Source organism: Salvelinus alpinus, chromosome 20, assembly GCF_045679555.1.
Source record: "Salvelinus alpinus chromosome 20, SLU_Salpinus.1, whole genome shotgun sequence".
Lineage (NCBI taxonomy): Eukaryota > Metazoa > Chordata > Actinopteri > Salmoniformes > Salmonidae > Salvelinus > Salvelinus alpinus.
Window position 1 is genome coordinate 36,713,499 of NC_092105.1, and position 141,987 is coordinate 36,855,485.

A 141,987-nucleotide genomic window follows, 5' to 3' on the forward strand; every position below is an offset into this window, starting at 1 on the left:
GGTGCCTAACACAGATTAGGGTCAGGCCTGAGGAGCGTGGAGATCGGGAACCATGCAGCCTGTCGTTTAGAGAGGAACCCTGGAAGGAGCCTAGTCCAAGCCCGGGAGGAAGTGACTGGGAACAGGGTCTTATCTGGTCATCCATCTCACGGAGGAGGACAAGGGCATCAAACTAGAGTGATCAAAGTGATCATAGCAGATTCTTGAAGTTTTAGTATTAGACTCTGGGAGAGCGGTCACAAGAAAACCATTTGAATTGCCGTTAATATCAAACATGATTTGAAGGCAAGGCACATTGAACATCAACAACTTCAAGTAGACCTATTGTTTTGTATAATCTGAATCACTCAGCATTCACAAGAATATCAACAAGGTAACACCATCATAGTGTTTAACATTAAAGTAGTTCACAACCCCCTTTTTTCCTCCAGGCTGAGGTTGAATGTAATAGACAGAGTTAGTACAAGCCTCCCTTGGGAGAAGGCCTTATAGATGCTGTATTGTTTTCCGTCCCCCTGCCAACTGCGCCCTGAACAAAAGGACCAGCGTTTATTACCAGACCCTGCTGGGTCAAGGAAGCCCTAACTGACCCCCTTTTCCTCAGGATGGACCTTACCGTCCGGCTTCTACTTTCTACCAGAGAAGTAGTACACATAATTACTAACACAGAAGCAGGTAGACTTACTCACAGTGTATTTCTATTGTTCACTTGATGTGACTTGAAGTAGCTTTTAGGTTATTTTGATTTAATCTATATTCTACTTATTGGTAACCATCAAAGACACAATTGGGTATAGAATTAGTATTTAAAACATGTATTTTTACGTTTGAAGACATCTACCTGATCTGAATTCTTCCAAGCAGGGCACTAAGCCGTATTGCTACTGTAATTCCCACGGTAATTCTAAACCAGTAATGTTATTTCCTTGGGGTTCCAAAACCCACACCTTGGTTGAAGCCAGCTATCTGAAGGGACACGGAGGAGGAGGAGGGGGGGGGGGGGGGGGGGGGGGGGTGTTAGAGAGGTTGGATCTGTCATGTGATGCAATGAGTTGCTACTTTTCAAGTGTGTGCACAATTTATCCCCTCCCTCTGAGATGCTCCCAAAGTGGACAAGCGCTACGAGGGACAGGTGACTCGTGACTCGCTTCCGATTGTCACCTCAATCTAGTCTGGGTGTTGACGCACGTCAGGGTGATGCAGGAAGGAGAGAGAAGGACAGGCAAGGTAAAACATCAGGTTCATATACAGTATGTATGTTGTAACGTATTACAGACATGCATATTTCATGACAGATGTCTGCCTGCTTGTTCCCATCAATTGTTCATTTTGTCATGAGTATGATTTAAGTGCCTTGAAGCGGTCTTACCAACGGATCATCCTGTACTTCTCTGAGTCCCAATTCTTTGTTTTTGCATGGTGCATGATGCATGGTGTTTTTATGCAAGGGCAAAGTGAAATGGCTTTGGCACCAGTCATATCAGATTTGGGAATTCATTAGTTAAATAACCATAAATGGATGGTGCGTGTGTGTGTGTGTGTGTGTGTGTGTGTGTGTGTGTGTGTGTGTGTGTGTGTGTGTGTGTGTGTGTGTGTGTGTGTGTGTGTGTGTGTGTGTGTGTGTGTGTGTGTGTGTGTGTGTGTGTGTGTGTGTGTGTGTGTGTGTGTGTGTGTGTGTGTGTGTGTGTGTGTGTGTGTGTGTGTGTGTTTGTTGCCATTTTGTGACCAAACGCTGCTATTGTACTACTGAGGAAGGGATGTGGTCCACTTTCAGTCAACATATTCAGCCCCATTGTAAGACAAGAAAAAATGTCTACAATTTACAGCATATATGTAACAACTACCATTTTAGGGCGAGTCACATGCTCTTAGCCACCCATGTCCTTTGCTGGATGTTAGAACACATTTTTGGAGCTTGTCCTTGAAATTATCTCCACCTGGGTTCTGTAGGCGCAGGTCCAAATACAATAAGGACATAAAATCCTAGCGTTAAAAATAATAGTGTTCCCCCCATGGGCCCTGTTGCTCTCCTCTATGTTGCCTTGCTGACAGGAAAACCTGTGAGCCAGAAGAAGGAAATGCTACGAAAATGCAAAAACATGAGCTGTTGTTACATTCCGCACGTGTGACATGTTGATGTTGCTATAACTCCTAGTTGCTCATTCTGAAATGTTTAGATTTTTCTAGCTGGCCTTGTACAACTGTACTGTTTCACAATCAGATTGTGTGGTATTTACCTTGACTCCTCTGCCAGCACAGCTTCACATAACGTAAGACTTTAGACACAAATCCTTCTGGCACCAGGTGTTGGTGAAACAGGAAGTGTGCCAAGATCATCCTGCTTGGACCTTTTAGAGAATGTTGAGATTACTGGGATCGGCAATATTTTATTTAACCAGGAAATCCCATTGGGTTCAGAAGACCTCTTTCCCAAGAGAGAACTGGCCGGTATCCACCACCTTTATCCACCTTCTATCTTTTAATTCTATTATTTTATAGTAGTTTGTCTTCAAATGTTATCTGGACCAGTCTGATTCATTCAGTCAGTGTGTCTGTCTTTGTGTCCTTGGCCTATATCAGGCATGCAGCTAGGCAGCTATGGGTAGCTTGGTTCCTGTCCTGGGCGGAAGTGGGATACCTAATAGGAGGGCGACACAATGGTGAGCACATCGCAGTAACACTGGGCTCATTGTGCTTCCACTACACAGCCCCCCCCATCCCCTCCCCCCATCCCCCTCTACCGCACTCCCTGTCCCCCCGGCTCTTATTGTCAGAGAATGATGCACCAGTACTCTCACCTCTCTCCTCTTATTCAGCTAGTTAAGGCTACAGCTCTGCCATGACAATCAAAGGTCATTACACAGGGGAGTTGGAACGGGAGTTAGAAGACTGGAATCGTAGTTTAGGTTAGGTGAAACGTTCTGCTAAGGCTACGGCGAGCTATTCCAGTGCTTAACCATGTCATCATTGTGTTAGCACCCTTATCATGTATGTCAAAACATGATTTTTAAGGTCAAATGCTATCAGCGTAATCAAAGGCATTTGGATGCTTGCTGTGAGCTAGAGATGGAGAGCCAGCCAAGAGAGGTCTAGATTGTTTGGGAGTGGTAGTGGGAGACCAAATGACTATTCATAAGTCATTTATTAGATTTTTTTTTTATCCCCCAGCCTGCCGATCCACTTGACTGGAAAGCTGTGCCCTAGGGACTGAACGCTTGTCAGTTCCCCTCACCTCAGCCTGGCTAGCGCCATCAACGGTGTAGAATGGGAACAGGGGACAAATGACCCGCACTGGGCCCGGCGGTCGTGGCAGTAAGGGGTCGTTTTCCCAAGTCACATGGAGGTTGCACACATCTGTCACTCCAAAGGTGGCACCGCGGGGCAAAGTGCTCTGACCTAGGACAATCCACATCCATTAGAATTGACGTACCTCATTTTCTGTTTACCCTCCATCCTTATTTAACAAGTATTACTGTCACAGAGCAGGGGAGAGGAGGGTGTAGTATCAATCTACGTTTTGAGTAAATTAACATCTTGTTATTCTTATGGTGGCATTCTCAACTACAACAACATAGCCCATGTGTACACCGTCCTACACTACATCTGAAAAGGCATTTGTGGTATGGTACTCATGCCTTCCTTGTTGAAGTACTACAGGAGGATAAACCAGGTGACTGGTGTATCCACCTCAGTGTTTACCTCTTTTCTGCTCTTAATCTGCTTTGGCAGTTAGTTAGGCTCTTCACCTTATCTAACGCAAACAGCATCAGGTCCTCATTAAGGGCGACTTCACGGCCACTTGGCACTGACATTTGCTAATAGCGATGATAAAAGGAGACTGTGTGTGTGTGTGCGCGTGCTTGTGTGTGTCAGGGGTAGTAGCGATGATAAAAGGAGTGTGTGTGTGTATCAGGGGCGTAAAACAACTGGCTGCCAAGATACAAACTCACTTTCGTGCTTGACATTTTATCTAAAAAGAAAACAAGTGTCTTGTTTTCTGTGCGCTTTTCATGGTCGTCACAAGGCTTTTGAGATGTTATACTACATCTACATTTGTAGGTCTTTTAGCATCTAGGATCCTATGCAGGTGTGAAGTGTGTTCAAATGCCAAGTCAGAAAGTATGACTGCTGCCTTGGCCTGCTCTGTAGACATGCTGCCATGTAAAGCTTAAGCAGTGTTTGGTCAAGCAGGTCTCATGAGCTGAGGCCAAACTGGCCTCATCAGCAAATGCATCAGTTTCACTACTCTAAACCGCGTGTTCCAGGAAGTGGAACAGCCTCGCAACATGCAACAACACTGCCAAATGTGGTGCTTGTCTGGTCGACAGGGAAGGAACTATACTGTTGATGTGAAGCAATACACAGTTTGTGTGTGTGTGTGTGTGTGTGTGTGGGTGTGTGTGTGGGTGTGTGTGTGTGTGTGTGTGTGTGTGTGTGTGTGTGTGTGTGTGTGTGTGTGTGTGTGTGTGTGTGTGTGTGTGTGTGTGTGTGTGTGTGTGTGTGTGTGTGTGTGTGTGTGTGTGTGTGTGTGTGTGTGTGTGTGTGTGTGTGTGCGCATGTCCCTATGTGTGTGTGTGACAGTGTGTTTGAGCGTCTTGTGTGTGTGTGTGTGCACGACTGTGTGTGTGTGTATGCACCCGTACCCGTGTGTGATGATGAAGTTGAAGCCATCAGTGGTAATTAAAGGCCTGGTCCCTCGTTAGGATCAGGGAGTGGCCAATCTAGAATATTCATGAGACAGGGTGCATGTATTATCTTTGTCATGATTCATCCTGGGATAATTGCAAATTCTGTCATACAAGTAATCTGCTACCACCCCCACCTCAAATCCCTTATACTGGCCGCATCCCAAATGTCACCCTGTTGTCTATATAGTGCACTCCTTTGACCAGAGCACTATGGGCCCTGGTCAAAAGTAGTGCACTATATAGGGAAAAGGGTGCCATTTGAGATACACACACTGTCTTCACACTGTCTCTTATTGTCCTCCTTCCCTTTATTACTAAACAGATTCATCCTTTATGGCACTGTGTAAGAGTGATTTTTGTTTTCTGCGTGTCAAAAAGATCTCAAGTAGCTGAGTAATTTTACGTCTCAAACAGCCTTTTGAAGACCTAGAACATAAATGGTAATTTTGTTGCTTCGAGAACTAAAAGGGTGATGTAAAACTCTCCCTCTCCATCCCACCACTCCTCCTCTTCTCTCTTTTGTTCCACTCCCACCATACTGAAAGGTGAAAAGTACTGAAAGGTGAAAAGTACTAAAAGAAAAACCTAATATTTTTCTCTAGGGTCCATAAGCAGAACTCATGCTCAAATCCTTCCATATATACCCTTGACGTCCTGCCAAAGAGCTCTTCGCTAACCCACTAAATGGTGCTGAATGAAAATCTGCTCACCTGAGGGAGATGTCTATCAGCCAAGGTTCACAAATAAGATCATCTACAAACAAGATCAGGTTTCACATTTTTTAGGCCCGGCTGACGATTATGATTCTACAGGGGCCCGTAAAGAGAGACCACTTGGAGCCAACCAGGCCAGAGTGCCAGGGAGACAAAGAGGTGGGAAAAGGGTTGAGGTGGGAAACCGTCCACTAAGTCTGTTGCAGCCATTCTGAGGGTAACATTACGTTTTGTATTTGTAATATTACGTTTTGGAAGGGGAAGGAGGGTAGTTTCATCGAAGGGATTTGAAATGAGAATCTTTGCTTCCTTTTGTAAAAAGGAGTGAAACAAGGACTGAGTCTAGTTCCACCTGGGAAGATGCATAATTCAGGCATTTTGGAGTAGGCCTCCTCCCATCCCTCCAGAGAGGTGGGCTGCCTGTAAAGCCTGAAACTGCCTCATCATTGCCAAAAGTGTACATGTGCATACATTATTCAGTTCAGCTTGAGTTAAGTCAGTCTTCTCTTAGGCAACCTAGATTTCAGTGTTGTGAGGTTACTGTAGTTCTTTCCAACCTCCCTTTCCAGTAGTTGATGATTAATTGAATGGTTAACACAGATAGATGGATTTTGATGTACTTCAAATGTATGTGGAGCATGTTCAGAAGTTCAAAAGGGACTTTTTTACCTTCTCTGTGGTGTGGTGTGCTCAATTCCTTATGTATATATTACTTGTTCTATCTCTTGTTTTCACCCACACACCCACACTGGAGTTCTTAGAACAGCTGTAACATCCCTTGTGCGCTTAAAAAATAGCTGAAGGCCTGACTAATTGTGTTTCGCAACAAATAGACAAAGAGAGAAAAGAGCGTTTCACACCTCTGACCTTCCCCTTGGCTCCTTTACACTGACACTCACACACACACACGCACACACGCACGCACATGCACACAACACACCCCACCACACACACACACACTCACGAGTCCGTTTAGTATCTATCTCAGAGAGTCTTATCAGGGAGACACAGCAGTGTTTTATGTAATCAGCGACTCACCGTTGTAGAAATGTTACCGGCCTCTTGAGGTGAGAGGGCTGGGTTTTGTAACTGTCACACAGCCTATGAATACAGAACTGATATGAACTTTCAAACACATGGCTTTATTGAATATTGCTTGGTTTTTAGGTCGTTACAATGACATTCGTAACATAATTGGCATCGTAACACATTAAGAACACATTACACAGTAACAGAGAATATTGCTGTAATATCTAATAACTTATTCTAGACAATGGCCCTCCAACCCTGTTCCTGAGAGCTACCCTCCTGTAGGTTTTCGCTCCAACCCCAGTTATAACTAACCTGGTCCAGCTTATCAACCAGCTAATTATTAGAATCAGGTGTGCTAGATGAGGTTGGAATGAAAACCTACAGGACAGTAGCTCTCCAGGAACAGGGTTGGAATGAAAACCTACAGGACAGTAGCTCTCCAGGAACAGGGTTGGAATGAAAACCTACAGGACAGTAGCTCTCCAGGAACAGGGTTGGAATGAAAACCTACAGGACAGTAGCTCTCCAGGAACAGGGTTGGAATGAAAACCTACAGGACAGTAGCTCTCCAGGAACAGGGTTGGAATGAAAACCTACAGGACAGTAGCTCTCCAGGAACAGGGTTGGAATGAAAACCTACAGGACAGTAGCTCTCCAGGAACAGGGTTGGAATGAAAACCTACAGGACAGTAGCTCTCCAGGAACAGGGTTGGAATGAAAACCTACAGGACAGTAGCTCTCCAGGAACAGGGTTGGAATGAAAACCTACAGGACAGTAGCTCTCCAGGAACAGGGTTGGAATGAAAACCTACAGGACAGTAGCTCTCCAGGAACAGGGTTGGAAAGCCCTGTTCTAGACTCTGAATACAGTTGTTTTGTTGTAGTTTTTTTTACTCCTCAATGTATTATGTATTACGAGAGGGCCTTGTGTAAGTTGGTGGTTGGGGTGGTAAGGAGAAAATGGGCGAGGGGCACTACAGTTAACGCTCCCTCTTGAACAGCCAGCCCAGCTCAAGGTGCCAAAACCTGATTAAGTTCCCCTGAGAAGTGTTTCATGCTACATGGCACTTGCCCAGTGACACGTTCAAGGAGGAACTAACTTTTTCACTGTCACACCTTGCACACAGGCAGCAGGGCTGATAAGAACACACACACACACACACACACACACACACACACACACACACACACACACACACACACACACACACACACACACACACACACACACACACACACACACACACACACACACACACACACACACACACACACACACACACACACACACAGAGAGAGAGGCACACAAAAACAGGACAGGGTGAAACTAGGCGGAACAAGGAAGAGAGCATAACAGAAAAGGACAAAAGAGTGGGGCAAAATACCCTTCTCTTTCTCTCTCTTCTAAGCTATGATGTTTTCACACACCTATTCCTGCGAGGGGCTAATTTGTTGCCTGCCAGACTGTAATAGCAGAGGACCACCAGCGCCGGCCAATTTCTCTAAACCCTGGTGAGGTATACTGTTACTCCAAGGGGCTCTCCTCAGAAATAAGGAGCCACCTACAAGATAAAGCACGCCCATGGTTTGCTTTTAATAGGGAGCTCTGAGACATTTTTCTTGGCATGTTTGAAGTGGAGAGCAGCACCCCAAACCCCACACACACACACTCCACCCTCCCCCCAGAAGGACTGTTCACAGGCTGTTGAATTTTTAAGAAAACAGAACTCATTGGCTGCGGTCAGCGTCTGGTCTGGACTGCTCCATCGTCCTGCCGTTTCAGCCCCGTCGGGATGAATTACAGAGCGACTCTTCTTTTTGTTTTCAAAATGGTGGACCGCATCGGGGAAAGACTGGGTATGGCTGCCATAATAATAGATCAGCCTGCCAACAGGTTGGTTGGCGATGGAAACCAACGGCATCGCTACTGCTCTGCTCTCCTCTGCTCTCTCCTGAAGCCTGCTCCTCTACAGAGATTTTCTCCATTCTTAGATTCTCCGTCTGCATAGTTGAGAAATGATCAGGTTAAGCGTTCCAAGACATCTCCACAAGGTTAGGTTTCTAGCAGAGCCCGTCATCTTTGACTTTCATAAGAAATGTAGTCGACAAGTGATAAACGTACCCTGCAACGTTGTTAATGCTGTAGTTTATGGGGGTTCCTATCACATTAGAACAGAAGAGGCCAGAGTTAATGCATGTCTTTCCGGTCCTGAAAACTCCACTCCCCCTCCCCCAGTCTGTAGCCATGCTCATGATGATGCCTGAGAGAGCAGCAATGGGGTCGGCGGAATTGATACGACTTCCGCCTGGGATGGTCATTTGATCTGCGGCTCGCTCCCTGGAGGAACCCCCAAGTGGAAAAAGCAAGTCTTCATGGTCTCTCAGAGGAAGTGGCAGGAACAATGGTGTTTCAAATATTTACTGGAGCTCAGCTCATAATCGTCCATCCTGAAGCACTGTTTATGGCTTGTGCAGGCAGTGTGTGTGTTCACGGTACAAGGGGATTCCATAGCTTAGCAGCGTGCGAGCCAGAGCCCTGTTTAAGTGGCGAAAGCTGCTTCCTAATTATCCACTTGCTCTATTTATCACCTTTCCAGGTGTCCTAAGAACTCACACAGTCAGTCAGCCCCTGACTAAAAGACAAACTAATGTCCTAAATTGTTGTGTCTCTTTTACAACAGATATCCTGGCCAGGTTGACTGATAGATAGCATGACAGTGTGGGGCCTGGTGGATGTAGCCTCTCAGAGAGTTCATAGGTCACAAGCATTTGGGGGTAACTAAAGGGGAGGGGGCAGGGGGTTAGGGGACAGAAGGGAAGCCTACTCTCTTGTTTGGTACCTGGTGGGGATGCTATTCAGGTGACAGGGATCCTGGCATGGTATATGTGTGGGTGGCTGGGAGAGGGAGAGCAGATGTGGTTTACAATCTCATTAACATGTGAAAGAGGTGCTGAGATGCAGGGGCCTAAACGGTGCTGGGATTGAGTTGCTGTTGCTCATCAGTGGGCAGTTGCTATCAGTGGGACCTCCAATAACAACACACACACACACACACACACACACAAACTGACCCCATTGAAAGCCTCCCGCCTACACTGCCAGCTGGTGACTGGCAGGGTATTACTGCAGTTACCACAGACCAGACCACAGATGCCCCTCATGCCCACCGCTACATCTCTCTCTCTCTCTCTCTCTCTCTCTCTCTCTCTCTCTCTCTCTCTCTCTCTCTCTCTCTCTCTCTCTCTCTCTCTCTCTCTCTCTCTCTCTCTCTCCCTCTCTCCCTCTCTGTCTCTCCCTCTCTCATCACTCTCTTATATTACGGAGACAGAAAACAGCTAGCTACAAACGAACTCGGGTGCAATACTTAATTGCAATTTAGGTTTTGCTTAGCTTTTCATAAAAGAGAAGAGGGCTTACAGTAATCTGTACCAGCAGTACCGTATGTTATTGTAGCGTCCTAATTAATCTTACAGGAAGTGTAAGGCAATATCAGATGGAAGCAGCACCGCGGATAGATTTATTAATGCTTCTAATCAGCTTCAGCTAAATTAATTTCACACTGATTGCATGTATTCATCCAAATTTGCATACATTTAGCCCAGGTGATTTATTTTTCGCTTGTCTCATCCATACTCACGCATGCACGCACGCACACGCACACACACGCACGCACGCACGCACGCACGCACGCACGCACGCACGCACACACGCACGCACACACACACACACACACACACACACACACACACACACACACACACACACACACACACACACACACACACACACACACACACACACACACACACACACACACACACACACACACACACACACACACACACACACCGTGAGTGTGATCAACAAAGCTCCCCAAAGCAGTTATTGTAATTGATGATGGCAGGGAAGAACTGCAGGCTGAACAGAGGCCCAGCAGTAGAGAGGACAGTTGCTCAGTTAAAAGAGCCTTGGTTAATCCATGCAGCGACAGGATACTGAGGCAGGTGGTGGAGGGCTGGAAGGGCTGGAAGGGCTGGAACAGGCAGCAGAAGGAACCTGGCACAGACCGTCACCACAACCTGCAACACATAGTTAGACATGCATTGTTGCTGTCACCAGCTTCCTGTGTGTGTGTATGCTTGTGTGTGTGTGTGTGTGTGTGTGTGTGTGTGTGTGTGTGTGTGTGTGTGTGTGTGTGTGTGTGTGTGTGTGTGTGTGTGTGTGTGTGTGTGTGTGTGTGTGTGTGTGTGTGTGTGTGTGTGTGTGTGTGTGTGTGTGTGTGTGTGTGTAAAGGGAGAGGTTGGGACAGTGTGTGAGGGAACAATTAGGCTTCATAGACAACTCATAAGGGGAATAAAAATGATACAGTCTAACGAAAGAACATGAGAGAGAAGCCATCTCTGCTCTCTGTCATTTCCAGGGTTTGTGGAAAAATATTGCTTTTAGGATTTAACCCCAGCGCCAACATACCAAATAGGTTATGCTATATTAAACAGCTCCTCAATATTTACGAGACTCTGTGAGATTTATACTTTGCACAAACAAGACTAGCTAAATTCATAGCAGAGTGGAGCTATGATTATTAAGTGTGTTATTTTGTCTTGACTTGCTACCCTGACAGCAGGGCACTCATATTAGGCAGAAATACCACTCCTCCTTCCTCCTGCCTGAATATTTGATGAGCAACCTGTCTTCCTGATTGTGGAACGTGGTTTAAAACCCTCCTAATGTCCTAATGGCCCCTTCTGTGGCCATCTGCACCACACAGTCTACAAAGGTGAAAATCACAATTGGCCTCGGTACAAGAACAAGTAGCAAGGCACAATCTAGATAGATAGAGTCCAGGTTCACTTTAATATACGGATGTACTCAAATCAAGGATCACTTATCCTATTGGGTTTGATTTTCCGCTGAAATCAATGCAAAATATGGAGCACCTCGTCGTCGTACAAAAAATTGAATTAGTGTAAAATCGATGGCTAACCTGCAGCCAAGAGCAAAATCCATTTAGTTAAGTGAATTCAGGTCAACATCACAGAGAAAATGAAAAGCCTAAATTGATCTGCACAGTTATTTTGGCAGTTTATTATATCACAGAACATAGCCACATTGAGAGGAATGGCTCAAAAAGCCAATGGAATAAAGAGTATGAACAGTGTGGCTGTCTTTATATGGCAGAAGGGCACTGGTTTCCGTTCAGGTTCGTAACCCGTAGCGTTGTTAGTTCTGTGAACAGCCTCTGTGGTGTGTGTGTGTGTTGTTTTGTAAAATTGCTAACCGCTAGTGATGGACAAGCCAGAATCACACAGGAGGCGGCTAGCTGCCGAGCATCTGCTCCTAGATTTGCATATTAATTGACCCGTATTAACTCCATAAAGAAAAAAAATCTAGCAAGTTTATGACTCTACAGAATTATCAATCTCTATCACCCCCCTTTTTCCTCTCAGGGCTTCTTCTTTCACCTGTTCTAAAGGTCCTTTATCATATGGGTTGAGCATCAGGTTAAAGTCAGTCCTTTGTATTTCACTTGTAATCCTTGCAGTGTGATAACCTCACACTTCTGTCTGTTTTGGCCTTTGTTTCTGAAGGCTTTGGCTTGTCTTGAGCCACCATGTGAAGGAACCATTTTGAGGGTTTTTCTATCTTTAACTTCCTCCAGTCTTGTGTGTCGGCTATCCAAAGGGATCCTAGTTGGCTTTTTGTTTGTACGCCATGTATGTGTAAAAGTGTGTGTGTAAGTGTGTGGGGCCGGTGGGGGTCTTGAACATTTGTCGAGAGGAGTAACATGTGCGCAGGCAGGGCACAGATGGTGGCTCCGTAAGGGAGGGAGGGAGAGAGGGTGGAAAGGAGGGAGGGAGAGAGGCTGGAAAGGAGGGGGGGGGGGGGGGGGCGTCTGGGCGCTTGAGTAAAACTCTGAGATCTTTCTCTTGCACCCTCTCTCTTTTTTTCTCTCTCCTTTTTTCCAGCCTGTTGCTCAGGACCCCGTAGATAAATGGGAGTTTAATTCAATTAGAGGCAGGCTACTGGAACCACCCCTTCTCTCCTGGCTGGCACTCCCCAGAAGTGCATGAATACACACACACATGCACACACGCACAGGCACATATACACACACACACACACACACATAAACATTCAGTTATATAGGCCCACACAACAACACAAATATTGACACACACTCTTTGGTTGATTCGTTTCATGTCCCTCAGAGTATTTGTACTATTATGGCAAATAATTCATGCTGTAGGCTATTTCTTTCTAAAATGTTTAGGAAATAATGCATTAGTACACCTTTATTCCCCACCTCCCTGTGTAAATCCCCCTACCTGTCTGTGTATGCATATCATTAGATGGATGTTGGACCACTTCCAGTCTGTAGCCGCTAGGCAGCGACCTCATTTCCACAGCATTCAGGCAGTGCTTCCTTACCTACTCACTCACCTCCCCCTCCCCCTCCAGTTGTTCGCTCAGGTGATCTGCACCACTCACAGGCAGCGAGAGAAAGAGAGAAAAGAGAGAGAGGTAGAACAGAGAGAGAGGTTTTTCTCCGGTAGCTTCCATCTCATCTCTCATTACCCAGGCAGTCGTAGCGGTGGACAAGAGAGACAGGACGCAGCAGAGGATCACCTGGAGCGAGCAGTAGACCTGAAACCTGTGTCGTTTTTTATTATCATATCAAACACCAATGTGTGTGTGTTTGAATATGGAACTGGCTTTTTCATTGAGCTGCACAGAGAAAGAGAGAGAGAGAGAAAGAGACTGTGTGGGTGTGGATACTAGCCCCTCATGGCATACGTGCAGGCAATGGCTCTGTCTGATTAATCTGTTCCACTGTGGGGCGGTTTAAAATGGACGACGTGGAAGGAAGCCTCCCTCATGCGAGGAGAGGGCAGGTGTGGTCTCTGCAGAGCCTGGGGATGCACTGTGGGATAGGCGATGATGTGGAGTGGGTTCCGTTGTTTTACGAAATCCATATGATATGTGGCAGGTATGGTATGCACCTGTTAGTTGCATTTACACACCTCAAGGGGCACGCTCATTCTAAGGCAGTTAGATATTTTTTGGTTTGTTGCTGTTGTAGTTAATGTTTGCGTTACTGGAATGTCTGTTTCATAGGATTTAGTGGATTTGTTCTATATTGAAAGGATGATGGGGTTAACTGTAATATATAATGTAGACAGAGTATTATTCTGTTATAATTTGATATGAACGGTGCTCTGCACTGCCAGAAAGCTCCACCTCCTAACCTCAACTATTGATTTTCTTGAATATAAAGTAGATACAGTGGAAGGGGTTGGGCATCGGATGGTGATAATCCACCAACAAACCAACCATTCTACATCCTCCTCAGAGAGACTCAGAAGGGATTCTCGGTAAGGAAGTGTACTCCTACCCTGCACCACCTGCACCATTGTAGACAAATACTGTGATCGATATAGCCTACCTTTTTAAAGCCACCTGCCTGGAACTTGTGACTAGAGTTGGAGGCATTAAGTCCTTCACTGAAACAACTGGAGGCATTAGTGACATAAAAAAGGCCATTCTTCTTACTGAGAATCTGCCTGGAGTAAAATACACCAGAGGAGATGACCAAACCAGCTAGGGAGGGTCAAGATTAATGTCTTTGTGGAACAACCTTAGTTGAGCAGTGAGAGAGAGCAGCAGAGGGAGAAAGAGAGAGAGAGAGAGAGAGAGAGAGAGCGGGAGAGGGAGAGAGCGTTCAGAGGAGAATAGCAAGCGTTGTCCCTGCTTTGTCTCGGGCTCCTTGAATGAGCACAAAGGATCGATCGGTGGAGAGGTGACGGGCCGAGACAATGGATCTCCATGAGATCAGCAGGTCGGAACGGCGGCGCTTCCACACACAATAGAGGTGCGGCAAGACAGAGCGAAGGGTGGCGCTCCATCAAAGATGTCACTGGAGACAAAGCGCAGTCACTCTCCGGGCTCTGAGTTGTTATATCTCGCTTTATCCTGACTAAACCTACTGAAAAACAGTTTTCTAACTGCTATCTAGATTAATGACAGATTGTACATACAGGTGGTGTGTCTGAAGTCATTTCCAACCAGAACTATTGATTTGGAGACACAGAGAAACTAAGATCCCAGCCTGTAGCTTTAGTCCAGCCTTCTGTGACATCTGCCACACTACTAGACCCATGTGACCTAGGAGGCAAACAGTCTCATGAATTGCTTTTGTTTGGGAGGTCACTGGCTTTTCTCCGTCTGCCTACCGCAACACAGATACAAAACAGCCACACACTGGCCAAGTATCTGAGCAACATAAGTAAAGTAACAAACAAACAGTTGTCTTCGTGTTTTTCCACCAAAACATTTATCTTTGTCAGTTGGTGAGTGATTCTATAACTGTGAGGCATGTATCTTCCTCTCCCTTTTTCCTGGAAGAAATTAGTTGAATAATATAATTTCCTAAAGTAAATGTGCCTACATATTTTCTGTGGCATAATAACACACGCAAGTCTTGATAGAGAAAACACACTTTCTATAAACTGGACAGGATGCTAGCTGGTCTTTTCACTGGTCTGTTCCAAACTGCTCTTAGCTCAGAGTTAAAAAGGGTCAGATATTTCATTCAGCGAAAAGGCAAAACCACTATTGTTGCTGGTCTAGCGGGACTAAAGAGGGGAGGGTGTGTGAGAGTGAGCGCGAGGTTAAGACGTTGAATGAAATCATATTATATACAACATATACCTAGACCACACAACGTGTTTTCACGTCTCACTTTTCAGCCTTTTCTTTCTCTCTGTCTCTCTCTCTTTCTTTCTTTCTTTTTTTTGATCAGAGAGGGCATTACCCTGTCTGAACTCCCCCTAAATCCTTGTGGTCACACCTTTTATTAAAGAGGGTTTTGTCCCACGCCCTCCACCCCCCTCTGCTGCTCTTGGTATTCAGCCCAGGTCAGCAGATTTCAGCCCACCCCACCATGGCTCCTCTTTTTAATTTGCACCTGTTGCGCAGTTGTCCGGGAGGCAAGTGCCGAACCATACAGTCAGACAAAGATCATATTATGAACAGATATGCAAAGCCTAATCTCGATGTACCCAAAGGGGAAAAGTGAAAAAAGAGACGAGTGAGGGAATGGTATGCCGTTAGGATGTAAAGGTTTATGGGTTTGAAAAACTGTCGAGGGGAACCAAATAATATCCCCAAACAAGCAATTGACTTCAAAACGCATTGTTTTTAGCCACGTCCCTCTCGCTTTCTGGAGTTGGCAGCGGCCCCCAGAGATAACGCGCATGAGAGCTTGGCGAAATATTGCTTTATTAGGCATACACAGAACTCAAAATGAACCTGAAAATTGTGTTCTATTTTCCACCCCCGAGGGCCCTCTTTCCTGCGCCTAGTTCCCATGATGTCATGGCTTTTAAATTTTTTGTGTTATTCCCCCCCTCCCTTTTTCTCTTTTGGGTCTATGCCTGCCTTTCTCATGCACCTTTTTCAGAGTATTTTTCTTCAACACCGAAGTGGACATATTTATAGGTTGGCGTGAAGGCCCTTGGGTTCAGCCTGAATCAAATCAACCACATTTTATCAAAGTTCAGGGATGTAATATTTACAAGCTGTCCATTTCCACTTGGTCCCTAGAGTGTCTGGGATGTATAAAAAGCTCCCCAAACTATTCAACACAGGAATGTGACTTTCAGCTTTTGCCTCCACTACTTTAGTCTTTACCTCTAGAGCCAAGTTAGTTGGATGTTGTTTTAGAAACCTAACAGCGTCTCTTTGTTTGTGTTTTGCAGTGCTGAACTATGAGAATGTGGTGGAGACGGGCTCCGAGACAGACGAGGATGACAGGACTCTGGTCTCAGAGGAGAATGGTCTAACCAATGGGGAGGAGGGTAGCAGCCCCATTGGGGCCGGCGTTCCCAACCTGGAGGCATCACCCAGGGTGGGCCACGCCCTGCTGTCCTACAGGGCTGGAGCAGAGGAGGGGTCAGAGGGCAGGGACGGGCGGCAGAGCCACAACCACGCCTGGCGCCTGGCAGAAAACCCGCACGGACACCTCAACGGGACTGGTGAGTGATCTGCTCAAGATACCTGTAGAACGTAAATCAGTGAATAGGCAACACACCTCACTGTTGTAAATCAATTACACAGCACAACAACATCAGCACAACCCCTCCAGAACGACAGACACTAAAATAATATCACTGATGTTATTCAATTACACATCTTATAATAATACAGTACCTATTCACCTTTTTCAGTTTCTGCTAAAATAGCTTGAGCCTGGGAAGTGGCTTTGTTCGATACTGTGTATTTTCCTATTTTTCGGTGCCCTGTGAGGTTGACAGGAGATTGTAGAGTATGACATGGTGCTCTACTCTAGTGGGACGTGTTGCTGCTGAAGCACAGTCAGCACTTTAGCTGTTTCACAGGCTCACGTCGGCAAACCCACCTCCCTCCCTCCCTCCCTCCCTGAGGTGTGTCCAACTCACCCTCCCTCTCACACATACTCATCGCTGTATGACTGTTCACACCCTGTAGCACGTCTGTCCTCTCAATGTTCTCCCTCCCCTCTTTTCTCTCCTTCTCTTTTTCTCTTGGCTCTGTAAAAGCATGTCATCTGTCTCCTCATTGTTTTCACATACTTTCATAGGAATAAAGTCAACTCCGAAAAGGTCAATGTACTCAAGGTCTCGGCAGAGCAGAATATGTCACAATACTTCAGTTTAACATATGAAGCGCCACCTTTCATTCTCGTTGACCCATAATTTTAACCCTGTATATATTTAGGAAAACAACCTGAAATAAAATTCTTTATAACTAGACTCAGTTTAGTGGGCCGTGACCAGCGCAGCCTCTAACTCCCCCATATTGCGATATTGTACAGGCAGAGCTATCAACAATGAGCAAGTAGCGCATGCGAAACCTGTCAACCCCCCCTTCTCTCTTTTCCTCCCTCTCTCCCTATCTCTTCTCCCCCTTTCTCTTTATATTTCTCCATCCACTCCTCCCCCTCCAACTCATCTGCATCAGTGACAGGACAACCGGTGTCGCCAGGACCTCAAAGACAAATACTTTTAATTAGGAGCCAAACGGGATCGTTAAGAGGGAGCCAGGCTTTTGCAGGACTCATTAACAGGCCTAAATTAAATTTGGAGCTTTATGATGGCAATTTACATGCATAATAGGCCCACCATTCTAGTGCCACCTGACAGATACAGAGTGCAGAGTGAACTCATGTAAGACGCCCAGTTTTAAAAAACGGACCGGCGTCGGCTATCCGTCTCTGGTAATGACTTGGTGGCGCGCTGCCCCGCTGAACTGGGAAATAGAAAGTACTAGGAAGAAGTTTTTGATTTTGAACGCGGTCCAAAACTAAATGTAAATGAAAAGAGCCTTGATGCGGAGAGCATAGATGTTATCATTATCATGGCCATCATGAGAAAGCTGTAAAAGTAATCAATGCCAGATTAGCACATCTGCTACAGTCTGTTATAGCTAATGCTAAACTGGTGGATGATTTTCATTGAGCTGGTATTTTACATTTATAGGTAAACTGACGAAAGATAGACAACTCACATATTTTTCATATCAATTTCACTCAGGCAACAGATGTAAAAGACTCTGGTGTCACTTCACGGTACTGAAAAGAAGAAGCAGTCTTGAACTGTGGAGGTTTGAGTCACATCGAGAATGCACAGGGTCGAAACAGAATTACCAAAAACAGAACTGAAATGCTAATTTACTTTAACCGCCATCTTGCCTCTGCCTCTCTAGGAAAAAAAGACTACTGAAAACACAATGAGCCTCCATTTTATATTTGAGATTTCATATTCAGTGCAAGTGTACTGTAAGTGTAGTGAAGGAGGGGCCTACTGAAAATAGAATGACACTTGAGTACAGTGTCTAAATTCTACGACAGTGGCACAGGGCGTGACTCACATGCCTTTGTCCTTACTCTGAGGCCTGGAACCCACAAAAAGCCCCATGTTGGCTGAATGAAACTCATTCTAAAAAGTCTGGCAATGATTCTCTTCCCAATGAACCAAAAGTTGAGGCTAAGGGAAGCAACAATGCTTTCCCCATCAGAAAAGGCAGCATTTTTGCAGTTATTTTCTGAAGCGTGCAGTGCCACCACTTTATCTGTGTGGTGCAGGGGGAAACTTAAGTGGTAGGGAGAAGGGTGAGACCTCGCTTCTTATTTACATGGATTCATAGTCTTGGAACTATGAGAAAGAAAATAGTTTTCATCTACATTATTTATGAATTAATTAAGGAAAACTGATTTCCATGCATTGTACCTTCAACCTTCCTTTTACTCTTGTGGGCCACGAAATGTGTAATTTGACTATAAATGTATGATATAAATCGTGTACAGTACCTTGTGACTCCTTTGACTCATAGCAAGACTATTTTGTTATAAAAAGCACAGCATCAGGTTCCTGTTTGACACTCATTGCTCATGAGGAAGGAAGTTTTGAAAAGTAACCTGCTGCAATGAAGAGGGGAGAGGGGGGAGAAAAGGAGACTGTGCTCTTGTTTTCTTCCCCATCCTCTATTGCCACAGTCAGGGGTGTTGTATATCCCTCTTTTGAAGGGGAAGCTTATGATACTTGTGACTCCTGTTGAGGAGTCACATGACTGGGGCCAGGAGAAACAAACACAATAGGCACAGTATATGTACACCCCTCGCCTGCCTGTCCTTCATTATCTGGAAAATACATTCATATTATGAGCTGGGGCTGAATGGAAAGAGGTACTTGTTAACGGTATTGTCAGGGTAGCATGTAGCATGCGCATTCCAGTTGACTTTGCCTCAAGTGTTGAGTTTATTGAGAGCTGTGTTAGCCACAGTTGATTGTCCGATTTTAAACGCATTTCTCCTTTCCTTCACAGATGAAAGGAAGGAGGAATATGAATCCTTGGGGCCAGAGGGGTCTCTTCACTCTGTAGGAAATGGTACAGGTGAGTTCCACTCTCACCCTCTTAACTGTACCACCATGTTTACTATAACTCCCCATTCCAGCATTAAATCCTCAGCAGCAAGACACTAGGAAGAGACTTGATTATAATATCCCTGTGCAGCAGGTGATTTATACCTAATAGGAAACACACACAGTCAACAGCCATGCAAGATAATATCCCTCCATGTGCAGCAACGCAAGAGGGAAAGCAAAGCAGTTTTAGGTTGAGTGAGAGTGCAGCGCAAATCACATCTTGCTGCAAAATTGAGTTTTGACCTAAATCTCATTTGTTTGGTTCATGTACTTTCAAATTGGTTACAAGCAGAAAATAAAATGCTAGTTTGTCCTTGCAGTGAGTCAAAAGGTCTTTGCAATTGAGCGTATTATCAACAAAACCTTGCCTAGAGTGACTACAAGGGATCCAGGCCTCTTGGCGACAGTTTGGTGTCCTTTGTTTTAAGGATATTGTTAACAGTTCAATGAAAAATATACCCAGCAGCGTATAACTCACAAGCCAATAGCAAACAGTAATAATCCAAAGACATAAAGGTAGCCACATTACAGTAACTGCCCTGATTTGTTAAATCAGCTGATGAATGCATTAGATACCTGATATACCATTATGCCTACACTGACTGTTAAGTAGATGTAACCCTACATTATCTTACTTATAATCAAATCTCTGCTTTAAATTATGTAGAGAGAGAATTCTAAGTGAGATCTGTAAACCCAGCAAATCTAATTGCAACTTAAACCAATTACCCGTTATACTAGGACATATTTAAGTTAAAATGTTTAAAAGCTTTTTTTCCACCATTTAAGATGGGTTGTGAACATCACTTAATGATGGAATTGTCTCTGATTTTTCTTTGTAGAAGCCATTACATGACAGCATTAACGGTAACTTAAATGTATACTCCCCTCTAAGTAGTGGCTTAGTGCTTTCTTCCCTCAGTTCATCACATTTAGAGACCAGTCTGTTTCCTGTGTGGCCAATAAACTGTAGCTTTGCAGCACATCTCTCAAGTTGGGGGAAGGACGAATGAGACTGACAAATATTTGTATTTGTCTCCATTTCTCTTCTTCTCTACATGCCCTTCTCCTCCTCCTCCTTGTCTTATACAGTGAAGAGTATGGATGGGGTGTCGGAGCTTGACGAGTACTTCACTAAGCGTAATAAACTGGAGGAGAGTGACAGCCACTCGGCCAGCATCGCTGAGTACCTGCAGCGTGGAGACACTGCCATAATTTACCCAGAAGCCCCAGAGGAAGTGACACGACTCGGAACTCCCGAGGCCGTTGGGCAAGACGAAAACGAAAACGGTAAGAATCCAGAAAATAAATAGCCCTACAGTAAATCCAGGACTATTATAGCATTATAGGTCTACCACTTTTATGACTTTGTCCCCAATAGTGTTACTGAGTGACTTTTATGGGTAGTGTGTGTTTAAGTGTAAGCTGTTGGCGACTGAGGCTTTGTGAAGCGGAGATAATTATGTAGCTTGCTACACTTCCTCCGTTTACAACCTTGGCATGCTGCCCATCAGTGTCTATTAGCTGACCTTATGAGCCCTCCTCCTCTTCCTCCCCTTTTCTTCTACACAGACCTGCCACCTGGGACTCCAGATGCTTTCGCCCAACTGTTGACCTGCCCTTACTGCGACCGGGGCTACAAGCGGCTGACATCGCTCAAGGAGCACATCAAGTACCGCCATGAGAAGAACGAGGAGAGCGTTCCCTGCCCCCTGTGCAATGAGACCTTCTCTCACCGCACACAGCTGGAGAGGCATATGGCCACGCACAAGCCAGGGAGAGATCAGGTAAGACTGGCAGACAGACAGGGGATGATCGTTTTCTCTTTTTCTTCTCCTCCTTCTCATCCCCTTTTCTTTCCTCAACTGATCTCCTTCACACATTCGGTTGTGTCGTTTGGTTGGTCGGTCAGTGCTCTGTGTGAAGCACAGTATCATTTGAGCTCATTGCCCTTCACTCTTTCCCCCCCCCATCTAAGATTGTTGTTAATTGCAAGGGCTTTAATGTCTTCCTCATGGTTGCTGCATGCACTTGTCTTCTGCATCGAGAATCCTATTCTCTTGAGTGAATGATTATTCTAATTTCCTCTTCCGATCGTCCTCTACTCCTCTCACATTACAACAAGTTACTTTTGAGCTCTTGTTCTTTTAAAAAATCAGACCCCGCACTGCTTGTTCGCAGCTGCATTTTGTTGTGCTCCCCCAAGCTTCCGCCTACAGTGAGGCATGCGTGGGATGTGCTAGCATATTGCCTTCCTCAGGCCATCTGACTTTTTGCATCAGCTGTTGCTGGAACTGGAACAGATTTGATTAGAAATTAGCACTCGTAAAGATAGCGCTAGAGATATGAACAATTTCCTATGGTTTAATAAACAGCGATAAGAAGTGCTTTCGTTGAGTGTAGCATCTAAAATGTACCTATTGTGTAAGTACAACCAGGGAATCAGTACAAGCACAACCATTTACAACCAGCCATTGTGAACATTAAGACCAAAAACCAAAAGTGTAGACATTTTTTCTGTCCTATAACTGAGTCTACAACTAACATGCAAATAAGAAGTGGAATCATTCAATTTTCCAATTATACTGTAATTATAATGAGATTTCCTGAATTAAGCACGTCAGATTCAAACCTTAAATTTGCCCTGAGCCGACTGTGACAAAAGCAGTGAAGCAGCACCCCCATTCTACTGCCTCCACCCCCTCACCTGACTCCCCCTTTCCCCCTCCAGACTGACTTAAATAGGAGCAGATGGTCTTTTCCCCAGTGATCTGGAGTATCATAATCCTCAAATGACTAAGTGTTTGTTTATTTTTGTACTTCCTCTCCAGTTAAAATAGTTAAATAAAGGATCTTATGGAAGGTCATTATGATTACCTTAGTGCACCGGACTGTGGAGGGATTTTGATTTGAGTGATACTGAGTGCTATTGGTGTAAATGTGTGAATTGTGCTACTTTGCTTATCTTCGGTGTGCCTAGAGCACATGTTTATCGTGGGTTAATTGTTCACACATTTGGTTATGATGGCAGGTTCCACATCGTTCATTGGCCCAATTTTTCGGATAGCTTTTTCACAAAGTAGTCCCCTTCAAGCCACATTCAGTAGGCTAACCCTAATCACATGCCCTAACCTAAAATGTCACCTGCCTTAGGAATGTCTTAACTCCATACACAATCACACACACACTTTCGCACCTACCGGTATATAGACTCCTCAGCAAGCATTAGCGAAAAGGGAGTTTTTGGTATTGAAAATGTAACAATGTATACCTCCCACATCATGCTCATGAAGTTCTTTGTGGGGGCTTCATCTCCCTAGACATTGCTTTTGTTTGTTATCTGCACTCATTTGAATTTCAAATGCAGGAAATGCACCTACACTAAACAGTTACCTTTGAACAGAACACAAAAACTCAACCCACACTGTATTCTCGAAATCGATTAGAGTTGTTTGTGTGCTTCATCATTTTGTTTACGATATTTAGGATGTAACCCCCCCCCAAAAAACGGTTAGATATAGGCTAGTTAACTTGTGTGAGGGAGTGTTATTGTGTTGCAAAGTAGCCTACCGTTGAAGCTATGACAAACTCATTACATTCCTTCTCAAGACCAGCTACCATGAAATCTTCCCTAGTGTCTGGTTCATTTGTGACCTCCCACTCTTACACACCACGTTTAGGTGGCACTGATGTTAAAACTCCCCTTTCTATCTCCTCCACAGCCCCAGCTTCTGAATGAAGGGGCCGGCAACCGCAAGTTCAAATGCACCGAGTGTGGAAAAGCCTTCAAATACAAGCATCATTTGAAGGAGCATCTCCGCATTCACAGCGGTAGGTACTAAGCCGAGTCAAGCTGGCTTTAACCCACCATTTTTAAATGTATTCATGTGACTGTAGCTAGATGACTGAGAGGGCTTATGCCATAAAATTAAAATTGATAATGTTCCTTTTTGGCCTCTGTCAGTAAATGAGTCATTCTGTTTTATAATAGCTCACTGTTTCAGACCTGTTTCATAACTGACTAATTCAGCCATATGGATGAGGCCATAGCTCAAGAAAATGAGAGTTGAATAGAAATAGAAATTCTCATTTTCACACTGAAAGAAATCTTCAGCTATTTCACTACCAGCCAAATTCAAGTATTCAAAATGAAGTAACTTGAAATACATGTCGTTGTTTCCTGTTTACAGGGGAGAAACCATATGAGTGTTCCAACTGCAAGAAGCGCTTCTCCCACTCCGGCTCCTACAGCTCCCACATCAGCAGCAAGAAGTGCATCGGTCTGATCTCTGTCAACGGACGAGTACGCAACGGAGGAGGTAACACCAAGGCTGGCTCCTCCCCTAACTCCACCGCCTCCTCTCCGGGAAGCCCCGCCCTGGCCCAGCTCCGCCACAAGCTGGAGAACGGCCGCCCCATGGGCCCCCAAGACCAGCAAAGCCACCTGGACATCAAGGCAGAGCCCATGGACTTCAATGACTACAGGCTACTGATGGCCTCCCAGTATGGCGTTGGAGGGCCAGGGGGCTATATGAACGGAGCCGGCCGAGGAGGCAGCCCCCTGGGGATCCACAGCTCCTCCCAGAGCCCCCTGCAGCACCTGAGTGGGATGGGCTTGGACCTGCCCCTGCTGGGCTACGGTTCCCTGGGAAACAACCTGAGCGAGGTGCAGAAGGTCCTCCAGATCGTGGACAACACTGTGTGCAGGCAGAAGATGGATGGGAACCCGGAGGAGATTTCCAAGCTCAGGGCCTATATGAAGGAGCTGGGGGCCCAGATGGAGGAGCAGAAGCTGGCTTTGTCCTCCCCGCGTGCTGGCTTCCAGGTGGTGGGCCATGGCAGCCCCACCAAAAGCATCATCGACTACACTCTGGAGAAGGTGAATGAGGCCAAGAGCCTGATCGACGACTCCAAAAGGCAGATCAACATGGACATCAAGAAGGAAAGGCTAAACCACTCGATGGATCCTGAGGAGAAGTCGCACCACGAGAGCCACCAGGTTCCATTCCTGCCTTTCTCCTGCCAGTTCTGCAAGGAGACCTTCCCAGGGCCCATCCCTCTGCACCAGCATGAGCGCTATCTGTGTAAGAAGAACGAGGAGATCAACCACCTCCAGCCCAGTGAGGGCGTGCCTCCCAGCCGCAGGGGGGTGTTCCCCTCAGAGCAGCAGGCCACTCTGCAATCCTCTCTGTCAGAGAGGGGCACCACCAGCCCCGTCAACCCTTTCAAGGACCACGTGTCAGTGCTCAAGGCCTACTTCGCCATGAACATGGAGCCCAACTCAGAGGAGCTGCTGAAGATCTCCATCGCAGTCGGCCTCCCACAGGAGTTTGTCAAGGAGTGGTTCTCCCAGTGGAAGAATCAGCAGCAACAACAACAACACAACAACGGTAATGCTAACTCCAGGAAGCGGTCGCCACCGCCAGACCGGAGCAGTGCAGAGGAGCGCAACCACCACGGCCTGGCCAGGTCACCGATGTCCATGGCGCAACACGTGGATCGCATTATGGCACTTGCGGATTTACACGGCGGCAACACCAACGGTGACCGTGACACTCCCCACAGACATTTAAAGGCCAACCAGTTTACAGCCAACAGGCAGATGGGTGACAAACCACTAGAGACCTTGGACCACCTTAGGAGCAGCACGTCATCTCCTCTCAATCTCTCCTCCACTTCTTCTAAAAACTCCCAGAGCAGCTCGTACACTCCAAACAGCCTGGCCTCTGAAGGGGATGGCCATGGGGGGGACGCACCATTGGACCTTTCTCTACCAAAACACATGATGAGCAACAGCATCTCACTGGGAGAAAAGAGGTCCAAACCAAACGGCTATGTCTCAGACCGCAATGGTGACCACCACCAATCCAACCGGGAGCAGGGGACTGAGCCCATGGACTTGGCCCACATCAAAAAAGAGTTCCTGGGCTCAGGGAGAGACAACGGAGGGAACAGCGGCCACCAGATGGAAAAGAGTGCCAGCCCCATCTTTGGCATCAACCCCTTCGGTGGTGGTCACATGTACACACCTCTGCCCCCACATGGAGCGTTCCCCCCGCACAGCTTCATGCAGGCCCAGGCCAGCATCCCAGGCCTGAGGCCGTACCCAGGGCTGGATCCAATGAGCTTCCTGCCCCACATGGCCTACACTTATGCTGGGGCAGCCACATTTGCTGAAATGCAACACAGGTCGAGGAAGTACCAACGGAAACCAGGTTTCCAGGTAAGCAAACCCTTTTGTGGTTTTAGATCCATTCACTAAAGTACATTTTTAGTAAGAGGTTTGCAATAAACATTTTGCCCTTTTAAATGAGTGTATAATGGATATAGTTACACTCAACACAAAACAAATAAAATATTTTACATTTTTGTAATGTCATTTTTTCCTGTAAAATAGTGTTTTGTCTGTTTTGTTAATACTTACACTACACACGTAAAATCCACAACACAGAATTAAAAAGCCCATATGTTCCCCTTTTTATGTCTCCTCTCCTGGGCAGTAAGAAGGGTCTTACACAGGTTGCACGGATCGACGGCTAAGCCCTGTCCAGACTTGGGATCAAACTCAGAGCAGAAGGTGTCTATGTTTAGGTGACAGGTGTGGATTACTTACAAATAATTGAAAAATCTGCCTCTCTCATCTCATAGGGGGAGCTACTGGACGGCACTGTGGACTATCTGTCAGGCTTGGAGGACCTGACAGACGAATCGCTCCTCTCCCGGAAGAAGATTAAAAAGACAGAAAGTGGTATGTACGCGTGTGACTTGTGCGACAAAACATTCCAGAAGACCAGTTCCCTCCTAAGACACAAATATGAGCACACAGGTATATAACATTTGGACACTTCTTTTTTACCCCACCCCCCCTCTTCGCCTTTGTGCCCACCCCCTCCATGTTTTGTGTCTTTTGAAAGCTATCTTTTTGATTATCTTTTTTGATTATCTTTTCTCGTTCTTGATCACATAGCTTTTTCTCCCATCTCAGTTCTTATTTTCTCTCTTGTCTTTCACATATTTTTTATGTTGAATGTGTTCAGATCCATGACCTAACATGTTCCTTTCTTTTTGACAGGGGTGGGTAATAGTGACATGTTTTGATATGACAGAGGTTACATAAACGTTCAGTAAAGTAGACATAAGCTTCATTGCATTTATTGCTCCAGACATTCTCCAGAAGTTAACAGGACCAGTGGCCATTTTGGAAACAAACTTGCCGCTTCAAGAGGGACTGTCTTTTTAAAGTTCATACAGTACATACACAGTGCCTTCAGTGACAGGGAAAAGAATGACTGCGTTGACCCTGGTGGTATTTAACAGAATGCCAGGTTGTATAGAAGGCTTGCCTGTATGGCATTTCTGGTTCTTTTTGAAAGGATCTTCAAAGATGTGACCTCTCCTCCTGGGGACTCCTCTCTTTCATCAGGTTGCATCACCTCCTGTCACTCTGTGCAGGAATGCTCCATGAGGAATTCGCTGTCTCGTCTATTTTTGCCACACTGTGAGGGTGGTGGGGAGGGCGAGGAGGGGGGGCACTTCAAGAATGCCAACTATGGAAGATGTTGCAGACATTCCAAGGCTATTTGTGGCTAGGAATTGCCTGTGTGTGTGCGCGCATTCCGTTGCGTGGCTGCTCGCATGTGTGTACTGTATGTGTATTGGCATTCGTAGGATGGGAGGTGTTTGTGCATGTGTGCGTGGGATGTGAGCTTTAGAAGGGTGCTATTATATGGGCCGATTGAACTGGCATTAGAGAGGCCCATCTTGTCTAATAGAAGTCAGATGGAAGGGAATATATTTCCGGTAGCGCCACTGAGTAGTAGTGAACCTTTAATGGGATGAGCTGCATGGTGTGGGGGCGGGGCAGGGAAGGGGAGCGAAGGGGTGTGAAGTTACTCCTCCTACAAATATAACCATCACACTATCACGCGAAGGATGCCTAATCCTAGTCATTTTAATCTGGACCAATGATGTCATGACAACACACTCTGTCACTGGTGCCAGGCTGCTTCAGTTTCACCTTGCTTGGTGTTCTAAACATCTGAGCTCACTGGCTTAGCTCGCTGCTCACTGGCCCCGCCGCAGTCACAGACGACCCCATCATAGAGTGTTTGGGTTCTTATTTCCACCTGCCTCCCCCCAGTGTTATCTAGCAGCAACTGAAAATATCTCTAAGGTTAGGTGGTCAACCATAAATGTAAGGTTACTTTCAACACTTTCTTTTATTTTGTTTTCAGAAATGTATTTGAGAAATGTACTTGAGTTTATTTGTACAATCACAACATTACTCATTCCTATCATTATTTTCTTGTGTTAACTATTTTCACCATGATGGGAGGGAATGAAAAAATCCTGATATATGATATAAATGCTTTTACACTCAAGATGCACTTAACATGATCAATACATTCTGTGCCAAAGTCAGATCAAAGTCACTCTAATATTGCATGTCTACTGTATGTCTGTTCTCCTGAATAACCGTTTATCTTCCTTTTGTACTGTTCTGTGTTTCTAGAGAAGGGGAGCGCAGTAACACCGTAGTAACACTTTCTCTCCCCTGTCCCCTGTGTCTCCGCAGGAAAGCGACCACACCAGTGCACGATCTGTAAGAAGGCCTTCAAACATAAGCACCACCTCATCGAGCACTCGCGTCTGCACTCGGGTGAAAAGCCATACCAATGCGACAAGTGTGGCAAGCGCTTCTCTCACTCAGGCTCCTACTCTCAGCACATGAACCACCGGTACTCCTACTGCAAGAGGGAGGCAGAGGAAAGGGAGGCGGCTGAAAGGGAGGCCCGGGATAAGGGCCCCCTGGAGCCCACAGAGTTGCTGATGAGGAGGGCCTACCTGCAGGGTCTGGGGCCGCTGGGCTACTCTGACCCAGAGGACCAGCCGGAGGATGGGGGCGGCACCATTCTGAGGGATGGCACTGAAGGAGGGATGAGAGGAGGACGAGGAGAGAGGGAAGTGGACGAGACGTATGAGAAGGTGACAGACAGGCGAGAGACGGGAACTTTCAGGGAAGGAGAGGACGAGGAAGAGGATGACAGCAGGATGGACACGGCGAGGAATGATGAGGGAAAAGATGCGGAGCATTCAATGGATGAGAGTTCAAGAGAAGGGAAAACAGACACCAAGTCGGACCAGGAGGAAGCAGATTAAGTCAATACTGCAGTCATTTGAAAAAAAGCTTTCAGCAAATATTTGTTATGTTGGGTTGTTTCATTTCCTTTTTCCATTCTTCCAACAAACATGAAACTTGCTTTGTTTTCAGATAGGCACTGCGGTGGCTCAGTCAAGCAAGCGCGAGCGCTTGCCTCTAGCTTCTCAGAAGCTCATAATGATGGACTCATGCAATGTGGTGACTGCCAACATCAGAGTTGTGACGACAAGCTGGGTGGGATTGTTTAAGAATCCACATTATGCAAAAAAAATGAAGTAATAATGATTATCATTATAATTAAAAATGAAATGAAGCTGTTTTTAATGTACAGTATTAAATAAGGCCTAAAAGCTGTGTGGTGCTATAATGTTCTTAACCCTTGTGTTTCATTGTGTTAAAACCCCAAACTAGGAAATTGCACTCTGCCCCTTTAATCACTACAAAAACATTTTTTGAAAAAAAAAAGCCTATGTATATTTATACCGTGCTTGAAGACTCGGTAGCAGTCCGTCAGTGTTGTACTTTGTCTACCACTTACTGTGATGTCCTTGGTTCTACCATCCTTTTTGCCAGGCAAACTAACCACACAATTTTGGGCCTCACAAATTTCTTTATGTGAAGGAAACTTTAAACCTGTGTGAATTTGATATGTTGTGAGTCTTAAATTGGACCGGAATGGAGTGACAGAATGAAGGAGAGAACAATGAAATATGGAGGGCTCCGTACGTAAGACAGAGCCTTTGTATGTTTTATTTTCTCAACAGAAAGCCTTATATGCAAACCTTTTCACCTGTGCGTTTCTGCAAGTGCCATCCTTGTACAGTGTAAATCAGAGTTGATTTGTGTTATCTTTGCTCTGGCTTCAGTATTAAATAAATATTTCACCTTGTTTTCCAAGTACCTATGTCAGTATTAGCATAGATTGAGACAGCAGTTCGTTAGTTTACTTATGTTTGTGCAATTTTCTGTATTTTTTTCATGACCTTTTGTCAGTATTACTTTTTGTTGATTTTTTTCCAAGCATAAATTACATTTCGTTTTTATTTTAAAATTACCATTTTATTTATGTGACTCATTTTATATTTCCTAATTTTATTTATTTCATACTGTAGTGTACAGTATTATAGTTCCTCAAAAAATAGATATATTTTAGTAAAGGATTCTGTCATTGACTATTGGAGCAAATTATAAATAGAGAGCATTCTATGGTATTTGGAAAAACATGAATTGTTAAAATTTGAAATTTTGTTCTCATTGTTTATTTCCTTTCAACTACTGGAAATTCTAAATTTGGGGAACTTTTGATACAATATTGTGAAAACACTGTATTTTTTGACAATAAAAATCCACTTTATTCATCCAGGTAAAGAGATGAAGATAGAGGGACTGTTGATAATGAAAAATTCCTGAAATGTCTGAAGTATTATTGAATTTTTAATTTCTCTTGGAAATGACCATGCTCGAATAAATGTAGCCAAATAAAATTTTAATAAAGCTGTGTTATTCTTCTTGTACTTGAACTACTTCTATTTATTAACAATCTCACAGTGATCATGTGTATGTGGAGTATAGAAGTCTCATGTTTATTAAAATTATTGTCTAGATTATTGGTTGTTTTCCAATGTCCTAACTAGACAGCACATGAAATTGTGAAATGTCACAGTTCAGCGTATGGAAACTTTCTATCTTAGCATGTGAAAGTAGGAAGCGTTACTGTGTTGTGTTTTTGTTTAACTTTACAATTTAATAATAATTGAATTTGAACATGCCAATATAATAGAACATTCAATAAACATGTACTAACACTTTTAAAGGGAAACATTTTCAAAAGTACTGTAGACATTTTCCAAGCTTTAGTTTCATGTTCTACTCAGGGAAAGTTCCTAATTAACATAAACTCATTAGTACAGTCTTTTACTTTACTATAAAATTAGGAAAAATTATCTCAAGTCTCCCTCTCAAATATAATTTATTGCTATCTTTACCTTCTGATGTGGATTTTACTTTATGTACCAGATTTCTTAGAGGCTGTGTGTGATAGACTTTAAAATTACTTTTGCCATTTTAAAGTTTGAAAAGAAAAACTAGGCTTGAGCTAAAATTGTCACCAGCAGCGGACAGTCAAACTTGCCATGAACTGTTTGCACAGGAACTCAGAAGAATGACATTATCCATGACCTTACTAATTGAACTCACGTAATGAAATGCAAATAGAAGCAGGTGAAGAGTTCATCGTGTTAGACACACACACACACACACACACACACACACACACACACACACACACACACACACACACACACACACACACACACACACACACACACACACACACACACACACACACACACACACACACACACACACACACACATACATATAAAGAAGATAGTCTATTGTATGATCGATCAGATGTTGGGTTAGAGAAATGCACATTTCATCACTGAGTCAACTAATACATGGAAGATCAGTTATTGGCAGAGAATATGCTCACAAGTAGCCAAGCAAAATTCCCACTTGACAGAATTGTCAAAATACTGTGTGAGATAGCTCTATCGCTCAAGCCACTGAAGATCTATGCAACCAGGGTCTTTGCTATCTGGGATCCATGGGACATCCCTATCCCATTGAAGTTGACATTTACAATTGTTAAGGTAAAGGTAAAGGTTAGGTAAGGATTATGGTTAAGCTTAGGGTAGGAGTTAAGTTTAGAGTTTGGAGTAGGGAAGTCCCAAGGATCCCGGAATGCTCTGATCATGCAACCAGCAAGGTGAGAGGGTTTCCACTAGTGACCACAGCCACATAGTCAAAATGGGCTATATCGTAAAAATTCATGAAAACAAAAACGTAAGGTTAGCAGCGTTTTTAAGGTTAGGTTAAAAACATTTTAAGAAACAAAATTGTAGAAATGGGCGGGGTTTATGACTTTGTGGCTGTGGTAAATAGTGTACATCGGGTGAGAGGCGTTCCTAAAATGACGGTATCACGCATGGACGAAATATGTGCGTCCTTTTTTCTAGCAAGCATATTCAGGAAGAGGTGAGTTTTCATTCCACATGCAGACACAAAAGAACACTGCAACGCATAGCACGTTGTTTCAAACACTTTACCTTTATATCTACATTCATTTGTATTTAGTGAAGAGGATTGTTTTTTTGGGGGGGGCATTTGCATATCGAGACTAGGCTATATGTATTCGATGACGGATATGGTTACGGATTAAATTAGTGTGTCAAACGAGATGTTGGATACTGTACAATCTAGCTCTGGTCCAGCACGGCGTTAGTGCGGCTTGCTAAAGATGAGTTTTCTGGATCTTTGAGCGGTAAAGGCCATAGACGAAATCCTTGAACAGTTTGTTTAGTGACTGGATTTAATGTACAGTACTTACGTTACTCAACTCACCAAAGTAAAGGTGATGTTAGAGTGCTGAAGAACTGTTCTCTCTTATGTGGCAGCTGCTATTTCTCCAAAATACGAAATAAAGTAGATATTTTGAGAACATTTTGTTTACCGCCTTTTTTTGTTGTATGGCTAGGTTACTACGAGTTGGCATGCGCACACACAGCTAGTATTTTGTTTAGTATTACATGCATAGCCAGCCAGTGTTAATTGTTGCAATAATGTTGCACATTTTAAAGACTGAAGGGAAAGGCTGATTCTCCATTTAGTAGGTTAGATAGTTTCCCCTACTCTTCTGCCTTACATTTCATACGAAATCTAAATAGACCTCTACCCATGTGTTTCAAGCCCTCGAGTCACAACTGATGACACTATTTGTCTGCCTACATCTGATCAGTCAGTTCATACTAAAATACAGAGAATAGTATTGTCGTTTATGACAGTTTGCTTACTGTGTTACTTAAGAAAATATGTTTTTTCTCACTACAGTAGCTCAACAGTGAAACACTCACCAGTGATGTGGTTTTAAATGAGTAAGCTTCTTGAGGCCTACTTCAAAGGGATGCTCTAAATTTACAAGGCCACCCAAAGTCGTGAAAATTGCCTACACCATGTAAAGAAAAAAAGCATTATTTCATTCAGTGGCCTAGAATGCCTGAAAGTGTGATCCGTCATCTGCATGAGAAATCATATTTTGACAAATACAGTATAGTTTTAATAACCGACAAAAGTACATAGTAGCACATTCATGGCTCACATGTAGTTTAATTTACCAAAGGAGATCTGATGTTATTGAGTGTGGTAGATAGAACATTTCATTTTAGTTTGTCATATGAAGTCTAAAGTTCTACATTGGACTGCTGTGCTGCCTGCCTGTCTTTTCATTTTCCTGGCTATTGTGCGTATCACTGTGCCTTCTCCTTCTCCCCATCCAAGGCAGCACAGAGAGATTAGCACATGTCCATGTGCCTATAATTATAGCTGTAGTCCCTTTCAGTGGATCCTTAAATGATTAGCTTTTACGTAAAGCCTGCGCTTGTGAAGTACAAGGGCACTACTTCCTCAATTAAAAGAAGGAAAGTCACTTCTCACTCATTTCACCGCTTTGAAACCTTAATCCGTGGAAAATGGGAGCTTCCTCCCCTTTTCTAATATGAGATCAAAGGAGTTATGAATAGCATTACACGTTCCTTGCTCGATGTGCGAAGCTGCTTAAATTTGCATTGTCAAACTGAAAGGCCTGTCATGAGAACACTGAATGAAAAGGTTTTTAGGACACAATATTACCCTCTGTTTTGCTGGTTGAGCACTGATCCTAATGTAATCATAGTTTTTAGAAATATCTGTGAATATTATTGCCATTTACACCAATGGTGGAAAATAGGAAATGCTTCTATGACCTATAACTCAGTTATAGCCCACAGATAAACAATTCAATACACTAGGAATGTAGTCTTTCAAGTATGTCATCTTTCAAAACATTTCAATCATAAAACATTTGCTCTTGAGTACATTTGGTGCCAGGAATTTTATTCAGATTAAAGGAACATAAAATCACAGAGGCTAAACTATTTTCCCAGATGTCAGACTACAGTTAATTTTTATGTCTAGTAATTGTTTTTATTTTGATGTATAATAAATGTGTTATGTTGCCTTTATCTTATATGTGTTAGTATTTACTACATTTGCCACCTAGCTGGTTGGTCAAGTGGGCCCTCAACCCTAACTACCTTCCGGACAGTGCTCAATAACTTTGGTTAGCCTTAGCCTCAATCTGCCATTTTCTCAGCTGCTACAGTATCTGAGGGGGATCTCTCATCTGATCCCATGTTTAGGATAAATAAATCCTCCAAGAAAAGGAATCAGAGCTATCTTCCTCCCTGTCAGCCACCATCTAAGATGATTCCCACACACACACACAGACAGAATGCATGCTTAAACCCTGCATGGCCGAAGGGACCAAAAGGGAGGTGTCGGAATCTGGCACGCACGCTCCAGCGATCTGTGTTTGCCGCCGGTCCCTGCAATCCCATCCAACCCTGTGCCTGCTACCCCCAAGGGCACGATGGGGGTAGGGCTTCTGGTGATGACTTTAATGGTCACGATTGGTCCTCACAGTGACGTTTTTATGCATTTTTATATGGAAATGCTGGCTGCCTCACCCCACCCTTGCTATCTAGGCCTATGTAAATCCTGTATTTCTGCATGAAATCCCTTTGCACCTCAGGGTGATGTGTGTGTGGTGAGGGGAGTGTTATGCACTTCAGTGTGTTTTTCCGGGATACACACAGGATTTATAAAGCTGTGGTGGTGATTTTCCACTTAGATTTAGAAGAGAATGAATATGTGCTATAGTTGCCCTATACTCTGGCAATGTTGTCAGTGACGTTGAGGATGTAAAGCTAAATTCTAAATGTAAGGGCGTTGTGCTAAATATTAGAAAAGGCAACAACAACAATGAGCCAGGGGAAAAAATGACCTTCCAATTTGTACCTTCTTATTATGTTCCAATATTCACTTTTTGTCATGTTGTTTTGTTTCCAGGCTGAAATGGTGTTTCGGTTTAATGACAAAGCCTATCTGAGAGTCTCCAGTCAGACAAGTCAGGTCGTGAAATGACTTGTCAACATTCACAGTGTCATTACCGTGTTATTAATTCCTGAGTGGTTTGGTGCGTTGGGGATTCCCTGTCACATCAGTGTGTGGGGGAGAGAATGGTGACATTAACCCCTACAGTTCATGTCTGCCATTGAGGTGGAATGGGGTCAATAACCTGAATACTCTGAAAAGGTGGGCGAAAGGTATAGATGAGGAGAGATTTGATCGTCAATGGGTCCATTATGCAATGCATGGCGGTAAGATTGGAAATCCCCCCGGAGATGTGGTTGAAAACGTGTTGTTTCGTGTTCTATTCCAGATGAGATGTTTGTCTTCTGTTAGCTGTTGTTATGCCATACAGTAATGGTCCATTGTCTATCCACATAATTGTTTCAAATTCTGTGAAAGCTTGAATAATGCTCTGTGCTTGGCAAGAGTCACACACCAGGTCAGAGATGTCAATATGTCATCTAAACATTTAGATTTTGTTTACAAATTTAATGCTGCCAGTATATATTGGTTTTCCATTAAGCGTTTTGTTACAATGGGTCACAATTGTGCTTTCAGGAAGATGTATTTTTGTCATTGGTCTAAACTTCTGTTTGCATTTCTAAAGCATTTACTTCCTACTCAACTCGATATGTATCGTCTTTTACATTTTTTTTGGTTTTATGGTGTCCAAAAAAATTACATAGCAAGTTTTCTGCTTAAGATATGACTTGCATTTAAGAACGAGAGAGGGACCAAGATATTGACTGATTGGAAAGTCTGTGGGCGAATGATGAGTGTGGCAAATAACTTACTACCCATTGTGGGCAGCTTAATGGAAGAATGAGATGGAGGACATAACATTTACTGTAATAAACTGGAAATAATGGGGAGGAAATTTGTTGGAAAAGAAATTGCATGGGAACACAGTTATATTATATCAATGTATCCTCAGCATTTTAGGCTGCAATTTTTTTCCATCATCATCACTCATATTCTTCCTTGCTTTTGCCATTAATTTACACTACCAGATAGTTTGTAATGACTATTTTACAAAAAACCTATTTGTATGTGGTCAGGTCAGTTTACCATAACTGACAACTGGTCAGATTTCTTTTGTCCCACAGGAAATGAATAGACTACACTTCCCAAAATCCAACTGGTCTCTTCCTCTTTCCCTGCCAAGGAGGCCTTCATTGTCAATCTCTGAAAGCAATGATTTCCCCCTCAATTCCCTATTCTTACTGCAGTTATCTTGTCCTTGATTATTATCATCCATTTTTCTCTCCTCAGATTCAGAATAGCCCATCCATGAGTGTGCTACTGGTAGAGGCGTTCTACGGTGGCTCCCACAAACAGCTGATAGACCTGCTTAGAGAGAATGTGGACGACTGCGTGTCCTACACACTGCCGGCTAAGAAATGGCACTGGAGGGCCAGGACAGCAGCCCTGTACTTCATGCAGGCTATCCCGGCTAGCCCCTCATACCGGTATACATAGAAACATGACTGTTGGAATTGATACAGTGCTGATTAAGATTGCTAGATCATTGTTATTGTGAAATATACAGTACCAGTCAAACATTTGGACACACCTACTCATTGAGATGGTTTGAGTTGAGTTGGACCGGAGAGTGAAGGAAAAGCAGCCAACAAGTGCTCAGCATATGTGAGAACTCCTTCAAGACTGTTGGAAAAGCATTCCAGGTGAAGCTGGTTGAGAGAATGCCAAGAGTGTGCAAAGGGTGGATAATTTAGAATCTAAAATATATTTGATTTAACACTTTTTTTGGGTTACTACATGATTCCATATGTGTTATTTCATAGTTTTGATGTCTTCACTATTATTCTACAATGTAGAAAATAGTAAAAATAAAGAAAAACTTGAAAGAGTAGGTGTGTCCAAACTTTTGACTGGTACTGTACACTGCTTTTTTTGTTGGTCTTTCCAACATGTTGTTTGTGAGCTCTGTAAAGGGGAAATCCAATTCCTCTGTTTTGGCACAGTGAGATGGAAAGTGGGCCATGTGGTTGTCCGCCATTTTTCAGGTACCCTTGTATCACTCACTAGTGGACTTCAGAGATTGGGATTCCATTAGGTCATTGACTTCCACAGAGTGGATTTAGGTCATATGTAATGAGACACAGCTGCTTGAAATGTCCCCAACCTTTCACTCTCTATTTTTCGGTGTCAATATGTTTTCCGTTTTATTTTGCACATTACTTTTAGGGGAATAACCCAATGTGTAAAAGTACTTAGCTATCTTTTCTTTTTGCTTTGGAATTACTTTGTACATTTTATTAGGGAAACACAGATCAATTAGATACTATCCTGTCATTAAACCAGAGGGTGCACTATGATTATTATTCATCATTTTATTTGATTATAAATTCTGCTTTGCAGAAACGGGTTTGATTCAGGACTTGGTGAGTACTTCACAGATGATTGGCAAATATAGGGCGATTTACTATACGTTTGGTGAAGCGATGCATGATGCTGCAGCTCACCCACACACAGGGCTAACGCTCAGATTGATGTGTACTTGTCTGGTTTTGATCCCTCTCTGTCATCTCTGCAACACCGCAGTAACAGTCGTTACTGGAGAACACAGTGGGCGAGCCATGTCACCTATAGAGTAGAATTCCAACTTCAAAAAGGTCATCAGTCAAAATGAAGACAGGTAGTCAAATCGATAGTGGCTAGCAGAGGTGTGCACTCGAGTCTGACTGTTGTTACAAATGTCATGACTTGAGACTCAACTTGATAGAAAGTACAATAACTTCAGATTTGACTTGGAGCTTCAAAACTCGACTTTGATTTGAGACTGATGACTTGAAATCATCTGGCCAGGTTTTGTAACGTTTTGTCACAAATTTTGCGGACAGAGTCTCCTTGGATTGTTCTCCACGTAGCCAGAGACAGTATTGCAGTTGCAAAAAATGATTGTCTGGTGAAACACACTCAGTCCTCTGATTGGACCAGCAAACTGTCAATCAACACAGATCGGGTGAGCTAGCACAATGGGAAGGTTTTGGGTGGTGCAAGTGGGAAATTTAATGGTGAAAATATTAGTTTTTACATACATATTTTAATAGGGTACATAATATTATATCCTGCCATTTGTATTTGATATTTATACCTTTGCTTATTCGATCTGGTCACTAACATTGGGTTACGGCATTGCATCAAATTATTGTTTCAAAAACATCAATTTTGTGCTTCAGAAAGAAATGTTTGTGGGTCTTGACTGTTGACCAATGATCAGTCATCGGCGTGCAAAGGCGGCTGCACATATCCACATAGTGACCAGAAAGCGCTTGTTTATTTTTTTCCGGTTTTGCCTGGCAAAAACAGAGTAGCCTACCTACAGTTGAAGTCGTAAGTTTACATACACTTATGTTGGAGTCATTAAAACTTGTTTTTCAACCACTTCACAAATGTATTGTTAGGTTGGTTAGGACATCTACTTTGTGCATGACACAAGTCATTTTTCCAACAATTGTTTACAGACAGATAATTTCACTTATAATTCGCTGTATCACAATTCCAGTGGTTCAGAAGTTTACATACACTAAGTTGACTGTGCCTTTAAACAACTTGGAAAATTCCAGAAAATTATGTCATGGCTTTAGAAGCTTCTGATAGGCTAATTGACATCATTTGAGTGAATTGGAGGTGTACCTGTGGATGTATTTCAAGGCCTACCTTCAAACTCAGTGCCTCTTTGCTTGACATCATGGGAAAATCAAAAGAAATCAGCCAAGACCTCAGAAAAATAATTGGAGACTTCCACAAGTCTGGTTCATCCTTGGGAGCAATTTCCAAATGCCTGAAGGTACCACGTTCATCTGTACAAACAATAATACGCAAGTATAAACACCATGGGACCACACAGCCGTCATACCGCTCAGGAAGGAGACGTGTTCTGTCTCCTAGAGATGAACGTACTTTGGTGCGAAAAGTGCAAATCAATCCCAGAACAACAGCAAAGGACCTTGTGAAGATGCTGGAGGAAACAGGTACAAAAGTATCTATATCCACAGTAAAACAAGTCCAATATCGACATAACCTGAAAGGCCGCTCAGCAAGGAAGAAGCCACTGCTCCAAAACCACCATAAAAAAACTTTTTGGAAAAATTTCCTCTGGTCTGATGAAACAAAAGTAGAACTGTTTGGCCATAATGACCATCGTTATGTTCGGAGGAAAAAGGGGGATGCTTGCAAGCCGAAGAACACCATCCCAACCGTGAAGCACAGGGGTGGCAGCATCATGTTGGTGTTTTGCTGCAGGAGGGACCTGTGCACTTCACAAAATAGATGGTAGCATGAGGCAGGAAAATTATGTGGATATATTGAAGCAACATCTCAAGACATCAGTCAGGAAGTTAAAGCTTGTTCGCAAATGGGTCTTCCAAATGGACAATGAACCTAAGCATACTTCCAAATTTGTGGCAAAATGGCTTAATGACAACAAAATCAAGGTATTGGAGTGGCCATCACAAAGCCCTGACCTTAATCCCATAGAAAATGTGTGGGCAGAACTGAAAAAGTGTGTGCCAGCAAGGAGGCCTATAAACCTGACTCCGTTACACCAGCTCTGTCAGGAGGAATAGGCCAAAATTCACCCAACTTATTGTGGGAAGCTTGTGGAAGGCTACCCGAAACGTTTGACCCAAGTTCAACAATTTAAAGGCAATGCTACCAAATACTAATTGAGTGTATGTAATCTTCTGACCCACTGGGAATGTGCTGAAATAAATAAAAGTGGAAATAAATCACTCTCTACTATTATTCTGACATTTCACATTCTTAAAATAAAGTTGTGATCCTAACTGACCTAAGACAGGGAATTTTTACTAGGATTAAATGTCAGGAATTGTGAAAAACTGAGTTTAAATGTATTTGGCTAAGGTGTATGTAAACTTCCGACTTCAACTGTACATTAATATTATCCATGTAAAGTGCTAATTAGCAATCTTCTACTGACGCATCTTTGCCACAACAATGGGCTACCTGGGGATGTCATAGATCATGTTCATATTTAAAATAGTCCTAGTTTGGGTGGGTTTTAATTCTTTACCTCAGTGGTGGTACTGGCTATGACTAAAGATAGCTAGCTGTAACATCGCACTACCTTCAATATTTATGCGATGAAAATGTAACATATTCTGGCGAATTAATTATGATATTTGTTAGGAAGAAAAAGGCTACAGACAGATCATGCTTTCTATTCCGATCATTCAACCCCCGCTGCATGCTGGGAGGCCGTATGATCCTGCTTGCTATTGACTCCAAAAAGTGACAGTATGACTTGATAACGTTATACCTAATTGATATTGATTGCTATCATGAATGACTCAGCTCAAAATGCAGATGTAAAACACAGTTTATTTCTGTATCTTGCACTTTGAAAATGCATCACCGTTTATGGCTGTAATGACAGGCTACATTTGCGCACGTGTTCGCCGTGTGGGCATGTGCGTGTGCGAGGTTGCAAACTTTAAGTTTGAACCACTCATTTTTGGGGGTCGCGGGTCAAGAACTTTGAAAACCACTGAACTAGCGAACAGATTGCTGATTTGCCGTGCATCGCAAACTTCAAATTGTAGCGAGATTGTAGGATTGCCATAAATGAATATGCAGCTCCAAATTAGTTTGGTCAATAACCGAAAAAGTACCCAATTGTCATACTTGAGTAAAAGGAAAGATACCTTAATAGAAAATGACTCTCAGTAAAATACTACTTGAGTAATAGTCTACAAGTATTTGGTTTTAAATATACTTATGTATCAAAAGGAAATGTAATTGCTAAAATATACTTAAGTATCAAAACTAAAAGTATACATTATTTTAAATATCTTATATTAACAAAATCAGACAGCACATTATTTTATTTTTTAAAATAAATGTATGGATAGCCAGGGGCACACTCCCAACACAATTTACGAACAAAGCATTTGTGTTTAGTGAGATCAGAGGCAGTGGATAACCAGGGATGTTCTCTTGATAAGTGTGTGAATTGGACCATTTTACTGTCCTGTTAAGCATTCAAAATGTAACGAGTACTTTTGTGTGTCAGGGGAAATGTATGAAGTAAAAAGTACATGATTTTCTTTAGAAATGTAGTGCAGTAAAAGTTGTCAAAAATATAAATAGTAAAGTACAGATACCCCAAAAACTACTGAAGTAGTACTTTAAAGTATTTTTACTTAAGTACTTTACACCATTGGTCAATAATATGAACTGTTAACTTTGCAAGATCACCAGCAATGGGGCCTCAAGCAACAATTACTAGCATAGACCTACTGGTCTTTTGGTAAGTCAAAATTGCCTGAAATGGATCATTTACTTATGAAGCTCCCATTTGGAATTTGTTGTTCAAATCAATTATTACGTAGGCCTAATCAAAATGCATTGTAGACAAAATAACTTGTTCTCTGGTAATCTCAATAAATAAACTAAGATTTGTATTTGAACAACTCATTGCCTTTATTATTATTTTATTTTTTACTTGACTTGAAAAAACCTGCGACTTGACTTGCTCTTTGAATGCACGACTTGGACTTGACTCAAGACCTAACAGTTCTATTTGGGACTTGACTTGGATCTTGTGACTTGAGACTTGAATAATCGTGTCTTGGTCCCACTTCTGGTGGCTAGGTACATTATGGAATGTCATGTGGCTAAGTAATAGCTCATACAGTAAGTAACTAAGCATAACCCCCTTTCTCAGTTCTGCTGTTTGTTGCCGTTTTGGATTTTGCAGAATGGGATATTTGCTGTTCCCTCTATGGGATGACAAGTGGTAATTCAGCACATAACAAATCAAAATGTTCTACTTATTTATATGAAAAAGGTAAATATCATTTTTTTAAATCCATCTCCCACTAAAGGAATACTTTAGTCCTGCAGTTTCAGTGCGTCTAATTCTTAACTACACAGGATGTCCCTGTGGAATATTCTTGGCATGAAAAAGGTAAAAATAGAGAACTCTCATCTGGTTTGAGTCAGAGCCCCGCATTACCGACAGAGTTTAGAGGGTGAGGGTGATTTCTGTAACATGCAGTCCTGTAGGCCTCTTTTAGTTTTGATCGAAGGCCCAAACAGGCTAGGAAATTGGGCTAATCCCATGTCTGAGAGGCACACGGGGACGTGATCTTAGCGATGGCTTGTGGACTCAACCACATCAAAGATTCCTCGCTCATGGGTTAAGGGGACTGACTGACTGATGAAGGGATGGGCCAAGGCTTGAAGTGGAGGATGGGGTCACATAGGGAGATGATGGAGCTTCAAAGCCTCATCGCTGAGCACGCAACAGATACAGAGATGCCGCAGAGGGAGACGGAGAGAGAGATATGCTTTTAGAGACATGGAAATGCTGCATTGTCTGAGAGGCTGCAGCAGAGCTGGGCAGGGCTGGGTGGATTATCCTGCTTGGGAAATTATTCGATTTGGGTGATGTTACTATTTTACCTGCTGGTTACGATAAATGGGTCGTAATTTAGCAGTATTTATCCCTTTGATGGATGAAAGGCATTTTAGTGGTTGGCATTGGAAGCAGTGGGGACATTCAAGTCTGATATGGCTCGGCTAAAAAGAGAGCTATCCCTCACCTCCCAGGGTTTCATTTTAGTCAGACATTAGTAAGCACGAAGATATGGAAGTAAGGCCCAGCGTTTGTTAGACATAATTGTTCAGTGCATTCTGAAGTATTCAGACCCCTTGACTTTTTCCCCATTTTGTTACGTTACAGCCTTATTCTAAAATTGATTAAATAGTTCCCCCCCCTCATCAATCTACACACAATACCTCAAAATGACAAAGCAAATACAAGTTTTTAGACATTTTTGCAAATGAATAAAAAATTAAAAAATAAATCACATTTACATAAGTATTCAGACCCTTTACTCAGTACTTTGTTGAAGCACCTTTAGCAGCAATTACAGCCTCAAGTTTTCTTGGGTATGACGCCATAAACTTGACACACCTGTTTTTGGGGAGTTTCTCCCATTCTTCTCTGCAGATCCTCAAGCTCTGTCAGGTTGGATGAGGAGCGTTGCTGCACAGCTATTTTCAGGTCTCTCCAGAGATGTTCGATCGGGATCAAGTCCGGACTCTGGCTGGGCCACTCAAGGACATTCAGAGACGTGTCCCGATGCCGCTCCTGTGTTTTCTTGGCTGTGTGAGGTCCTGAGTGCTCTGGAGCAGGTTTTAATCAAGGATCTCTCTGTACTTTGCTCTGTTCATTTTTCCCTCGATCCTGACTAGTCTCCCAGTCCCTGCCGCTGAAAACATTCCCACAGCATGATGCTGCCACCACCATGCTTCACCGTAGGGATGGTGCCAGGTTTCCTCCATAGGTGCCGCTTGGCATTCAGGCCAAAGAGTTCAATCTTGGTTTTATCAGACCGGAGAATCTTGTTACTCATGGTCTGAGAGTCCTTTAGGTGCCCTTTGGCAAACTCCAAGCAGGCTGTCGTGTATTTTCCTGAAGAGTGGCTTCCGTCTGGCCACTCTACCATAAAGGCCTCATGGTGGAGTGCTGCAGAGATGGTTGTCCTTCTAGAAGGTTCTCCCATTTCCACAGAGGCGCTTTGGAGCTCTGTCAGAGTGAATATCGGGTCTTGGTCACCTCCCTGACCAAGGCCCTTCACCCCTGATTGCTCAGTTTGGCCGGGCGGACAGCTCTAGGAAGAGTATTGGTGGTTCCAAACTTCTTTCATTTTAGAATGATAGAGGCCATTGTGTTCTTGGGGACCTTCAATGCTGCAAACATTTTTTGGTACCCTTCCCCAGATCTGTGCCTTGACACAATCCTGTCTCGGAGCTCTACGGACAATTCCTTCGACCTCATGGCTTGGTTTTTGCTCGACATGCACTGTCAACTGTGGGACCTTATATAGACAGATGTGTGCCTGTCCAAATCATGTCCAATCAATTGAATTTACCACAGGTGAACTCCAATCAAGTTGTAGAAACATCTGAAGGACAGACAGGATGCACCTGAGCTCAATTTTGAGTCTCATAGCAAAGGATCTGAATACTTATGTAAATAAGGTATTTCAGGTTTTATACATTTGCAACATTTCTAAAAACCAGTTTTCGCTTTGTCATTATGGGGTATTATGTGTAGATTGATGATGATTTTTTGTTATTTAATCCATTTTAGAATAAGGTTGTAACGTAACAAAATGTGGAAAAAGTCAAGGGGTCTGAATACTTTCTGAATGCACTGTATTTGCAGATAGATTAACTCACCCTCACCATCCTAACCCCCTGTGCTGTGTTCTGGTCCTCAGGGTCCTGTTTGCCAGTTCTGTGCTGAACCTGTCTGAACTGGTGGCCCTGCGTCCTGACCTGGCCACACTGAAGAAGGTGCTCTACTTCCACGAGAACCAGCTGGTCTATCCAGTCCGCAGGAGCCAGGACAGAGACTTCCAGTACGGATACAACCAGGTCCTGTCATGGTAAAGACCAGCCCGGCCTTGAGTGTGCAGTACACAATGTATAATACAGTACACAATCTATCTGGTGCGCAGTGAGTGCACGTTATTATCACAGTTAACAGTAGGAACAAGAGGTCGTAACAAGCAAAGACGATGAGCAACGAGCATAATTGCTCTGTTTGTTTGTGTATTTAAAATAAACAAACAACACACTATTCATACGGTAATAGTTTGTCTTAATGAGCATGTCTGGGGCGCAACATGATTGGTTAATTACGGCAGGCCGACATGATGCTCTCTGGGTAATTGAAGTCACTCTTGTCGAGCGACTGGGCTGTCATTAATCAGAAGGCGAACAGTAAAGAGAGGGGCACTCGAAAGAAAAGTGATTGTTGTTGATCTGCATAGGGCAACGCGTCAATAAGTCAGTTCTGCAAGGCCCACTCAATCTACTTTAATGTCATTAACCCAGTCAAATATGGCAGCATTAAATAATACGCTACTCAAAGGGAATGGATCATTAAGAGATGTTTGATTGGATTCAAGCCAGATTGCTTTGCTAATTTGAATTATAATGCATGGCTTTCGTTCTAATGAAAGAGAATGGGAGCCATTTAAGACTGTACTGATAAATGCAGACTATGCTGAACTGTTCCATGTGGCACACACTGAATCTGCAAATGAAGTAGTGTCACTTTGTGTGTGTGTACGTACGCGTGTGTGTGTCACTGACTGTGTGTGTACCCTTCTTTTCCTTTCCCCCCAGCTTGGTGGCAGATGTGGTGGCGTTCAACTCTTCTTTCAACATGGAGTCTTTCCTGTCCTCCATTTCGTCCTTCATGAAGATGATCCCCGACCACAGGCCCAAAGACCTGGACAAGCTCATACGCCCAAAGTGTCGGGTCCTCCACTTCCCCATCCAATTCCCCCATGTCACAAGGTCAGTGTCATCATCCCTGGCTACAGTAATTTGCCTTCTAGGGATAACCAGGCCACTGATTAAATAAAGCAGAGTGGAAAGAGAAAGAGAGTTGCAGGCTTTTTATCCGGCCCAGAGAGCTGATAGGGTTTGGGAGCATGGTTAATAGCAATCTGACTGACTGGAGAGAAGTTAGTTGTGTAAGAGTCAAGATTAGTAGTGTCTACGGAGCTTTAATATCCTGTTTCGTGTTTTCGCTAAGGCCTCTCTATCACTCTCGCACGTACCGCCTATGTATACATTACAGATGTTGATGAATTCATTACAGATGTTGATGTGTCTATGTGAAGTGTTTGGGTGAGATGGAAAGAGGTGGCAACCTTTTTAGGAGGAGAGGGGTTTTTCTGTATCTCTTTGGATTGATTTAAGTGCTTCATCAGTATAGGTAAAATATTTTAAAAAATATAAAAAATTATAATTATATAATTAGAACATTGCGGTTAAGGAATATATTGAATCAAGCAATACTATTTGCTAGATGTATTATGAATTATTTCAACTAAAGCGCCAGAAAATATCCATTGTTACGTCAAATTGTACTTAGAAATTCACTTCAGCTAATACCAAATAATGAGTTTACATTTGTAAGTAAAATAACATGCATATAGATTAGAGAACTGTCATTGTGGATCGATTGGATCCAGGCGTCTCTTTATAAGCTGTTGTCTCGGCTCAGTGATGAGGGGTGGTTCTTTTTTATTGCTCTGTTCCAAAACAATGCTCTAGCTGCTAAGTGCTCCAAACCTCGACGCAACAGAGGGTCTGCTTCCTATTACAGACCAAATCAACAGCAGCCACTTCTTCACATGAAAACAACGGCATCATAACCGTTTACATTTGAATATTAACATTGAAACACCAAAGGTATTGAGACAAAGTCCTTTTTCTAAGTGTTGACCACACAGGTGTGTGCTTGTCAATCCAATGTTGGTGTTGCTGCTTGAACATTTCTCTTATGTATCACAGCTGGAATTTCTTCCATGATATCCCATTTTAAGCAAAACCATAATGCCCATATTTTCATGAAGGCGGCATGGCATTTATTGAATAGAAATTCATAAACATATGATGCAGTTTTTTAGCGATTCCTGTGCTTTCTTTCAAGCCTTGCCATTCTCGGGGGTGACCGAACACAGTGGAAAAGATGAAAGCAGTCTCCTCCGCTCACCCAAGTGCACATATTGTTCTGAGCCTACTCTTGTGGCATATTATAGCTAATTATTTAAGCCTACGTCTCCCTGTCCATGAAACTTGTGTGTGAGAGTGTTTGTGTGACCCTGCCTGCAGTAATTGTGTCACGCAGACTTTATTTTATGGCCTTCCCAATTAGAGCGAGTGTATTATGTGATTTGAGTCCACTTTATGCTGGAAGCGAATATTCCCTCACAGTGACAAGTTTAACATTCAACATCATCATAATGCATTACCACATAACTAGACAGATTTTGAGGCCAAGATTAAGAGTAAGGTTTGTTTTTATAGTATTTAGAGAATATTTTTTTCTCTTTAAATTTTAAGTACATTGAAAGCAATGATGCAACTACAGTTTCTGAGCAGTGTGTGTGTTTGTGTGCATCTCTACATGTTTCCCTGTATATTCGCTGCGGTAAGAAATACTGAAAGTGAACTGCCATGGATGACGCAGGCCTCTCGCCCAGAGTGTTTTTCAGCTCATTTTCAGATGGTAATTTGCCTGATCCAAAGCAAACTCACAGAGTGTAAGTAAGCGATTATATGCATGGCCGACAATCCCCCAACATGCCCGCGGTCCTTTTCCAAACACAGTTAGTCCAGCTCTTTGAAAATATAAAACGCTCAGAGAAACAAATAGAGTAGAAATACCAGAAGATTTTTCTGTATAGGTATTTTTATGTCGCTCTGTCGCTCTCAGAAATGTCCACTCGGTCCAAGCTCTGGAGAGTTTATGGTGTTACTGAGAGCCCAAATTAATTTGCAAATGCACAAATAAAAACTCTCAACAACCTAAAAGCCCTTTTTTCAGGCTGCACAACTGGTGGGTTTGTGAAAGCAATGGAGGGCTCTTTGTGGTTTGTGTGTTTGCAGTATCCATCTATCAATCTGCTTTTGAGAGGTGGACTTTTGTAATTTAATAGCGATTGACCTGAGCCAGCAGAAACCTGCGGTGAGATACAAAGCCATCACATTTATCATCGTGGAACAGCGGGGCATTGACTTTCTTTGAGTATTGTCAATCCGCTGGTCTGGTGTGTGTGTACACACACACACACACACACACACACACACACACACACACACACACACACACACACACACACACACACACACACACACACACACACACACCAGACCAGCGTATTGACAATATTCAAATATATATATTATATATATATATATATAGTGGGTGGGGAATGGAGAGGGGGTCATCAAATGTGCACGTGATCAGCAGGTGCCAAATTCTGGCAGGCCTTGCCAGGGACCCCACTGCAGTTTCCCCCATTCACCCCAGTTCTTTCTGAGGCCTTTGTGTGGCTGTCAGGTTGTCAGACAGCGTGTGTTCCTTTTCCTCTTGAGAACAGAATGCCGTCAGGTGTTTAAGGGGGAGGGAAACCAGATTGATCATGATTAGTATATTGTTATTTCATTTTCTCACATGTAATATCTGCATTAAAAAAGGAATGTGGAAGGAACCAAGGGAATGTAGGCTTCTATGGAACAGGTTCTCCATTGTTAATGTTAAGAGACAAAAGGAGGGATTCCTTTAATGTTCTTCCATGAAAAGATATTAATGCAGGTTTCAACTCCGCTTGAACGCGTTGTACGTTCTTTAGGACCTCCCCACTGATGGCCGGTTTTCATTAAGTCCCTTAACTCGCTGCAGATAACTGAAGATACTTTTAAGTTGATTGGGAAAAGGTTGTTCTTTTTTGGCTACTTTTAAAAGACATTGATGTGGCTCTGTGTGAAGAAGCAGGCAGTCAACTCAGGTCTCAAGTGACTGACTCCTGGAATGAGTCTACTGGAGGAGCAGATGGCAGGATATCCTGTTTGAAACGTTCCTTTGACAAAGTTCAAATGCAACTGGACGTTTTCGCAACCGATTGAAGATGGTAACAGGAGGACAAATATAATCTGTTTAGTCCAACACGATCCATAATAACCTAATCAGATATATTCTATTATACAGTTAACTTTGTGTTTCACTGTTTAAACGACTGATGAGACGGAAAAATTTAGACTTTTGGATGAATAATGTTTGTGTGAAAAATGGAGAGGTTAACCGGTTTGCTTTGGTTTCTGATTTGTGTCTAAGGGCAGAGAGAGATTGTTGTTGTATCATCCACCCCACATAGAAAACCTATGAAGAACAAACAACCCCAAGGAGTGTCCAAGGTTTTCTAGATTATAGACATCTGAAGGCATTTGTTGCCACGAGCCTTGGTAAAGCTTGGTGAGGCTGTTTAGCCGTGGGACTGTGGGGACTAATTGGAAACATTAAAGCGATGGAGCAGAGGAATTTGAAAGGCAGTGCTGTCTGGGTCGACTGGCTTGAGGAGACCATGTTAAACAGGTGTGTTGTAGACAGAAACAAGGATTGATTGATGTTTGGAATTGATTTACCATTAGATCAATAGGGTGATCATTTTGCAATAATTGAACAAACATCTACCAAATAGACGGAAAGACAGGAAAATGCTGTAGTACAGTCCTTCATGTGGTTATTTAGTCTCCTGATGATATGTAGAAAAGTGTAAAGAATTCAAGCTACATTGTCTGCTTGATTCCATTATTTGTATTATCAAATGTATGATACATACCACCTCCCTGTGAATTTAATTCAGATGATTCACCACGTTCTCTCTGACTTTGTTCATGGATAGACTTTCAACTGATCCCAGATATTTATCCCCTTGTTTACCACTAATGAAAATATAGAACAATATGTTGTGTTCAACAGATTTATATGACCATGTAATCTGTTGTGTACTCCAATTTAACCTCTAATCTTGATCATGACACCGTTTAGATACAGCCTGAGATGATGAGGTAAATCTCCCTAAACCTCACTCACCCAGCCACCCAGGCCAGCCCAGCCAGCCAGCCCAGCCAGCAGGCCCTGCTCTGCTCTGGCCCGCAGGGGTCAAATCCGCTGTCACCATTTGCCTCCTGAGCCTGTCATCCTCAGATGACCCGACGCTCATCCCACAATCTCCTCTTTGATTACTCTCCAGTCACCGACCGGCGGTCACCCTGCCTGTGAGGAGGAGGGGGAAGCCTATCTCTCCTAATCAAACCACCCCTGTATAAGCTCATCTGTGACGTGATGAAAACAGCTGTTGGTCGGTGGGCACCTTTTTTCTATTTACCTTGATTTGACTTCTGTCCTCCTTTATCCTCTTATATCTTCCAACTCCCCATCCTTTCATTCTACTTTCCCCCCTCCACTATCCCCCCCCCCCCCCCCCAAAAAAAAATCCTCCAGTTTAGTTCACCTGGCATGTAGCTTGAGTACAGAACCGTATGCAATAAATGCTCAGCACAAAGTATGATGACAGTGCACAGCGAAACTGGAGGTACGGTAGTGCCTCAGCTTTCAGTCGCTCATGTGCCAGGAACGACCACAATTAGGTCCATATGGTGGCTTTGAAGTACGGGGAACTAACCGTGATGAATAGGAACGAATTAAGGATCAAACCCTGCATTGGTGATTTATCCTTAATACCAAACTTTAGCTAACACACATTGGCATCTGTTCAGTGGTGACATAATCAAGAAAAATGGGTGTTTTCAAAACAAGCTACACAATGCAATAATCTCCTAACTAGGGGAGCTTTGCCTCAGCCAAAGCTGATAGAGGAGGATATTGAAAATGATCACCTATTTATTTCTACATTTAGCACATGGCTCGTCTGCAATGTGCGTCACACGTTCTCAATAACAAAATTGTTACTGAGAGTGTGTCCATGACAAACCCTCCAAAGACTGATATCTGAACTAATCCCAATAACACTAACAATAAGTACTGTTATGTTACTTTCATGTTCATTTTAGTTATACATCTACAACCTGTAGTCCCACAGACTACATCTACAACCTGTAGTCCCACAGACTACATCTACAACCTGTAGTCCCACAGACTACATCTACAACCTGTAGTCCCACAGACTACATCTACAACCTGTAGTCCCACAGACTACATCTACAACCTGTAGTCCCACAGACTACATCTACAACCTGTAGTCCCACAGACTACATCTACAACCTGTAGTCCCACAGACTACATCTACAACCCGTAAAGTAAACTTACATTGACCCCACCCCATTTGTTTTGTACACTGCTGCTACTCACAGTTTATCATCTATGCATAGTCACTTCACCCCTACCTACATGTACAAATTACCTCGACTAACCTGTACCCCTGCACATTGACTTGGTACCGGTACCCCCGTATATAGCCTCGTTATTATTATTTTATTGTGTTACTTTTTATAATTATTTTAACTTGAGTTTATTTGGTAAATATTTTCTTAACTCTTCTTGAACTACACTGTTGGTTAAGGACTTGTAAGTAAGCATTTCACGTTAAGGGCTACACTTGTATTCGGCACATGTGACAAACAAAGTTTGATTTGATATCTGTCCTGTGCCATATTGTTCTGAATGTTTATCCCATTACACAAATTAGATTTATACCCCATACTTTACATTTAGAAGGACAATGACAAGCATGTGACCATGATGGGTCCACAGAGCATGACATCACGGTGCACACAGAGTGTTTTAATTGGAACAGAATGACTTCTGAGTCTTGTCCCCTTGGGATGGATGGTGCTTGCGTGTCACAATGAAAGGCGCTAATTTTGGTCTGTGTTTCAACTAGGGCTGCAAAGCTACCAGTAATTTACCTAAGTTACTGAAATCTTCAGTCATTTTGGTAAATTACCAGAGCCACTGCCTGTTCACCCCGCTATCATCCAGAAGGCAAGGTCAGTAAAGGTGCATCAAAGCTGGGACCGAGAGACTGAAAAACAGTTTCTGTCTCAAGGCCATCAGACTGTTAAACAGCCATCACTAGCACATTAGAGGCTGCTGCCTATAGGCATAGACTAGGAATCACTGGCCACTTTAAGGAATGGAACACGAGTCACTTTAATAATGTTTACATATCTGGCATTACTCATCATCATCATGATTTAACAAAGCGCATTTGCGAAAAAGCACAATCGTTGCACGAATGTACCTAACCATAAACATCAATGCCTTTCTTAAAATCAATACACAGAAGTATATTTTATTAAACCTGCATATTTAGTTAGAAGAAATCCAGGTTAGCAGGCAATATTAAACTAGGGAAATTGTGTCACTTCTCTTGTGTTCATTGCACGCAGAGTCAGGGTATATGCAACAGTTTGGGCCGCCTGGCTCGTTGCGAACTAATTTGCCAGAATTGTACGTAATTATGACATGACATTGAAGGTTGTGCAGTGTAACAGGAATATTTAGACTTATGGATGCCACCCGTTAGATAAAATACGGAACGGTTCCGTAATTCACTGAAAGAATAAATGTTTTGTTTTTTAAATGATAGTTTCCGGATTTGACCATATTAATGACCTAAGGCTCGTATTTCTGTGTGTTATTATGTTATAATTAAGTATATGATTTGATATTTGATAGAGCAGTCTGACTGAGCGGTGGTAGGCAGCAGCAGGCTCGTAAGCATTCATTCAAACAGCACTTTCGTGCATTTGCCAGCAGCTCTTCGCTGTGCTTCAAGCATTGAGCTGTTTATGACTTCAAGCCTATCAACTCCCGAGCTAGTTAGCGGGGTGCGCGCTAATAGCATTTCAATCAGTGATGTCACTCATTCTGAGACCTTGAAGTAGTTGTTCCCCTTGCTCTGCAAGGGCTGCGGCTTTTGTGGAGCGATGGGTAACGATGCTTTGTGGGTAACTTTTGTCGATGTGTTCCTGGTTCGAGCCCAGGTAGGGGCGAGGAGAGGGGTGGAGGTTATACTGTTACACTGGCAATACTAAAGTGCCTATAAGAACATCCAATAGTCAAAGGTATATGAAATACAAATGGTATAGAGAGAAATGGCCCTATAATTCCGATAATAACTACAACCTAAAACTTCTTACCTGGGAATATTGAAGATATTCATGTTAAAAGGAACCACCAGCTTTCATATGTTCTCATGTTCTGAGCAAGGAACTTAAACGTTAGCTTTTTTACATGGCACATATTGCATTTTTACTTTCTTCTCCAACACTTTGTTTTTGCATTATTTAAACCAAATTGAACATGTTTGATGATTTTATTTGAGGCTAAATTGATTTTATTGATGTATTATATTAAGTTCAAATAAAAGTGTTCATTCAGTATTGTTGTAATTGTCATTATTACAAATAAATACATCCATTTTTAAAATATCGGCCGATTTAATCGGTATCGCCTTTTTTTGGTCCTCCAATAATCGGTATCGGCGTTGAAAAATCATAATCGGTCGACCTCTAGTCAGAAGTTTACATACACTAAGTTGACTGTGCCTTTTAAACAGCTTGGAAAATTCCAGAAAATGATGTCATGACTTTAGAAGCTTCTGATAGGCTATGTGACATCATTTGAGTCAATTGGAAGTGTACCCGTGGATGTATTTCAAGGCCTACCTTCAAACTCAGTGCTTCTTTGCTTGACATCATGGGAAAATCAAAAGAAATCAGCCAAGACCTCCACAAGTCTGGTTCATCCTTGGGAGCAATTTCCAAACGCCCGAAGGTACCACATTCATCTGTACAAACAATAGTATGCAAGTATAAACACTATGGGACCACACAGCCGTCATACCGTTCAGGAAGGAGACGCGTTCTGTCTCCTAGAGATGAACGTACTTTGGTGCGAAAAGTGCAAATCAATCACAGAACAACAGCAAAGGACCGTGTGAAGATGCTGGAGGAAACGGGTACAAAAGTATATACAGTGGGGAGAACAAGTATTTGATACACTGACAATTTTGCAGGTTTTCCTACTTACAAAGCATGTAGAGGTCTGTAATTTTTATCATAGGTACACTTCAACTGTGAGAGAAGGAATCTAAAACAAAAATCCAGAAAATCACATTGTATGATTTTTAAGTAATTAATTTGCATTTTATTGCATGACATAAGTATTTGATACATCAGAAAAGCAGAACTGAATATTTGGTACAGAAACCTTAGTTTGCAATTACAGAGATCATACGTTTCCTGTAGTTCTTGACCAGGTTTGCACACACTGCAGCAGGGATTTTGGCCCACTCCTCCATACAGACCTTCTCCAGATCCTTCAGGTTTCGGGGCTGTCGCTGGGCAATACGGACTTTCGGCTCCCTCCAAAGATTTTCTATTGGGTTCAGGTCTGGAGACTGGCTAGGCCACTCCAGGACCTTGAGATGCTTCTTACGGAGCCACTCCTTAGTTGCCCTGGCTGTGTGTTTCGGGTCGTTGTCATGCTGGAAGACCCAGCCACGACCCATCTTCAATGCTCTTACTGAGGGAAGGAGGTTGTTGGTCAAGATCTCGCGATACATGGCCCCATCCATCCTCCCCTCAATACGGTGCAGTCGTCCTGTCCCCTTTGCAGAAAAGCATCCCCAAAGAATGATGTTTCCACCTCCATGCTTCACGGTTGGGATGGTGTTCTTGGGGTTGTACTCATCCTTCTATTCCTCCAAACACGGCGAGTGGAGTTTAGAGCAAAAAGCTCTATTTTTGTCTCATCAGACCACATGACCTTCTCCCATTCCTCCTCTGGATCATCCAGATGGTCATTGGCAAACTTCAGACGGGCCTGGACATGCGCTGGCTTGAGCAGGGGGACCTTGCGTGCGCTGCAGGATTTTAATCCATGACGGCGTAGTGTGTTACTAATGGTTTTCTTTGAGACTGTGGTCCCAGCTCTCTTCAGGTCATTGACCAGGTCCTGCCGTGTAGTTCTGGGCTGATCCCTCACATTCCTCATGATCATTGATGCCCCACGAGGTGAGATCTTGCATGGAGCCCCAGACCGAGGGTGATTGACCGTCATCTTGAACTTCTTCCATTTTCTAATAATTGTGCCAACAGTTGTTGCCTTCTCACCAAGCTGCTTGGCTATTGTCCTGTAGCCCATCCCAGCCTTGTACAGGTCTACAATTTATCCCTGATGTCCTTACACAGCTCTCTGGTCTTGGCCATTGTGGAGAGGTTGGAGTCTGTTTGATTGAGTGTGTGGACAGGTGTCTTTTATACAGGTAACGAGTTCAAACAGGTGCAGTTAATACAGGTAATGAGTGGAGAACAGGAGGGCTTCTTAAAGAAAAACTAACAGGTCTGTGAGAGCCGGAATTCTTACTGGTTGGTAGGTGATCAAATACTTATGTCATGCAATAAAATGCAAATTAATTACTTAAAAATCATACAATGTGATTTTCTGGATTTTTGTTTTAGATTCCGTCTCTCACAGTTGAAGTGTACCTATGATAAAAATGACAGACCTCTACATGCTTTGTAAGTAGGAAAACCTGCAAAATCGGCAGTGTATCAAATACTTGTTCTCCCCACTGTATATCCACAGTAAAACGAGTCCTACATCGACATAACCTGAAAGGCTGCTCAGCAAGGAAGAAGCCACTGCTCCAAAACCGCCATAAAAAAGCCAGATTACAGTTTGCAACTGCACATGGGGACAAAGATCGTACTTTTTGGAGAAATGTCCTCTGGTCTGATGAAACAAAAGTAGAACTGTTTGGCCATAATGACCATCGTTATGTTTGGAAGAAAAAGGGGGATGCTTGCAAGTCGAAGAACACCATCCCAACCGTGAAGCACGGTGATGGCAGCATCATGTTGTGGGGGTGCTTTTCTGCAGGAGGGACTGGTGCACTTCACAAAATAGATGGCATCATGAGGTTGGAAAATTATGCGGATATATTGATGCAACATCTCAAGACATCAGTCAGGAAGTTAAAGCTTGGTTGCAAATGGGTCTTCCAAATGGACAATGACCCCAAGCATACTTCCAAATGTGTGGCAAAATGGCTTAAGGACAACAAAGTCAAGCTATTGGAGTGGCCATCACAATGCCCTGACCTCAATCATATAGAAAATATGTGGGCAGAACTGAAAAGGCTTGTGTTAGCAAAGAGGCCTACAAACCTGACTCCGTTACACCAGCTCTGTGAGGAGAAATGGGCCAACATTCACCCAACTTATTGTGGTAAGCTTCTGGAAGGCTACCCGAAACGTTTGACCCAAGTTAAACAATTAATAAAGCAATGCTACCAAATACTAATTGAGTGTATGTAAACTTCTGACCCACTGGGAATGTGATGAAATAAATAAAAGCTGAAATAAATCATTCTCTCTACTGTTATTCTGACATTTCACATTCTTAAAATAAAGTGGTGATCCTTATTGACCTAGGACAGGGAATTTTTACTAGGATTAAATGTCAGGAATTGTGAAAAACTGAGTTTAAATGTATTTGGTGTATGTAAACTTCAGACTTCAACTGTATATGCTGTATTCTATACTATTCTATGGTCTCTTAGTCACTTAATGTTTATATATTTGCCATTACTCATCTCATGTGTATATACTGTTCTACGTTATCTCATTCACCGAATAATGCTTACATATCTGCATTGCTCATCTCATATGTATATACTGTTTTCTATACTATTCTACTGTATCTTAGTCTGTTCCGCTCTGATATTGCTCGTCCTTATGTTTATAGTTTTAATTTATTCCTACTAACATTTGTGTGTAGTTTGTTAGATATTACTTGTTAGATATTACACCACTGTCGGAGCTAGAAGCACAAGCATTTCGCTACACCCGCAATAACTGCTAATAACGTGTATGTGACCAATACCATTTGATTTGATTAATTAACAGGTAATCTATGGCAATCTGTTAATTTTGGTAACTGGTAAATGTTACAATGTATAACATATATATATATATATATATATATATATATATATATATATATATATATATATATATATATATATATATATATATATATATATATATATATATATATATATTTTATCTGTGTCCATTCTGTTCATGAGTTTCTAGTAGATATACAATATGGTTCAAGAGAAAATAGCCTAATTAATGAAAAAAGCATCTTATCAAAAATTATTATTATTATTTTCAATTAACTCAAACTATTGGCTTTTTTTCACAACTGCCACCAGTTTGGCACCAAAATATTTACAACAGACATTTTGACAGTAAAATAAACAAAAGTGTGTAAGAAAATACGTAAAGGATATTTATATTTTAGCAGGTGCTCTTATTAAGAGCAATTTACAGGAGCAATTTGAGTTAAGTGCCTTGCTCAAGGGCACAACGACAGATATTTCACCTAGTCGGCTCGGGGATTCGAGACAGCAACCTTTCGGTTACTGGCCCACCCTCTTAACCGCTAGGCTACCTGCTGCCCTGTTTCAAGCTGAAACCCTCATACACCAATGGTATTCACTAAGTTAATGTTTCATATTTATACAGCTTTGTCATAAATGTTTTATTAACCATTTTTATTAAATACACTGCTCAAAAAAATAAAGGGAACACTTAAACATCACAATGTAACTCCAAGTCAATCACACTTCTGTGAAATCAAACTGTCCACTTAGGAAGCAACACTGATTGACAATAAATTTCACATGCTGTTGTGCAAATGGAATAGACAAAAGGTGGAAATTATAGGCAATTAGTAAGACACCCCCAAAAAAGGAATGGTTCTGCAGGTGGTGACCACAGACCACTTCTCAGTTCCTATGCTTCCTGGCTGATGTTTTGGTCACTTTTGAATGGTGGCGGTGCTTTCACTCTAGTGGTAGCATGAGACGGAGTCTATAACCCACACAAGTGGCTCAGGTAGTGCAGTTCATCCAGGATGGCACATCAATGCGAGCTGTGGCAAAAAGGTTTGCTGTGTCTGTCAGCGTAGTGTCCAGAGCATGGAGGCGCTACCAGGAGACAGGCCAGTACATCAGGAGACGTGGAGGAGGCCGTAGGAGGGCAACAACCCAGCGGCAGGACCGCTACCTCCGCCTTTGTGCAAGGAGGTGCACTGCCAGAGCCCTGCAAAATGACCTCCAGCAGGCCACAAATGTGCATGTGTCAGCATATGGTCTCACAAGGGGTCTGAGGATCTCATCTCGGTACCTAATGGCAGTCAGGCTACCTCTGGCGAGCACATGGAGGGCTGTGCGGCCCCACAAAGAAATGCCACCCCACACCATGACTGACCCACCGCCAAACCGGTCATTCTGGAGGATGTTGCAGGCAGCAGAACGTTCTCCACGGCGTCTCCAGACTCTGTCACGTCTGTCACATGTGCTCATGTGCTCAGTGTGAACCTGCTTTCATCTGTGAAGAGCACAGGGCGCCAGTGGCGAATTTGCCAATCTTGGTGTTCTCTGGCAAATGCCAAACGTCCTGCACGGTGTTGGGCTGTAAGCACAACCCCCACCTGTGGACGTCGGGCCCTCATACCACCCTCATGGAGTCTGTTTCTGACCATTTGAGCAGACACATGCACATTTGTGGCCTGCTGGAGGTCATTTTGCAGGGCTCTGGCAGTGCTCCTCCTTGCACAAAGGCGGAGGTAGCGGTCCTGCTGCTGGGTTGTTGCCCTCCTACGGCCTCCTCCACGTCTCCTGATGTACTGGCCTGTCTCCTGGTAGCGCCTCCATGCTCTGGACACTACGCTGACAGACACAGCAAACCTTTTTGCCACAGCTCGCATTGATGTGCCATCCTGGATGAGCTGCACTACCTGAGCCACTTGTGTGGGTTGTAGACTCTGTCTCATGCTACCACTAGAGTGAAAGCACCGCCACCATTCAAAAGTGACCAAAACATCAGCCAGGAAGCATAGGAACTGAGAAGTGGTCTGTGGTCACCACCTGCAGAACCATTCCTTTTTTGGGGGTGTCTTACTAATTGCCTATAATTTCAACCTTTTGTCTATTCCATTTGCACAACAGCATGTGAAATTTATTGTCAATCAGTGTTGCTTCCTAAGTGGACAGTTTGATTTCACAGAAGTGTGATTGACTTGGAGTTACATTGTGATGTTTAAGTGTTCCCTTTATTTTTTTGAGCAGTGTATAACAATTGTATATTGTACATGTAATAAGGCCACACAAAGGGCCAGAGATAATTAAAGACACCTATGATAATCTGAAGTACCCAAACAGGCCACTAGATGTCATCTTATAAAATTTCCCCCCAAAACGTAACTTAATTTACCCAAATTCTGGTAATTTACTTGTCAACTTTGAAAGTTTCCAGTAATATAACCTCCCTTGGCAATCCTAGTTCCAACCCAGTAAAAGATGATGGTTTACTGCCACAGAGGAAAACGGTCACTAGTATTGTGAGGACGGAGGTCAGTTGGATATTTCTGAAGGATCTATGCTTTATGTTGTACTTTTTTCTCGCTCTTGTTTGCAATGCATTATGGAACCTCCATATCCCTCTCTGTGTTTGTGACAACAAATCAAATCCTAACATGGGGATTTTCATGTCCGAAGCTCAACCTGGATGAAAAACATTGAGCGGACAGGTTATATTTTGTGTATCGGAGGGTATTACCGCACGATCTGCGCTCCACAGCAGATGTCTGGGCTTCTGTGCCTCTGGTGTAAGCTGCTTGTTCCCGATGTCACATTTTGCAAGCCATATGCATGTTACATAATGTCATAATTTTCCCACAATAACCACCACAAAAAACTCCCTATTATTTTATGACTTTTGGGTCTCAGGCTCTGAGCTCTACAGTCATCCATGATACTCAAGGCAAAACGTCCTCCATCCTCCTCCGTCCTCCTCGCTCCCCTTCCACCTTAATCTCTGTCTAAGTCAGAACACTCGTGGGGAATTCCCCCCCTGGGTCCTCTCGCTGACCGTAGCCTCCGTTCGCCATGCCATATCGAGTAGACCAGCATCCCTCATAGGAGTGCTGCAGAGTGGACTGCGCCGATAGTTTCTGACTAAAGGGTCAGCTCGCCAGCCTCATAATGACTGTAATGTAGATCTTAATGGGCTTTAATGACCTGCTCTGCCCGTGCCACGGAGGCTGAGGCTTCTCCCAGTACTCTGGCTGCCTCAGGAACGGCTAAAGAGTAGCTGACTGGCCTGGCCGTCCCTCATCAAGCCACTATTAGATGGGCTAAATGGCTAGTTTTGGGGATTATGCTGATGAGATTGTTTTGAAGTGATGCCCTCAGGACAGTAACCTCGATGCTAAACCTTTGGATGGTTCCGTGCCCTGTATTCTGTCCTACTCTGAACACTCACTCCTACTTTGTCAGGTCAGATTCATCCTGGAAGGACCAGGGAGTGTCCTTAGATAATCTCAACAGTGGTGTCTGTTGTCGTTAAAAACAGGACTCTGTGTTTAGTTCTAACTCAATTACTTATTGGGAACCTATGTTGATCAACTCCTGGTACCACATGTGCTATAGATCTGACCTCAACCTCACAAACAAAGAAGAAACCCCATCACCTACAATGAATCATTGTCATAGCTAATACTTATCATATTAGCAAGCAGCACTTTGGTCTTACATTTACATTTACATTTAAGTCATTTAGCAGACGCTCTTATCCAGAGCGACTTACAAATTGGTGCATTCACCTTATGACATCCAGTGGAACAGCCACTTTACAATAGTGCATCTAAATCTTTTAAGGGGGGGGGGGGGGGGGGTGAGAAGGATTACTTTATCCTATCCTAGGTATAATGGTCTTCTTTGGGTACGTGTTTCATGTGAGGTTGTACATTATTTATGTACCAAACAGTCCTTGGCTAGCCTGTGTAATGCTACTGTGTGAGTGTACAGCCCAGATGCCTCCATTTTCCTCCCTCCCCAGAGCAGAGCAGAGCCCATTCTCACCGTGGCTCAAGATCACTGCCGTTTTTCATTACCCAGTGGGAGAGACACTTGTGATTATTGCCAATAAAGGAAATTAGATCAAATGATTTTTGACTTTGACTCCCCCCTTCATCCTTTCACATTTAATCAAATGCAGAGGTAAAGCCATCACAGAAATTGCTGTTGATTTATAAATAAGCTAATTGGCGGCATTCTCCCTAAGTACCGCTCTCTCTCCCTCTTTTTCCCTCTCTCTCTCGCTCTCTGCCGGTAGATACGGCAGCGTTTTTATTGCCCCTAGTCTAAACCCCTTCATCCAATTTTTAAAATGGCTTATCGAATAAAATATTCCTAGGGGACTGTGAGGCAGCCTCATTGGTCATACCTAACCACAACTGGCTCTTTGTCAGCTCCACAGTCCAGCTGTACGGCAGAGGCCATCCCATGTCCATATCGGTTAGGTTCTTTATCCATCTGCCCACTCTATCCCACTTTGTCAGGTTTATCAATGCCTTGTCAAGGTAACGTCTTGCTGCTTGATTTCAGCAACACAGTTCTGAAAAGAAAGGCTTTATAGATTCTAATAACGCAAGTGCATTGCTAGAGACGGACAGCGCTTAACATTTGTCCTCTAGCCTAGCCATATGTTTTCATGCATTCTTTATGCTAATCTTTCCACACCTAAGGCAGTATTATCACCCTCTCTTCAGTCTCTTTCCTCAAGAAGGATTCAATATGTGAAAGACAGTAGTGCTTGAGGTAGATGATTAAGGAAGTTGACATTAGGAAACTGGTTTTACCCAATGAAGTGCAGTGGAACCATATACTGTAGCCTATAGGCTACCACACCCATTGCTTAATTGTAGATGACTTTTCCAGAAATATTTTTTTTTAAACACCATGAACATCTTATGGTAACGTTGCTAAATCTGTTAGCGGAGATTCGTCACGCCATGATGTCATTCTCACCACAGGATTCTTCTGGCATCCGTAACAAGCTTTTAATGAAATGGGCCTAAACTCCACTGTATTTGCTACAATAGTTGCTGGTTCATTCAGGTGTAGTTGCTAAGAAAGACCAAGGCTGTGTGCGGTATGCTTTGATATACCGTATCTTTTGTCTTCCTCACCCACTGGAAAAATACAGGTATTTATAAAGCCAATGACAATTCCTCTGTGAACCAGTAATTCTTGACTAAATACTTATTGGCCTAACCTTGGTCTGGCCTTGTGGTATCATCCAGAAGTAATAAGTAGACTGGATCTCTAGACTGACTAGAACAGTAACAAGACCCTCGCTCTATGCCACTCTGTAGCATGAAAAGCAGTGGCTCCTGCCTTCATAAATTCACCCTAGCCACGAACACTTGCCTTGGTGCCAGCACTTTAAATGTGTTTCCCATTCCTTCGTCAGTGACATCAGCATCTTTCCGTACTTGTTCTCTTCCTCATCCAAGTCTGCCTCTCCAAGCAAAGCAACCTGACAAAGACAGAGGATTTCGGTAGCGTCGGAAGATCTTCTCCGTTTTTTGTTTTCATTAGTGAAGCAAACCATTCACAATGCACGAGATGGATACAGTTCTATGAGGAGATTTTCATATCTACTTCGATTGCTGTGAAATTGAACAGTGTGTGTGCATGGGTAAATGCATTTAAACAATATTCCTAGAACACAAGCTCCATCTCCATCACAGGCCAGCATCATGTTGATGACTTCAGAGCCCCACAAGCCTCACAGGGTTAACCCATGTCTCCAGGCAGGCCAGAGGCTCCACAGTAATACAACAGCGATAGAATAGACTAAGTGGAGGCTATGAGAAATGACTGACATGTTTTTTTGTTTTTTAAAAATTAAACTCTTTATTGTAAAAAAATTTTTTTTAAAGTGTCATAATACATTCAACAAAAATACAGTTGAAGTTGGAAGTTTACATACACCTTAGCCAAATACATTTAAACTCAGTTTTTAACAATTCCTGACATTTAATTCTCGTAAAAATTCCCTGTCTTAGGTCAGTTAGGATCACCACTTTATTTTGAGAATGTGAAATGTCAGAATAACAGTAGAGAGAATGATTTATTTCAGCTTTTATTTCTTTCATCACATTCCCAGTGGGTCAGAAGTTTACATACACTCAATTAGTATTTGGTAGCATTGCCTTTAAATTGTTTAACTTGGGGCAAATGTTTTGGGTAGCCTTCCAGAAGCTTCCCACAATAAGTTGGGTGAATTTTGGCCCATTCCTCCAGACAGAGCTGGTGTAAATGAGTCAGGTTTATAGGCCTCATTGCACGTACATGCTTTTTCAGTTCTGCCCACAAATTTTCTATGGGATTGAGGTCAGGGATTTGTGATGGCCACTCCAATACCTTGACTTTGTTGTCCTTAAGCCATTTTGCCACAAATTTGGAAGTAGGCTTGGGGTCATTGTCCATTTGGAAGACCCATTTGCGACCAAGCTTTAACTTCCTGACTGATGTCTTGAGATGTTGCATCAATATATCCACATCATTTTCATTCCTCATGCTACTATCTATTTTGTGAAGTGCACCAGTCCCTCCTGCAGCAAAGCACCCCCACAACATGATGCTGCCACCCCCGTGCTTCACGGTTGGGATGGTGTTCTTCGGCTTGCAAGCCTCCCCCTTTTTCCTCCAAACATAACGATGGTCATTATGGCCAAACAGTTCTGTTTTTGTACGATTCTGTACGAAAAGTACGATCTCTGTCCCCATGTGCAGTTGCAAACCATAGTCTGGCTTTTTTATGGTGGATTTGGAGCAGTGGCTTCTTCCTTGCTGAGCGGCCTTTCAGGTTATGTCGATATAGGACTTGTTTTACTGTGGATATAGATACTTTTGTACCCGTTTCCTCCAGCATCTTCACAAGGTCCTTTGCTGTTGTTCTGGGATTGATTTGCACTTTTCGCACCAAAGTACGATCATCTCTAGGAGACAGAACGTGTCTCCTTCCTGAGTGGTATGACAGCTGCGTGGTCCCATGGTGTTTATACTTGCATACTATTGTTTGTACAGATGAACGTGGTACCTTAAGGCGTTTGGAAATTGCTCCCAAGGATGAACCAGACTTGTGGAGGTCTACAATTTTATTTCTGAGGTCTTTGCTGATTTCTTTTGATTTTCCCATGATGTCAAGCAAAGAGTCACTGAGTTTGAAGGTAGGCCTTGAAATACATCCACAGGTACACCTCCAATTGACTCAAATTATGTCAATTAGCCTATCAGAAGCTTCTAAAGCCATGACATCCTTTTCTGGAATTTTCCAAGCTGTTTAAAGGCACAGTCAACTTAGTGTATGTAAACTTCTGACCCACTGGAATTGTGATACAGTGAAATAATCTGTCCGTAAACAATTTTTGGAAAAATTACTTGTGTCATGCACAAAGTAGATGTCCTAACCGACTTGCCAAAACTATAGTTTGTTAACAAGAAATTTGTGTTTGTAAACTTCCGACTTCAACTGTAGCTAAATACAATGAGAATCCTCTTACATTTGGGAAGTTTACAGTCCTATTGATCAAAAAATTATCTAAAGGTAGGCTATCTTTCCCTACAGTACCAGTCAAACGTTTGGACCTACTCATTCAAGTTTTTTTTGTTTTTTTTTACTATTTTCTACATTGTAGAATAGTAGTGTAGACATCAAAACTATGAAATAACATTTACGGAATCATGTAGTAACCAAAAAAGTGTTAACCTTTTGACTGAACATGTCTTAAAGTAATGATGGACTGTCATTTCTCCTTGCTTATTTGAGCTTGTCTTGCCATATTATCTTATCAACTGTATATAAACGCAACATGCAACAATTTCAGTTACAGTTCATATAAGTAAATCAGCCAAACTGCAGTCAGGTCAAGACCCTGGTGAGGACGACGAGCACACAGATGAGCTTCCCTGAGACGGTTCCTGACAGTTTGTGCAGAAATTCTTCGGTTGTGACACAATTTCATCAGCTGTCCGGGTGTCTGGTCTCAGTCGATCCCGCAGGGGAAGAAGCCGGGTGTGGAGGCTGCCGTGGTTACACGTGGTCTGTGCTTGTGAGGCCAGTTGGACGTACTGCCAATTTCTCTAAAATGACGTTGGAGGCGGCTTATGGTAGAGAAATTCTGGCAACAGCTCTGGTGGGCATTCCTACAGTCAGCATGCCATTTGTATGCTCCCTCAACTTGAGACATCTGTGACATTGTGTTGTGAAAACTGCCTAGAGTGGCCTTTTTATTGTTCCCTTCACTAGGTGCACCTGAGTAATGAACATGCTGTTTAATCAGCTTCTTGATATGCCACACCTGTCAGGTGGATCGATTATCTTGGCAAATGAGCAATGCTCACTAACGAATGTAAATATATTGTACCCAAATGTTAGCGAAATAAGCATTTTGTGCCTATGGAAAAGTTATGTGAACTTTTATTTCAGCTCATGAAACACTTGTTAAATGTTGCGTTTATATTTCTGTTCAGTATATAATAATATACTGCCGGATCATCATCAAGGGTCATACCATAGTGTATTTATGTCTTTATCACTTTATGAAGTGGCGCAGTACAGTGTGTATGTCTTCATGAGTCACTTTGATTTAACCACAGCAGACCTGAAGTACTACGAAGTCCAGTAGAAGAGGAAAAGGAGGGACTTCTCAGTCTCAGCTCCCCTCCGGCTCCCAAAGCGCTGTCCTTGAGCCCAGAGCCAGAGGCTGCCATCCTGGATCAGAGGGAAGGCACCGGGCAGGCCGAGGCTCCTTCTCACCCCAGGGAAGAGCGAGGGCCTGGGGGAGGGAAGGAAGAGGGAGATGGAGGAGGAGAAGAGAGCCACGTCAGACCTCTTCATATCGTCTGGCCTCATAGGTGGTGAGTTGATGTCTTGTTATCTCTACACTTGAGATAGATACACACACAAGAACACACATACAGTGCCTTCAGAAAGTATTCACACCTCTTGACTTACTACAGATTTTGTTGTGTTACAGCCTGAATGGATTCAATTGAGATGTTGTGTCGCTGGCCTACACACAATACCCCATAATGTCAAAGTGGAATTATGCTTTTAGAAATGTTTATAAATTAATACAAAAATGAAAATCTGAAATGTCTTAAGTCAAAAAGTATTCAACCCTTTTGTTATGGCAAGCAAGTCACATAATAAGTTACATGTGTGCAATAATAGTGTTTACCATGATTTTGAATGACTTCCTAATCTCTGTACCCCACACATATATTATCTGTAAGGTACCTCAGTCAAGCAGTAAATTTCAAACACAGGTTCAACCACAAAGACCATGGACGAATTTCCAATGGCTCGCAAAGAAGGGCATCTATTGGTAGATGGGTTAAAATAAAAGAAGCAGACATTGAATATCCCTTTGAGCATAATGAAGTTATTAATTACACTTTGGATGGTATATCAATACACCCAGTCACTACAAAGATACAGACGTCCTTCCTAACTCAGTTGCCGGAGAGGAAGGAAACCGCTCATGGATTTCACCATGAGGCCAATGGTGACTTTAAAACGGTTACAGAGTAATGGCTGTGATAGGAGAAAAAAACAGAGGATGGATCAACAATATTGTAGTTACTCCACAATCTTAACCTAAATGACAGAGAGAAAATAAGGAACCTGTACAGAATAAAAATATTCCAAAACATGCATCCTGTTTGCAGTAAGGCACTAAAGTAAAACTGCTAAAAATGTGGCAAAGAAATTAACTTTATGTCCTGAATACAAAGCATTAAGTTTGGGGCAAATCCAACACACTGATTACCATTCTTTATATTTTCAAGTATGGTGGTGGCTGCATCATGTTATGGGTATGCTTGTCATCGGCAAGGGAGGTTTTTTTTAGGATAAAAAGAAATGGAATAGAGCAAATTACAGGCACAATCCTAGAGGAAACCTGGTTGTCTGCTTTCCAAGAGGCACTGAGATACATTTATCTTTCAGCAGGATAATAACCTAAAACACAAGTCCAAATATACAGTAGAGTTGTTTACCAAGATGTCATTGAATGTTCCTGAGTGGCCTAGTTACAGTTTTGACTTAAATCAGAATGAAAATCTATGGCAAGACTTGAAAATGGCTGTCTAGCAATGATCAACAACCAATTTGACAGAGCTTGAAGAATTACATATTTTTTGTGGAAATATTGCATAAACCAGGTGTGCAAAGCTCCTATATACTTACCCAGAAAGATTCACAGCTGTAATCGCTGCCAAAGGTGATTCTAACATGTATTGACTCAGGGGTGTGAATTTTTGTATATGTATTCCATTTAATACATTTTGAATTTGGGCTGTAACACAACAAAAATGTGGAACAAGTCAAGGGTTATGAGTACTTTCTGAAGTAATGTTCAATGTTAACCGTATATGGTTATGTTTTGTAAGGACTCTAGGAAAATCCTATGGATAGAGGTTATTTGTTTCAGAACTAAGAAACATGAAGAGAGTGTTTGGAACCTACCGTGAAGGCTAGCGTGTTAGCGTATCAAAACACCTGTCATGATTTACAAAAACAGCAAACACGTTTGGCAACTGGGTTGTTGTTACCTTGCTTGATTTGCTGTGTTTGCCGCTCCTGGCATCGCATGGCATGTCTTAGAACAAAGCAGTCATGCAAACCATAATCCAAAGATCATGTCGTAGGCCTATTCTGGAACTAGAATGACCTGGAAATACCTCTCTAACAGCAATGTACGTATGTACCAACCCTGCGGAGAGTTATTTGCTTTGGATCATCAGAGTGTTGTTTGACAACAAACCGAGGGCATGGAAAATTACTAACACGTTTTTTTGTAACAATGTCATAAAAAGAGTGGAAACTAGCTAGATATTATTGGTTGTGTTTTGAGTTTAAGCTTTAAGGCCTTTGCTAAGGATTTCTATAAACAGGTATGCTCTTACTGTGTGGTTTCCCAGTCAACATTAGCCATAGAATGTTAAAACATAAGTTAAATGAAATGGCATATTAAAACATGACTTGTGTAACAGTTAGGGGGAAGTTTCAAGATACTCTGGGTGGATTTGTGAATGTTTTTCTTTTACATAAGCAGAAATATCCTTTACATTGTTCAGAGTAGTGTAGGCCCCTTTTTTGGCACACCGTTTCTCTATCTCTGGCTCATCTGTGTTGGAGAGGAAAGACAACAGCTTTTCTGTGGATTCACATTTTTCTCCTCTGACTCCATTCTCCTTTCGGCAGCGAGGCTTAGTTTCCTCACCAAAACATGTCCGTAAATCAGATTAACAACCGCAAAGACCACCAGTGCCGTAGTTCCTCGCTGGCGTCGTGATTTGCCATTGTCGGCATCATTGCCATTCTCCATTATCCCTCCCTCTCTGTGTTTGCATGGGTCGGGTGTCTGTTTTTCACCTACTCTTATATCAATAACAAAAGCACCCATCATGTAATCTCCTCTAAACTGAGCAAAACACAGATGGATTATCGCTCCCAACATCCAGGCTTCATAAACCTTGGCTTATTCTGGGGTAAATTAGGATTTACAGTGGGCGAGAGAGAGAGAGATAGAGGAAAGAGAGAGAGAGCAGCCCAGATAATCTCCTCGATTGATGCTGCTCACAGTTTGTTGCATTTCATTCTCCTACATTTTTACTATCTCTGCCCTCACTTTTTTGTGCTCATCATTGGTTGCAGATTGTTAATCTGTGTGTGGCCTGGATAGGCGTTCATCCTCAGATTACAGGACTGTCTTATTGCAGGCAATGGCCCGGGCGGCCAGGCCAGTGGGATCAGATCAGCCCCACCAGAGGACAGGACAGCTGTTTTACAGGTGAAGATGGCTTCGTGCCACAGTAGTGATGATAATAACCAGCGGGAGAGAAGAGCATAGCAGGACGGAGGCTAAATCTCTGCTACCAGGGGCTTTAACTCCGTCTAAGGTTCATCAGGATCAGCTTTTACCTCAAGAGGATTGTCCTCCTGGAGTATTTCTGATTGCAAAACAAACAACGCAATCAAGACGCGTAAGTCACGTAGGCCCACAGCAGGCAATCGAGAAAAAAGGAACACATTGGGGCAGTGTGAGACCCTCAGAATGTTATGGAGTACATGACACTATTCTTGATTCCTGATTATAGGACACCCTGCGAGAGGGGCTAGCCTAACGTTACTGAGGTGCCTGGGTGTATTGTTTGTTGTTTTTCTGCTAATCCCTGTCCAGACGGGCCACTGGTCATTAAGTGCTGACGCACAGACTCGTCCAGTGATGTGCCAACAGAGTCTATCAGTATTGACCCCCACCCATCCTGCTCTGGGCTTTCCCCTGGCATGGCCTCAGGCCGCCAACTTGACCTCAACCAACCCTCAGGACTGACTGACATAGGACCAGGAAATAGAAGTTAAATACAGGGGTGTGAGCTGATTGACTCGCAGTTCTGTTTTTCAGAGTCATCACTACAATGTGTTGTTTGTTATGCTTTATGGCCATTCCTCAGCATTTGTGAGTCTGAACCTAGAGGCATTATACTCCAATGAGACTATGTCATGTGGGGCCGGTACATTGTAGTAGGCATCAGGCACTGAAGGATATGTATTTGTGTGTGAAGATGCAGCCTGTTGCCGTTCCCAAAGTTAGTTCTATTTTAAGAAATGTCTAACCCTTTGTAGTTCTCCTAGACTTATGATTTGAAAATCACCACTATCTACAGTGGTGCATGTTGTCAGGCCTTTGAATAGAAGAGTCTCCTCGGTCCGCTCCTACTGCATGTTGGTCTATCTTCAACAACCAACTCTTTGTCTTTCAAGTGTCCCCTTAATTAGTGCGCAGTCCTTTGGTTTCTGGTGATTGGGCTCATTTCACATTGTGCATTGGAGTAAATAGTATTTGAATTTTAAAACGCACCTCTTGGGTGCAACATAAAGGAGAATATTTAATCATAGATTTCTAAATGAGAGGATCTTATTTTCTTTTGGCTGCTACGTGATACATATTAATGAGGTTTTTCTGGGTAGTACGGAACATACTTTTTACTTGATCATTTTACCCGGCTTCATCTGCATTCATCTGTGAGGTCACAGGGGTGATAACGCACCACAAAGGACTCATATAAAGTCAGCGCAGAAAGAGGAAAATAGTGTTAGTCGGAGCTGTAAACTTAGGAGGGAGAATTAAGCAAACGGAAGATGTACCAACCTCGTATCTCTCGAGACCAGACTAGCAGAATATAGGGTAACTGTTGATTTTGGAAGATAGCATACCTGATGGGAATGGGATAGTTGGAGGGAAACATCAGTTCAGTTGACTTGAGGGAGTTCTGACTGTAAACTGTACTGTACCTTAGAAAACGTCCTTGATGTGCCTTAGCAGCAGATTAGTGGTGTGTATTGGCAGTGTGGCTGATTTTGTGAAGATGCCACATAGCCTTTGTTTGTCACTCTCCCTCTAATCAGTGGGATGACAGCTCCCTCCGACTTGGTTGACTGTCGCTGGGGGTTAACGGTCCTCATTAACAGATCTAGGGCATCAGTGGGGAGTCAGGGCTCGCACTGTGATACGCTGCCGAGGTGTGTGTGTGCGCGTGTGTGTTTTGAGAGAGAGGTTCTTCCTGATAGTCATATCCCACACATTAATTAACACTCATTTTCCTACAGAGGGGGATGGTAGCCTAGTGCACAGAGCATTATTATCACCGTCTCATTCACTCATTGTCCTCCTCTCTATCTGTAATGGGGGAATAGGGATTCATGCCTCGCAAAAGGAGTTAAAAAGGGTAGGAAATAAGGGAATTAGCTTTTATCCACAGGGGAAGCCAATGAATATGAGAGCTGAAAATGAGAATAAATAAGCTCCTATAATACCTCACCTAAGGAGATCCTGTGGAGGTAGCATTAGGAGGGATCTGTCTGAATGATGCTGCTTTGTAGAAGGCGTTTGACCTTCACACACTATCCACTGTTAGACAAATCCTGCGTCCTTTATCACAAAAATGTTGTAGAGTACAGTCGATTATTACAATTCAGAGATCTGTTGGGGATAAAATACAATGTGTGGTGTTACGAAGGGTATGTATATTGTAGTGCTTTGCGGGGTGCAACTCCAAAACCTGAAACTTTCAACCATCCATTAATGTGTAGCTTCAGTGTGTAGAGTCATGCATGGCAGCCATTTTACACCAGAATACTCGAAACACACAGTGATTGTAAGTGGAGAGAGGACCGTGATTGTAAGTGGAGAGAGGACCGTGATTGTAAGTGGAGAGAGGACCGTGATTGTAAGTGGAGAGAGGACCGTGATTGTAAGTGGAGAGAGGACCGTGATTGTAAGTGGAGAGAGGACCGTGATTGTAAGTGGAGAGAGGACCGTGATTGTAAGTGGAGAGTGGACCGTGATTTTAGCCCCCTTTCTCCCCAATTTTCGTGGTATCCAATCGCTAGTAATTACTATCTTGTCTCATCGCTACAACTCCCGTACGGGCTCGGGAGAGACGAAGGTCGAAAGCCATGCGTCCTCCGAAGCACAACCCAACCAAGCCGCACTGCTTCTTAACACAGCGCGCCTCCAACCCGGAAGCCAGCCGCACCAATGTGTCGGAGGAAACACCGTGCACCAGGCCCCCTTGGTTAGCGGACAATGCGCCCGGCCCGCCACAGGAGTCGCTGGAGCGCGATGAGACAAGGATATCCCTACCGGCCAAACCCTCCCTAACCCGGACGACGCTAGGCCAATTGTGTCGTCGCCCCACGGACCTCCCGGTCGCGGCCGGCCTCGACAGAGCCTGGACGCGAACCCAGAGACTCTGGTGGCGCAGCTAGCACTGCGATGCAGTGCCCTAGACCACTGCGCCACCCGGGAGGCCCGGACCGTGATTGTAAGTGGAGAGAGGACCGTGATTGTAAGTGGAGAGAGGACCGTGATTGTAAGTGGAGAGAGGACAGTGATTGTAAGTGGAGAGAGGACCGTGATTCTTTACATCTGAAGCTACTGGGCATGTAATAGTCCCTACTCTTGCTTGAAATCAAATCACATTTTATTTGTCACAAGCGTCGAATACAACAGGTGTGAAACCTTATAGCTGTGATCAATGTGGGAAGAGTTTTGTTACATCTAGCCATCTGACTATACCCCAGAGAACACACACAGGAGAGAAATCTTATAGCTGTAGTCAATGTGGGAAGAGTTTTATTCAGTTTACCTTACAGTGAAATGCTTACTTACAAGCCCTTAACCAACAATGCAGTTTTAAGAAAAATAAGTGTTAAGAAAGTATTTACTAAAATAAAAAATAAACTGTAAAAAATAAAAATAGAAAAGTAATAAATAATCGAAGACAATAAAAGAACACTAACGAGGCTATATACAGGTCGAGGTAATATGTACATGTAGGTAGAGGTAACGTGACTATGCATAGATAATAAACAGAGAGTGGCAGCAACGTAAAAATGGGGGGGGGGGGTCAATGAAAATAGTCCGGGTAGCCATTTGATTAGCTGTTCAGGAGTCTTATGGCTTGGGGGTAGAAGCTGTTAAGAAGCCTTTTGGACCTAGACTTGGCGCTCCGGTACCGCTTGCCGTGCGGTAGCAGAGAGAACAGTCTATGACTAGGGTGGCTGGAGTCTTTGGGAATTTTTAGGGCCTTCCTCTGACACCACCTGGTATAGAGGTCCTGGATGGCACTTGGCCCCAGTGACGTACTGGACTGTACGCACTACCCTCTGTAGTGCCTTGCGGTCGGAGGCCGAGCAGTTGCCATACCAGGCGGTGATACAACCAGTCAGGATTCTCTCGATGGTGCAGCTGTAAAACCTTTTGAGGATCTGAGGATCCATGCCAAATCTTTTCAGTCTCCTGAGGGGGAATAGGCTTTGTCATGCCCTCTTCACGACTGTCTTGGCATGTTTGAACCATGTTAGTTTGTTGGTGATGTGGACACCAAGAAACTTGAAGCTCTCAACCTGCTCCACTACAGCCCCGTCGATGAGAATGGGGGCGTGCTCAGTCCTCCTTTTCCTGTAGTCCACGATCATCTCCTTTGTCTTGATCATGTTGAGGGAGAGGTTGTTATCCTGGCACCACACTGCCAGGTCTCTGACCTGCTCCCTATAGGCTGTCTCACCGTTGTCAGTGATCAGGCTGTTGTGTTGTCGGCAAACTTAATGATGGCGTTGGAGTCGTGCTTGGCCATGCAGTCATGGGTGAACAGGGAGTACAGGAAGGGACTGATCACGCACCCCTGAGCTGCCCCCGTGTTGAGGAGCAGAGTGTCAGATGTGTTTTTACCTGCCTTACCACCCGGGGGCGGCCCAGTACGTTTAGTGAGTGCCATGGTAGGTTTAGTGACCAGAGAGAGCCAGAACCTACATTTTAATGTCACATCCAGGGGACGGCACTCTTTGCAGGTCACTAGCCCTCGGCCTTGAGGGCTCTATTACACCAGACGGAAGAGTGCCCCCTACTGGCCCTCCAACACCACTTCCCAGCCACAACCCTTATAGTCTCAGGTGCAGACCCCCTCACTACAGCTCCAGAGGGAAATCAGCAGAGATATACAGACATTTGCATGTAGTCAACCTTCATTCATTTTCTACAGTTTATGCTAGTGACAAACCGTAAATGACAGTGCACTAGTAAGGGCACAAGGCTACTCTAAACACATTTGTGTCATCGACCTTCACAGATTCCCTGTTTTGTCATCGCTAAAGGCAGGTGTGAGCTAATGCTAGCTGCTGTTAATGATAATGTGCAGACGCTCCTGTTAGATCAGTTGACTGTACTCTCTGTTCCCTCCTTCAGATTAGCATGGTGAGTGACAGGCCACTTGCACAGTATGACATCTGCTCCACAGCTGAACACAGCACCTGTGTTAACTAGAAGCAGGGCCTTCCAGGCACTGAACACATCAAGGATGACTGGCTGCTTCACTCTCTGAGCCAACAGGGATCTCTGTCTCTCTGTCTGTCAGCTTGTTAAATCCCCCACCTGGCGTACTGCACACCGCATCGATACCACAGTCAAGTGTCCTCTGGGGAGTGCTATGATCTTTCTCTTTTTCTGGCTGCTGCCTTGCCTTGTGTAACCTGGCCTCTGTGTGTGTGTGTGTGTTTCTGTGTGAATAAATCACAGAGCAGAATGGTACTGAGAGGGGTAAGCCTTTGGACGCCCGGCACACACCAGAGCAGAGCCTGTCCTGAGCCTGTCCTGTGTGTGTTGTTGTGTGTGTGTACGTAGCACCATCAAGGCCCTGAATTCTGTTTGTGGTTGAAGGGAACACGACAAAGACCCCGAGCTCTTCTTCAAGATGCTGCTGAAGCTGAAAGAGAGAGGCCTGGGCTTTCAACTGTCTGTCCTGGGGGAGACCTTCACTGACGTACCAGGTACACACACACTCATTTTACAAGCAAAGGATTAAGTGGGCTCTGGTTTCGCGATGACACTTGTTTTCAAAGCAGTGGGTGTTTGGTTTCAAAACTTTGAGTAGAAAACTTTGCACAACTTCTCGAAAGGTGAGTGAAAAGCTATACTTCGTTTTTTACGATGTAGTATAAGTTTGTGCAAATACGGCATACTGTATGTAATTGTTATGGCTTTCAATGTAATTGGTAATTTGACTAAGTGTGGGGTTAAGGTCGTCTGACAGGCCAGTTCTTTTGAAGCCCTCAGGACAGTGTTTAATTGATCACATCCGCTCCCCATTAGTAGATGATGATGCTATAATGGCTTTAGTACACTCCAATGTATTCACCACTGAGTGTTAAGTAAATTAATACACATTCTGGCCCCATGGCTGGAAGCAAAGACATCCTTACAGGAAACACACTCTCTCATATTGGGATGTAAACTTTTATAGGAGCATAAACAGATGGAAAGAGAGACTGTAAATTTTTCTCATATTTAGTCATTACGTTTATGATTGCTCGGAAGGCAATCGCATTAGAACAATTTTAATCTACTTTGATTTTCTTAATAGGGTCATGGTATTGATTATGTTCACCCCTCACCTGTTTCTCCCGATCTCATGTTGTATATCATTTTTAGTCCAAAGTTTATGCCTCAGCTTCAGTTCTGACCTCTGTTTTTCATAGGATGTTTCTTCCTCTGTTTTCCTGGATTCAGTCCATTCCCTGTTTCACTGATCTGTTCTCCAAACACTTTTTGGTCACTGAAACATCTTCCTGATGTCATCACTATTTTGTGAATACACAGCAGCATGGAACTCATTATGAATCCAGAATGTCACGGACAGATGGCTTTTCAATGACATGCATTTTCTTTGCATTATTTCATTAAATTTATCCTCCATTAAACTCAAGTCCTTTATGTGGGAATCTAATCGGTTATAAAGAGTTCACGAAACGAGCAACTGGACAAAGTCAATCAGTCCACTCTGGCATTTTACTCAATCAAATGAAAGCATTTATACATTAACAGATATGGTTATTGTGAATAATATACATCAGTCTCTCCCCCCCCCATTCAGACATCTTTGCAGAGGCCAGAGTGGACCTGAATGCCCATGTCCTCCACTGGGGGTTCATGCCCAGTAAAGAGGACTACCTCCATGTCCTCTGCCAGGCAGACGTGGTGGTCTCCACAGCCAAGCATGAGTTTTTTGGAGTGGCCATGTAAGTAACTCACTCTCCTGGTTTGTTTCTTTAATATCTACTTAAGACACAACAAAACATGAACTGCTGAAAGAGTGAATGAAAAGTAATTTGGTTGGTTTTCATGTGAAGTAAACATTTGAATTTGACATGCTGTCTACATGAAAAACGTACTGACCGTTCATTAAAACTAAACTAAAAACTCGTATTTCTAAGTGTTTTTACCTCTAGGGAGGTAGAGTCCAAAGTGTATGATGAGACTTGCTACCGTATGAAGCCAAACTTCAGTCACCTGTGCTGTGCATTTGAAGGGTTTCGTCAGATCCCCCCTACAGCCAAGGTAGAGCAGGACTGGAGCCAGAGTAGGGCCACTTCAGTAGAGAGGAAGGTTGTGATCTTACAAAACACCAGCCTGGTGGTGTGTTAATTCTATGGATTGCTTCATGCAGTCAGTGTGGGAATCTATTTTAGATAGATTGGCTGAAAACACCGTTAGAAGCTTGGCTGTGCACAGTAAAGAAGCCATGTGCTAATTATGGTTGTGAAAAACACTGTCCTGAGTTTGAGGAAGGGATGTCCCTCTGGGGGAGTCTTGTACAATGATGTTTTATACTTCCTTTGATCCAAACCAGGGGGATCTGAGACACACGACCACCCACTAAGCTCTATTGATAGTAAACCTTGTGGATGCGGTGGTGGTGGAGGCCCTTTGTGTGTGTTTTCGGCAACAGAGAAACGCACATTGAATGGGTGAATATCAACACTGGGTTCTCCTAAGAGAGATGCTCAGGTGGATGAGGATGTTAAATGTTTCCTCCAGCTTCCAATCGGCTTCACTCACCTGTTTTGAAAGTAAACAAAATAGACATCGGTGCTCGTTGAGTGTTCCATTACAAACCTTTTCAAGTTAGCAAGTGATTTAGAATACCTGTTCAATTTCATTAGCTTCACCTAGCGTTCAAAACAGGAAAATAGTTAAGGGTTTCTCATTTCCACACTCTGCGTGAGGATAAACAGACATGTAGGCTTCTGAAGAGCACAATAAACAGAAAAGAGCAGTCCAGTCATATTGCCCGACAGAGGTGTCACCAATGTGTTTCATCCTCATTATTGTGGAATTTGGCCCTAATATGATTCATTATGGTCTGGCGATGTGAGCAAACGCCTATTCATGCCCTGCAGTGAAGAAGTCATTTACCCCAGCAAAATTATCGGCTAATTATATTTCAGATGGAAAGCCTTATAACCATTTGCACGCTTACACATTACGCCACTGAAATGGAACTGACCTTAATAATCGGTTTCATAGATTTTGCTGTCATAGGCCACGGGGCTATTGTCTTGCTACCTTTAAATTAGCTTGATTAGCCATGCTATTCTTTGGAATGCAGGCAAAGGCAATTAGACTATTAGAAAGCATTAACCACTTTCATACGGTGCCGAAAGGTAGTTCGACTTATTAAACCCCTGTTTCCCAGGAACAAACTGTTGCCTGTCAAACCTACTAGGATGACAGAAGAGCAATATTGCTGTTATTCTTGTCGTTTCAAAAATTGTGGTTGTTAAATGGTAAGATGCAGCTGATGTTGTCGATAGAATTTCCAACCAGTTTGAGGATATTGGGTACATTTTAGAGTGCAGACTAGTGAATGGCTTCATTGCATACGTGTGAGGATTTCACCCATCATTTTAGTCTTAACATGAAATTAAACTCCCGAGAACTAATCCCATGTTTAAAAATGTATGTCTGTTGCATGAGGAATGATGTAATAAAGTGATGGAAAGGAGTGAAATTGAGGTGTCATCAATATTGATGCACATTCTAATTTAAATAGGCAGGTTTCTGCACTGGTCAGTGAGGTTCAGATAAGTTCTGTGAACGTGGAGGGAAGCTCTATGTACCATACCAACAGGCTTTTTGAGCTCTACGCTTTTTTCAGGAGATTTCACAAATAAATAACTTATTCACATTTGAAAACCATTTGGATGGATTTTAGGTCCTCTCTTTTGTGATGGTTTTGAACATCCTGTAACATTGCAGATGATGTGTTAACAGTGAAAGAGATGCTTTTCTCTCCCCATCGTTTTGAGAATGGTTAGAGTTCCACTGCGTTGCTGAGAAATGTGCTATGTCCGGATGCTTTCTTTCCCCAGCTAGTCTGTTGGACTTCATTTATTCTGACGTGTGCATCAAAAAAAAACAATGTCAACAAAGACACAATGGGACCCATTTTGACAACGCTGTTCAGCTCATGAAGTTATTAGGGGGAGATATTGTGTTCACTTTCCAATTTTGGGGACAGAGTAAACCAACGTTTTTCTATCTTTTGCATGACCAGAGCGCACTTTTTCAGTAAATGGATTTCTGAGACAATGATTATGTTATACAACTGGTGCCCAAATGTGTTTCACGCTTGTTGTTTTTAAGCCAATACTTTTGACTAAACTATAAAATGTTATATTGCAGGCTAGAAGCTGTTCATTGTGGCTGCTATCCACTCTGCCCCAAGGCATTGGTGTATCCTGAAATATTCCCAGGTATTACTACACAAATACGCTAATACACCATTGCATTGCAAGATGTTTAATTCTCAAATTTTTGCATCTCTAGAAATGTGTTGTATTTAGATGTTCAAGGTGTAAATCTGAAAAATAAATCACTAAAATAGAACGCTGAAGTCGACGCTACGATTACTGAGCACAACAAAAAAATCTCATTTACCTGATTCTTAACACCGTAGCTGTGCCTCTTCCTTAGATTAGATTTGCATAAATAATATGAATCTTTAAAAAGAATACTAGTTTAATTATGTAAAACCTGTCCCAGTTCAGTGTAATATGTATTTTTAATTATAAAGAAAGTGCGTTGTATCGAGCATGTGCTTTGAGGTTTTTCTTTCATGAAAATATGTTTTCCTTTCCTCGCTCTGTCCTACAGAGGAGTATCTGTACTCTACACCTGAGCAACTTTATAAGAAACTACAGGGACTGTGCAGAAGGCCATACGTGGTGAGGAGACATCACGTTAAGGTAATTAACACTTTGACATGACAGGAACAGGATTAGCTAACACACGCTTCATTCAGTTCACAATTAATTTCTCTCTTTACGGTTTCTCCTCACCCTTCACCCTGCCCGTGTGCCTTGCTTTCTTCTGTACTGTAAGTTGACAGTTGACACCAGAGCTTAATCCTGCCTTTCATTCTTTCCTCTGTATTGTACTGTAGGTTGACACCAGTTCCTATTCCTGGGCTGCTCTGAAGGAGGACTTCAGGAGTCTGCTGGCATACAAAGAGGACCACCATCCCTGACGGACAGACTACAACTGGGCCAATGCGAGTCTCCGCGGATCTGCTCAGAAGTGGGCACACTTAGTTCACTCGATTAGTGGCAGAATGAGATGGATTTAAAGGTTGATGGAAAGTCTGCAGTGTAGCGAGGGAGGGAGAGTCTCAAGGGCTGTCGTCATAGCTGCCTGACATGGAGCCACGGGCTACAAACCTGTGGTGGCCTCAGACAGCCTGTCCCCACCACCTCTCTCTCTCCACTCAGCTCCACTCTGCTCAAATCAAAGCCATGCCTTTGAGACATTGTGCCTGTTGTAAACGTCCCCATCTTCACGTGCGAGAGGGAGAGGTCTTTTATGTCTACTGTGGTTTGAATTTGAAATAAAGAGAAAAGAACGTGTAAACTCTTTCAAAGGTTTCTCAAAGGCGGTGCCACCTCATATATCCGGTTGTGTTCATTTGTATCCTGTACTGGAGAGGACCTGGAGCTGGAATTGCTCCCCACCCCACGACTCCCGACAGAGTGGCAGCCAAGTTGTGGCTTGAAATGCTGTTCTCTGCCTCCCCACCTGGGTTGCCAGGGGCCTCATTTATAAATTGTGCGTACGTACAAAATATACCCCAAAATGTGCATGCGCCAGTTCACACAAAAGTTGGCATTTATTTAAAAAATGTACTTGACATGAGAATTTGCTCACCTCCCCACAACTTTTAGACGATGCGTACGCACATCTCTGCTAGTGTATGAAATATTGTATTGCAATCTGGCAAGTAAGTATTTTGTGCAAATTGGGGATATGATGAAAAGCTTATTCATAAAACATATTAACAAGAATGCAGCCATTTCCCATTAAAGTGGAACTGACAGTATTTTAGCAACATAAAATCTTATTAAAATATACACCCCCCCTCAGGAAGAATGACACTTCTTTTTACATTTTCTGACAAGCAAGCACTTAGATTTGGTCATTTTCATACATTCTTAGTATACATACTTCCCAAACATTCTAAAGCATTTGTAAAAATTCTATAGCGATATAGTGGGAAAGCAGCTGTGCATTTGGACAATAAATAGACACTGCAGTAAATGAAACCTAATAAAAACATCTATCTTGTCCAGGACTAGAGTCTACGCAGACCGGTGTGGTACACCGATCAGGTACACTAGGTCTATATGCCAACAAGCCATTTGCCACAAGGGCCTGCCATCATTCACTTTGAACTGGACTGCGTGTTTACAGGCAGTTGCAACAGCGTGACTTTAGATCATTAGAACGCATTAGGCTAAATGGATTTCTGCAAATATGTACAGTTGAAGTCAGAAGTTTACATACTGTACATCCTTAGCCAAATGCATTTAACTCAGTTTTTCACAATTCCTGTCATTTAATCCAAGTAAAAATTCTCTGTCTTAGGTCAGTTAGGATCACCACTTTGCTTTAAAAATGTGAAACATCAGAATAATATTAGAGAGTGATTTATTTCAGCTTTTTTTTGCCACAACTTTGGAAGTATGCTTGGGGTCATTGTCCATTTGGAAGACCCATTTGCGACCAAGCTTTAACTTTCTGGCTGATGTCTTGAGATGTTGCTTCAATATATCCACATAATTTTCCTGCCTCATGATGCCATCTATTTTGTGAAGTGCACCAGTCCCTCCTGCAGCAAAGCACCCCCACAACATGATGCTGCCACCCCTGTGCTTCACGGTTGGGATGGTGTTCTTCAGCTTGCAAGCGTCCCATTCTTTCCTCCAAACATAACGATGGTCATTATGGCCAAACAGTTCTGTTTTTGCCTCATCAGACCAGAGGACATTTCTCCAAAAAGTACGATCTTTGTCCCCATGTGCAGTTGCAAACTGCAGTCTGGCTTTTTTTTATGGTGGTTTTGGAGCAGTGGCTTCTTCCTTGCTGAGCGGCCTTTCAGGTTATGTCGATATAGGACTCGTATTACTGTGGATATAGATACTTTTGTACCTTTTTCCTCCAGCATCTTCACAAGGTCCTTTGCTGTTGTTCTGGGATGGATTTGCGCTTTTCGAACCAAAGTACGTTCATCTCTAGGCGACAGAACACATCTCCTTCCTGAGCGGTATGACGGCCAATGTGTTTATACTTGCGTAATATTGTTTGTACAGATGAACGTGGTACCTTCAGGCGTTTGGAAATTGCTCCCAAGGATGAACCAGACTTGTGGAGGTCTACAATTGTTTTTCTGAGGTCTTGCCTGATTTCTTCAGAGGCACAGAGTTTGAAGGTAGGCCTTGAAATACATCCACAGATACACCTCCAATTGACTCAAATTATGTCAATTAGCCTATCAGAAGCTTCTAAAGCCATTACATCATTTTCTGGAATTTTCCAAGCTGTTTAAAGGCACAGTCAACTTAGTGTATGTGGACTTCTGACCCACTGGAATTGTCATACAGTGAATTATAAGTGAAATATCTGTCTGTAAACAATTGTTGGAAAAATTACTTGTGTCATGCACAATGTAGATGTCCTAACCGACTTGCCAAAACTATAGTTTGTTAACAAGAAATCGTGGAGTGGTTGAAAAACAAGTTTTAATGACTCCAACATAAGTGTATGTAAACTTCCGACTTCAACTGTAGCTAAATACAACGGGATTTAAAGGTAGGCTATCTTTCTACAGTACCAGTCAAAAGTTTGGACCTACTCATTCAAGGGTTTTTCATTATTTTTACTATTTTCTACATTGTAGAATAGTAGTGTAGACATCAAAACTATGAAATAACATATACGGAATCATGTAGTAACCAAAAAAGTGTTAACCTTTTGACTGACCATGTCTTAAAGTAATGATGGACTGTAATTTCTCTTTGCTTATTTGAGCTGTTCTTGCCATATTATCTTAGTCTTTTACCAAATAGGGCTATCTTCTGTATACCACCCCTACCTTGTCACAACACAACTGATTGGCTCAAACGCATTAAGAAGGAAAGAAATTCCTCAAATAAACTTTTAACAAGGCACACCTGTTAATGTAAATGCATTCCAGGTGACTACCTCATGAAGCTGATTTGAGGGAATGTCAAGAGTGTGCAAAGCTGTCATCAAGGCAAAGGGTGGCTACTTTGAAAAATCTGAAAAGTAACACTTTTTTTGGTTACTACATGATTCCTTATGTGCTAATTCATTGTCTGATGTCTTTACTATTATTCTACAATGTAGAATGCAAGAGATATGCTAATTGGATAACAGTCGTTCAGCATAGCTAGCTAGCTAGCAAAGCGATTCACATTTCTTGCTAGCTAACCAAATGACACGTGCATCTTTAGCTGTGTAGCCACCGAAAAACAATACCAGGGGAAAATTTGCGACCATGACCTCTCCAATGACAGTGTCCTCCAATGACACAGTGTCCTCCTAGCACCTATCTAGCTAACGTTAGGCTCTGTGTTTTTAGCTTGCTACATAAATAGATACGCTAGCATATTAGCCATGTTATGACTGACTGGTGATCATTGCCTTTGCTAGTTTGATTGTATTGACATTCCCAGCCTTAGTTACATTTGTCAGTTTTTTGTCAAAATATTGAGTAATTGAAACTGAAACGGTGTGTCCTGAATGGTGGCAGCAAACAATGTACCAGGCCAGCTGTGATTTACAACCATAAAGTCATATTTTTTGGACTACCAAGAAATGTATTAGTGAATTATTTTAATCATGCATTGAACCGATCTATTCTGCCAACAATGCCTTAGTGTACGTCATGGAATGTTCAGTCAAATAGAACCTATTTTAAAAACTCTTATGAAGTTGGTTTTGTAGCATAAACTGGGAATTGTATATTTTTGACTGATATGATTGTCTGTTTCGTATCTGCAAAGTAGTTAAAATGCTGTCAGTTCCACTTTAACGAGAAGAGAACATCTGTGTTTTATTTTTAGAATTTAAAATATAGACATAGGAATCTTTTTCCTATTTTATTTTATTTCCATAACCATTGCAGAATAAATTCCTCACCTTTTCTGAACAAAAATATGCAACATGCAAGAATTTCAAGGATTTTACTGAGTTACAGTTCATACAGTATACGGAAATTAGTCAATTGAAATAAATGCATTAGGCCCTAATCTATGGATTTCACATGACTGGGAATACAGATATCAGATACCTTTAAAAAAAGGTAGGGGCGTGGATCAGAAAACCAGTCAGTATCTGGTGTGACCACCATTTTCCTCATGCAGTGTGACACATCTCCATGGTGCACTCGGTTCACAACGTTGACATCAGCAAACCGCTCGCCCACATGACGCCATACACGCCGTCTGCCATCTGCCCGGGACAGTTGAAACCGTGAATAGCACACTTCTCCAGCATACCAGTGGCCATCGAAGGTGAGCATTTGCTCACTGAATTCGGTTACGACGTCGAAATGCAGTCAGGTTAAGACTCTGGTGAGGACGACGAGCACCCAGATGAGCTTCCCTGAGACGGTTCCTGACAGTTTGTGCAAAAATTCTTCCGTTGTGCAAACCCACAGTTTCATCAGTTGTCTGGGTGACTGGTCTCAGACGATCCCGCAGGTGAAGAAACAAAATATGGAGGTCCTGGGCTGGCGTGGTTACTACACATGGTCTGCGGTTGGACATACTGCCAAATTCTCTAAAATGACGTTGGAGGCGGCTTATGGTAGAGACATTAACATTCAATGCTCGTAACAGATCTGGTGGACATTCCTGCAGTCAGCATGCCAGTTGCTCGCTCCCTCAACTTAAGACATCTGTGGCATTGTATCCACTCACTACTACTACTGTAAGTCACTCTGGATAAGAGCGCCTGCTAAATGACTATAATTTTAAAAAACATGATATAACTGAACATTTTAGAGTATGTGGCCTTTTATTGTCCCCAGCATAATATGCACCTGTGTAATGATCATGCTGTTTAATCACCTTCTTGATATGCCACACCTGTCAGGTGGATGGATTATCTTGGCATGTGAGAAATGCTCACTAACAGGGATGTAAACAAATGTGTGCACACAAGTTGAGAGAAATACGCTTTTTGTGTGTATGACACATTTCTGGGATCTTATGTCAGCTCATGAAACATGGGACCAACACTTTACATGTTGAGTTTATATTTTTGTTGAGTGTAAATAGTTTTGAATATACAATCAATCTTAGACACTTGCTATAGGCAGCATGCATGCTTATTCTGCCCATATTTAACGGTTGTAAATGAGGCTCCAGGAGACTGTTGAAGTACCTAAACTGACTTGGGCTAGGTACTTGTCTGCTGGTATCAATTCAGGTCTCTGTGTCTACGCTCTGTCTTGTAAAGTTCTACAAATAAACATTGTTTTCTATTGTTTTGTAGAATATAGTGTTTTGTTTTGAGAATGTTCAACATATTACAATACTAGAATCCATATCTGACAAGCAAATATCTTTGGTACATGCATTTTCAGGTGGGGCTCTCAATGTGTCATGCCCAGACTGCCAGTACTAACAATGCAATCATGTACTACCATGGTTTAAATAATTGTTCAGCCCCTTTAGAGAATACCTTACAACTATGTATTCAAGGTAGAACAGACACTTTCATTAGCGGAGGGTGAAAAGGTTAAACGTTAACCATATCATCAGGAATTAACCATATAGGCCTAACCGCAGCATTGTTTGGCCTCCTTCCCCTTTTCAATCTCTCCCCCCTATTCAAAGCATGTTCCCCTTTTAGTGTTGCTAGCAGCAACCTGAATCCCTTGCCTTCTTATATACCCTTGATCTTTTATGGAGTAAAATCAGGCCAAGAAAACAGAATTAGTCAAACGGGCTCACACGACACCGAGGAGGAAAAGATGTTTTAAACCGATAGAGTTAATATTTGAATTAAACCTTTTCATTATGCACACGTACTTTAGGGCTGCTGTGTTGTAGGGCTATGCTGCATAGGGACTGGAGAGGCGCCCATCGTGGTTATTAATGGACTTTGAGGTAACACAGGCCTCAGGGTGCATCATCAAACTGTCCACCCACACGACTGAGCGCGACACTCGGCTCTAGCCCCGGGCATACCTACCCACAATCCCCTTCCAATGCATTTTACGTTCTCAAAGATGATATAAAAGGAAGAGGGGGTGGAGGGGCTTGGGGACCCCTCCTCTCCTGCCCCCCCCCCCCCAAACCCCTCTGGCCCCCCACCTTCAGCCAGCACAGAGAGTGGCTCACAGAGGTTTTGAATGCAGCTAATGTGTGAGTAGGAGTGGTGAGTACACAGGGGGCCCTCAGCATGGTGGCTGTATTTTCTATTGACATAATGCGTAGGGTATTATCAAGTACCACGGTAGTCGATGGGTTACTAGGAGATAATGACGTCTTTGATGCTTTGAATCTCATTCAAATCCTAGATTGCCCAGTTTGGAGCCCTGTTGTAGTCCCTTGGGATTCGTTTGTTTGGTGTATGCCATATTGGTATCGTTTGTGACAAGAAAAGTAATCCATTTGGGCTTCACACATATCTCCATCAAGCAATTGACCTGATATTTGTCCCAATCCTACCCATGATGACACCCTCTCATTTCCAATATTCAGCTCCGTAGAGAGCGGAACATAATGCAATGTGGATCCGTCGGTATCATAAACTAAATGGCCACTAAACACGACATGACACATCACTGCAATTTACCGCTAACACATATTCAATCTGTACAACTAGAAAAATGGCATTCCATGTTTTAAACACTGAACAATTTTGCCCTGTGGTTATGCTCTTCCACCTGGTAGTCACAGGGAGAAATGGGAGAATTAATGCAATCTCTCGCGCTAAGCAAAGTGTGTCAGACTGACTCTGCTGTTCACGTCGTGACGCGGTACTGTAGAGGCAACAAACAGCACAGCCCACTCAGTTTGTCAACAATAGTACGGTTGGAACAGAATTGAAATCAAGACTGTTGAACATAATAAACATGTACTATTGTGTAGACAGTATTAAAGACTGGCTGCATGTACTGTTGTGTAGACAGTATTAAAGACTGGCTGCATGTACTGTTGTGTAGACAGTATTAAAGACTGGCTGCATGTACTGTTGTGTAGACAGTATTAAAGACTGGCTGCATGTACTGTTGTGTAGACAGTATTAAAGACTGGCTGCATTGGATATTGAGAATGAAGAGATTCTTTGTTTGAAAATGTGTGAAGATTAGTCTTCAAATTTAACCAAAAAGTAGATGCATTTGGTCACAGGTGGAAGGCTATCTTTCCTTACTCCTCCACTGATTGTATAAGGTATTATTACTATGAAATTTGAATAGATGTCACCCCTCTTTACAAACCAATTGGGAGAGACGATAGGATAACCAACAGTTATGAAGCTATGAATCACTGCGTGCCTCTGATAGAACAGTTAAAGTCATGGCAGAGATTAGGTAATATTGTTACATCTTAGTTTATTCTGTGACAACCTTTAGATTGTCCACATCACTCTTACTTTTGTTCCAATATTCACACTGGGATCATCTAGCATCCTTCCATCGGTGGATTCATTGAGTTATCATTCACTAACACCTGATTTAATATTATCCATAACCGTGGACAGGGTTTCTATTCCCTCCTGATTATGAACAACCCCAACCCTAGCTTGATGTCCACATCCCGCTTCAACCATAACCCTAGTCAACCACAACCCTAACCCTAGCTTCATGTCCACATCCCGGTTCAACCCCAACCCTCAACTCCAACCTTAGCTTCATGTCCATAACTTGGTTCAACCCTAATCCTAGAATCAATTACAACCCTATTCTGTCTACTACACATCCACCATTCCTCTACCCATGCCCTCTGTACCATGCTCCTAGTAGCTGTAGACTAGCAGAGCAGAGCAGCCACAACAGACTCAGGTCGCGACCTGACGACGCCGTAAAGCCCATAACAATGCCTTCCGTCTACCCCGTCGCAAAATGCCACCCCACTGTAAAAGGTTTTATAGCAGAGTCCATAAAATACTGAATGCATTAAACCTTTTCATTGGCCTGTTAAGACACGTTGCTTTGAACAGTTGGTGTCGTGTGTACTGCATGTGTGTGTTTACTGTATGAGTTGTGTGTTCTGAAAGTGTGTGTGTGTTTGATTTGTACATGACTGTTGATCTAGGACTGTGTTACTCAAAAACAGCCGACTTGTGACCACTTTCCTCATTTTAATTTAGGAAAATTTGGAATATCCCCAATTTAAGTCGGATGGAAACATGAATGAGATGTGTTTGTTTGTCCCTCCCTTTATTTTGATAATCTACCATATTTGTTATTAGTTTCTGATAAGAGCAGAATCATTAAATCCCTTTTATAGCTAGGTTACAGTATATTTCCAGAGATTACGGTTTTATGAAAGTTTTTAAGGAGTTGACATAGTCTACTTTGTAATAAGGTAAAGAAGGAAAAGGCTATACAACCTAACCCATGAGAATCAACGTACCGTGATCTCTCGCTATGTCTTGATGTTACATTTGGAGTCTGTTGTCACTCCCTATCCTATCCCCTCCACTCATGCGTACAGCCAAGTGAGAATAATTCTCTCCCTGGTAATTAAAGTATTTTATTTTTGCCACGGGTCAAATAAAGGGAAACAGTTCATTCCTTAATGTGTAGGTCGACTTAATGTGTAGGTCGGCTAGATTGTTGCTGGAGGTTCTGAATCACTAGATTGTGGCCCTGAGCACAGGGCTTGTTCACTCGTCTTAGCCTCACAATGAAATATACTTCCATACATCCATGAACTATGGCGATATCATTTTTCCTCATGTCTAAGGCTAATGCCATTTTTCAAGAAATAACTGACTCCTGCAGATAGTTTCCCTATATGACGGACAGTATTATTGTGAATATTAAAATTACAATTAACTTTTTTTGTAAAAATAAACTCTGAGGAGAGATGGAAGACAGAGAAAAAGCCTCTGCTATTTGAATTTGAAAGTAAGAAAATGTTGGTTTGGGGCATTTTGAAACTGGTGGATTATCAACAAAGAACAGCAACATTAATTTCACGCATCAGAAAAAAGCCTGGTTCCGTTCTCTTGGTTCTGAGGCTGTCTGATTCTAGACTGAAACAACACCTCCAGCATGGAATGACAAACTCAAAGAAAGACAAAAACAAAGACTGGTCTGGGGAAATGTGTTTATGCAAATGTACATGTGCACATGTGGATATGGATAAGGCACAACTGTTTTCCTCATTACATCTGATATAGGTTTCTATGTGGGAAAGACCTGTTATTCCACTCTGGAGACTGAGTGAGATGCTGAATAAAGATGTTGATCATCTCTCCAATGGCTTTATTATAACTGTCAAGGTCTTTGAAAATAATCTATTTCCTACATGCAAACCGTCAGTTATTAATCAGGTATTTTCTGAAACATTGCAGGCTAAGTGCTAATTATGCAGTAATAACCTATGAATAATAACCACCATTTAATACCATTTAATATCAGGCAGTTGGGAATAATGATTCGTGAATTGAATACACTGAACAAAAATATAAACGCAATGTAAAGTTTTGGTCCCGTGTTTCATGAGCTGAAATAAAAGATCCCAGACTTTTTTCCCATATATACAAAAAGCTTATTTGTCTCGTTCTATGCACAAATTTGTTTACATCCCTGTTAGTGAGCATTTCTCTTTTGCCAAGATAATCCATCCACCTGATCAAGAAGCTGATTAAACAGCATGACCATTACACAGGTGCACCTTGTGCTGGGGACAATAAAAGTCCACTCTAAAATGTGCAGTTTTGTCACACAACACAATGGCAAATAGGTCTCAAGTTTTGAGGGAACGTGCAATTGACATGCTGACTGCACCAGAGCTGATGCCTTTGGGTTGTGATATGGGCAAGAATAAACTACGGACAACGAACACAATTGCATTTTATCGATGGCATTTTGAATGCACAGAGATACCGTGATGAAATCCTGAGGCCCATTGTCGTGCCATTCATCCGCTGCCATCACCTCATGTTTCAGCATGATAATGCACGGCCCATGTCGCAAAGCTCTGTACACAATTGCTGGAATCTGAAAATGTCCCTGCATATGAATATGCCTGCATATTCACCAGACATGTCACCCATTGAGCATGTTTGGGACGCTCTGGATCGACATGTACGACAGCGTGTTCCAATTCCCCCCAATATCCAGCAATTTTGCACAGTCATTGAAGAGGAGTGGGACAACATGCCACAGGCCACAATCAACAGCCTGATCAAATCTATGCGAAGGAGATGTGTCGCGCTGCGGTGGTCACACCAGATACTGACTGGTTTTCTGATCCATGCCCTACTTTTTTTTAAGGTGTCTGTGACCAACAGGGGCAGGGGCGCAACTTTCACTGGTGACAAGGGGCACATGCCCCCCCCCCCCCCAGATTCTGAAATTGCATTTTTGTCCCCCATAGTTTTATCATTGCGCTGTGTTACAAAACGCGTCTCTGGTGTGCTTTAGGACCATGCGGATGCCTCAGAGCAGTCGGGTAGGCTGTTTTCTGGTTTCAGCTTGCTGGATTTAGGACCGCAGAGACACCACAGAGCAAACAGGCTGTTTGAAGGCAAAGCTTCTGAAAGGCTGGCATATAAGACCAGCACAGGAGAGATGAACAGAGGTAGCTGCTGTCTGTGTTGCGATTTATCTCTGAGTTGTAAAAGCAAGCAGAGCAGAAACTGGCTACTCTTTAGTTGGCTGATCTAGCTGGCAAGGTAACTACTGTTTGACAGAAGAAAAATATATAGATTCCCAGTACTGAGCTAGTAGTGTAACAGACATGTTACCTTAGCTAATGTTTCATCCCCCCCCCCCGACTGAGGTGAATGAACTACTAGCAGCTAGTTAGCTAGCTAGTAGCTACCACAGCCAGCTCAGCTCTAGCTAGCCTCTAACTATCTGTCAGAAAACAGTATCTAACAGCTGTTGTGTGTTTGGAAATGTTTTGTAGCCTTTGCTTTGTCCCTTTTCAACGGAGGTACATTTGATGATGTACCATTGTACCATTAGCTAGCAGAGCTAGCCAAAAGCTGGCTAACATTAGCTAGTTAATTAGCTAGCTCGCTAACTTTAGCTATTATTTTTGCCTCAATCACACCAGAGCTAAATCAAACGATGAAACCAGTGGCCAAATGACTGAAGACCGATATTCTGACGTTTTTTCAGCGCAATGTGAGTTTTTATTAGTCAGTATAGCAATGTAATGTTTTTGAACTGTCAGTTTCCCTAGCTAATTCCCTACTTTTCACACTGACAGAGTATATACAGCTCTACAGGCTTCACTGTCATGGTACACAGTCATTACACAACACTATGCTCATCATGTCTTAGCAGGATCAGATGGTGACAGGTGTCCCTGCAGCGTCAGACAGCCAAGGAAGACCAGTCTACATAGCTCAGGTACATTTTGCAGTATATTATAACTATGAGTGAATGCATACAAAGTTCCATCTTGAGTTGATGGGTAGGCTACAGTCTGGGATCAGGGAATAATGGTCATTTCAATTGTTGAACCATTGATTCTATTCATGGATAATATAATGTATACTAATGTCATTCTTTGTCATGCCTCATCTGAGCAGGATCAGACAGTGACAGTGACAGGGGTCTCATCAGGGTCAGGCAGCCAGGGAAGACCAGTCTCTGACAGAGCTGCAGATACAACACTTTATTTCTCTGTACAGAAAACATGGGACAAGCAAGAAGCTTAAAAGATTTAAACTATTTTAAAGCAGTCTGACAAACCTCTAAAGTTGATTTCCAAACTGTACCAAGGGTTGATCGAGGCTTTTCCCGATGACACAAAACATGTGAAACAAAAATGTGAGGAAGAACTGGGAGATGCTATTGATGATGATGAATGGATACAAATATGTTTGAATGCCCAGTCATGCTCATATAATCTCAGACATAAATTATTACAGTTTAAGACCATCCATAGAATGTACTATATGCCAGTGAAACTGAATATAATGCACACAGAAATTTAATTATTCTGCTGGAGGTGTAAAACACAAAAGGGAATATATTTGCATGTTAGGTCTTGTGAAGGCTGGATGAATTCTGGCAAAGAGTATGTTATTTATCTCAGCATGTCTACAGATTCTCCCTTCGCCCTTTTTTTGTTTGCTTGGAAATGTTGAAACTGGAAACTTATCAGAAGAAACAGTGTAACCTAGTATTTATAGTGGCTAAGAAATGCATTGCAATTAATTCAAAGTCAAATTTTATTGGTCACATACACATATTTACAGATGCTATTGCAGGTGTAGTGAAATGCTTGTTGGAAGGTTGGTTATCCTCCCACAATGGATGGCAGAAATGTCAAGTGATGTATCACTAGATTTGATTTATGACAAGATGAAGGGTATGCTGTGCAACTTTCATAAGGTCTGGATGCCTTATATGGAATAAATCAAATCAAATGTTATTGGTCACATACACGTGTTTAGCAGATGTTATTAAGGGTGTAGCGAAATGCTTGTGTTTCTAGCTCCAACAGTGCAGTAATATCTAACAACTAATATCTAACAATTTCAGAACATATACCCAATACACACAAATTTAAGTAAATTAATGTAATTAAGATTATATAAATATATGGACGATCAATGTCAGAGCGGTATAGACTAAGATACAATAGAATAGTATAGAATACTGTATATACATATGAGATGAGTAATGCAAGATATGTAAACATTATTAAAGTGACTAGTGTTCCATTTATTAAAGTGGCCAGTGATTTAGAGGCTGCTGCCTATATACATAGACTTTATGTGCTAGTGATGGCTATTTAACAGTCTGATGGCCTTGGGATAGAAGCTGTTTTTCAGTCTCTCGGTCCCAGCTTAGATGCACTTGTTCTGACCTCGCCTTCTGGATGATAGCGGGGTGAACAGGCAGTGGCTCGGTTGGTTGTTGTCCTGATCCTTTTGGCCTTCCTGTGACATCGGGTGCTGTAGGTGTCCTGAAGGATAGGTAGTTTGCCCCCGGTGATGCATTGGGCAGACCGCATTACCCTCTGGAGAGCCCTGTGGTTGCGGGCGGTGCAGTTGCCATACCAAGCGGTGATACAGCCCGATAGGATGCTCTCAATTGTGCATCTGTAAAAGTTTGTGAGGGTTTTAGGTGCCAAGCCAAATTTCTTCAGCCTCCTGAGGTTGAAGAGGCACTGTTGCGCCTTCTTCACCACACTGTCTGTGTGGGTGGACCATTTCAGTTTGTCAGTAATGTGTATGCCGAGGAACTTGAAGCTTTCCACCTTCTCCACTGCGGTCCCATCGATCTGGATAGCGTGCTGCTCCCTCTGCTGTTTCCTGAAGTCCATGATCATCTCCTTTGTTTTGTTGACGTTGAGTGAGAGGTTATTTTTCTGGCACCACATTCCCAGAGCCCTCACCTCCTCCCTGTAGGCTGCCGCGACATTGCTGGTAATCAAGCCTACTACTGTTGTGTCGTCTGCAAACTTGATGATTGAGTTGTAGACGTGCTTGGCCATGTAGTCATGGGTACACAGGGAGTACAGGAGGGGCTGAGCACTCACCATTGTGGGGCCCCAGTGTTGAGGATCAGCGAAGTGGAGGTGTTGTTTCCTACCTTCACCACCTGGGAGTGGCCCGTCAGGAAGTCCAGGACCCAGTTGCACAGGGCGGGGTCCAGACCCAAGGCCTCAAGCTTAATGATACGCTTGGAGGGTACTATGGTGTTGAATGTTGAGCTATAGTCAATGAAAAGCATTCTTACATACAAATGTCTCTTGTCCAGATGGGATAGGGCAGTGTGCAGTGTGATGGTGATTGCGTCGTCTGTGGATCTATTGGGGCAGTAAGCAAATTGAAGTGGGTCTAGGTTGACAGATAAGGTAGAGGTGACATGATCCTTGACTAGTCTCTCAAAGCACTTCATGATGACAGAAGTGAGTGCTACGGGGCGATAGTCATTTAGTTCAGTTAGCTTTGCCTTCTTGGGTACAGGAACAATGGTGGCCATCTTGAAGTATGTGGGGACAGCGGACTGGGATGGGGAGAGATTGAATATGTCCGTAAACACACCGACTAGCTGGTCTGCGCATGATCTGAGGATGCCTTGCGAGGGTTAACACACTTCAATGTCTTACTCAAGTCGGCCATGGAGAAGGAGAGCCCACAGTTCTTGGTAGCGGGCCACCAACACACTGTGTTTATCATGACACAAGGCGAGACCCAGATGCAGACACAGCAGGCAGATGGTTGGAGTTTAAGATCTTTAATAATCCAAAAAGGAGTAGGCAAGAGAATGGTCGTGGACAGGCAAAAGGTCAAAACCAGTTCAGAGTCCAGGAGGTACAGAGTGGCAGACAGGCTCGAGGTCAAGGCAGGCAGAATGGTCAGGCAGGCGGGTCCAGAGTCCAGAAACAGGCAAGTGTCAAAACCGGGAGGACTATAAAAAGGAGAATAGCAAAGGCAGGAGAATGGAAAAAAATGCTGGTTGACTTGGAACATACAAGACGAACTGGCAAAGAGATACAGGAAACACAGGGATAAATACACTGGGGAAAGCAAGCAACACCTGGAGGGGGTGGAGACAATAACAAGGACAGGTGAAACAGATCAGGGTGTGACAGTGTTATCCTCAAAGCGGGTGAAGAAGGTGTTTAGCTTATCCGGAAGCAAGACATCGGTGTCCACAACGTGGCTGGTTTTCCTTTTGTAGTCCGTGATTGTCTGTAGACCCTGCCACATACGTCTTGTGTCTGAGCCGTTGAATTGCGACACTACTTTGTCTCTATACTGACGTTTTGCCTGTTTGATTGCCTTGCGGAGGGAATAACTACACTGTTTGCATTCTGCCATATTCCCAGTCACCTTGCCATGGTTAAATGCGGTGGTTCGCTTACAGTTTTGCGGGAATGCTGCCATCTATCTACGGCTTCTGGTTTGGGTAGGTTTTAATAGTCTCAGTGGGTACAACATCTCCTATACCCTTCCTGATTAACTCAGTCACCGTATCAGTGTGTTTGTCAATATTATTCTCTGAAGCTACCCGGAACATATCCCAGTCCGCGTGATCAAAACAATCTTGAAGCGTGGATTCCAATTGGTCAGACCAGCATTGGATAGTCCTCAGCACAGGTACTTTCTGTTTGAGTTTCTGCCTATAGGAAGGAGGAGCAAAATGGAGTCGTGGTCAGATTTTTTGAAAGGAGATTGGGGGAGGGCCTTATATGCATCCTGGAAGTTGGAGTAACAGAGGTCGAGTGTTTTACCAGCCTGAGTGCTACAGTCGATATGTTGATAGAACTTTGTCAGCCTTTTCCTCAAGTTTGCTCTGTTAAAATCTCCATCTACAATAAATGCAGCCTCATGATATGTGGTTTCCAGTTTGCATAAAGTCCAGTGAAGTTCTTTGAGGTCCGTCGTGATATCGGCTTGAGGGGGGATATACATGGCCGTGACTATAACCGAAGAACATTCTCTTGGGAGATAATACAGTCGGCATTTGATTGTGAGGTATTCTAGGTTGGGTGAACAAAAGGACTTGAGTTCCTGTATGTATCACAATTACACCATGAGTCGTTAATCATGAAACATACACCCCCGCCCGTCTTCTTCCCGGAGAGAAGACGGGCGGGGGTGTATGTCTGCACGATGAACTGAGAACCCAATTGGCTGGAACGACTCAGACAGTATATCCCGAGAGAGCCATGTTTCCGGGAAATGAGTATGTTACAATCCCTGATGTCTCGCTGGAAAGAAGCCCTCGCCCTGAGCTCGTCAACTTTATTATCCAGAGACGGAACATTTGTGAGTAATATACTCGGAAGCGGTGGGTGGTGTGCGCGCCTCCTAAATCGGACTAGAAGACCACTCCGAGCACCTCTCCTCCGCCAGCGTTGTTTTGGGTCGGCTTCTGGAATCAGTTCAATCGCCCTGGGGAGTGCGAACAAAGGATCTGCTTCAATTCAGTATGACAAAAGGAGTCTGTATTGAAAACATGTCCACATCAGGGGAGATACCTATTTAGGCAATACCTAGCTGCTAGGCTGCTCAGTCCTGGCCCTGGGGTCTATCTACTGTTGGTTGACACTGGCCCTGGCCTAACACACCTGAAACCAATAATGAATGTTTCACTAAGATCCTAAAGCTGAGTGGGGTGTGTTGGGTTGGGGCGCAGCAGGGACGTAGACCCCTATGGACAGGACGGGGTGACCCAGCTATATTTGCAAGTAGAAACAGCTCTACAGTACTATTAGGCCTGTGATATGAATTATATGTAGAGTGTACGGCTTCTGTGTATTTTATTTCCAAACCTTTCCTTGAGACATAAAACAAAATGGGAAGGAAGTTGTGTTGAGCAGATAGTTGAGTTATTGACTAGCCTGGTGGGGGTTGGGCTTGCAGGCGGCCCTGGCTGGGCGGTCTGGCTGACATTTTATATAGAGGATGTCTGAATAAAGACAATCAAAAGTCTTTGTATTTTTTAAAGAGTTGTTCCTTTCTTAGTATATTGGTTAAAGGTGCAACACAATAATGATTCTTGAATTATCATTGATCTAGTTCAATCTTATCAATCATTTAAACATATTTAATAATGATCTCTTACCTAGCTTGATGACCGGACAGATTGTGTAGAAATGCAGGATATTAGCTTTAGATGCTCCCAAAAATGGGAGGACCCTAGACACCCTACCAGGTTAGGTCCCCCCCACTTCTTAAACCAAAGTTGCGTCCCTGAACAGATGCATATCTGTATTCCAATACATTAGGGCCTAATGAATTCATTCCAATTTACTGATTTCCTTATAAGAACTGTCAAAGGGAAAATCTTTGAAATTGTTGCATGTTGCCAGTAGAAACCGTGTCATAAGATAAAGTGCTACCCAGTTAACTTTATAGTAGCCTACATGCAACACTAGTTCTCATCATGCTATGTTGCTGCATTTGTTCCTAGAACACGATAAAGGGAAAAGAAAATGCATAAATTCACAGTGACAAACTTATAAATACGTCTTTGAAGTGGCAACTTCATTTACCACATCTGTAAACTGAATTTAGCAAATCAAGCCTTAACCCAAGCGTAGGCCTATCAGAGGACTTCTGAGACTGTCACAGAAACACGGGGAGTTATTTAAAAATGCAACACTTGAGGAAAGAAAATACATTTTTAAATAAAGGCCAGCCTCAATTTTCCATGAGGATTCTGATGAGCCTAGTCCTAGGAGAGGCAGCATTAAAGGTACAGTAATTAGCAGAGCCCGGCTAGCTCTGATTAGTCCACATTAGCTTTTTACAGTTGCCATATGGGCCATTTAATTTCTCTGTGACGGTGTTCCCTGATAGAAAATGTTTAAAGGGGGAGTAATGGAGAAAGGAGTTTGTCCTCAAGTGACACAGTCATATGCTATCAATATGCTGCCATGTTCTTTTGGAGCTGGGGTTGTGTTTTAATAGGCCTGGTGGTTAGAACGTGGCATGCGTTTCACAGGGACACTGTATTGTTATGCCTCCATTTCTTCTTTTTGAAGGATTTTTTTATACTAAAGAAGGCAGACGTCCGTTGCCATGAAGCTCTTCCAAAAAGGAACAAAGGGGGGCTATTCCAAAACAGAGTGGTCGACAGTTATTAAATGAAATCACCACACATAGAGAGGCTTGGCTGGGAGAAGGAAAACAAACCGGCCACATTCCCCCTGTACTGTAGCCTACTCTGACTCACATCTTGGTTATGGAGTTGGACAGAGGGGTCCCAAGCTGAACGTAGTGTCATATGGCAGCATTGTCATTCTTCTGTAACCTCTCCCTTATTCACAGACCACTCTACAGTTAACCCTGCTCCTATTATTTATACTGCCCTATTTACATTACATATTTATGTTGCCAATTACTTTAAGCATATCCTTCCTACTCTCCGTCCAACACTTCGACAACCCCTTTTAACAAAACAAGCAAATGGATGAAACATTCCCATGCAGCAAAAACTCGGTTTCTTGGATCCAAGACCACATTCATGTTTTTTGTCAAAAGTTGTGTAGAGAGTGAAATGTGGCGCTGAAATCATTGGTGGCCTGCCGGGCTCGTTTGGTCTTCGAAAGTGTCTCTGCGTGCCAGGAGGGAGGTCACCCAAAGCTGGAACTCGTTCTGTCTTTTATTCTCCGTGGAGATTTAGTGAAACACAACCACAAAGCTAGTTTAAGTATGTCACTCTCCCATCGTTCTCCCAGTTCTCTGCCAAGGCATGAGACATCTGATTTAGAGAATAATGAAATGCAGAAAAATGGCTTTCCCATAATTAGACTTTCTCTTATCTCTGCTGAGCTCTGTAGAAAGAAATAGCACATTCCATAATGGCATAGTCTTTGCATTGGCTTTTAAAAAGTGTATAAACAGAAACTTCTGTTAGGGGGTATGAAAGCAGTTGGCTGATTTGAAACTGATGTGAATGCTGTCGTACAGTACCACACAGCTACAATTGTATCTCTGGATTATTTGTACACTCAATCCATATGGAGATATGCTGACTGAGAAACGCTTTCTGACAGTATTTACACAAATCACGTTTCTCCTCAACAAATAGAATAGTTGGTTGGTGCCCTACCAGAAGATGTAGTGATCTTGATTTAACTTGGAACATTTTGATTGGACGTGGGTTTGTCACACTAGACAGGGCTCCTGTTGCTTTAGCCTTATCTCTCTACATGCTCTTCCTCAAATAAGCTCTACAGGGAACTGATTAGTACATCCACAACGGGTCATCTACCCAGCTCTATAGTGCTGTTGAGGAGTATGAAAGCATGGCACCTTATTGCCTTTCAAACGACTCTCAACCTACTGGGAGTAAGACTAATTAATTATTTGATACAGGTTCTTTTGACATACTTTGACTTTCAAAGTGGCTTTAAAGTGGCAGCTTCAGAGTGGAAGCTCTTTGGACTGGTAGTCTATGATACTATATGCTACAGATGCTGTAAGTGGTTGGTGCTTGAGGGTGTGTCTGGACCATCCCAAATTACATAGATCCATTAGTCCTCCTGGTATAATGATATTGATTTAGGACATGTTCTAGGACATCTGTTGTCATTGGTGCAGAGTTGTCATCATACTGATATTTAGACATCGTAAAATGGATGACCACATTGACAAAAATGTATCTACACAGTCTATGGCTTTCTTGGGGTTTCTGCATCCACAATGAAGACAAACAATTTTCCTTGAGGGCAAGTCTGCAGTGTTGGCAAACCTGCGACTCCTGCTGTATCTTAAAAGACAAGAGACTCCTACGCCAGCCGAAAATACAAAAATAGCACACAGCGCAACAAAGCTTTACTCCCAGAGAGCAAATGGTCAGAGCAGACAGGGAGTGTGTTTCATGTGGTCTCTAGTCATATAAGTAGGAGCAGAGCAGCTGTGATCTGATAGTGATGGAGAACATCTTGTCTGAGTGACACTGCCCTGGCCACTAGTGACCAGCAGAGGGTGCTGATTCACCCCACCCTCCCTCTGGTCTGACGTAGAGCAATGAAGAAGTGGTGCTGCTGACCAGCTTTGGATCAGTCTGGATAAATCAAAGCAAACATATTGACAAAAAGCCTAAACAAAGTATTTTCCTAGATTAAAGCTTTTCCCCGATCTTCATCAAACATTCAGGAATTAGATTCACTCTTGAATTAAATGATCTGAAACAGGTTTGTGTATAATCTGTACTGTATGATCTGTTGTGATTCTCTTGTCATGAATCTCTCAGGTGTTTCAGATCCCTGTAACTTCTTACAGTATACAGTGCTGTACAGAAAGTGATGTGAGAATAGAATAAGGAGTTCACTGTGTACAGTACTGGACACGATGGCAACTTTAAAAGTGACACATTTAAATAGCATTACATAAGTCTAGATTAGGGAGCCTGTTTTAATTGCGGCCGTGCTTTGAGGAGCAGGGCTGTGTAATAGGAGCTGACAGACGTATGATATGAGTCCTGTGATCACTTATTAGACTACAAAGGCTGTGGCTGCTCCTCTCTGCTCTGCTCGCCCTCCCATGCATTTACACTGTGATTGACTGTTTTATTTCAGGGACAGCTCCATTAGTTATATTTCGATGAGTGGTCGTTCGTCAGAGAAAATTATTAAAAGTAATCATCTCATCCGGGTTGACTCTCTCTCTCACACACACACTGTGTGTTGCTGTGTGTGTGTGTTTCTGTGTGTAGGTAGGCTCCTCTGATCACCCAGTATTCATGCTCCATCATTGTATATGTTTGTTTAACCCCTAAAACAGACATTTGCAATTGGAGGAGGAAGGGAGACTTTTTCCAATGTGCTTGTGGTTTCATACAATGCATATGAAAAAAAACAACCTCAGTGCTCATATTCAAATGATTATTTTTAATTTCCAAGTGTGTCTGAGACAGGCTCTATGCAAATGGGCCTGTCTCAGACACACTTGAGGATGATGCTCATTCACAGACTTGAATAAAGACAGATTTGAATGCATCACACAGGCACACACAGATAACTTAACATAGTATCATTACTTTTGTCAATACTTCATTCATGATACTGTAGCTATGCAGTATAAGGCAATGGAAGAGCCAGACCACAAAATAAGCTATTTACTAGTATGCATTCACTATAGCACAATTCAGAAATCACAGTTTGGGTCCTGGGTTCAAGAAGTGTAACTAACGATATAGTAAAATATAAATGCTATTAAAACTTTAAGATAAGGTGTAAATCCTCACTATTAATAATATATTACAGTAATACTAGCTCCAAGCTTTAGGCACAACAGGTCCTCTTGTCTGTTCATGAATCCATCCATTGCTGTAGATAAAATGTCCTTATCACTTCTTCTCCAGGCCGAAGATCTCTGGGCTCTCAATGAGGATGAACTCCACTATCTGGTTCTGATAGACCATGTTGACCGCCATGTTCCCACAGTCCAGCTCAGGCCACATGAGTGTCGGGCCAAACACGATGCTGATGCCTTGTGTCGACATCAGGTTTTTCCGTGAACACGTCAGAATCCTGCAGAGAGATAATGGTTAAATTATCTGTGAAAATAAGAGAGAGCTTGGATTTAGATGGTTGAGATTGAAACAATGGGATATTAACGCATGAGTCACGAAACAAGGTTTTTCCAGTCAACATCAATGATCATCACAAAAACAGACATCTCATTGCCACCGGAAAATGGTGGATCATTTCTGCACACATTCAGTAGATTTGTTAGCAAGGCTGATTTTTACCCTTGAGTGGCCCCTGTTGAGAACATCTCTTATTTCAGTATTGGTAACTCTGTATATCATTTGTGCAACCAGCTTTGTGTACTCAAAGATCCAGGTTCAGCCACAACTAAACCTCTCACTTCATGCCACACATTCAGCACTGTCAGTCAACTGCGGAACATCTATTGACTCTAATGTATCTGAATAGGGATAGTTACAAAATAAATCTGGATGGAGTTTCAGTGTAGAGGGGGACTGGATAAAGCGGGGGCAGGAAATTAAGAAGCACATGCAACTCTTGTACATTACATACATGCTGTACGATTCTATGCCGCAATGAGGAAACTGTAGATGATATTCTCTCCTGTACGATCTGCATTTGTTTCACTGTACAGATTGCCTCGCCTTCTTCCTTGGCCATAATCCATTAGATATATATTTCATTATCTTGACATGAGCAGTATGCTATGCAGGGTGTATATAAGGACTCAGTGGTTGTACTTTCTGGAGAAAGCACAGAGAACGTGATACAGGGAGGCTTTTTGAGAAGTATTCTTCCTGAGCTGAGGCTTGGCTGTGGGACAAAGACCCAGGCAGGCCCAGGCAGGGGGACCCACTCCGCTCCAGTCTCTACTCCCTCTGTGGAGGAGGCTGCCGCCCACAGGCCTCTGGGCCCATTATGGAGTGAGGCCTGGAACGGGATGGAAGGGCTGTGGCGTGGGGCGCATCTCCAAGCTGTCAGTGGGATCTTGATGGAGCGTTCTGAGGTGGGATGGGGTCCCTCCGTGCCCAAAACGGATCCACACAGGGCCTCTCAGCAGATAATTGCATCCAAAAGGTATTGTCAGGGTGCCAGGCTTAGGCACTGCAGCGCTGCGGCGTCTGAAGCTGGTCTTTTGGAAAGCCCTAAGTGATGTTATCTATGGCTTACATGTCATAAAACAAAAAGCAAAATAAAACAACAGTCTGCATATTTTTTCCATTGCCTAAATGTAGTGCACATGTATAGTAAGAAAACACACACTAGAAAAGTTCAATTTTATTTCTTTACCTTTTTCCCCAAAGTATGGAGCTAGTATTCTTTGTGACAAGTACTATAATAGTTAAGTTAACATAACATCTAGCTGATGTAAAGGCAGGTATGCAAGAGCTCAATCAGGATAGACATCTAAGATGGACTGACATTCACATTAGGGATAGTCTGTCTAAACGGTTGATTTCAGTGCTACAGTATATGTCAATAAAACACGTGTCTGGAAAGGTCACGATCAGGCTGTATCTCTCACCAATGGAAATATGCCTCTAAATGGTTAATCATGTGGGATGGTCAACATCTTGCTCTGCCACATGTCATTATAATATCGACCCGGCGTGTTCATGCCATGCATATTTCTCAAGCTCATTACTAAGAGAAAGGCATGATGATGATCCAACCTGACATAATCATTATGAATAATTATCCTCATCTCACTTTAAGCCAAAAAATTATATTTTCCATAAAATATGCTATCATGCTACGGTGACAGAGCGAATCTGTATCAATGTACTGTGGTAATTTATGTATAGTAATAATGCAATAGTGCTAGCTTTAGCAATACCATAGTAGCTAGTACTGAACAGTGTCTCCCTGTGCCATAATGCTAGTAAGGCACAGAACACTGATGTCTTGGAAGGAACTATATTGTGAAAAGAGTGCCATAATTGATTCCAGACGAGAGCACTTACGTTCACAGGTGGGAGTGTAATTGCAGGAAGTGAAATTCACTGCCACCTATTTATCGGTGCTAGCAAAGCAGAATTAGAGATTTACTGTCACCGCATGCAATGCATGTGCTGTAAGATTCTGGTCAAATATATATTTCAGGGGATGACTGGGAAAAACAAAGTTTACTGAACGCACGTACTTGAGGTGGACAATATGATGTGCAAGTGCTTTTTATTTTATTTTTGACTTTCTAAATACAGTTGTATTCACCTGATGAATAGAGTTTCTATCCATGCATTTGCCATTACTGTAGGTCTGTGTCTTTGCATGCATGTATGTCCATGTGACTAAGTGTTTTGGAGTGTGTCTTGGAGTGAAACCTGATTAAAATGTGTACACGCTATAATTTCCTATTTATGTCTGCAATTAACCTCAGCCCTGTGCCTGTGTACAGTACATCACTGTTCTCTGCCTGTCTGACCATCAGCGTTTTAACTTAATTAGAACACTGCGATGATCTAAGGGTCTGGATTACCATGCCTAATGGTTCACTAATGATCTCAAATAAGGCGACTCAATTATTAAAGTAATTCCACTGTATATTATTATTATTCATTATTAAAGTAATTCCACTGTATATTCACAGAAGGAATACATCACCTTACTAAGTTCTCAGGATCATTCTGCCTCGGCACAACGGAGACTGGTATAACTTACTGTAGACTAGCTATTCCTCATCTCCTCTTCCTCTGACTACAACGGCTACAACCTCTAACACTAGCTAAACTTACAGGAAACAAAATCACACTTCAAATACTTCACACCCAAACTTGCAAGTAATGACTAGTCACCAACACCCTGGCACAGTGTTTCTAAAAGGCCATGGTGGCATACACAGCTCATATCAGCAATGTCCATCCTACCCTACCCAGAGAGCTGACCAGAGGGGACTCGTGATTTGATCTGACGAATTATTGATGTCTCCTACATGAGCTGACGTGCACGGCCCAAGATGCCAATGGTAATTAATTAGCATCTAGTTTCTCCAGGCGGGGCATGACAGAAAATGAGAGCTGGACCATGATGGGGTCCCCTCCTTCTTCTCCTCCTCCTCCCCTCCTTCCCTCCTCCTCGCCTGGAAGGCTCCTCCTAATTGGGTCAGGATCACTGACTCCTTCAGGATCATGGGACAGATAATAAATTGAGGTGGGGATGGGAAGAGAGAGAGAGGAAGGGGCAGGGAGCCGGAGGAGGTGGGGTGAGGAGGAGAGGGGATGGGGGGGTGGTCTAAAGCTCGAAGGTTGAAACTATAAGTGTCAGTCTCGTAAAGTGAACAGACAGCGCCCCATTTGATCTGAACTAAAAATACCCCATGGGACCAAACATTTGAGTTGAAGTGTTGAAAAGTTTCCAAGCAGCGAGCATCTTCATGGTGCACTATGGTTAAACAACACTGCATTGGATCATGGCAGTTGAGAGCCAATCATAAGAGCTGTCCTAGACAGACCTATGTCATCCATTCTGGTTCAGCAGCACCCATTGATTTAGATTCCTCTCCTAGCCTCGGCTGTGGCTACCTATCACACCTATAGAGGTTTGTTTTCCACTCTGTAGTAAGGTCAGCGGGAATTGAAAGCCCATGGATTTTTTTAAAGCCCTTGTGGTAAATGGTACCATGAACAGCAGTGACAAAAACACTTACAAAAGTGAAGGTACACTTCAGAGAATCTGGTTTCCTTGACCACATCACCACAATGCAAGTACACAGCTCGATATTGAAGCCAGACCCTATGGATTGGGGGGAAAAGGAACACTGGTTCCACAAAGGCAGAGAATGAAGCCACAACAAAGCAGTCAGAAAACTTCATAGACTCCTACATTACTGAAGGCACAGCCAACCCAGCCAGGACCGAAATAAAACCGCCCAGTGAAGCCTGGGATCATAAACCACTCTTCCTTCTGGAATAGAAGTTGTATAATACGGGAGGCAGGGACACACATTCACACACTCTGTAATCTCATTTGATATCCTCGATAAGGCAACATGCACCACTGATAAGCGTTTGTCAGCGTAAACTTCGTACTCTCATCCTTTACCTCTAATTGTCTTTATAAGATTTTCTCAGTGTTCCCCCTCTTTTTGCTCTCTGGCAATCTCAGAGAATGTTTTATACACTGGTCCTGTGCGCCCTCCAATGCTGCTATGTTCTTCTCTTTGGGGGAAAAAAGGCAAATAATAAATGTAAAAAATCACACATGATCCCAATTTACTGTGGTCTGGTGTGAAATTTAGATTAGGCAAACGCATCTAGCCTATGAGAAATAAGGAGTGGAACTGGAAGTGAACGCGGTATGGAGCGAGACAGAGAGCGAGAAAGAGGGAGAGAGAAATAAGTGAATTAAAGCTAAACCACATCAATAGGTAAGGGTGTGGTAGCCAAAGTCCTGGATCTGGTCCCTAGAGGCCCGTTCTCCTGCCATTCTGTCACATGAGACGTTCTGGCTTGATTATTTGCATGGTGAGAGGGCAGGGAGAAGTCATTTTGTGGTGGGGGCAGACTTGGAGGCACTGCCTGGGATTTACTCTGTCCCCACAATCCCCTCGTAATGAAACCGTGTGAGCAAAACAATGTGTCAGTAACATTACTTCACTCAATCCATTGATAGTTTTTATGAGGATATTATTCAACATACTCTATTATGCAAAGCTGCATAAAGGAGCTGCAAAGAAGAGCTGAGAAGGACTGAGAAATAGGATAGAAATGCCGCTGAAACCATTCCTTGAACTAGGTGTGTCATTGCTGAAAGAGAGAGAGAGGGAACGAGAGGTAGAGATAGGAAGATAGAGAGAAAGGAGAGCAAAAGAAAGAGCCAGAGGAGGGAGACAGAAATAGAGAGAGAAAGAAAGAGAGAGATAAAGAGATGGAGATGTTTTGGGGTTATCTCTGCAGGCAATTCTGCATGGGGATATGAATGGGGGATTTGGACTTATTGAGGGACCTGGCATTCGAAAGCAAACAGACAAACACACACGTCCTCTGCTGTAGCCAAGGGGTATGTTCCAGTTAGGGAGGGGCTCATCAATCTAAAATGAGTCATTTGGCCTCCTGTGTGGGGTGGTAAATATGGAGAAGGGTAAGATGGGATAGAACACCTCTCCTGGGACATGGGTTTAGCCATATGGCCCCTTTAGCCTGGCCAGGACAGTCAGAGTGGACCGGGGCCAGGCAACTTGCACACGCAGGCAGCACTGAGGTCATTTCCCCCTGTCCTGCACACATGGGCCCGGGATGCCACGGTCGGGTGGGGGAAGGGGGATAGGAGGGTCATATGTAACTTTCTACAGAGCTTGATGTTTTAGTGTGACCTCTCCGTCACCCTTTACAGTACGTTTGACCCTCTGTTGTCACTCTACTTTTTAAAAACACTGGGCTAATAGAAAAAATACTATTTATGAGTTAGTAGTACTACTACTGTAGTACTGTAGCATTCGCCTACCGCATTCTACAATGCATCTGAATTCTGGACATTGAATACAACATGTTCTGGCTGTGCTCCAATGACATTAACAGGCTGTGAACTTACGTCTGCAGGTGTCTGAAGAGTACTCTCATGGTGTCCTGGTTGGGTTTAGGGAGCTGAAGTACTAGCTTCTTTATCGCCTGCACCTTCTGCTTGCCAGCCTTCGTCTCTGTTCAGAAGGAAGATTTGGAGGAATATCGTTATGTGGCAACACTATAAAGATTGATTATCCAAATGTAGATGTTTGTCTGATTATTCACATTCAATTCAAGAGTATGTGAGACTTTACTTTGTTTTTTTAATGGATGATCATTATTGTTATTACTGGAAACCATTAGAGCCTTTCTGTTACTTTAACACAACACTTGGCTGACCAATTAGCCATCCCAAGGGAACGTCCTAGTCTCCAATGGGGAGTCAGATGGGCCCTTACCCATAATGACTTATATAGATGGCAAACTGTTTGGCAACAATGTGTCTGACCTATGACCCTTAGAAATGGTTAGCATACATCATGTTGTGCTAGCTGATGGGTAACACTCTTAAGACCGGACCTCCTCTCCCGATACACATGCCTGCAGTACACTGTTCTGTAATAGGTAAGAGGAATACACCAATGAAATCTCTCAAACAATGTGCATGTCTTTCAATGAGACTTTATTTGATTGTAATCAAACCAAATAGAAACCTAACACTATGGTCAGATGAGTTAGATAATCCCAGGGAGAAAATCCTCGATGATTTAGTCCTCATAGGGGCCAGGCCAGGCGGGGACGTCAATACAACCAGTCCAGGGATCAAGCTCCTTTTCCACCCCGAATTCCACCCCAAAACAACTTTGCGTGTTATTAATCTGAACAGATGTTTGCTTTCTGTATTGCTACTCCATTTAGGAAGAGTTGGGTAAACACGTGTGAATGTGTGTGTTTATGTTGATGTATTTGCTGAAGAGGGAGAGAGTGAAAAGTACTTGTAAAATAGTTTTTGTATTAAAACAAGACAAATCCAGTCCTCAATCCCTGATAAATATGACAAGAAACTGCAACACATCTATAGTCCAAAAACTGTCCCATCCACTGTGGCAATACAACCATGCAACACCACCCATCCATCTGTTGAAACCTGCTATCTGTTTTTTTATATCGACATCCTGCAAAGAGGTGACAATAACCTCATGCTTGCTCTACCCTCCCTGTACTCACTGCTCAGCATCCTTCTCTGACCTCCAAAGGAACCCACAGGTTAGGTTAACACTAATGGCCTAATGGAGTCTACTCAGCTCTGCTTGTTCTCATTACCCCAGGTTGTTAGCAGACAGAGCCGCAGAGCGAGGCGAGGACAATGTTTGGCCCCCTGTCTGTCGTACCGTGGAGGCTCCCCTTGAGCACGGCCAGAGCAGATGTCTGCGTGTACACCGAGCTGGCACAGGCACAGGTGGCAGATGCCCACGTCGGGTGCCAACCCTGCCAGTTGGGCACAGATGGACAAACCCGTTCTGGGAGAGAGAGTAGGGCCCCTGACCTTCTGCTCTAGGTGAGCCTAGCCTGAGCTATGCTCTGCGCCGGCCCGGCAGGATGGAATGTGTGGCAGCTTTCCCTGCCTGGCGGACAGGCTGTCACTCTGAACAGAGTTTTCCTGTTTAGTTTTTGTCCTCAATATTAACTATGACTGGAAGTTATCACTGAGATTATCTGAATTGACTAGAGATGACCCACTCTGACATAGATCAGGCGATATATCTGTTAAGTACAATGCAGAACTGTTTATAAGAGGCACCTTCTGCTACACAACTAATCAATAGTAGGCCTCACCCTGAAATATTTAATCTAGTCTACATTACTGGCACAAAGGACATTTTTATTTATTTTTATTTCACCTTTATTTAACCAGGTAGGCTAGTTGAGAACAAGTTCTCATTTGCAACTGCGACCTGGCCAAGATAAAGCATAGCTTTATTCATAATCATGAATCATAAAGCATGATTCATTCATTACTTTGCCGTTGGTGGCTGACATATTGGAGATGCCCCTCAGCTCACCATTGTGGACAGATGGCGAGGACAGTGTCATTAATTTAAAGCAGGCTGAAAATGCCCTGTTAGGATTATAGCATCTACATTTGCTGATTCACTCCAATGTACCACACACTGAAACATACAACCTGACCCAAAAGTCACACAGGGTCATATAATATGGCATTGGATGAGCAATGGAGCCAGATGAATACGGGTAATACTGCTCTTCACACAAGTACTCTAAACCAGAAGATCATTTTCAGCCTTCTTATAAATGAAGTTGTGATTATTTAATTGACTGAGCTGACTTTTGGCAACCATAGCAAGCATAGAACATTAAGTGTGGTACCATTTCCTGGAAGATCCCATTTCCTTTTTTTGCAAATCCAATATTGTTATGAATCTGGCATGGACAGGAGTAAAGCCTCTCAATGATGGGAAACATCTCAAGGGATAGAGCGTACCCCACAGAAGACTAAACGAACATTAGTCATGTCAACTTTAGTCCCCGGCTGCAGCATTAGGCAGCTTTTGGGCACCTAGAGGGGATTGAGTGATTTATGAGCTGCTATGACAACAGACCATTACAACTCCCCATCCAGGTCTCTATACAACAACACAAACAAACACGGCTGTGCCAATGAAAATCAATACTGTGTATGGGGTGTAACCCATGGAATAGTCCTTTGATCCCAAACAAATATTTAAGAATTGCTGATCTGTATAGATTGGAACAAGAAGGTAAATGCCAAACAAATGCATACAGGTTTTGAAACCTGTAAGTCTGTAAGCCTACAAGCATTTCGCTGCACCTTTTATACCTGCTGTAAACTGTGTACGTGACAAATAACATTTGATTTGTTTTGTTTTGAGGTAACAATTTGGGACAATACGATTTATGAAATTGTAGACATTTTTTGCATTTGTGCAAAGTTACTTTCCTAGTTATTAAACATTCGCAATGTAAATCTTAAAACCCAATGTTAGTAAATTGAGAATGTCAATAGCTGTATATTCATAGAGATTTCAGTGAGAACCAATTACTGTACAATAGCCTCAAGTTTTTCTTCTCTTTTTGATTTCTGATAAGTGTTTCAATCGGTGACACAGTGACTAGATACACATTCAGCATCTAAACCTCTGTGTATATAATCCCATTATAAACGGGGAAATGTATTTTGTTTCAGGAAATCTAGCTGTACAACCTCATCTCCAGGCTTAGTGTACTGCATGGCTCACTAAAGCCCCGTCAAGGCAAATATTAGCAGAAAGCAAATAATCCTGCAGGTTGTGATTAAGATTTTAAATGGATCCCAATTGTGTGCTTTTGGTTAATGAATAACAAAGTCTTGGAGGATGGTGTCTGTAATTTATTAAACATGAAAAGCTCCTTGATGAAATATAGAAACTAGATATTTTTGCATTTCAAACGATTTGCATGGCCAGCTTACTTCGCATGCAAATTTGTTTTAGAGCGTTATAAAAAGAAATGAACTAATAAGTACCATTGAATGCCCCCGTTTCATGAAAAGGTAGTATCTTCAAGTATCTTGATCAAAGGTAAAACTTAATTATGAGGAATTATTATTCTCAAACTGAAACGTTACCTACCAACTTAAGAAGTCTCAGCACAGTAGCACAGAAGTGCAGAATTTCTAAATCGTTTTTTCTAATTTGTTCAATCTTTAATTGCATATTCATGAGAGTGCTTTGCACCACATTCCCCGTTACAGAAAATACACAAACATAATTAATACTCATTATGAACACAGGTCGTAAGTTAATAATCCATCTGTGATTATGATGAGTGCTCTGTATGCTCTCAATAAGTCAGAAATAGAAACCAAACAATGTCAAACTAATAAAAACAACTCCTTTGTATGCTACAGGACTTGTAGGGCTCTGGGCTCTCTGCCTTTCTGTGATGTGCGCTTTGTATTTGAGGTAGACTATAGAATGCTATTCTTTCCTACTGTAATGGTGATTATCAACTACGCCAGATCATAAATACGTGCAATTATTCATATGTAAATTACGTGTCTCTTTGAAGCTTGAGAAGTGGTGTGTAACCCAAGATGACCTGGAGATAGCGCTGGACTTTACCATTTTCCAAGAAAATATGCATCTGATGAGCTGGCCCAATTGTAGTCTGGCCCTTCCTGTAGAATGTAGGATATCACCATTATAACCACAAATGCATTTCAAACAGATACCAAACACTATAGAGAAATGTGATTCTCTCTTACGTTTGTCATGTTCAGGCATTTTGTCTTCCCTAATCTACAGTATTATCATAAATACTGAACCCACATTGGTAAAGTTATTGCTTAAGTGGGTGAATCAACCAACCCCAACTGAGACACAATAGATTCCCTCGATTCTCTCTGCAGTAATGTTTTTCTGCTGTGTTTCTGTTTCTGTGTCAGTATGGTGAATAAATAAGAGCCATGTATAAAACTGTGCTAGCTAGTTAATGAAGAGAAAGTCCCTGGCTTGGTGGAGATGCGGAGGGAGCAGTATTTAGACTTCTCTCCTCGTCTGTGTGGCCCAGTTACTAACTCACATGACTCCATTTCCATGGTTACTGAGGGCATAGACAAGGACCAAACAACTTGGGAAAATATGCATCTTTTTCTAATTAGCATTTTTGAATTAACAGCAGAATAATTTTTAGGATGCCAGCCAATCTGAAGTTCTGGGAGCCAAACATTTTAAGAAAATCACTTATGTTAAGAGAGTTGAAATCTTTGTAAATATCAACAATTAAACACACACATGCATGCATACAGATAGCATCCACTGAGCCATGAACATATAACATCTTAGTTCTTGTAACCAGTGTAAAAATGTCTCAACCCAAGACTCCGCTCCTCCCCCGAAACATTTACACTTTTACGGCAACACTTTCAATGCCGCCACCATCCTCTACAAAACTATAGAAGCAGTGCTCTAACAAGATCAAACTCAATTCATCAGTGTTTGCATTGATTTGCTTGCGAAACAAAAAGGAGTGTTTGTCTGCGAGACAGGTGGCTGGAGATTCCAGATACCCCTCTCTGATACTGAGGCCCACATGAATAATAGAACGTGGTAAGTTGGTGCCAGGATCACGGCCTGCAAACACAGCTGCTCCTCTCAGCCTTCCAAGAATGAACAGCTCACTTGGAAGGGAGACAGGGAGACAAGGCCTGCATGGACACCACCTGAGGACCTCAGACTGAACAACTAATCAAACCTACGGGGCTGAGAGGGAGGGAGGGGAGGGAAGGGGGCATCTGTTCATACAAAAGTAGAGAGAAAACAAATGAAACAGGAGACCAGAGAAAGAAAGAAAGAAAGGGAGGTGTAGGACTGAAGATATGATAAGTGTTTGCATTGTGTTTAGGATATTTAGGAGATAACAATATCATGTCTCCATTATCCGTGGCTGAGAAAATCCTTTCATATGATGTGAATGGACTGGACTACATCCAATGCTACACTAACCATCATGTTGTAGTACTTTGTAAGTCTCTTTGTCCAATGGGACCCAAGCGCTTGGCCCATGATTCCGGTAACGACACTGCCCATTCGTAACAACACATGCACACTGCCCATGGTTCCAGTAAGCTGCAACACTGTTGGCTCTTGGAACGGTGGTTTCAATTAGAGACCTGGTGATCAGCTCACCTCCCGTCCACACAAGCCACGGACCCATAGGAACTCCCCGTAATGCAACCCCATTACAGGGCCAGCCAGCATGGGCAACACGACTCTAATGATGACGACCCATCATCTCCATCACCAGGAGACTCTCTCCCTGTCTCAAGGTCCTAAATAGGGCATGAAGTCAAACAACTGTTTACTAATAATGTGTTGGCTGCAGATTAGGCCTTGCTCTCATGTTCTGGACAGTTCAACCAGCTCATTATCTTGAACTAGGACGTCTTAAATGACGTGGGGCAGGTGATTGCCATGTGCTGATGCTAAATCTTCAGTCTTTTTTCAGTATCTTTGCAATGTAAATTAATGGTGTACGTCACCATATGGTCACTAATGCATCTATTTAGCTGCACAACTACATTCACTGGCGAATCTGTAGTGACTCCACCCCTGGCCGTTTCATCTCTACAGCGGAGCATGGCGTACCAGGTTATCCTAATTACACCTCCTGCTATGAAGGGCTTCCTACACTGCTAATTAGTTGTCTAAACGCTGTCTGAGACTCATCAGCCGTGCACATACTTATCTGATTAACTGGATGTAACCACCTTGAGCGCCAGAGGGGATTCTGGCCTACATTCTGGAGCATGTAAATATTTATTGCCAAATTATAGCACCACCTTGGGATTGTTTTCGCAATCTGTTTCCGGGGGCTTCGAGGGTCTCAGAGAGAATATTTGGGTATGGGATGGGACAGCATTGACAACAGCAGGCACTTTTGTACAAATGACACATATAGAACAAATTAAAAAAAAATAAGGGGTAGAAGAAAAAGCATTATTCAATATAATTTCCTTACGGTTCATCCATGGAGCTCCGGAGAGAGCTGATGGCCCCTGTATTCCAACCCTGAGGTGGGGTTACAGGGCCCAGGTAGCATTTCAACACAAGTGCACAACCTTTAACAGTATTGTTTACACATGGTTAACACTGGCGTCAGTAGGACGGCAGCTAGGGTGGGAGCCGGAACAATGGCATGATGGGGGTTAATTGAGTCGTGGATTGGGGGCGTGTGTGTGGTGGGGTGTGTGTGTGTGTGTGTGTGGTGAAGTAGAGTGGAAGTATGTCGACACATGACTCAGTGTCAGATCTGATCTTGTGTTAGCTTCTGTCTGGACTGCCAGCCCTGGCTGCCGTGACCTTTGACCGGTGGAATTCCCCCCACTAACCACCAGGGGATGTCAGGGGTGAGAGAGAGGTGACCCACCTCACAGTTCTACAGCGACCTCTTTTGACTGGACAGATCGAGAGAGGCAGAGAACTCTGCTACCTTTTTGAGACCACCTGGTGTAAGTGGAGTCAATGATACAGTACATTGTACATGAGGCACAGAAAGAAATCCTGTACATACTGTGTAGATCTATCTGAATGTTTGAAGAGTTTATTCACCGCCTCCAAATGCAACCTAAAGTTCTAACTCTGAGGTTGTTCTCCTCTGGGCCCATACATACTGTATGTGCCAAGTGACCATGTGGAAAGATGGCTATTGATTTCACCCCTGTTGCTTAGCAGAGAGTGGAGTATCAATTTAGCATACTGTACCACGGCTCAATCCTCAGTGGTCTTTCTCTCTCTCAGCCTCTCTGAATGAAAAATCGTTTAGTGTTTAAGTGAGCTGCCTTGAGGACAACGTTTCTAGAGGCAAATAAAAGCGCATGGAGTACAGTATAAACAGGATTAATGCTAACACACCACAGGGCCTGATGCATGTGTTACTATGTAAAACCCAGGCAAGCCTGCCTATTTCACTGGTAGAATAGCAACCGTTACACAGTTCTGACACAAACCATTATTAATCTGGATCTGGAGAATTTCATTGCATTCCATATTTTCAGTCTTCTTGACCTCAAAATGAAAGTGACTGAAATCTGACTGCAAGCGCAAGCTTTGCGAATATGCTTGAATATGCTGACAACAACAAAAACTCTAGGCTGTATACTCACTGATGGCCTCCACAAACAGCTCAAATAATGTGAAGGGAAACAGGGGCTCTGGCAGCTCCCGGAAAAACATCTTGAGTGCCCCGGTGACGACGTGGATGTCCTCCCATTGGCTGTCGTCCAGGTTAAACTCCTCCTCTGGGACAACACCAGGAAGAGAGGGGGTAAGAGAGAGGGGGGGGGGGAGAGGGGGAGAGAGGTGGGAGTGGGAGACAGAGAAAGAGAGAAAGAGAAGGAACAGGAGCAGCGAGAGAGAAAAAGAGAAAGAGGGAGTGAGAGAGAAAAAAGAACAGGAGAGGGAATAGAGAGGGAACAACAAAGCTTTAATTGGGAGAATTTGCAAAGGCTAATTACTATGCTAATGTTTACCTGCTAACAGCAGAGCTCACTAACAGGCTCCCAGCTACCCAGAGGTCTGATGAAGCCACATGTGTTGGATTGGGTTTCTGTTCTATACTGACATATACCCTCTGTTGAAATCAGTTAGTTCTGATAGGGCTGAGAATAGAGAAAACCCCTGGTAGTGACAGAGACAGGCCATCAGGTGACGAAGTGATTCAGAGGCACCAGGCTCAATATGCCACAGGAGGGGTGCAGGATGATCCAAAGCCAAGATGACAGGCCTGGAGGTCTGAAGACAGTGGAATGGTACAGCACAAAGTCACATTATGCTGTATGTTGAAACTGGAAATAAGCAATCGTTCGTTTCAGACAACCCTGTTACATGATAATAGGAATATAGTGCCATAGGAACTTCTGAATCATTTTCATAGAGATAATTATCTTAGAGCGATTTTATCCATGCTTTGAAATTAGAGTAATGTAATTGGCATGTCAAGATGATCTTAGATCTTCCCTTCCATCCTTGGCCAACCAAAAACAAAGGCAATGTGTTGGAGAGCCAGAGTCATAGAAAATTACATAAAGTGAGTGGGTATTTCTTATTTTTTTCTGCACAGTTTTAGGTACTCCCTAGAAAAAAGTCCAGACTTTCAATTAGCCAGCCTCTCTAGTGTGTGCACTTGACACATCTGAGCTGATTGCTAATCAGCCCATGGTTTCCTTGTTTGTACTGAATCCTGGTACAAAAACCCACTCAGGGAAACTGAACCTGCTGCGTTCTATGGTCCTGAAGGACATAGTAGCCTACTACATGGTCAATGTTTTCAACCCACTCTCACTTGAGATTGTACTGTACTGGCTCTATATAACTATGGGGGTTGGGAGCACATTCAGGATAAATGGAATGTGTGGGACAGAATGTAGGCACATGGTGTCATTGTGTCAGAATGCTTGGAATGTGCAAAATGTTGATGATGTCACTCTCCCCTCAATGTCCCGCATCACAAACCACTTCTTTAATCTCTAGGACTGCAGGGCACAGTAACAAATAATGGTGTATCTAAATAACAAGAAGGTTGCTAGCTACCTCAAGACAGAGAAATACGTTCCAGAGTGATAAATTAGGCTAAAGGTCAACCAGTCTATTCTTTATTCTCAGAGCCTGGACAACAACAAACGTTCTCTTGTTGGTTTGCTGGAGAAATGCCCCAGGAGTCCCTTACAGGAAACATTGGATAATTCAGATGGAGTATGTAGACGTGTTTCACTGGAGGCCCAGATCTGACTTGAATTCTCATGAGGGATGCTTTATCCTTCCTTTAACTCTGAAAGATCCCATTCTTCAGGTATTCGTCAATCATTTTTTACTTGCCAAAGAATGCCTTGTGATCCGTTACTCATTCACCATCAATAGGTCTCTACAGTTACTCATAATTAAGCTGTAAAGTAGAGTTACTCAGTAATTACCCAGAATCATCCATGATTATTGAAGATGGCGCCGGAGAGGATGGCTGCTGTTTTATTTGCTCTTAACCAACCGTGCTATTTTGTTCGTTTTTTCATATTGTTTGTAACTTATTTTGTACATAATGTTGCTGCTACCGTCTCTTATGACCGAAAATAGCTTCTGGACATCAGAACAGAGATTACTCACCTCAAATTGGACAAAGAATATTTCTTAAGAGTCAGACGGGAAGGATATACTCCAAACACCCGAAAAGGCCCTCACCCCGTCATTCGCTGGAAAAAGAAACTGAGATTTTGCGGAAAGAGATCGGGGTGCCTTGTGAGGATCAGGCGACGAGTGGCTAATCTGCCTTTGCCATCAGTACTGTTAGCTAATGTTTAATCGCTGGAAAATAAATTTGATAAACTGAAAGCACATATATCCTACCAACGAGACATTAAAAACTGTAATATTTTATGTTTCACTGAGTCGTGGCTGAACGGTGACATTAATAACATACAGCTGACGGGTTATGCACTATCGGCAGGATAGAACAACAGCTTCTAGTAAGACACGGGGCGGGGACCTATGTATATTTGTAAACAACAGCTGAAGTCTCGAGGTTTTGCTCGCCTGAGGTAGAGGATCTCATGATAAGCTGTAGACTACACTATCTACCTAGAGAGTTTTCATCTGTATTTTTCGTAGCTGTCTACATACCACCACAGACCGATGCTGGCACTAAAATCGCACTCAATGAGCTGTATACCGCCATAAGCAAACAGGAAAATGCTCAACCAGAGGCGGTGCTCCTAGTGGCCGGTGACTTTAATGCAGGGAAACTTAAATCAGTTTTTCTATCAGCATGTTAAATCTGCAACCAGAGGAAAAAAAAAAAACTCTAGACCACCTTTACTCCACACACAGAGACACGTACAAAGCTCTCCCTCGCCCCCCTATGGCAACTCTGACCCTAATTCTAAAATTCTATCCTGATTCCTTCTTACAAGCAAAAATTAAAGCAGGAAGCACCAGTGAATCGGTCTATAAAAAGAGGTCAGATGAAGCAGATGCTAAACTACAGGACTGTTTTGCTAGCACAGACTGGAACATGTTCCGGGATTCTTCCGATGGCATTGAGGAGTGCACCACATCAGTCACTGACTTCATCAATAAGTGCATCAATGACGTCATCCCCACAGTGACTGTACGTACATACCCCAACCAGAAGCCATGGATTACAGGCAACATTCGAACTGAGCTAAAGGGTAGACCTGCTGCTTTCAAGGAGTGGGACTCTAACCCGGAAGCTTACAAGAAATCCCGCTATGCCCTCCGACAAACCATTAAACAGGCAAAGTGTCAATACAGGACTAAGATCGAATCATACTACACCGGCTCCGACGTACAGACTACAAAGGGAAGCACAGCCGAGAGCTGCCCAGTGACACGAGCCTACAAGATGAGCTAAATAACTTCTGTGCTCGCTTCGAGGCAAGTAACACTGAAACATGCATGAGAGCATCAGCTGTTCCGGGCGACTGTGTGATCACGCTCTGTTGTTGTGCCACCAGAGATTCTGGGTTCGAGCCCTGGCTCTGCCGCAGCCGGCCGCGACCGGGAGGCTCATGGGACGATGCACAATTGGCCCAGCGTCGTCCAGGTTAGGGAGGGTTTGGCCGGCAGGGATATCCTTGTCTCATCGCGCACTAGCGACTCCTGTGGCGGGCCAGGCACAGTGCATGCTGACCAGGTCGCTAGGTGTACGGTGTTTCCTCCGACACATTGGTGCGGCTGACTTCCGGGTTGGATGTGCGTTGTGTCAAGAAGCAGTGAGGCTTGGTTGGGTTGTGTTTCGGAGGACGCATGGCTCTCGACCTTCGCCTCTCCCGAGTCCGTATGGGAGTTGCAGCGATGAGACAAGACAGTAACTACTACCAATTGGATACCACGAAATTGGGGAGAAAAAAGGGGTAAAAATAATAAAATAAAATAAAGTTTAAAAAAACAACACATCCAGCACGCTGATCGTCAACACGGGGTCCCCTCATGGGTGCGTGATTAGTCCAGTCCCTTCTTGTACTCCCTGTTCACTCGTGACTGCACTGACAGGCACGACTCCAACACCATCATTAAGTTTGCCAATGACACAACTGTGGTAGGCCTGATCACCAACAACAATGAGACAGCCTATAGGGAGGAGGTCAGAGATGTGATCAAGACAAAGGAGATGATTGTGGACTATAGGAAAAGGAGGACTGAACTCGCCCCCATTCTCACCGACGGGGCTGTAGTGGAGCAGGTTGACAAGTTCCTTGGCGTCTACATCACCAACAAACTAACATGGTCCAAGCACACCAAGACAGCCGTGAAGAGGGCACAACAAAGCTATTCCCCCTCAGGAGACTAAAGTATTTTGCATGGTCCTCAGATTTTCAAAAGGTTTTACAGCTGCACCACCGAGAGCATTCTGACGGGTTTTATCACTGCATGGGATGGCAACTGCTCGGCCTCCGACCGCAAGGCGCTACAGAGGGTAGTGCGTACGGCCCAGTACGGGGCCAGGCTTCCTGCCATCCAGGACCTCTATACCAGGCGGTGTCAGAGGAAGGCCCTAAAAATTGTCAAAGACTCCAGCCACCCTAGTCATAGACTGTTCTCTCTGCTACCGCACGGCAAGCTGTACTGGAGCGCCAAGTCTATGTCCAAGAGGCTTCTAAACAGCTTCTACCCCCAAACCATAAGACTCCTGAACATCTAATCAAATGGCTACCCAGACTATTTGCAATGCCCCCCTCCCCCCCTTTTACGCTGCTGCTACTCTCTGTTATTATCTATGCATAGTCACTTTAATAACTATACCTATATGTACATATTACCTCAATTACATCGACACTGGTGCCCCCGCACATTGACTGTACCGGTACCCCCTGTATATAGCCCCGTTATTGTTATTTACAGCTGGTCTTTTATTATTTGTTTTTCTTACTCTTACTTTTTTTGGTATTTTCTTAAAACTGCATTGTTGGTTAATGGCTTGTAAGTAAGCATTTCACTGTCAAGTCTACACCTGTTGCATTCGGCGCATGTGACAAATACAATTTGATTTCAACAGAACACACTGTCTTAGTTGTATCCATTGTATCACAAAGAAAGCCCCCTAATTGAACCCTATTCGAATCCTGTTGTGTTCATTATATGATATCCAGTAGAAACTGAACTGTATGAAGTCAACCACTGTTACAAACACTATAACATAGTCAATCACAAGTGAATTAAACGACAGAACATACTGTACCTTGGTCAACCAAGAATCGTAACTTCTGGATGGTGGCTAGATTACCACTCACTCTGTAGATGCCATCAGCCTCTAAACCTGGTGGATACAAGTTAGACATTAAATACAAGCAGATTTGACAAGACTACGTTTTGATTTGGACTTATATGACCATAAATGACACATTTAGATACAATTCCTGGGTTTTACAATAGACAATGTGTACATTCATTGCAGTGGAATGGATAGTTGACATCTTGCCTAGATAGGGGCTTGGACTTGGACAACATACGGCTCTATTTCACTGTGACATTTTGAGCATTACTTTGATTATAGAGTCTGACTGCCATTTTCTTTTGCATCCAAGTACAGGAGACCAGCCTGCCAAACCAGCTCAACAGCATTTGATAGATTGTCATGCTTTCACTGTCCATACTCTAAAAACAAGCCATTTAAAAAAATATATAAATTAAAAAGTGACCAGCATTTAAATACACAAGGCTGGAGGCTTAAAAGTTGAAACACAGGCTAGGCTACAGATAATGTAATGCTAAATATTTGAGTCACACTGTTGTCAGTGCAAACTAACACTGCCGCTGCATAGAGGTAGCTGGGGCGACACTTTCCTCTGGCTCTTTCTATCAATTGCTCTAATGAATGTCCGTCCACATTCCCGAGCATTTGACAGTGGCACACTATATACTGTACTATACCGCTGTCACTGGTGGGGTAACTTGAGGATATGGTTGACTTGAAAAGTAAAGAAGACCTACGTTTCATTCTTTGCAAGGCATTCTTGTATAACGTCCTGTCTATTTTCTGCAGCTCAAGTGTTAAGATGTCCAGAGGAATTTCACCCCAGTGTTTGGCCCTTTGTTTACATAGAAAGCAGTCAGAAGTTGTTTGTTTGTTCTTTCCCTGCTGTGTCCAGAGCCCAGCCAATGGCCTCCCAAATGTTGTGTGTGTGTGTGTGTATGTGTGTGTGTGTGTGTGTGTGTGTGTGTGTGTGTGTGTGTGTGTGTGTGTGTGCGCGCGCATGTGTATGAGTGCGTGTCTAAAGGTTTATTTTCTAACACACTAAAGTCCATCGTGTATCAAGAAATGCAACAGACCTTTAGATCATAATCATTACAGTTAAAAGACGTTCTTAATCATTATTATTTTCTCAGCGTGTTTATCGGGCCACAGCAATTTTACCCCCAGATAACTAATAGTCCTGAACAAATGTTCAGCCAAAACCACAAACGGAACCCATTACACAAACACATAATTCAGTCTCAATTTCAGCGCGTTATAAACAGTCTGAAGTGGACTCGGAATTGGACGCGGACCAAGAGTGAGTGATTTGGGATGCCGAGGAGCATTTTCCTCAGGGTTCAGCGCCTTTGCCTGGCCAGCTATGTGACGGAGCCTGGGAAACTACTGATCACACACATTGTGTGAGAACACTACGAGTCAATGACCGGGATACACGTCTTATAAAACAGGCACTCTCAACTATAGTTCTTTTCATATTCACTCTCAAATGTCAAAACAGAGGGGGAAGTGTAAACAGTGGTGAAATGCTGAAGCAGCTACTGTAACTGTGTGAGATGAAGCATCACTGAGGTGGACAGGCCGACTCGACAGGGTCAGGGTGTGGAGAAGGGTCAAACTACCAAATACAGGAGGACAATACAGTACATACTTCCCACACACATCTTATCCATTGTTGATTTATTTCCCATAAACAAAATATTAATTAAATATAACAATTTTAGTAAAACTGCGTACCTCTTTTTTCGACGGCCTCCACACACTGCCTGACAAACTTTGGCACAGTGGTCCCTTCCCGCTCGCAAAGTGTCAACAAGTGACATCCAAACACTTGATCTGTGAGGAAAAAAAGACATGATTTGTTCAGTAAAAAAATCTATTTCCCAGAACTACTGAACTAGAGACAGTGTAAAAATATAGATATTAGCAGTAATCATCAGATATTGCATTTAATTGCATCAAAAGTCCTCAAACGTGGAATGTGTTGAAATGTCTGTTTTCAGATCTCAGGAATTTTGGTGGAACGTTAAAAGGTCTGTTTAATAAGTCATTCCATTCACGCTTGAAAAATCTCATTAATACTGTCCATTGATCATCATCATCATTATGTGGAGGGATAGGTAATTATTTCATAGCATGAGTAGTAACACTCATCGCTCTTGAATCCTACTGCCCTGCTTTCCTCTGATGGCTGTTTCCAGAACAGTGCTACTAACAGTAGGCTACATGGATTCCACGGCCACATTGGTAAAGGATAAACAATCTAATGTTTAATCACACACTTAGCATTTTATCGCTAACATTTTTTCCCATGAACCCTGAGAATCCCAGGCCGCTTTGCTCCAATCAGAGGAAGAGGGGGGCCACATTTTCTTGCCTTATATGAACATTCTCATTGCTTCATTACTCTACTTTTGTCCATTTAAAATGTACTGAGGCGTCCCTCATTTAACCTGTCCTTACTGGCAATAAACTCAGGCTTCTGTGGTCACTAACTCTGGTCAGTTAATCTCTAGTAGACGCCCTATAGGGCTAGCAAAAGCTAGGGTTAGCAAAGCATACCTCATCAATCATACACTGGAATTCAAACTGACTGTGCACAGAGGTACACTTTCTCACTCATCAACTGGCTTATGTTACATTATCGGGACTCTTGAACAGTGCTGTCTCTCTAGCACTGTGCAACATCAAAGATCGCGCTCTCTTGTTTATACACTGGAGGGAAGTGTGCACCAAATACATAAATGACTGCAAGCGCGGCACCTTTGCATACAAAATGCACTTCCCAGCGCTCGGCAGATAAGCAAGAGAAAAGACGAGGGAGAGAGGAAGGGGGGCAGAGAAATGGAGCAAAATTACCCCTCCTAAAGGAATTCAAATAACCCTCGCGTTGCATGGATTTAATTTGCATTCTGAAGTACGATAGGAAAGGGGGGGGACCTGATTTGAGGAAGCACACTCTCTGAAGTGGCTTGCCCACCAGCCCTGCCAAATAGGACAGTCTGGAGGCCACCTGCCCCACTCCTTAATCCAGAAGTATTTCATTTATTCCGTCAATAACGTCCTCTCCCTTTGATCTAGCGTTTGTCCCGTGGACACAACATTAAAGGGTCTCCTTGAAGCTGGGGGAAATTCCAAATACCGTTACCTTCTTCTAAGGATTGCAAATGTGCTTAAATATGCCCTTTAATGGTGTATTTTCCTTCAACCGTGCGCTCAATAAATTAGTTCCCCCTTAGAGGAATGGATTCTGTGGTTGCCGGTTGGATTGGCATGGTTTGTTCAAGTAAAATGCATTCAGTTTAATTTTATCAATCACTGTTGTTCTGTGACTCCTAATAAACGTGGAAAGACCTTTTCAAATATTCTATATTTACAATCAATTATAAAATAAATTGTGACATCTGGGAATATACAGACACAGTTAACTCTCTTTTTTCTTCTTTGAAGGGCTGTCCTAATAGAAAAAGATGACAAAATGTACAACACATTTTGAACGATTTGTGTTCTTCACAACATGTGAGGTGTGGTGGAAAAGAATACACTTATACTGGTACATTTAAAACAGAATACTGTGATACCTTTGATGATGCCTTTCTCCTGTAGAGTCTTCATAGAAGGCCGTCTTGAGATGAACTTTTTGAGTCTGTTCTTCACCCCATTCTTATCAGCACTGTCCGACATGCTGTAGGTGAGCTTGGAAGACTTGAAAACTTGTCAGGAACACACAGACACACGGTTAAATGGCAACAAGTGAAAGGGAAAGCTAGGGTGTTTAGATGTGTCTATAGACAGGCTCAGTAGGCCTATATGCCCTTACAATGTTCAACCAGTAAAGTGGAGGTGGATAGCATGGTTCACCTCATCTCTCTACCTGACCCTCGCTATTCCCCTCTCTCTCTCGTTAGAGTCCCACTGTTATTTATTAATTAGGCATCCTTCCAGGGGTCTCTCCCATGGCTGTCTTTTTCTATTATTCATTCCAATTGAACTTCTCCATGTCTAGAGGAATTCCCTGTAGTTTTTTTAAAGTCCGGGTGCTGCTTGTCATTCTAATAAAAATGAACACTGCTCCTCCCAAATGAATCAAATGACCTATTTTGTCTACGGACTAGCTTTGCCATACAAGAAACAAGTTGAATATATTTATTGTATTACAGTTGGGTTAGACAGAGTTGCAAAGCAAATAATATTGTTGTCAGGTGATTGTATATCATTTCCTGAAAACATACAGTAGGACCTACAGTGGAAAAAAAGCTATCCATGTTGCTCTCCAGTTTGTGTAAAGTACTGTCTTTTTCATGGGCATAAATTCACATGAACATAGCCAGAATCATACCCATAATGAAAGGTTCAAGCAGCTGAACATAAGAGACTGGATCTTGGCCTCTATGTCCCTGGCCCCTAATTAGAGATTTTAATATGCTCATCCAACATCAATATATTCGTCTCGCAGCGCTTAAGGTGATGAGATTGATTTGAACCAATGACAGGGATTAACATAATTGCTACTTGACATACGATGACATAATGTTAATTAGCATGTTCTTGTGTCATGTTCCTACAAGAGCCATAATTGAAATCAACAGTCCCACACACATTTTGGGCATATAAAAAGAAAACGCAAAAAAGTGCCACTAAAAATCAGGAAAGCTGTCAGACCTTATCATGTTGGTGGGTAAGGGAAATGAGCACACATACATTATGCAAATGTGTGAGCAACCATTTCCCTGGAAAAGTTATGTTTTGAGCAATTAAATCCCTACAGTAGCACAGATAAGAGACAACTTTTAATCAGCATACCTCCGAGTTCCAGCTTGTACTAACACGTCAAGAAGTGTTTTGATTAGCATCTGTAGTAGAACTATAGTCGTTGGAGACAACTTACTGAGTGAACGTCTGTGTTCAGGTTCCTTTGTGCAGGGGGAATCAGGCGCAGGTTTTGGCAGTGACAGTGTCTTGCTAGGCAACCCATGTCTGGGTAGGTACTCTGTGCTGTTTGCTCTCTGTATGCCAGGCTTGCCAGAGGCCTGTCCTCCAGCTCCTTTAGACTACATCAGAAAGGAGGTTACAACCTTTCAGAGTCCAAAGGTAACTGGTTGCATACAGTACCTCATTATTATCAGTCATTATTCAGTAAAGCAGGTCTATGCGATTATCTGCACTACGTGGAACATACAATTATATGTTTGACCTGATATATAGTCAATGATTTATGGAATTGTCTTACTTTCATTTCGAGAAGCATGTTATGACTAATAATTTCAATATCCAAAATCATAAACACTTCAGAAATGTTGAACTTCAAATACACCGTCTGTAAGAAACAGGAAACTGCTTACCAAGTTGTCAGCTGTGCTTTTAATAGCATCATGCCATTTACATATTGTGGGGTAATTGTCAGCCTGGAGAAGGAACTCACTGCCAGAGCTGGTTGTTATCTGGAACAGAGAACGCTCAAATTGACCTCAATAAAGGTACAACAACAAACAGGCCTTTACCTAATGCATTCCCATGAAGCGGGGCATAATACATACCGAATAGCAAAGGTTAGAATTCATAATACCCTAAACTAACAATCAATATTTACATTTTCATATCATTTTAATGACACCTACTGATCCACATGAGTTTGTAAGACTATGCTCACTCCAGCATCAGCAGACTTTGCACTTGATACTCATTCCCTTGGTCTGTTGAGTCTTTTCAGCTATGTGCCTGTTAATATGTGTGCTCTCTGTGTTTGACAAGAAGCTCACGTTGTGCAGGGGGTGTGTGTGTGTGTGTGTGTGTGTGTGTGTGTGTGTGTGTGTGTGTGTGTGTGTGTGTGTGTGTGTGTGTGTGTGTGTGTGTGTGTGTGTGTGTGTGTGTGTGTGTGTGTGTGTGTGTGTGTGTGCCAAAAGAAGAGACAAATGCAGACTGTATTCTCAGAGGGGAAAACATAATTAGTGTGATACTTGTCATCTTAATATCAGGCCTGTTCTGCATCTCTGCAACAGTGTAGTAACAGCATTTGGCGCCGTCAAACAGAATAACTGTACTGTTAGTAAAAGTCTTTGAGAAACCATGACATCAAGGTCAGCATTGTCAAGTGTGGTTGATATTACAGCTGATTAAATTTTGCTCATGTTTTGTAACGGAAATGGTAAAAATAACATAAAAAGGAGATAAAATGGTATTTCATACCATACATAATGATGAAACTTATTTTCGCATGTTATCTTCCTAAATTAGTTAAAATGTTGACAATTGTTCATCATTCATCTATGTGATAATTCCTTAGAGGAAGTGTTTTTACCGTATGGAGTTTGGGATGTGAGTAACCTTTTCCCCTTCGTATATTAATATCTCTTTAATCCAGCATGAAAAGCCAGACCAGACTGTAATTATTTTTGTCACACAAAACCTTTTAACAAATTCTGAGGAGGAAATTTCATATTTTATCAACAACCATGCTTGCAAAGTCACTCGTAGCCTTGGGGAGTAGCATCTCACATCTTGCTGTCCCAATATTCCACTCATGCAATCATGGTTACCCTACATGGACCTTCAAAGTTTGGGACTATTGTGGAACTGACTTTTGTGACTTCCTTACAAAACGTCAGGAGCAGTTAAGCAGCATGCTTTTGTGATGCCAGATAAAAACAGAGAATGGTTAGGGGCACAATCCTTGTCAGAGTGAGTTTGCCATCCCTCTTTTCTTGGGTTACAAGCATCTGAACAAGCATGTTTGCTCTGGAACATTGTTTTTCCTGGAGGCTTCCCCAGGATGTGTCAGTAATAGGCTCTGCAATCACGCTGCAATGTGGGGGACAGGTTACGGGGAGGCTCACTGGTGAATCTGAAAGTGCTCTCAAAACAATCACAAACACACAAACCTTGGGCTCCGAGGATCTATTTTCTGTTCTCTAGCATAAAGTATGTGTAATCAGATACACAAAACATAACAAATGCGTACAGGAACCTGTGTAAAAAATGTTCAACCACTACCATGTACAATACATCCTATAAATAACAACACAGATCGGTTGTGTTTGTATCACCTCTTCTCTCCACGATTAACTGGAACATAATGGACTTGGATAGGTTGTTTTATAACCCAAGTTAGATGTATTTGCATGAATTTTGCATTAGTTACAGTCTGTTCCTCTTATAAATGTTAGATGGTGGACACACTGAGTTCCCTCTCTATTCCCACAGGGGACTGATCTCGCTACCTTCAACTGGGATGACTGTATGCATTGATGTTTCATTTTGCCATTCACAGCCCCTCATAATTGTATAATTTGGCAGAAATGATTTACACCAGTATGTCAGAGCTTTAGAATCATAGTACGAGTTGATTTGAAGAATGAGTAAAGCAACCTTTCACGTACATTATTAATATCAATGAGAGATTTGCAAAGATTTTTAAGTTATGTGCCTGGATGTCAACTTCAAATCATAAGCCTAAAATCCTAGGCCTTGAAAGAGGAAACCAATATTAGTGACTGTTTATTAACTGGTCCCTGCAACTTGGAATCTCTGTTGAAATCCAGTGTGTCCATATCATGGTGAAGCTAGCCTACAATCCTCTTTATATTGGGGTTTAAGACTCAGGATTTATCATGTAGTCCATGGGATCCTCATACAGAAATGCATCCTGAACATTACGTCCTTTTTCTTCTCCTGTCATCTTGGAAACAGAACCCTATTGAAATGTCTGGCTTACACCAAAGTATATCTGACTTCCTGATAAGGCAGACTCTTCCCTCTGAAGTTTAATCAAAAATTGAGAGTGAACTGCTTAAAAATATATATATTTTTAGGAGCATCTTAAAGATGCATTTAAGATTATCTGAAGCAGCGCAGAGAAATGACAGCGGACGCTTCGTGTCTATTCATTCAGTTAATGAAAAATGGAGATAAGCTCCTTCAACTAAATATGGCCCTACCCAGTCTCCATGTTCACATGTCAACTGTCCTAATCTGAGCCAGCACAAAGGTACAGTGTGTAGAGCACCGCCTCTCAGGCTCATATTGAGCTGTAGGTTCGTTGGGACGACGCAAACTCCTTAGTATGCCATGATATTAATCCTGACGTGCACAGGCCTCTTGAACTAAGAGTTGGTGATTTTAATTAGCATGGTCATTTTATTCTCAGGCAAATGTTTGCTGGAGATGCTAATGTATGTGAAAGCAGATAGATCCCCCAAAGAACCTTCATATCAACATGCTAGCTATAGTCCACAGTCAAACAAAACAATAGGCAAACATATGAATTAATAAAGAAGGACAATGAAAATGTAATTATATAGTTTATACCACTGATTAACATTGTTCTTTATAACCAACAGACCAATAGTTGGTAATTCATAGACTGTTATGAAATGTGAGGTATTATAGGAGATAATCAGCTTTGACAATGCAATGGAAATGCATTGTAAAATGACTGCATATATACGGTATGACTTGACTTCTATTCAGGGAATATATTCAGCTCATTGCCACTATACAAAAACAAAAGTCAAAAGTTTGATGTGTATTTTTAAGAAGTGAAATGCAGTTATAGTAACCAGTGCAAAGTAGTGTTTTGCTTTTAGAAATGAAAAAGAATATGAAATAAATCAATTTTTTTCATCACATTTCTTAATAAAGAGGGTGTTGAATTTCTGGGCTTTATTTTGACTGGAGCCATTAATATTTAAATATGCACAGCGGAGCAGAGAGGAGAGTGCCATTTGTGCCTTTACATTTGCATGTGGCTCTTAAATTAAACATTAATTGTGGTTCTTCATAAAGGAACAATGCAATGTGGAAGCATTCTACTTTGCCAAGTTAATTATTTCCAATTTGCAACAAAATATCTGTAGATGTGTCAAAACTGCGATGATAATCACAGAAAGAAAAGTTCTTAGAATAACAGTGGAAATAGTGTGAAATTAAAGAGTATCTAAGTGTTGGATGCTTTTTATTTAGGTCTGACCTGAGCAGAATGTTAATCCTGCAATGTACTGCTGAGTTATCTTAGGCCAAGGCGACAGTTGTCATAAGAATGTTCCATCATTTGCTGAAAATGTAATAAATCTCCACAATTCATAACCCACAAATTGCTCACTTCTCTTCTCTTTGCTCCATGACCTGAACTCATCCCAGATGCTCAATCTTGGTGGCTCACATTTCTCCACATAGGAAAGGTATAACATTTAATACTGTGTGATGCATGTCTGGCTAGTATTAAGTCATGTGGTTTAACTGAAGTTCATTTCTAAATTGTAATCTCCAAGGCAATCTGCTGTTGGGGGTTTAAATCCTTCCACCGTACTGGCGATTAACATACTATATACTTTCACTGTTTCTCTGAAGAACCAAATTAATGCCCACTTCAATATAAGCAGCTTTGAGGAAGAAGGGCCACACCACAAATACCTTTTCTACGCTCTGGGACTACCAGAGAGAGACTGTCATTTTAACGGATTAAGTCCTCATCTCAAGTCTCCTGAGACCCACTTCAGAGGGAGCATTACGAAGGTAACTTACAACTACGCAATCAACGTAACGCAATGCTGATGCAATTTAATAAACTATTATGTTTTCAACTTGTTTCCCTCCTTTGAATAAGAACACTGTGTTCCAGTGACAGAATGAAATACACAGATAAAAGCATTTTAAAAAAAAGGGGGGGTTGCGTGCGAGAAAGGACCAGCTGAGAGAATGACATGGGGAACCTGACTACGTCTTGTAGGGGTCAGGCCTTAGATGACGGCTAGTGTTTCACAAGGTGACATTCTGTGTTAATCTGGGACTATTGCCAGCTGCCTTGCGACTCTGTTGTCATAAAGTATCTGTGTTTAAGGGTTACAGGGAAGAATCTTTCAAACGCTCTCATTGTTTAATTTTTTTTTTTTTTACATGGTTTGTGGAGAAAGAGACAAGATATAAAAAAATCACAGTGCCACTTTACTTCACAGCTTAGAATAAATGTGTAATAACTTAGTAACAAAGTGGAGCTGTAACTACCCTTATTCCGAGCTGGGAGTAATGTGCTATCCATATGTATAAAAATACAACGTATGATGGTACTCTAACAGACCACAGAGTGACAAACGGACAGGCCGTCCTCTCATAATGGTAATGTGTTTTGTTTGTTATGTGAATAGATTGATATACAATAATCTTACGACCCCATTTGAAGCCCTAAGCTTTTGCCATCCTCCTGGGCCAATTATCCATAACACTTATCACAAAGTCACTCCGAAACATATCAATCCGTGCGCATGGCCGTGAGGTACAGTGTGAAACGCCAGTTGTGATAACACTGTTAAAGAGCTCCAGACTCCCGCAGCTCTGACACCACGGAGACATGCATCGCTACAATATGGTGCATGTCTTAGTGGTGCGGTCTCTACCCTCCAGCCAGAAGGACAAGAAATGACAAGACAAGAGGGAGGTGGATGAAGGAATAGCAGTCGAGAATGAAATGCAAGGATATGCTCATTATATAAAATGTGATTGCTCAAAATCAAACAAAATGTGGTATTATTCATTCATTGATCTGGATATTGCTATTATGGTCCAACTAACTTTCCCATTAACATTCTAGTATAGGCTGTATTTTAAATAAACTAAGCTACTAGTTGTTGGCCGATGCCTACTGTCATCAACACTATGGAAGTTAGAAGCTTCTTTTTGTGTGTAGCCCTTTCCTGCAGTCAAGTGACCAAATCACCCTCTAGTGGCCTCGTGGGTGGAACGTTATTCATATTTTTCATCATTTCATAATTAATAAACAATAAAACAAAAAAAATATGCAGAAAATACGGTGTTTCTATGTGAAACGGTTTTGTTATATTTCAGTCGTCTGTGATGTATATAAAGTGTAATACTTGGATAAACTCCAAACGAAATACATTCAACTTTATATCTGACACGGTACAGGTGTCTTCTTCTTCCCCCCCCCCATAACCATGTCTGTGAGGTATATACTTTTGTTTCAAAGTAGATTTGTTTAAGACTACCAAGAAACACTCTGTGTGACCCTGATTTAGCCCACAGCAGTAAAAGGTTAACCACAGGTCAATCTCCTAGACCAAAGTAGTGTTGGCTAGTACAAGCAAAGTCTGTATCTGTGAGAGGCTACCTCTATTTGTGTGTGATGTGATGTGGGATCCATTTTGGGAGCGAGCCACTCCTATTCACAATCGTAATCACGGCTGGTCATCAAGAAGCAATCAGGCACCGTGAGCTTTAAGACAGATGGCATTAAAGTAGTCAGGTCAGCAGCTTTGGACGATTACATCCTGGGATCAGGGGACCAGTAGGCACTGGATAAATCCTACTCCTACTGTACAAACTACAACCTGCTCTGACAATCTACTGTACTGATCTTTCAGTTGCTTTAAATAGTAAATACATTCATTTACATCGATCTGGTCCAGCTTTTCTTATTTACTCCACTCAAGATACAGCTCCTACACTTCAGGGCCTGGCTGATGCATAATGATGTGGAGGTGTTCCGTATTTCTGTGTTGGTGTAACAAGGGCCAAGCCAGTTGTAAAAGTCAATGCCTTTCATCTGACTGATCTTTAGAAAGGTTGAGGCTCATACAGAAATCCGAAGATCAAAAACTGTGCTAACCTCAATGAACTTCTTCCGAAAAAATTAGGATGACATCCTGCCAGTATAATTCACCTTTAACACTCAGAAGGACGCTTCCTGAAGTGATTACGGGTCTTTCGCAAGAATATTAAACTTTCCTGTTGATTAGTCAAGACAAAGCAATGTTTTTAGAGTGGTGGCAGGTTAAAGCTCCTCCACTAAAATGGACTCATTATTTTCTAGCCCTGGGCTCTATTTCATCATCTTAGTTGTTTCTGTCTTCTCTCCATGGTTGTTGTTGAAGTCTGTTTTTCCACATCGTGACTATGAGAACGATGTTTGTCAGAGCAGAGAGGGTACAGGGGGCTCACAGCGAGAGTCGCCCAAAACTCCAAAGAATCAATTAGTGATGAGAGAAGGATGCTGGTGTTGACGTCTCTGTAGCAGCGGCCAGTGGTTAAAACCAGACGCCTTTGACACTACACTACTTTTTGTCTCTCTTTCTTCTGGTGGAGTTGATGCAATTTGGACTTTTCTGCTCCTTTTGTTATTTGCTTTTAACTCACTCAAGCCAGACTCAAACACTTAGATATGCAGAAAGGCATGAAAAATGCATGACCACTTATTCAAAGTTGTGCTCCTTTTCATTTGTTGAGCAACGTCAGAGATACTTCTCGTTTTATTATCCTCGTGGGATAGTTTTTGAGCCGTTAGTCCTTTTCAAACAGACTATCTGCTTTCATCAATGCTGATAATAGTTTAAAAAAAACAAATAATGTTGAAATACTTATGAATTGCTTTTGGTTATAAAGACAGTGTGCCAGGCATTTCCATTCAGAGTCTTCTGAAACAGACATTTTGACATATTATTTTTAGTATATAATTTGGGGGGTGCTTATATTTCTCCTGTTAAACACAAGTTTGTAATGGAAATGTGTTTTTGCATATCCCAACCCCCTGAAACCCACACAGGGAGTAGGGTCACAGTCACCATTGAACAGCACCGCTGAGGCAATCAGGGTTAAATGCCTTGCTCAGCTACAGATTTTTTATATATATTTATTATCTTGTCAGCTCCGGTCCTCGAACCAGCAACCTTTCAGTTACTGGCCCAACACTCTAACCTCAAGGCTACCTGCCACCCCTGGTATGACAGCTCAATATAGATAGACTGCAGTTTGGAATACAGAGTTCTGCTCAATGTGTCTGACTTTGATCGGACAAATGTTAACCTCATATAGCCTTATATATGGTTTGGTTTATGGTTCCCCAAGCTAAAGCATGTCCTCTCCTCATGTCCCTTTTCTGCACCATGTCCCCTCCTACCTCTATGCTTCTTCAAATGTTTTTTTATTTTTATCACAGTACAAATAGTGAAGTTTAAACAATCTCTGTTCTTCAGTGAACCTTTTTGTATGTTTTTACAATCTTATGTATCATAAGGCAGCTGTGTGACGAACAATGACATATCTCATATCTCATATTGCAGTCAAATATGTGTATTTCCTGTCAATCCTCATGCGATGTTTAACCTGAGACTGATACAGACGCAGAAGTGACTTACTCTCAGCCTCAAAACAACCACATCACAATTGACCACAGTTTTCTCTGGTTTCTAACTATGTTTGTGTATGCATTCTTTCCGTGAGCATGGCACAAGATATGGGGGTCCCTCAGGTGTCAAAGGACTCCAAATACAAAGACCAGAGCTCCCTCCTTGTTTCTGCAAGGTTACGTTTCACTTTGTCAACCCTGGCTGTGTAACTGATAGCCTGATAAAAATGTAGCAGACATGAACCTTGCATTGTTTTAAGAATTTCCTATGTAGAGACCAAGTGAAGGTTATTCACAGTGTCTCGCTAAGCTGAAGTGTGGAGTAACCTTGAAGGAAAACAAAGTCCCTCCTTCCTTAAGCTCCTGGTAGGGCAATACTGAATCATGAAGAACAATGTCCATCTATTCATAAACACAAATTATGATATTGGTGAGTGAAGAGATAACGGGAAGGGTGAGTAACAGACTTGTGTCAAGTCTAAAAAGAAGCCTGCAGCTGAATAAATACTGTGGGTGACAATGGCCTCAGTTAACACCCTCCTCCCATTCCCATCCTCTTTCCCCTGCTTGTGGAATATGGAAGACCTTTGTGTCACCAACCTTGTCACTCCTCCACAATGACAAAAAGAAAGAAGAAAAGTGAATAAATAAGCTGGGTAGATGAATAACATGAACACCTATTTCTGAACCATTTCCATCAACAACTTTTTCTAACACTTTTACTATTCCTTCAGCTGCCCTCGAACCAAACCAGAGCTTTCTTCTAACCATGTTAATTCCCTTGCAGGACCCCCATAAAGTGATTGAACCATTTCCTCAGTCGATCACACATTCAGTAAACTTTCAACTTTATAGATAAGAAAAACATACTTTTTTTTCAGGCGGGCATTGCCTTAATGAGTCAGTTTCAGCTCTCCTCTATCCTTTTACCCATGACTTCCTCTAGAAAGAGCAGGTTGGCTGCTTCCTGCCTGCCAAGCAGCCATGTTGCTGATCTGAAAAGCTACTGTGGGGAAAAACAGCTGGTGACCACTGAGGTCTTAGAAAGTCAACGCTGACTGACTGAGAGGCACATTTCTCAGGGTCATGACCCTGTGATCTTTGGCTGGGTAGCCTGTTAATGACAACACTGTCCAGGGAGGACGCTTCCTTACTGGAATGTTCACAGAGAATGATAGTGATAGAGAGCAGAGCGCTGAGCAGAAAATAAGATTCAGCTTCATGCCTATTTGATTGCAGTATTTATTGAGGTGAGGCTCCTTGTCATATTTGGACATTGGATTTGAAGCGCATTCAATCGATATATCTTGTGCATTTGAAATGTTGGATTTGGAAGAAATACACTGAAATACACTGAATGTACAAAACATTAGGAACACCTGATCTTTCCATGACATAGACCGATCAGGGGAATCGATTGGATTCAACATGGGTCAGCATCCCTGTCGAACACTTTGGACACCTTGTAGAGAGTCCATGGCCCAACAAATTGAGGCTGTTCTGAGGGCAAAAAGGTGTGCAACTCAATATTAGGAAGGTGTTCCTAATGTTTTGTACATTCAGTCTATATACTGATACCATCAATCAAGGTTTAAAGTTGAGAATCACATTTATGTCTGCAACCACTGGGTACTTTGCACTACATTTTTATTACTCCATATCAAATCTAGTGAATGGCCTTTTGAGATCACCATTTGCAATAGTGCCAAACTCATCAAGTCTGTAAACCGGCCCTTAGTTTACATGGTTCAATAGAGCAATTATGTTGTCATCGTCTTTGAAATATCTTAGAAATTGGGATCTATCTAGAAGTCAGAGATATGGGGAGCGGAGATACTGTATAAGCGGGCGAACAAAACAAACATTTCTATTCTATTTTTGTAATCGTATCTACCCATCTGACAGGCATATCTTTGTGAGGTATTTCTTCGATTATTGTATAAATCAGTCTCTGGAATGGTGCGAAATTAAAAGTAACTTTCCGTACTAATTTTAACTGTAATCCTAGTGTTGATTGACAATGTTGTCAGAACTCAGAATAGCTTTGCGTCGGCATTACACACACTTTTCTGTCCACAGCACTTGGATTATTTAAGATTATGGTGTAATTCCCATTTTAATCTTCACTGCATTAACATTTTGAGGCTGAAATACTGTGCGGAAGAGTAGCGACCGGCAGCGATGAAGTGTCTTAAGCGTCTGATGAGATCGTGAAATCTGCTCTCATCCTCTTCCTTTTCTCCCGCTTATCACAGCATTTTTTTTGTCATGAAAACTTGTGCTGCCACCGCCAATGAATTGATCATCAGTTTGCTTTGCTGGCTTAAGCTTTTATCAAAGAGTATCTTGAAAAGGCAATAAGAAGATAGTACTGAGAAGTTCAAAGGTCTAATTCCCTAAACTAAAGGCCATTGGGTCTGAAGAGACAAGATGTTGGCTTAACATCAACTTCAAATGCAATCTGACTCAATTGAAATGTCTTCTCTGAACAGGTGGAAGCAACGAAAAATGATTTATGAAAATTGATCAAATATCTTAAGTTGAGTCTATTATATACTGAAATTATCAAGGAAAGAGTGCATCCGAGAACATCCCATCATCAACAACTAAAACAGACAATTTACAGGCTGCTCAGTCTTATTGTAAACTTGCTTGATCCTTGTCTTCACGCAGAAACAAAATGGCCGTACCTGAACCACGTTCTTCCGGCTGGACCTCTCTGTTGTCCATTCAACCACGGCCCCACAGAGATCCACCCCATCAGGGCTGCATCCAGGTTTCTACAGACATATAAGAGGCAGAGTGGAGAGGTGTTTAGTGAATAAAGGTTACTATACTGAACAAAAAATATAAACGCAACATGTGAAGTGTTGGTCCCATGTTTCATGAGCTGAAATAAAAGATCCCACAAAAATCTTATTCCTCTCAAATTTTGTGAACAAATTTGTTTACATCCCAGTTAGTGAGCATTTCTCCTTTGCCAAGATAATCCATCCAGCCTGACAGGTGTGGCACATCAAGAAGCTGATTAAACAGCATGATCATTACACAGGTGCACTTTGTGCTGGGGACAATAAAATGCCACTCTAAAATGTGCAGATTTGTCACACAACACAATGCCACAGATGTCTCAAGTTTTGAGGGAGCTTGCAAATGGCATGCTGACTGCAGGAATGTCCTCCAGAGCTCTTTCCAGAGAATTGAATGCTCAATTCTCTGCCATAAGACAAAAGTCATTTTAGAGAATTGAGCATTACGTCCAACCGGCCTCACAACTGCAAACTAAGTGTAACCACGCCAGCCCAGAACCTCCACATCTGGCTTCTTCACATGCGGAATCATCTGAGACCAGCTACCCGGACATCTGATGAAACTGTGGATTTGCAAAACTGAAGAATTTCTGCACAAACTGTCAGAAACCGCCTCAGGGAAGCTCAGCTGCTGCGTTCTCATCGTCCTCACCAGGGTCTTGACCTGAATGCTGTTCGGCGTTGTAACCAACTTCAGTGGCCAAAGACTCACCTTCGATGGCCACTGGCATGCTGGAGGAGTGTGCTCTTCAGATTAATCACGTTTTCAACTGGCAGATGGCGTGTATGGCGTCGTGTGGGCGAGCGGTTTGCTGATGTCAACGTTGTGAACAGAGTGCCTCATGGTGGCAATGGGGTTATGGTATGGGCAGGCATAAGTTACAGACAACAAAAACAATTACATGTCAATTTGATTGCACAGAAATACCGTGATGAGATCTTGAGGCCCACTGTCGTGTCATTCATCTGCCGCCATCACCTCATGTTTCAGCATGACAATGCACAGCCCCATGTTGCAAGGATCTGTACACAATTCCTGGAAGCTGAAAATGTTCCATGTCAACCATGGCCTGCATACTCACCAGATATGTCAATCATTGAGCATGTTTGGGATGCTCTGCATCGACATGTACTGCAGCATATTCCAGTTCCCACCCATACTCAGCAACTTCACACAGCCATTAAAGAGGAATGGGACAACATTACACAGGCCATAATCAACAGCCTGATCAACTCTATGCGAAGGAGATGCATGAGGCAAATGCATGAGGCAAATGGTGGTCACACCAGATACTGACTGGTTTTCTGATCCACGCCCCTACCATTTAAGGTATCTGTGACCAGAAGATGCATATCTGTATTCCCAGTCATGAGAAATCCATAGATTAGGGCCTGATGAATTTATTTCAACTGACTGATTTCCTTATATGAACTGTAACTTCTTTGAAATTGTTGTGTGTTGTGTTTATATTTTTGTTCAGTGTAGTTTCACTGCTGTGTTTGTGACTGGGACTCCTAAATATATCATAGTTGTGCAGTAAATATCAAAATAAATGTTTAAAGAGGGACGCTTTCTTTATAATGGACAGATATTTGAAATAAATCACGATGAATAAACAAAAGGAAGTGCTCTACCCAAATATCAGATCTTACCCTTTTGTTATAGCACTTTTTCATATTCATTATGCTGTAAACTGAGAATGTACATGTGCTGTAATTCTCTATCATTCAAACCTTTAATATCTTATTCATATCCTCTATGGAATTAAAGAAGCGGTATGTAACCGTATCAAAACAAGAATGGTATAATTTTCAGACAAAGAGAATGTGATTTAGAAAATGTAGATTTTTTAAAGAAGAACTAATCAGTGTTAAAGGCATGGGAACTCATTTAGATATAATTTCCCTTTATTGTGGTCTCAGATGAGGGAAATCATGGGTAAATTATAGCGAGATGCTGTAGAAAATTAAGATGATAAGGACATTCTACAACAGTATTACAATGTAGTATCACAATACATTGTAAACACCATAAATCAGAATCAAATCAAGCTATCTTGGGCCTTGATTTGCTCACTGAGATCCCACATGCCCAGTCTGGAATAAACTGAACCCTGACGACTCAATTAACTACCTTGGCTGACAGGTACAGTATTGGATAAATTAGGTGATATTTGATTTATAGTACCTGCCTCAGACAGAGTAAACTACATGTGTATAAATTGGATGATGTAAAATACTGTCCATTCTTGTTTCTACTGAATAAATAACTCTCCTTATAGAATGATGTACACATTGCAGGTGAACTCATATATCCTGACTTTGTATGCTGGTGACGACATTGTATATTCAGACCCAAACCTAAATACTGCCCACAGCGACCAAATGATAACACAAGAGATTAATAAACTGTTTATTCTACTCTGAAACAAAGATAAACTAAATTATCAAATGAACACACACACACACACACACACACACACACACACACACACACACACACACACACACACACACACACACACACACACACACACACACACACACACACACACACACACACACACACACACACACACACACACACACACACACACAAACCACCACCACCCCAAACACACACAACCACCCTCCACTGTACCAACTATTTCCATCGGAAAGGGGGGAGATATGTCAATCTATGTGGAAGTGGAAATGTCTCTCTCGCCCATAATGAACTATTGGACGGGGAGAGTCTGACAGACCGTTGCCCTGGTGGGGCTCAGTAAGGGAGAGGGCTTTGATTAAGTCCTTGGAGCTTCATTAAAAAGCATGGCAAGCTCATTTTAGAGACTCCCCCCAACCACCCCTTCTCTCGCTCTCTCTCTGCCAGTCACCAGTTTCTCTCTGTCTCGCTCCACCTCTCCCTCTCCCTCGCTCTCTCAGAACCACATCAGGGCAGGGTGGATTAAAGTCACATACTATACACACATAGACAGACACACATGCACACATGCACACACACAAACACAAACACACACTATATGCAGTCCACTTCACAAGGGGGTAAACAGTTCCTCATTGCTTTTTGATGGGGTGAGCTCCAGTCCTTGGGATCAAAGCCAAAGTTAATTTGCCAGTTTGAGAAATCAGAAAATGAAAAGAAAACGCTTCATTTCTGGCATCAAATTAAAATGCACATAGCGTGTGTTCACTCAACATTTGCACTCATAATGCTAATAGGCAATCCCTCAGAAGGTTGATTTGAGGCTGTAATTGAACATTGCCCCCTCGTATTCAGCAGGTTACCAACCTATTGATGTCACTTTTTTACTTTACTGAACTGTCACTTTTTTACTTTACTGTGTGTGTGTGTGTGTGTGTGTGTGTGTGTGTGTGTGTGTGTGTGTGTGTGTGTGTGTGTGTGTGTGTGTGTGTGTGTGTGTGTGTGTGTGTGTGTGTGTTAGTGTGTGTGTGTGTGTGTGTGTGTTGTAAAAACCTACCAAATTCATCAAGGCTTCTTGCTTGCTCTCTTTATAAAACAGAAGTTTATCAGTCTCCAGGACTACCCAAGTTGAAGCCCAGTTCTTCCTCAGTTTTTTGCCTCCATCTGATATTTTGGCTTTATTCAAATATTCACCTTTCAAAACAACCTGAAATGAATGATGTAACATTTAGCCTTTAACATATATTAAATATTAAAATAAAACACATGCTATTTTATCAGTATAAACAAAATAAATATACTTATTTTAATAACTAAAATAGGCCTGCTGAGTTAAAAGCATAGAAACATATTTATAGTGAATAATACTTAAAAGTTAGACTTATAGAAATAGTCTAATAGCCAATAGCAACCATATAGCAATAAAGTATCATAAACCAAGTATAATACATTCCTTCCCATATGTTGCCATACAAACAGTTATTTATGATGACCTGTCATACTCACGAGAGTCTCTGCAGCTCCAGCTCCACCAATGTTATGCTGAGACTGGTTCCTCCGGTGGCGAGAGATCTACAGAAACAGAAAAGCAGAAAGATATATTGAAGAGAAGCCGATTTCCCTGACTGTTTAAAATCAGAGCTGTTGCTTGATTGTGGCCATATTGTCTTAGCTAGTAAAATCGGTTCAGTGAAATTAAAGGCGTACAGGTACTGCTAAGAGTCCATGTATTCCATTCAGTAAAGATGCAATATACTGCATACAGAGTATGGTTACGTGTGAATGTATCATCAATGTATTAACATATACAACGTCTATATCATACAAGACTATACAGTCTCTGATAGTAATGTGTATGGAAACAGTGGGGTTAATGAGATGAGACCTCGCATTGTGACAACAGATTAACAACGCACACAACTCAGTGCTAACCAAAATCAGACCATGAGAATTCAGATCAATATCACAGCAATGTAAACACTCATTCCAAAAGATAAACATGGACACAAATACAGCAGGATTATTGATAGTGTCATTTGACAAATCCATTCTCAACTGCATGTATTTCAGTATTGTAGTAATAGAGTAGCAGCAGAAGCAGTACTAGGTATAGCTATAGTAAAGGTAGCTTAGAAGAGGTTGAGGTTATACATAGTTGAACAAGAGTTCTGCGATATCCACACCCTTTACTATGGAAACACAGCTCACAGAATGTATTGTTTGGTAGTCAGTTTGATCCTTCAGCACAGTGCTGGCCTGCCCTCTACTGTTCAAAGGATAGGCCTACCCCGGCACGCCCCTAGTGAGTCCTATATTCATTATGATTGGGTCCTGCTATATTCTCTCATTAATCACAGTGTAAGAGGGTGAAGCTGGTCACAGTACAACTGGATTTAACACACTTTCCATACATTGGAGGAGGTCAAGAAAGCATTTCTCTGCTCTCTGGTAACATATCTAATACATGGGAGTAAACAAATAACGTTTATTTTGATGTCTGTTAGATGAGACCCTCTGTGTAATGAATGTAATGAAATGAAAAGTACATCTGTAATACGAACAACATTCTGGAACACTGATGCAATGTTAAAGCAACACTAACGTTCCGTGTTCCGAGTTGTGTTAGTTCCGAGTTGTTAATGACCATGTTTGTAGTCCGTAGGAACTGGTTCATTATCTCCAGTAGTCTTTGCATCTCTGTCCTCTGGACAAACTGTATTATTGCAGTATAAGACGTCTCACAAACAAGTATCATCTGCATAATTAGCAAACAAGCAACCCAACAAAACCGCAGACGTGGCCTCACGGCAGTGATCATCTGGGTGATTCAGTTTGCTGTCAATTACTAATAAACCCTGTGAAGGTTTACAATACAACGGTGTATGTTAAGCAATCTAAACTGACGGATTGAAGGTCAATGGCCTGTTGTAAACACATCTAATACTATTTTGTATCTGAAATTGTGCAGATGAACATTCTAGCCAACAGATAGATGTATTGTGTGATACGATGCAGGAACCACTATGTTAAATAGAGGTGTCAGCCAGCCCCTCCACCAGCTTATGAAAAATATTAAATGGTTGGGGTTATGTCCAGTTCATTGTCAACATGGTAGCTACATTATTACAAATATGCTACACCAGATTGCTCATTTTGTAAATGCATCATCTGTTTTATCTTTACCCTGATTTTCCCACAGGGAAGTGCTCAGAGTTAAACAGAGATCAGCTCAATTAAGCTAATGATAATCACCTAATGTGCGACAACAGTTTATAAACAATATAATCATAATTACTGGAATTTATATAAGCACAGTTCACCAAATGGCTAACAATATTCAATAAGCCTCTAAAATCAGAGTATATCCGGCTGATAGATGTGTGTGTGTGTGTGTACGCCTACACTGAGTGTACAAACATAAGGAACACCTCATCTTTCCATGACATAGACTGACCAGGTGACTGCCTTGCTCTGGATGTATGATCCATTATTGATGTCATCTGTTTAATCCACTTCAATCAGTGTAGATGAAGGGGAGGAGACAAGTTAAAAAAGGATTGTTAAGCCTTGAGTCAATTGAGAGATGGATTGTGAGACAATTGTGTATGTGTGCCATTCAGAGGGTGAATGGGCAAGACAAAATATGTAAAAGCCTTTGAACGGGGAATGGTAGTAGGTGCCAGGCACACCAGTTTGAGTGTGTCAACTGTCAAGAACTGCAACGCTGCTGGATTTTTTCACGCTCAACAGTTTCCCTTGTGTATTAAGAATGCTCCACCACCTAAGGGACATCCAGACCAAGGCAGGCCGGTGGTCGAAAACAGGTAATTGACGAAAGAGGACAAAGGAGGCTGACACAAAATGTGCAGAGCAACAGACGAACTGCAGTTAGTCAACTGACAGTCCAGTACAACATTGGTGTCCAAAGAACCATAAAATAATACACAACTCATTTGAACACAAATGGGGTATGGCAGCCGACAACCTTACAAAGTTCCACTTCTTTTAGCAACAAAACAAAAAACTGCGGTTGCAGTGGGCTAAGGAACGAAAACACTGAACACTGGAAAATCGGAAAAAAACATTGCCTGATCTGATGAATCCCGGTTCCTGCTGTTTCACACTGATGGGAGGACTAGGGTATGCAGATAATCACATGAGTACAAGCATCTAACATGCTGTGTGTCAACATTGCAGGCTGATGTAGGTGCTGGGATGGCACACATTGGGCCTCTTGATAAAAGTGGAGCAATGTTTGAATGCCACAGGCTATCTAAACATCATTGCCAATCAAGTGCATCCCTTCATGGCAACAGTATATTTTTAAAACAGGATAATGCCCCTAGGATAGGACTGTCCAGGAATATCAATCCAATTGAGCATCTGTGGGATGAGACGGAACGAGCTATTCGGAGTAGAGATCCACTACCAGCCAACTTGACACAACTGTGGGAAGCATTGGAGTCTTTGAGGGAAAAAAGGGGTTCAACTCAAGATTAGGAATGTGTTCCTAATGTTTTGTACACTCAGTGTATACTCACAGGTTTGGGAGGCAGGTCAGGATCCTGCAGGACCATGGACTTGGTTTGACTCAGGCGTTCCCCGCTGCTCTGGGAGCTCTTGATGCGCATCTGGACTGTACCTTGTGCTGCTCCGGTCAACTGGTGGGGCAGAATCATAGGCGGCTGTTTCCCTACATTCTGAAGATTGGTGATTCTGGTCAAAAGGAGATGAAAACATAAGTGAATGTTAAGATTAAAATATTGATGAAAAAAACAAGTATTATCCAATTGATAAGATTTCTTATAAATCAATAGATGTAAAATAACCTATACTGTATACTGAAGAAGGCTATTAAGTCAAAATGTCTGTGTATGCTATCCTGATGCAGTAAAAAATAATATCTTTTTTGAAAATGAAGTGTGCTTGATGCAACATCTTTTTGAGGGCCCAAACAAACTTTTGAAAAGAAAGTTTGTTTGGGAAAGCTTGATGGTCCACCTTTGATTCAAATATTGATAAATAATAAGTAGTATCCAACTGATACTTGATTTCTAATCCACAAGATGTCTAATAATTACATGGATATAGAACACTTCATAGAAGGCCGTTAAAAGTGCTGTTTTTGCTTTTGGGAGTGCATTAATTCATTTGGTTTAGTTGTGATGTTCAGGAGATGAGGAACATTTAGGGGCAGACGCTTCTAGAAGTCTGGCCTAAGCTTGAGGACTTTAACTTTCCTTCCTGTAATAGTTGCCTCACCAAAGCATTGCAAAACATCCCTCTTGCTGTAATGTGTCTTTCGATGAGCAGGAAAAAACTCAGTCTGCTTATTTAAGGATTCTCACAAATCTACCCACTGACAAAAATCTATGTTAAATCTAAACAATGATCATGTAAATGTAAATACTAAGGCACATCCAGCCAATGTCATAAAATATTTTGTTGTTTTTTTACGAAATGTGTGTTATTGACTGACGTTTTTTTTAAAAAGTTGCACAGTGTCTCACAACAGGAAGCAAATCTAAAACTCCCTCCCCCAAAAAACTGATTCAGAAATCAACCAAAGTACTTCATGTTTGCATAGAAGAGCCTAACGTCTCTTCTTCTTACTGATTACCACATTAACAATGCAGTAAATAAGGATGGACATGTGATACAAATCGTCATTTTTCTGGTAAAGACTTGTGCAGAAATGTCAATTGACAGACAGGATAATGAATGCAGTTTCAAAAAGTTCAAAAAGTTACTTTAGCAACGTTTAAAAAAAGAGACATACAAATGCTCTCTATTTTTTGAATTCACACTTGTTCAACAGCAAATCTACGGTATCTTGTGGCATCTAGCATGTCTTGTTTTAACTGCACGTAGACAGGGCATTCCTTAACAACATCTACTATGTTATAACGATTCTGGACTATAATACTCAAAAATAACGGATATTCCTCACGTGTCAACAACTTTCCACCTATCAGCCGCGTCCAGTAAGGACCCAGGCCACTGACACCATTGCCCAGGTGTTACATCTCTTTAAGTCACCAATGGCCCCCACTAAACCCCAAATACACTTAAAAGCAAGGAAACAGCAATGACAGCATCTTTCAATTTTCAAACCCAAACCCACTAGAATGGTGTCTTTCTTACCTCGTCTCCGCCATGCCTCTATCAAATCAATCTGCCACAGATCACAAAAAGAGAGAAAGTGCAAGTCTTCCTTTTAGAGGAAGTAGGTTTCATCACGTGTTGTAGTCAAACCATTGCTGCTCTACGGTTGATGTGAACATCTGTTATATGTCGCAGGCTCAGGTCCCCACTTCCTGAAGGGTGCTACTTGCACAGAAATAGTCTAACTGAAACTTGCTTTAACTTCAAAAGTGAATACACATTACTAACGCATGTACAGTAGATGTGAGATCTGACCATCACACAATCTGAGAACAGGGTCGATCAGAATTATCACCCTCCTGCAGCAGATAGTTGGTGTACGAGACAACAACTTGTGTGGTTTTCCGCTTCTCCTTTTTGGCCTGTTTTTAGTAACAGCTTGTCATCTCCCTTGCTCAAAGTGTAGTTTGACAGTTAGTTGTGCATGCCTTGTGGTAAGTTTCACTGCAGTTAATGTTATCCTAACTTAAATTATATTTGTTACAGTGATTTTTATAGTTTGCATCAATAAAGGACTGTTTTGCTATCACAGACTGGAACA

At 42.5% G+C, this 141,987-nt stretch overlaps 3 protein-coding genes across 8 annotated transcripts in view; 2 read left to right on the top strand and 1 right to left on the bottom strand.

Moving 5' to 3' along the window:
• Positions 1-30,070, top strand: part of zeb2a (zinc finger E-box binding homeobox 2a) — a 49,495-nt gene extending 19,425 nt beyond the window's left edge. The window contains exons 3-10 of one of the 3 annotated variants that reach the window (XM_071355540.1): positions 16,193-16,468; positions 19,296-19,364; positions 20,489-20,686; positions 20,969-21,183; positions 23,119-23,227; positions 23,587-25,619; positions 26,045-26,222; positions 27,972-30,070. In XM_071355540.1, coding sequence (XP_071211641.1) covers positions 16,193-16,468; positions 19,296-19,364; positions 20,489-20,686; positions 20,969-21,183; positions 23,119-23,227; positions 23,587-25,619; positions 26,045-26,222; positions 27,972-28,555 — 3,662 coding nt within the window. In that variant the 3' untranslated portion in view covers positions 28,556-30,070. The remainder of the gene's footprint in view (positions 1-16,192; positions 16,469-19,295; positions 19,365-20,488; positions 20,687-20,968; positions 21,184-23,118; positions 23,228-23,586; positions 25,620-26,044; positions 26,223-27,971) is intronic. The other 2 variants (XM_071355542.1, XM_071355541.1) reach the window with 2 other exon arrangements.
• Positions 30,071-31,519: 1,449 nt separating this feature from the next.
• Positions 31,520-78,138, top strand: gtdc1 (glycosyltransferase-like domain containing 1). Of its 3 annotated transcripts, none has more exons than XM_071355543.1 (10): positions 31,520-31,595; positions 35,838-36,034; positions 43,844-44,011; positions 44,757-44,930; positions 64,478-64,738; positions 73,108-73,217; positions 74,321-74,465; positions 76,912-76,982; positions 77,383-77,474; positions 77,672-78,138. In XM_071355543.1, exons 1-10 carry the CDS (start codon positions 31,557-31,559, stop codon positions 77,753-77,755), a joined length of 1,341 nt encoding a protein of 446 aa, XP_071211644.1. In that variant the 5' UTR covers positions 31,520-31,556; the 3' UTR covers positions 77,756-78,138. The 3 variants fall into 3 exon arrangements, with proteins under 3 accessions (XP_071211644.1, XP_071211645.1, XP_071211647.1); XM_071355544.1 differs by having other exon boundaries at positions 64,481-64,738; XM_071355546.1 differs by lacking the exon at positions 35,838-36,034 and having other exon boundaries at positions 31,571-31,595.
• A 19,929-nt stretch (positions 78,139-98,067) lies between these two features.
• On the bottom strand, positions 98,068-141,685 carry LOC139546776 (rho GTPase-activating protein 15-like). Of its 2 annotated transcripts, XR_011669271.1 has the most exons (14): positions 141,426-141,685; positions 139,823-139,997; positions 136,788-136,853; positions 136,339-136,488; positions 132,737-132,826; positions 122,257-122,355; positions 121,803-121,965; positions 120,496-120,627; positions 118,652-118,750; positions 116,900-116,977; positions 111,816-111,950; positions 108,274-108,329; positions 104,220-104,325; positions 98,068-98,729 (listed from the first exon to the last, which is right to left on the bottom strand). XR_011669271.1 is itself a non-coding variant. In XM_071355547.1 (13 exons), exons 1-13 carry the CDS (start codon positions 141,437-141,439, stop codon positions 98,546-98,548), a joined length of 1,491 nt encoding a protein of 496 aa, XP_071211648.1. In that variant the 5' UTR covers positions 141,440-141,655; the 3' UTR covers positions 98,068-98,545. The 2 variants fall into 2 exon arrangements, 1 of the variants encoding a protein (XP_071211648.1); XM_071355547.1 differs by lacking the exon at positions 108,274-108,329 and having other exon boundaries at positions 141,426-141,655.
• Between the last annotated feature and the right edge of the window lie 302 nt (positions 141,686-141,987).

Coding starts and splice junctions, on each gene's coding strand:
- gtdc1 (XM_071355543.1), top strand. CDS start 31,557: ATGTGCGTCCTTTTTTCTAGCAAGCATATTCAGGAAGAG. Junction 73,218..74,320: donor GACCTTCACTGACGTACCAG/GTACACACACAC, acceptor CCCCCCATTCAG/ACATCTTTGCAGAGGCCAGA. Junction 74,466..76,911: donor GAGTTTTTTGGAGTGGCCAT/GTAAGTAACTCA, acceptor GTTATATTGCAG/GCTAGAAGCTGTTCATTGTG.
- LOC139546776 (XM_071355547.1), bottom strand. Junction 136,489..136,787: donor CTGGAGCTGCAGAGACTCTC/GTGAGTATGACA, acceptor CATTCATTTCAG/GTTGTTTTGAAAGGTGAATA. Junction 121,966..122,256: donor AAAGCACAGCTGACAACTTG/GTAAGCAGTTTC, acceptor TTTCTGATGTAG/TCTAAAGGAGCTGGAGGACA.